The 124,082-nt window shown below is 45.7% G+C and overlaps 1 protein-coding gene and 2 pseudogenes across 1 annotated transcript; 1 reads left to right on the forward strand and 2 right to left on the reverse strand.

Moving 5' to 3' along the window:
• Positions 1–55,091: 55,091 nt before the first annotated feature.
• On the reverse strand, positions 55,092–55,210 carry LOC134937673 (5S ribosomal RNA; annotated as a pseudogene).
• A 2,847-nt stretch (positions 55,211–58,057) lies between these two features.
• On the forward strand, positions 58,058–58,176 carry LOC134941339 (5S ribosomal RNA; annotated as a pseudogene).
• A 1,800-nt stretch (positions 58,177–59,976) lies between these two features.
• Positions 59,977–100,314, reverse strand: LOC134891002 (leukotriene B4 receptor 1-like). The gene is made up of 2 exons (XM_063913502.1): positions 100,221–100,314; positions 59,977–64,909 (listed from the first exon to the last, which is right to left on the reverse strand). The coding sequence occupies exons 1-2, from the start codon at positions 100,230–100,232 to the stop codon at positions 63,827–63,829; spliced, it is 1,095 nt and encodes a 364-aa protein (XP_063769572.1). The 5' UTR covers positions 100,233–100,314; the 3' UTR covers positions 59,977–63,826.
• Positions 100,315–124,082: the final 23,768 nt, after the last annotated feature.

The following is a 124,082-nucleotide window of genomic DNA, read 5'->3' on the forward strand; positions in this document are numbered from 1 at the left end:
ATGGGGTTGTCGACCAAAAAGAATTTCAAAAGTGGACAGATTAAGAGGGGACCTGGGAGTGGTTCTGATGCTGTACAATACAAGTGGCAAAGCTTCTGGCCACAACAATCCAGTTTCAGCCATTACTTTGTTCAACTTGTTCTTAATAGTGCTGTTTACTCTTTCCACTTTCGCACTCACCTGTGGGCGGTACGGAGTATGCAGCTTACTATTAATTCCCATTAATTTGCACATTACCTGAAAGACTTCACCTGTAAAATGGGTACCCCTATCACTTTCAATTATCCTAGGGATACCATACCTGCACACAAATTCCTGCACAATTTCCTTTGCCGTAAACGTAGCGGTATTTGTGGCAGCGGGGAACGCTTCAACCCAATTTGAAAACACATCAATACAAACCAATACATACTTCAAATTTCTACAAGGTGGCAATTGTATGAAATTAATCTGTATTACCTGAAAAGGGCCGTCCGTTGGCGGAATATGGGATGGTTCTGTTGGTATTGCCTTTCCAATGTTCTTCCTCAAGCAGGTGAGGCATGTCATTGCCCTCTTGCTCGCATGAGTAGAAAATCCAGGTGCGCACCAGTAGGCTCTTACCAACTTGCACATACCTTCTTTACCTAGATAAGTCAGCCCATGTGCCGCCTCCGCTAAACTCGGAAGGTATGCTCTGGGTGCCACTGGCTTACCCTGTCCATCTGTCCAGAGTCCTGAGGACTCCTGGCCATATCCTTTTGACCTCCAGACTGCCTTTTCCTGTGGCAAACACAAATTTTGCATTTCACTCAATTTCTGTGTGTTTACGGTATTGAATACCATCAGTTGTGTGATGTCTGTCTGTCTGGGGGTATTGGCTGCTGATTTAGCAGCTTCGTCTGCTCGGCTGTTACCAAGTGACACTGGGTCTTGACTGTACGTGTGGGCTTTACACTTGATAACAGCCACTCTGTCAGGTTCCTGTATTGCTGCTAAAAGTCTTTTGATGTGGGTTGCATGTGCCACAGGTGTGCCAGCTGCCGTCATGAAATTTCTGAGGCGCCATAGAGCCCCGAAATCATGCACTACTCCAAAGGCATACCTAGAATCCGTGTAGATATTGGCTGACTTACCTTTAGCCAATTCACACGCTCTGGTTAGGGCAACCAGCTCAGCAACTTGTGCTGAGTGAGGTGGGCCCAGGGGTTCCGCTTCTATGGTGCCTTTGTCATCTACGACTGCATACCCAGTACACAAGTCTCCCGAGTCCGTCTGTCTGTGGCAACTACCGTCAGTGTAGAAAGTAAAATCTACACCGTCCAGTGGGTTGTCACTGATGTCAGGCCTTGCAGTGAAATTTTGGGTCAAATATTCCATACAATCATGTGTGTCAGTGTCTGTACTAAATCCTCCTTCACCATTACTCTCATCCCCCACCCTTTGTGCCTGTCCAGGCACACCTGGGAGATACGTTGCAGGATTTAGTGCGCTGCATCTCCTTATGGTGATGTTTACAGGGGCCATTAGTGCTAATTCTCACCTTGTAAACCGTGCAGATGAGACGTGTCTGGTTTGGGCAGAATTCAGTAAGGCTGACACTGCATGAGGTGTGTGTATGGTCAGGTTGTGTCCTAGCACTACATCTTCGCTTTTACTCACTAGCAATGCTATCGCTGCAACACTTCGCAAGCATGTGGGGAGGGATCGCGCTACCGTGTCTAGCTGAGCGCTGTAGTAGGCTACCGGCCTGCTGGCATCACCATGCTTCTGGGTTAAGACACCTGCCGCACATCCAGCACTTTCCGTACCGTACAGTTCAAAGGGTTTCCCATAATCTGGCATACCTAATGCTGGTGCCTTCGTTAGGCACTGTTTTAGTCTCTCAAATGCCAGTTCGGACTCATCTGTGTGCGAAATCCAATCTGGTTTGTTTGATGAGACCATCTCTTGCAAAGGTAAGGCCAGTATGGAAAACCCTGGGATCGAGTTACAACAGTACCCACACATTCCTAGGAACATGCGAATCTGTTGCTGAGTCTGTGGCAGAGTCATGTTGCGAATTGCCTGTACTCTATCAGTGGTGAGGTGTCTCAGTCCTTGTGTCAAACAATGCCCCAAATATTTTACCTTGGTCTGGCATAATTGCAACTTATCCTTTGAAACCTTGTGTCCCGTATCAGAAAGATGAAACAGAAGCTGTTTCGTGTCTCTCAAGGACGATTCGAGTGAATCAGAACACAGTAGTAAGTCGTCTACATACTGTATTAATATTGATCCGCTCTCAGGTTGAAAGGATTGTAAACAATCATGCAAAGCCTGCGAGAAAATACTTGGGCTGTCAATGAAACCTTGTGGTAAGCGAGTCCAGGTGTACTGTACTCCTCTGTATGTGAATGCAAACAAATATTGACTGTCAGGGTGCAGAGGTACCGAGAAGAAGGCGGAGCAGAGGTCAATTACAGTGAAAAATTTCGCAGTGGGAGGGATTTGCATAAGGATGACAGCTAGATTTGGCACTACGGGGAATTGGCTCTCAACTATTTTGTTGATCCCCCTTAGATCCTGCACTAGCCTGTAACCCCTCCCCCCGCTCTTTTTCACCGGGAAGATAGGACTATTGGCAGTGCTGGACGTCCTAACCAGAATGCCCTGTTGTAGCAAGCGCTCTATAACTGGGTAAACTCCTAACTCCACCTCTGGCTTTAGAGGATACTGTGGGATTTTTGGAGCTATCCTACCATCTTTTACTTGGACCACTACAGGAGCTACATTTGCCATTAATCCAGTGTCTTGTCCATCCTTGGTCCAAAGTGACTCCGGTATCTGGGAAATCATTTTCTCTACCTTGGACGGACACCTATCTGTAACAGCAGTATGCGTCATTAACCTTTGTGGGGAATCTAGCATATCCTGTACTTCCTGAGCGTGATTCTCGGGTATATCTAAGAACACACCTCCAGGAGTACAATATATGACACACCCCATCTTGCACAGTAAGTCTCTCCCAAGTAGATTAGTCGGAGCCGATGCAGCTAGCAAAAAGGAATGCTTGGTCTGCAAAGGCCCTATCGTAATCTCTGCTGGTTTGCTTAAAGGGTAGTGTTGTACTACTCCCGTTACTCCCATGGCTGGAATTGTTCTACCAGTGGTCTTCATACCCACTGTTGAATTTATCACTGACTTGGCCGCCCCAGGATCTACAAGGAAAGGTAGAGATCTACCAGCTACATCAATTGTGACCTCGGGTTCACTTCCAAGGCTCGCAATTAATTTCACTGGCTGCAGACTACAGGTGTGGCCCCACCCCTATTGTGTGTGGTGACCTCCCCGCAGCGCGCTGGCAGCTACTACATGTGAGGGGAGTAACTGGGAATTATCAGAGACTTGCCAGTCTCAGCTTGGTGGGTACCTTTTTGTTTCCCCTGCATGTGGCTCATAACTCCGTCTCTGCGGTCCCTGATCCCAATTTCGTGCGTCTTGTCGTTGTCTAGGGGGTTGGTATACCTTATATGGGTCGTTAAACATACAATTCCATGCAATATGTCCTTCTCTGCTACAGTTATAACATTTTATTACATTTGACTTACCCACAGGGGTCTGGGGCTTTGGCTGAGGTGGCTTTGTTGTAAGGGCTTGTATATTTACTGCCATCAGCTTATCGCCCTGTGACTCCCTGTGTCTCATGATGTTCCGATCATGTTCAATAGCGGTCTCTCTCAAAGCAGCCACCGACAGACCTCGCCAACTTGGTTGAGTGGTCTGTACCCTTGTCCTTAACACTTCCTTTAAACCATCCATTAACACAGAAACTGCTACTTCCCTATGATGCACATTTGTCTTAATGTCTTCTATTCCAGTATACTTAGCCATTTCCTCCAGTGCCCGATGGAAATAATCAGAAGCTATTTCACCCTCTTTTTGTCTTATGGAGAAGATTTTGTTCCACTTGACAACAGCTGGGAAATATACTCCTAATTGCATGTTGATCTGCTTAACATTTTCTTGATTGTATGCATCTGTGAGAGGCATCTCTTCATCTAACCTACAATCAGTGATAAATCTCGCAGAGTCGATATTGGGGGGCAAACATGCCCTCAGCACTGTCCGCCAATCTTTGTTATTGGGTTCTGCGGAGTTACCTAGTTCTCTAACGAACCTTTGGCTTGCAACTAGATCTTTCCTAGGATCAGGGAATTCAGACATAATTGCTCTTAATTCTGTCCGGGAAAAGGGACAATGCATTGCAATGTTCCTGACGGGAGTGACTCCTGAAGTGTCAGTTTTCCCATTTGGGACCGCAATTACCCTGACAGGATTAAGTTCAATGACATCACTCTGGGTTGATTCTACAATATGTGGTGTAATTGTTTCTGCGTAGTGTACAGTGCCGTACTTACCTGCCGACACGACCTCACCTGTCCCTCCACTAGGGGCCTTTGCTACTCCTCTTACTGGTTGGGCCGTGCCCACTGTAGTCTCTGCTATGGTGGCTGCTAGAGAGAGTGCCGATATTGTGGTAGGCTCATCTTCCTGCTCGCAATCCTGGGGGAAGTTTAAGACGGGATACAACTTGCACGGGTTAGTATTAACATCAATACACTTATCTACTTTACTCTTATCACTAATACATTTATTAAGTGCATTTTTATCATATACCAGTGTGCCATTCTCTGCAGCCATTTTCTCTCCTGTTATGTATGGTGGTGGTGGTGCGGTAGCTATCAGTTTCCTGATAGGATTGGAACCAGCTGCTTGAGCCAATCCTCTTTGTATCTCACCTTCCTGTTGCCATAACTGTAAATAATCATAATGTCTAATCCGTTGCTTGCAGGACTTTATTAGACATATCCTTCTCCTTAAATTTTGCTTAACCTCAGGATTAAAACTGCCTACCCTGGGAAACTTCTCCCCATCGTTCACAGTCATACGTTCCCACTCATTGCATAAAACCTCGGCGTGTGAACCATATTTCTCACACATTATATACCTGGCCGACCCAACTGGTCGCGGTACTGAATCAACCTGAATTCTGGTTGATCGCCCCTTACTTGAGCAACTGGCCCCCATTATTTGCAGATATTGCTTTCTCAGCGAATTCCTACAAAAAAACATGTTCCCAGAGGTAAGGCGACGGTGAAAGTTCAACGAGTGCCTTCACTCACTCTCGCCCACGTCGACCAATACGCCCACACACTGCCTTAGCGCTGGCGTACTCAACCCAGGGCCCCTGCAACCTGAACCTCTATTTACTGGGGCGTGTGGGAGTATGCTACCCTCCCCAGTAAATATCAGTTGCTGGAGAATTCCTGAGTGATCAGCGAACCTCCCTTAAAATAAAAAAAACCTACACAAATCACGTTAGAATGTAGAAATAGCATTTATGATCCCACAAAGAATGGGTATCAAGGTAACAAACTAATGCACACAATTACATGCGGTACAGTCGCAATGCGTATAAGTAACTATTACTTATCCGCAGAACGACCAGCGGAATCGGATGTTCAGGCTGCGAAACCTTCAGCCGGAGCGTATTCTCAAAACGGGCCTATATGGGTACTGCGCCAACTCCCCTGGGTTGCGCTCACTACCTCTGACCTTTCTTAAGTCAGGGTTTTCAGAACTTCATATATGTACTTTTAACGGATTTCTGACTTTCGCGGACCTCCTGGTCTGCTGTAACACTAATTGCTCCTCTTACCTTATGGACTTTTAACGTGAGATGGCCTTCTCCCACGCCACCACGTGTTCACTTCACGGGTATCCTTCTACGAGATCTCGATTTTTCTCAAGGTTCACACCAAAAAAAACTTTACTTGCATACGCACGCTCTTTCACTTCATGTATACTTTGATTTTTCTGTACAGAAAATGTCTTTCATTCAGGTAACACAGGCTAATCCCAGAGGTAATGCAACGAGAGAAGGACCTTTTTCCTTTAAACTAAATTTTGGAAACTGAACAAATTTGTGCTATTATCTCGTGGCTTCCGTATCTATTACCAAAACAATGCTATCGTGTGATTTGTATTTAGTGGGCGTATCCGTATGCACGTTGCGTAATTACGCCACGTGTGTAGGCCTTTGCGTTGCGTACGCTGTCTCGCACTTGGTCAGAGACACGTGTACACAGGCCAGATACGTCCGCAGTAACACAAATAACACGCTTCTATAAATGTAAACGATATTTAACTATAATCGTTTACTAAACACCACACAGTTTCATCTCTATCAACCCTTACAACTAAGCCAGGCTGTGTGCGTGCTTTACAATTTTTCCCTTAAGTAATACTCTTTACTTTTAACTAAAATAGCAACAAATTTTCTCAGCACGTTATCAATGCAAATGGCAAACAGGAAAGTTAGATATGTGAAAGTACACAAATGAAAATAAAGGTGCGTTGCGTGTGTTGCGTGCGCAATGTGCGCCAAACAGAAAAAAACAGTTTTAAAAGACAATAGCTTAACGTTCTTACCTTTCGGTTCCGGATCCCACCAGCATCCCTACAAACCAAGCGGAGCAGATGCTTATCTGATCAGCACTACCGTATTCCCAACCAAAAACACGGATACAGGGGATACTACCTTCCCGCCCTTTGCTGATGGATAAAAGTCTGCCTGGTTCCGCTTGGCTGCGGGTATGAGGAGGCCCGGACGATGCCCCCAATTGATAAAGTCAAATATTACCTTTGAACATAAGCTATATACTTATTATGGACTAAGTACGCAATTGGCGCACAGAGTACCGTAAGGGTAAGCACTTAGCGTAGCAGACGCTTATCGTGGGTGCGACGCACGAGCGGCACGTATGCTCACTGACTGACACACAGTAAACCTTGTTAACAACACTCTGTATGGGTATGCTTATACTGTAAACCTTAATACTGTAATATTACCACAATGTAACACTTATTGACCTTGATAATATAAAAGCTGTTTGAGCGATTGGGACGCTCAGAAACCCTATTCAATAACTGGTGAAACACACAAGACCTGTTAAGGTTCCAACACCTTCATAGAAGATACTTTAGTATAAAAAGGGGAAAAACAGTTACAGCTTATACACTACAGACCTAACATCAATATCTAAACAGAATAACAAGAAATAAATGTGAACAATAGCGAACGATCGCAAACAGAATAAACACAAAGAGAATAAAATGGCAAATACTTAAAGGATAACAAAATGAGAACGAATGGCGTACATAAAGAATAACAAAATGGCTACAGAGAAACTTACACACGTGGGAATGATTCGCAAGCGCGTCCTGGACCAGCCCTCAGCCTTCAGTGTGAAAACCTTTGTAGAGAGAGTGAGTGCTGGTCCAGCAATGGTGGCCTTTATATACACAACATACAGTAACAATACAATGGTCCCTATAATCTTATAGTTCATTGGACATAGGAATGTGTCTCTGCATTATAACAAAAGGTCATAGGTAGGTTCGAACAGGTGGGCTGTGTCTATTTCCAACTGCTCAGGTGGGAGGTATCCTCAGGATTCCCGCCGCATGGATAATGAACAGCAAATACAGTAAATGTCTCGAAACTACTTTTAAACATAACTATACGCAGGAGCGAACAATCTCTTCCTAACCAACACCGAAATGTTACATTTAAAATACTCTACAGCTGGATACTAAACACCACCGTTCTACCTTTGTCTGACCCTTCGTATCATGCAAAGAGGAATTTCTCTGTCCAAGAACCGTTTACACTAAACATACTTTCTAACATTGTTAAGGGGAATATTCACTATAAAACACGCTATGTGGGTAAAATATGTTATGATCGAGTCGCCCGCTAGACGCACACAAACTCTACGTAAATGTGCATATACCGCGCGTGATCGCCAGAGCGATCTTACGCAATTTGCGGATATGTGTACGCACAGCAGAGCTCATGCACGGGCAGCGGGCATGTGCATGAGGGGTTAGTACAAGGCATATGAATCAGGATATTTTTCGACTTTGACAATGGTGAAGGGGGGGGGATGTTGAGAATTATTAACTGATGTGAATGTTTCCCATATTAAAAAAATAAAAAAGACAGTGGAGTCTCCCCCCAAAAAAAACAATAACCATCCCTGGACCCTCCAGACAGATTTTGTAATGGAAATTAGCAGGGGAAAAACACTGTGGGGTTTACCTTTTTCTCCAATAGCTGGTACCAGGCTGAACCAACCAGGGGCATAATGTCATAGCAATTGGACCTGGGCCGTAACTACGTGTGTGCCAGGTGTGCCTGGCACACAGCGCAGTCGCCCTAATGGCGCAACTTGCCACATTGTAATGAGTCAAACTAACTCATTACAAGCTGCCTTTGTGTGTGAGGTAAGGAGCAGCAGCTCCGGGAGCAGGGGAGAAGGAGGAGGAGGAGAGAGGGGAACTTGGGTGCTGTCCCCCTCCCTCCTCCTCTGTAACTGGTGACAGCGCTGCTGCAGCTATCCCTGTCCTTCCACATAGGCTGGCCGCTGCCGCTGTGAATGCTGGGATGCGCTTCCCTCATCCCAGCATTCACAGCGGCGTGGGCCAACCAATGTGGAATGAGAGGGACAACTGCAGCGGTGCCGCCACCAATTAGAGTGCGCTGCTGCAGCTCCAGAGTCCCCCTTCCTCCTCCTCCTCCCCTGCCCGGGATCTGCCAGCAGTTGAGCAGCTGGACCGAGGAGCCTGACTGCCTGAGCCAGCGGGGAGAGAGTAAGTATCATCTATTCTTTCTTTCTTTCTTTCTTTCTTTCTTTCTCTCTCTCTATCTATCTATTCTATCTGTCGTAATGTGTAAAAAGAAAAAGGGGACGCTGTCCGCCGTAATGTGTAAAAAGGGGACGCTGTCTGCCGTAATGTGTAAAAAGGAGACGCTGTCTGCCGTAATGTGTAAAAAGGGGAATCTGTCCACCATAATGTGTAAAAGGTGGACTCTGTCTGCCATAATGTGTAAAAAGGGGAATCTGTCCACCGTAATGTGTAAAAAGGGGGCGCTACCTGGTGTAGTGGCGCTACTGTGTGTCGTAATTTGAATTAGTATTATTTTGTGGCCACACCCCTTTCCCATTAAGCCACGCCCCTATATATTTTACGCACGCCTATGGCACGCACTGCCCCTATTTTACATAATGCGGGGTGGGAGCGTTGATGCTGTTTCTTGCACACAGGTCTAAAATGTCTAATTACGACACTGAATTGGACACTCATTGTGGGCTCCCCCTGCAATCAGTTTAGCCATCCTCAAAACTGGTCAGTCCATGGCTGGAATTCTTTAGAAAGTGGGGACCCCAAAATATAAAATGAGGCCCCCCATTGAGCAACAACCAGTCCTGGGCTAAAAGCCAGGGGCTATGTCCCACACCCCTAGATGTGGTGGGTTAGGGGTTCATGCTACATTATTATTGCTTTTTACAAGCAGGCTGCAGGTCTCAGCAGCTCAGCCCTGGCATGCTGGCATGCCCAGACATCAAGGGCCCGCTGGCACCTGTGGTCCACCTGTAAATAAAATATTAAAGGCACAACACCTAATGTTATAATAGTTTTATTAGTCAGAACCTTCACCAAGGGAAGACAGAGGAACAGGATGCTGCTGCCGCAAGTCCTGGGGAGGCGGTGGCCACAGAAAGAGCTTAAAGGCTGCCACCTTCCCAGGACTTGCAGGCTGCGTCCTCTTCTTCAGCTGGGAAGCAGTGGCCTGTAAGCTCTTTTGCATGGCTGCCACCTTTCCACGACTTCTGGCTTTCTCAGTCTACAGGAGCTCTTGCTTGCTACTCCTGCTGCCTTGTGCTAGCTAATATTAGCTGGCACTAGGGGGTGTGGCAATGACTCAATGAGCCACAATTGGCTCGCTGTAGCCATCTGAATTTTAAAAATGGTGCTGCACCATGGCACACTTTTCCGATGTCGGACAAACATGTTGGTCGGTAGTCGAATCGCTCAAATATTAGATAAATGTGTACCCAGTTTACTGTAATTAAACACAGGGTTTGTTCTATAAGACATAATATGGAACTGCTTAGAGAAGACTATAGAAGTGTATGTACCATTTGTAATATGTGTAAATTGGCTTATTAACAGAGAATGGGGATGTGTGACATTGACCAAGATTGTATAACAATTCAAGTGCACTAATAATCAGAATTCTCTTAAACACTTAAATAGCTTCAACAATATTGCAATTACTTGCCAATAAGTTAAGTTCCAATGAGTTTTTAGTCTAAAGCTGGCCACACATCTAAAGATTATCAACAAGCTGGTTGGAATTAAATCTGGTAATGGTGGGGAACAAATAACAATTGTCCATTTGCTGAAAATGGGAGTAAACAGTTCGTTCAAACAAGTTGTCTGAACGGTATACGTTCAAGATCCCAGCTTTCAGGATCCTAGCAGTCGAAATACCAATGCCGGAATCCTGACACCCGTCAGAACACTGATGCCGGAATCCCGACCAGGTGAGCATCCTGACGTTGGATTGCCAACAGTCGGGATCCCCAAGGTAAGTATAACCGGGAGGGTTAGGATTTGGCTGAGGGGGTAGGTGTAAGGTTTAGGCGCAACCCGGGGGAATTAGGGTTAGGCTACGAGGGAAGGGGGGGTTAGGGTTAGGCTGCTAGGAGGGGGGTTAGGTTTAGGCACCACCGGAGTGGGAGTGGGGGGGGGAGGTAAGGCACTAAGGGGGAGAGTTAGGGTTAGGCAGCGGAAAGGGGGTTTAGGTTTAGGCACTGAGGGTGAGGTTAGGGTTAGGCTACAGTAAGAGAGGGTTAGGGTTAGGGGGTGGGTAGAATACTTACCTCACCCCTGTTGATATTGTGACCATCGGAATGCCAGTGGCAGTGACTGCTGGGCTCACATACTGATCCCGTCTGAACTTGGCCGCTTACTACCAAACACCAGAAAATAGGTGAAAATGGTTATTCAGACAACTTGCTAAATCCATTTAGTTAACCAATTTGTCTGAACAACCATTTTTGTCCGTTTTTCAGTATTTAGGAGCAAATGGCTAATTATAATTATTATTTATCACACTAGTTGCTTTGGTGTGATAAATAAATATCGGAAATGTTTTTAAACAAAAAATATTCATGACTGCCCTCTACTTGTATGTATATAAGGGGCCCTAGCCAATTTGATGCCCTAGGCAAGATTTTGCCTGGTGCCCTCTAGCACCGCCACTAGATCTGCACCTCACCCTGCATCCCTCAGGCAGCGTGGCCAACTCAGGGTTTACCCTGTGCCCCTGTGGACCAGTCCAACCCTGCATAATGCCACACAGTAATACACCTTACATACTGTATATGCCCCACAATCATGATGCCTATAATACACATAATTGCCACACAGTAATGCAATGTACACATATGCCCCACATTAGTAATGCTAGTAGCTTTATTTTTTATTAAACTTACTTGCTGGCTATCTGGCAGTCAGTGTGTCCACCCCTGCAGCTCTCCGAATATCTGACTGCGCTTTGTGTAGTGGGGGTGGATGGCTGGGTAGAGCCGTGGCTGTCAGGAGACAGTGTCTCAGCAAAGACCCATGTGAGGAGGAGCTGCTCCTGCTGGTTATGTGCAGCAGCCCTCCTCCCGCAAACATTTTCGGTGTCCCAACTCCCCCTCCCCCCACCCCCCCGCTGCCCTCACTGCTTGTTCCTGGCCCATCAGCTCCCACTGCTGAGAGCTCCAATTGTGGTAGCCAGCTCAAAGCAGGACCTTTGCCCAGGGGCAGATCTAGAAGAATGACAGTGGGGTACCATGATAGGGGGAAGGTGGCGTGGTCAGCTTGTGCATCACGGCATGCAATTTGTGTAAAATCACGAGGTGAGTGTGTGCTTGTGCTCGCACCTTCTAAAGTGACATGCCTTCGCTACAAGGGTTGTGGCCTCAAAGGGTATGCCATCCTTCAGTGGCGTAAGTTCGTCCCAGTTGCCCGGAGACAAGTTCATCCCAGTTGCCCCCCCCCCCTATATTTAGGTAGATATATGTATGTATGTATGTATGTATGTATGTATGTGCGCATATATACAGTGTGTGTGTGTGTGTATGGAGTGTTCTGAAAAAAACCCACATGTATATACTGTAAATATACATTTAATTGTCTTTTATTTTAAATCACACATTTCTTAGCAGTCATACCCAGGATTAGAACCCCATGACCTGTTATACTGACAGCAGACACTTTACTGATGGAGCTATTTGCTCCTGCACAGGAAACATGAGAATTGTAACTATATAAAGTTATGTGTAATTGTCAGAGAAGTAACTTCATATAGTGAAAAGATAGCGGGAGCTATCAATTAACTCAATTGAATGGTGTCACAGAATGGGAGGAGGGATGCCCCCCTTCAGAGCAGGAGCCCGGCGGCAGATGACTCCGTTGCCTCCCAGAGATCTGCATCTGCCATCCTTTGCAATCCTCACCTCTTATTTTCATTTATTGGACACAAATTCATTTGTCCAGGTACTGTGCACTTGCTGGTTGGACACAGCCTGCCCAACTAGCTGGTTGGACACAGATGGCAGCAATGTCCAGATACTGCCATACTTGCTGGTTATACAAAAAGACCAGTAACAAACATGTAGGACTGTCCACTCTCTTAACTGTTCAGTGTGTTTGCTGGTGTCTATTACCCCGGAAACTGCATGCACTTTATTTTATACTAGGGGAGGGATATGCTCTGCTCTCCAGTCTGACATGTCTGAAAGTTGCGCTGCACTGACATTTCATATAGAAACAGCGCAACGTAACTTACTGATTAATGTTACAGTGCTGGGTGGCAGGGGAATTATATGGCGCAAACTGATTGAGAAATATAGTGTGGGGAGAACACTGCCCATGTTACATGCCTGCAGACACCTGGGGTTTGCACAGGTATAAGGGACACATAAAGGATGACAGGGTCCCCCATGTGCACACTTTAAGCGCAAGCAGTATACAGATGGAGCCATCTTTATCTTGGCCTTTAATAGGATTAACAGACAGGGCAGTCGGACTTAATCCCCTGCTGTAATGACTTAATCCCTTGATGTATTGTTCTCTCTGTATTGTATTGCAGCTGAGAACAATAGATGAAGGGCTTATGCTAATAAACTATGTTGTGCCTAGGCGCAGCATAGAAGCAAAGGTAAACGTTGCTCCATCTGTAGGTGAAGTCAGTATTATTTGGAGCAGTCTACCTAAATACACATGCAGTATCATAAGGAGACACCTAGTAATAACCTTACATAGTCAGTGAATATGTGTGTCACAGTGAAGTCGAAGAATTGCAGACTCCAGGCATGTGCATTCTCTGTCTCTCACAAGTCATGCTGAGAGTAAGGGACAGTCTGCAGTCTACTTGCCAAGTCTAATCAACAGTGTATACAAGTGCAAGCAACAATGTTGGTAATGTAGAGATAGTATGCAGACTGTCCCTTGCTCCCTCCTAGAATAATAAACTGCAGACATGATTGAATGCCCCTAGGTATTCCAAATGCCCTAGCCAAATGCTTAGCTTGTCTATAGCTAAGGCTGGCTCTGTGGGGCGGAATAAGCATTGGTGCAGCAAGTGCATTGCACCAGGGCCCCTGAGGACTAAGGGGCTCACTGCTGCCCAGGCCAGAAATGTGTTATCCCCTGGCCCCTCAGCAGACCATTTTGAGCAATGTTGGACGAATGACCCAGTGCAGAGAGCAGGGTGGGCTCTACTATCTAAGAGACCTGCCCCTTACCTTAGGAAGACAGGGTTGACCTTGTGTGTGCCAGACTGGTAGAGGAGTCCTGCCACCTATCAGCACATGTTGGATATTGGATCCCGGCAGCCGGGATCCCGTCAGTCGGGATACCGGCATTGGGAGCCCGGCCCACCAGAATGCCGGTAGAGGGGAGAGTGCTAGAAAGACACTTGTGGGCTCGGTGGCTCGCTGTGCTCGCCATAGGTTCTGTTCATACTCTATGGGTGTTGTAGATACCCACGCGTGGGAATAGCCCTGGCACAGCTGTCGGCATTCTTAGCAGCCGGGATCCCGGTGTCGGTATTCTGACCGCCGGGATCCCGTCCGCCAGGATATTAACTACATCCCATCAGCGCTGATAATCACAGCCACATACTGCCTCTAATTAGCAGCTTTACATTTTTATTCCGATTCACTGCTGTCTGTGAATTAAAGACAGCCACAACCAGTGTAACTGGCACTGTCCGAGTCTGCCTGATGAGTACCAAACTGAGGAAAGTACAATGAACGCACAAGGGGTATGGCCCCTGTCACAGACAGAGCAGAGGCCACTGTGATCCTTTCCCCTTGATACTTGCCCTCTGTTCTCCGCACCAGTCAGTCTATTGTGCTTGTACCCCTGTCACCAACTGCTTTGTCTTCTGTTGTCACCCTCTGCTTGCCTTGCCTTCCGTTGTCACCCTCTGCCTCCCCTGCCCTACGCTGTCACCCCCTGTCTCTCGCTGTCTCCCACCTACTGACGTGTGGCATATTGTGAACATGGGTTGGGGTGGAGGAGGGGAGCCAAAATTATATTATTGAACTTGGGCCCACCACTCACATGTTCTGCCACTGATATATATATATATATATATATATATATATATATATGTATATATCGAGGACAAGCATCCGGCACTAGTATTATACAAGTAACTTGCTCTGGTGCCGTCCAGGGGTAAGTAATCCTAATGCATGTAGGTAGGATGGAGGCACTCAGAGACTCCACAGCAGTTGCGAAAAACTTGCTTTTTAATACATCAACGTTTTTGGGCTATATACTGTATATAGGGGGTCATTCCGACCCGATCGCACGCTGCAGTAGCACAGCTACGATCAACTCGGAATGACTCCCATAGGCCCTTATACACATTGCACCAGGTAGAGCCTTTTATACACATTGCGCCAGGTAGCCCCTTATACACACTGGGCAAGGGAGCCCCTTATACACCCTGGGCCAGGGAGCCCCTTATACAACATAGCGCCACGTAGAGCCCGTTATACACATTGCACCAGAAAGAGCCTCTCCATATAGTGAGTGTGTGCGTGCGTGTGTGTGTGTGTGTGTGTGTGTGTGTGTGTGTGTGTGTGTGTGTGTGTATGTACAGTATGTATGTATGTATGTATATATGTAAGTGTGTGTTTGTGTGCCATACACCATGCTGCCTGTGTCCTCTTCCACTCACTAACCCTGGCCACGGCAGTAGGTTCCCTCTGCTTGTGCTCTATACATGCTGGGAAGCAGTGAGTCACCGGGAGGGGGGTTGGGATGGCAGGCAGCGGGAAGTGGAGTGTGACCAGCGGGCAGCAGGAGGCTGAGAGGCAGAGTATGGGCAGCAGGTTAGTGCAGCGAGGGCCAACGTGCGGGCAGTTGGGTACAGGCAGTGGGAGGCAGAGTGCAGGCAGTGGACGGGTGCACTTAATTAGGATAGCGCTGACGGGTTAACTGTAGTGACGTCCCCTGCCTTCAGCACCCCGGGCGTCTGCCTTATTATCCCGCACCTAAAACCACCACTGCCCGTGCGGCTGAGCCACAGGATGGATGAGAGTGGCTTCATCTGTATCTATTTACCGGTGAGCGGAGGAGGGGGGAATGTGGGGGAAGAAGGATGAAGAGGGAGCTGAGGGGAAGAGGGGAGGAACATATGAAGTAGGAAGTAGAAAGGATGCAGGGCTGGTCCCAGTAGAGGGGACAGCCCACAGTAAATAGCCAGGGGTTGGATCTTGGTGCAGGGCAGAGAAGGACCCTGGAGGCGGGTTGTGAGGAGTGAGGAGGTGGAGCAGCTGGAAAGGGGATTTTCTCCAATCTGACACTGCCCATGGTAAGCCTAGAATAGATGGTGTCTGCACTGTGCCCAGAGCTGGATTAAGGCTTTGGGGGGCCCGGGGCATTTAAGACTGGGGGGCCCTCATTCAGATGTGGATGGAGTAGCTATCGCTGCTGCTTACATAAAAGCAGCAGCGATAACACTAATGTGGTAATGCAGCAGTAGGCATCATGCCTCCAGCTGCATTACTGATATGAACTATGTCCAAGGATGGGGATTTAGTTGGTCACAATACCGACGGCTACATCCCAAACCCCCTAAATCCCGACAAGCATTGGCTGGCTGCGTGACCCAAGGGGTTGCGCAAGCCGCCTGCCACAATACCTACCAAGAGGCCAGGAAATATCCGTCCTCTGACAGAGATCCTGGCCTACTGTGTCCCCGGAGACATGCCTCTGTTTGGAGAAATGGAGGCCGTCGCTGCCCCCAAACGGCATCAGACTGACAGTCACTGACAGTCTGATGCCGTCTTATGTCTGGCGCCACAGACCCGTACTGCGCACATGTAGTACGGGTCTGGTCCATGCACAAAGTAGTGATGAGCACCGGAAATTTTTCGGGTTTTGTGTTTTGGTTTTGGGTTCGGTTCCGCGGCCGTGTTTTGGGTTCGAACGCGTTTTGGCAAAACCTCACCTAATTTTTTTTGTCGGATTCGGGTGTGTTTTGGATTCGGGTGTTTTTTTCAAAAAACCCTAAAAAACAGCTTAAATCATAGAATTTGGGGGTCATTTTGATCCCAAAGTATTATTAACCTCAATAACCATAATTTCCACTCATTTTCAGTCTATTTTGAACACCTCACACCTCACAATATTATTTTTAGTCCTAAAATTTGCACCGAGGTCGCTGGATGGCTAAGCTAAGCGACCCAAGTGGCCGACACAAACACCTGGCCCATCTAGGAGTGGCACTGCAGTGTCACGCAGGATGGCCCTTCCAAAAAACACTCCCCAAACAGCACATGACGCAAAGAAAAAAAGAGGCGCAATGAGGTAGCTGTGTGAGTAAGCTAAGCGACCCTAGTGGCCGACACAAACACCTGGCCCATCTAGGAGTGGCACTGCAGTGTCACGCAGGATGGCCCTTCCAAAAAACACTCCCCAAACAGCACATGACGCAAAGAAAAAAAGAGGCGCAATGAGGTAGCTGTGTGAGTAAGCTAAGCGACCCTAGTGGCCGACACAAACACCTGGCCCATCTAGGAGTGGCACTGCAGTGTCACGCAGGATGGCCCTTCCAAAAAACACCCCCCAAACAGCACATGACGCAAAGAAAAATGAAAGAAAAAAGAGATGCAAGATGGAATTGTCCTTGGGCCCTCCCACCCACCCTTATGTTGTATAAACAGGACATGCACACTTTAACCAACCCATCATTTCAGTGACAGGGTCTGCCACACGACTGTGACTGAAATGACGGGTTGGTTTGGACCCCCACCAAAAAAGAAGCAATTAATCTCTCCTTGCACAAACTGGCTCTACAGAGGCAAGATGTCCACCTCATCATCATCCTCCGATATATCACCGTGTACATCCCCCTCCTCACAGATTATCAATTCGTCCCCACTGGAATCCACCATCTCAGCTCCCTGTGTACTTTGTGGAGGCAATTGCTGCTGGTCAATGTCTCCACGGAGGAATTGATTATAATTCATTTTAATGAACATCATCTTCTCCACATTTTCTGGATGTAACCTCGTACGCCGATTGCTGACAAGGTGAGCGGCGGCACTAAACACTCTTTCGGAGTACACACTTGTGGGAGGGCAACTTAGGTAGAATAAAGCCAGTTTGTGCAAGGGCCTCCAAATTGCCTCTTTTTCCTGCCAGTATAAGTACGGACTGTCTGACGTGCCAACTTGGATGCGGTCACTCATATAATCCTCCACCATTCTTTCAATGGGGAGAGAATCATATGCAGTGACAGTAGACGACATGTCCGTAATCGTTGTCAGGTCCTTCAGTCCGGACCAGATGTCAGCATCAGCAGTCGCTCCAGACTGCCCTGCATCACCGCCAGCGGGTGGGCTCGGAATTCTGAGCCTTTTCCTCGCACCCCCAGTTGCGGGAGAATGTGAAGGAGGAGATGTTGACAGGTCGCGTTCCGCTTGACTTGACAATTTTGTCACCAGCAGTTCTTTGAACCCCAGCAGACTTGTGTCTGCCGGAAAGAGAGATCCAAGGTAGGTTTTAAATCTAGGATCGAGCACGGTGGCCAAAATGTAGTGCTCTGATTTCAACAGATTGACCACCCGTGAATCCTTGTTAAGCGAATTAAGGGCTCCATCCACAAGTCCCACATGCCTAGCGGAATCGCTCTGTGTTAGCTCCTCCTTCAATGTCTCCAGCTTCTTCTGCAAAAGCCTGATGAGGGGAATGACCTGACTCAGGCTGGCAGTGTCTGAACTGACTTCACGTGTGTCAAGTTCAAAAGGTTGCAGAACCTTGCACAACGTTGAAATCATTCTCCACTGCGCTTGAGACAGGTGCATTCCACCTCCTATATCGTGCTCAGTTGTATAGGCTTGAATGGCCTTTTGCTGCTCCTCCAACCTCTGAAGCATATAGAGGGTTGAATTCCACCTCGTTACCACTTCTTGCTTCAGATGATGGCAGGGCAGGTTCAGGCGTTTTTGGTGGTGCTCCAGTCTTCTGTACGTGGTGCCTGTACGCCGAAAGTGTCCCGCAATTCTTCTGGCCACCGACAGCATCTCTTGCACGCCCCTCTCGTTTTTTAAATAATTCTGCACCACCAAATTCAAGGTATGTTCAAAACATGGGACGTGCTGGAATTTGCCCATATTTAATGCACACACAATATTGCTGGCGTTGTCCGATGCCACAAATCCACAGGAGAGTCCAATTGGGGTAAGCCATTCTGCGATGATCTTCCTCAGTTGCCGTAAGAGGTTTTTAGCTGTGTGCGTATTCTGGAAAGCGGTGATACAAAGCGTAGCCTGCCTAGGAAAGATTTGGCGTTTGCGAGATGCTGCTACTGGTGCCACCGCTGCTGTTCTTGCGGCGGGAGTCCATACATCTACCCAGTGGGCTGTCACAGTCATATAGTCCTGAGCCTTCCCTGCTCCACTTGTCCACATGTCCGTGGTTAAGTGGACATTGGGTACAACTGCATTTTTTAGGACACTGGTGAGTCTTTTTCTGATGTCTGTGTACATTTTCGGTATCGCCTGCCTAGAGAAATGGAACCTAGATGGTATTTCGTACCGGGGACACAGTACCTCCAACAAGTCTATAGTTGCCTCTGCAGTAATGATGGATACCGGAACCACGTTTCTCACCGCCCAGGATGCCAAGGCCTCAGTTATCCGCTTTGCAGCAGGATGACTGCTGTGATATTTCATCTTCCTCGCAAAGGACTGTTGGACAGTCAATTGCTTGGTGGAAGTAGTAAAAGTGGTCTTACGAGTACGACTTCCCCTCTGGGATGACCATCGACTCCCAGCAGCAACAACAGCAGCGCCAGCAGCAGTAGGCGTTACACGCAAGGATGCATCGGAGGAATCCCAGGCAGGAGAGGACTCGTCAGAATTGCCAGTGACATGGCCTGCAGGACTATTGGCATTCCTGGGGAAGGAGGAAATTGACACTGAGGGAGTTGGTGGGGTAGTTTGCGTGAGCTTGGTTACAAGAGGAAGGGATTTACTGGTCAGTGGACTGCTTCCGCTGTCGCCCAAAGTTTTTGAACTTGTCACTGACTTATGATGAATGCGCTGCAGGTGACGTATAAGGGAGGATGTTCCGAGGTGGTTAACGTCCTTACCCCTACTTATTACAGCTTGACAAAGGCAACACACGGCCTGACAAATGTTGTCCGCATTTCTGTTGAAATACTTCCACACCGAAGAGCTGATTTTTTTGGTATTTTCACCAGGCATGTCAATGGCCCTATTCCTCCCACGGACAACAGGTGTCTCCCCGGGTGCCTGACTTAAACAAACCACCTCACCATCAGAATCCTCCTGGTCAATTTCCTCCCCAGCGCCAGCAACACCCATATCCTCCTCATCCTGGTGTACTTCAACACTGACATCTTCAATCTGACTATCAGGAACTGGACTGCGGGTGCTCCTTCCAGCACTTGCAGGGGGCGTGCAAATGGTGGAAGGCGCATGCTCTTCACGTCCAGTGTTGGGAAGGTCAGGCATCGCAAATGACACAATTGGACTCTCCTTGTGGATTTGTGATTTCGAAGAACGCACAGTTCTTTGCTGTGCTTTTGCCGGCTTGAGTCTTTTCATTTTTCTAGCGAGAGGCTGAGTGCTTCCATCCTCATGTGAAGCTGAACCACTAGCCATGAACATAGGCCAGGGCCTCAGCCGTTCCTTGCCACTCCGTGTGGTAAATGGCATATTGGCAAGTTTACGCTTCTCCTCTGACAATTTTATTTTAGATTTTTGAGTCCTTTTTTTACTGATATTTGGTGTTTTGGATTTGACATGCTCTGTACTATGACATTGGGCATCGGCCTTGGCAGACGACGTTGCTGGCATTTCATCGTCTCGGCCATGACTAGTGGCAGCAGCTTCAGCACGAGGTGGAAGTCGATCTTGATCTTTCCCTATTTTTGGAACCTCAACATTTTTGTTCTCCATATTTTAATAGGCACAACTAAAAGGCACCTCAGGTAAACAATGGAGATGGATGGATACTAGTATACTTATGGATTGAAGAGCGACTGCCGACACAGAGGTAGCTACAGCCGTGGACTACCGTACTGCGTCTGCTGCTAAAATAGACTGGATGATAATGATATAAAAAATATATATATATCACTACTGCAGCCGGACAGGTATATATTATATAATGACGGACCTGCTGGACACTGTCAGCTCAGCACTGCAGACTCCTAAAGTAAGCTACTAGTATCAAGAAGATAGAAAAAAAAAAAACACCACGGGTAGGTGGTATACAATTATGGATGGACGAGCGACTGCCGACACAGAGGTAGCTACAGCCGTGGACTACCGTACTGCGTCTGCTGCTAATATAGACTGGATGATAATGATATAAAAAATATATATATATATCACTACTGCAGCTGGACAGGTATATATTATATAATGACGGACCTGCTGGACACTGTCAGCTCAGCACTGCAGACTCCTAAAGTAAGCTACTAGTAGTATCAAGAAGATAGAAAAAAAAAAAAAAACACCACAGGTAGGTGGTATACAATTATGGATGGACTAGCGACTGCCGACACAGAGGTAGCTACAGCCGTGGACTACCGTACTGCATCTGCTGCTAATATAGACTGGATGATAATGAGATATAAAATATATATATATATATCACTACTGCAGCCGGACAGGTATATATTATATAATGACGGACCTGCTGGACACTGTCAGCTCAGCACTGCAGACTCCTAAAGTAAGCTACTAGTATCAAGAAGATAGAAAAAAAAAAAACACCACGGGTAGGTGGTATACAATTATGGATGGACGAGCGACTGCCGACACAGAGGTAGCTACAGCCGTGGACTACCGTACTGCGTCTGCTGCTAATATAGACTGGATGATAATGATATAAAAAATATATATATATATCACTACTGCAGCTGGACAGGTATATATTATATAATGACGGACCTGCTGGACACTGTCAGCTCAGCACTGCAGACTCCTTAAGTAAGCTACTAGTAGTATCAAGAAGATAGAAAAAAAAAAAACACCACAGGTAGGTGGTATACAATTATGGATGGACTAGCGACTGCCGACACAGAGGTAGCTACAGCCGTGGACTACCGTACTGCGTCTGCTGCTAATATAGACTGGATGATAATGATATAAAAAATATATATATATATATCACTACTGCAGCCGGACAGGTATATATTATATAATGACGGACCTGCTGGACACTGTCAGCTCAGCACTGCAGACTCCTTAAGTAAGCTACTAGTAGTATCAAGAAGATAGAAAAAAAAAAAACACCACAGGTAGGTGGTATACAATTATGGATGGACTAGCGACTGCCGACACAGAGGTAGCTACAGCCGTGGACTACCGTACTGCGTCTGCTGCTAAAATAGACTGGATGATAATGAGATATAAAATATATATATATATATATATATATATCACTACTGCAGCCGGACAGGTATATATTATATAATGACGGACCTGCTGGACACTGTCAGCTCAGCACTGCAGACTCCTAAAGTAAGCTACTAGTAGTATCAAGAAGATAGAAAAAAAACAAAACACCACAGGTAGGTGGTATACAATTATGGATGGACGAGCGACTGCCGACACAGAGGTAGCTACAGCCGTGGACTACCGTACTGCGTCTGCTGCAGTGCTAATATAGACTGGATGATAATGATATAAAAAATATATATATATCACTACTGCAGCCGGACAGGTATATATTATATAATGACGGACCTGCTGGACACTGTCAGCAGAATGCGTTTATAGAATAAAAACACCACACGACGAGTGTTTAACTTTTTCATGCAGACAATTACAATATACTGGTGGTCAGTGGTCACTGGTCAGTCACACTGGCACTGGCAGTGGCACTCTGGCAGCAAAAGTGTGCACTGTTAAAATATGTACTCCTGCTATAACTGCTCCCCAGTCTCCCCCACAATTAAGCTGTGTGAGCAGTGAGCACTCAGCACAGTCAGATATACAGTATTACATAGATGATGCAGCACACTGAGGGCACACTGAGGCTGAGCACAGATATGGTATGTGACTGTGTCACACTGTGTATCGTTTTTTTTCAGGCAGAGAACGGATTAATTAAACTGGTGGTCACTGGTCACACTATAAGCAAGTAGTACTCCGTCCTAATATGCTCCCCAAAATTAGTAAATCAAGTGTCTCTACTCTCTACTACTCTCTAGTCTACTCTAAACGGAGAGGACGCCAGCCACGTCCTCTCCCTATCAATCTCAATGCACGTGTGAAAATGGCGGCGACGCGCGGCTCCTTATATAGAATCCGAGTCTCGCGATAGAATACGAGCCTCGCGAGAATCCGACAGCGGGATGATGACGTTCGGGCGCGCTCGGGTTAGCCGAGCAAGGCGGGAAGATCCGAGTCTGCCTCGGACCCGTGTAAAAAGCGTGAAGTTCGGGGGGGTTCGGTTTCCGAGAAACCGAACCCGTTCATCTCTAGCACAAAGTACTGAACATCGGTACTTTGCTGCATGAACTGCTACTCATCCACATCTCAATAAGAACCATAGTGCGCAAGCCTTCTGTGTGTACATAAACAGGGAGCATGGACACACATCACGCAAAAGATTCACTTCACATGCACCCAGCATCATGCACACAGCAGGTGGGAGCGTTCCCTCCGTACCTTTTCTCCATCCCACAGGTGGGACAGTACCCGAAAACAAGACGGTCCCACCAAAACGTGATGGTTGGCTGGAAATGCATGCATTCATACTCATATACACACACACACACACACACACACACACACACACTATATATATATAAGTTGTAACACTGTAGGGGTGCAAGGCGCCTTTTCCTGGGGAATACGGCCGCACGCAGCAGCTGAGGAACAACACAAGTCCAGTTTCTGGTACAACTGACCCCGGCCAGTTTTATTGAAACAGAAAATAAAACAAACCCCAAAATAAAAATACCTTGCCTGTCCGGCACTAACTAAACATAAGATATTCCTAACTGTCACTAAACAAAACACAGAGTTCGTCAGTACATACTGTATAGCTTACTTGCATCAGAAAGCGTGTCTCTCACACACAGATCCTCCAGCCTTCCCAGGCAGTCTGCCCATACTAATCAGGTTAGAAGCACTATAACACTCTTACACAGCTGAAACCCTGATTAGCCCTCTGTGAGGCCAAAGACCCGAACTGGGCCCAATGTCTAGAACTCGCCTTATCTCTCTCTCAGAGCCTTTACCCAGCTTTTACAGCAAACTGAAAAGGTTCAGACAAAACAAAAAGCATTTTTACTAGAAGTTAACATTTTCTAAAACATGTAAGACAAGAACCTGGGACAAATATACCTGCCCTCAAACACTATCCCAGTGTTCTTGTCACATATCCCCCTCCCCTGTTTCGACCTAGGGGCCGGAACACTTGTAGCCCCCAAACAGAAGATGCGAGACAATGCATCTGCGTTGGTCAATTGTGTTCCCGGTCTATGTTCGACAGTAAACTTAAAGTCCTGCAACGCTAGAAACCATCTAGTTACACGAGCATTCTTGCCTCTATTTACATACATCCATTTTAAAGGGGCATGGTCTGTCACTAGTCTGAATTGTCTACCCAAGAGGTAATATCTCAATGTATCTAGTGCCCACTTAATGGCCAAAGCCTCCTTTTCCACAATGGCATACCTTTTTTCATGCTCATTGAGTTTCCTACTCAAATAAATGATAGGGTGTTCGTCCCCATCTCTGGTTTGGGACAGCACAGCACCTATCCCTACCTCTGAGGCATCTGTCTGTACCACAAATTCTTTTGAAAAATCTGGTGTTATCAACACCGGTTGTGAACACAAAGCCACTTTTAACGCTTGGAACGCCTTTTCTGCATCAGGGTTCCATTTCACCACATTTGACTGCTTCCCTTTGGTAAGGTCTGACAACGGCACCGCTGTGGTCGCAAAATTAGGAATAAACCGTCTATAGTACCCAGTAATTCCCAAAAAAGCCCTTACCTGTTTTTTATTCACTGGACGAGGCCAGTTTTGAATAGCATCAACTTTATTCAATTGGGGCCTAATCAGACCTCTGCCTATGGTGAAGCCCAAGTATTTGACCTCCTCCATTGCGAGGCAGCACTTCTTTGGGTTAGCAGTTAACCCTGCCTCTCTGATTGAGTCCAGTACTGCTTGTACTTTAACCAAATGGGACCCCCAGTCTGTACTGTGAATTACCACATCATCCAAATAGGCAGCTGCATATTTTCTATGGGGCCTCAAAATTTTATCCATCGCCCGTTGAAAGGTTGCTGGAGCCCCATGCAACCCAAAGGGTAACATCTTATACTGGTACAGCCCCTCCGGAACCGAAAAGGCTGTTTTTTCTTTGGCGCTATCAGATAAAGGTATTTGCCAGTAACCTTTGGTCAGGTCCAATGTGGTGAGAAACCTGGCTGTTCCCAGCCTTTCTACAAGCTCATCCACACGGGGCATGGGGTATGCGTCAAACTTGGACACCTCATTTAACTTACGAAAGTCATTACAGAAGCGTATGCTACCGTCGGGCTTCGGGATGAGCACTATGGGACTGGACCACTCACTGTTAGACTCCTCTATGACTCCCAGTTCTAACATGGTTTTAACTTCCTTAGAAATAGCTTCTCGCTGAGCTTCAGGAATCCTATATGGCTTTAAATGAACCCTGACCCCTGGTTCTGTGACAATGTCATGTTTTATTATGGTCGTTCGGCCAGGCAGCTCTGAAAATACCTCCCTATTTTGGATGAGAAATTCTTTAACCTGATTGTTCTGATCAGCTGATAATGTCTCTGACACCTTCACTGCGGGAAGCAACCGGGGTGAAGACACCGAAGGGCAAGGCTCCGCTGACAGAGACAACCTATCTTTCCAGGGTTTGATTAAGTTAACATGGTAGATCTGTTCGGGTTTTCTCTTTCCCGGCTGGTATACTTTGTAATTAACCTCATTCACTTTTTCCCTAATCTCAAATGGACCCTGCCATTTAGCTAGGAATTTGCTTTCCACAGTGGGTACCAAAACAAGAACTCTATCGCCAGGAGCAAATTCCCGTATCTTGGCACTCCGGTTATAGACCCTCTGTTGAGCACTTTGGGCCTGTTCCATGTGCTCTCTGACAACAGGTACCACGGCTGCAATCCTATCCTGCATTTGTGTTACATGCTCAATAACGCTTCTATAAGGAGTGGGCTGTCCTTCCCACGTCTCTTTGGCAATATCCAACAGCCCTCTGGGGTGTCTACCATACAACAAATCAAATGGAGAAAACCCCGTAGAGGACTGAGGAACTTCTCTGATGGCCATTAACAAGTAGGGCAACAAACAATCCCAGTTTTTCCCATCTCTCTCAACAACCTTTTTTAACATACTTTTTAATGTTTTATTAAACCTTTCCACCAACCCGTCAGTTTGGGGATGGTAGATGGACGTCCTGAGGTGAGTGACCTTAAATAACTTGCACAACTCTTTCATGATCCTTGACATAAATGGAGTACCTTGGTCAGTCAAAATTTCTTTTGGTATTCCCACTCTACTAAATACCTGCACCAGCTCCCTAGCTATCGCCTTGGTTGTGATAGTGCGTAAAGGGACAGCCTCAGGATATCGAGTGGCATAGTCCATAATTACCAGGATATACTGATGGCCCCGAGCAGACTTTAACAAGGGCCCCACGAGATCCATGGCTATTCTGTCAAACGGGACCTCTATAATAGGCATGGGAACTAGTGGGCTCCTGAAATGGGGTCTAGGGGCATGATACTGGCATTCAGGACAGGAAGAACAATATTCAGACACTTCTTTATAAACCCCTGGCCAAAAGAACCTTTGTAAAACTCTTTCAGTGGTTTTTTCTGCCCCTAAATGTCCTGCGGTAACGTGACTATGAGCTAAATCTAGTACCGTTCTCCGATAAGGCTGGGGAACTACCAGCTGTTCCACCACATCCTCACCCCTTTTGACAATGTGGTACAAGAGCTCATTACAGATGGCCATGTGGGGATACGTAACCCTGTCACCTGGTACCACAGGTTCCCCATTAACAATCTTAACATTCTCTCTAGCCTTTATTAAGGTAGGATCCTTTAACTGTTCAGACGCAAACAGATCCTTCTTTACCTCCAGGTCTGGCACGCTTTCAGTTCTAACTACTATGTCTCTGTTCCCGGCAAGAGGGTCCTCACTGGACTCCCCATCTGTCACTTCCCCAGCCAAACTAGCAAAAGGCAAAGGGCCAGAAAGTTCCGAAGACCCACGTACATCCATAAAATCACCGGTATTATCAACTGGCTTTTTACTTCTCACATCTGTTGATAACCGTGATTCCCACAGTTTCCAAAAATGAGGAAAATCCCTCCCTATTATGGCCTCATGCACCAAGGTAGGGACCAGTCCTACTTTAACCATTGCTGACCCACAACAAGTTTCTATATTCACCTCAGCAGTGGCATAATGTTGGGTATCCCCATGTATGCAAGTTACCCCAATAGGTATTTGCTGGACCTTTAAGGGGTTCACTAACCCAGCTTTCACGAGGGTAACTAAACTTCCTGAATCTAGCAAGGCCTCTACCCGGTTACCCTCTAAGAACACATCACACATTTGTTTTTCCAGCTCAGGTGAAGGTACCACAGTACAGGCTAACCTAGCAAAGAAAGACATTCTGCGACATTCAAAGGCAGCATCACATTGCATGGGTTCTTGCGTGACTGGGCAATTGGCAATAACATGACCTGGCATACCACACCTAAAACATTTAACCACACGATTATCAACCCGTTTGGGCAGCATAGACCGTTCTAGCCCCATTGGCCTGTCTCCAGGGCCAGTGTTTACAGTCTCTCCAGCCTTGCGTTCTCTTAACCGCCCAGCAACGTTTTCCCACGGAACAGTCTTACCAGTCTTTACTGAAGGGCGCTGTCGAGGATCTATGGGTTGCTGGGTGGTCATCAGTAGTTCCTCTGCTGCCAAATACCTCTCTACCATGTCCACTAATTGGTCAGCAGTACCCGGGTTTCCATGGCTCACCCACTTGCGCAGGACCATGGGCAAAGATCTCAAGTAGCGGTCCATGACGACTCTTTCCACCATCTGGGGACCAGTTAATGTCTCTGGCTGTAGCCATTTTTTTGTTAGCTGAATAAGGTCGTGCATCTGGGAGCGCGGAGGCTTCTCCATGGCGTACAGCCAACGGTGCACCCGTTGTGCTCGTACTGACAGCGTGACTCCCAGGCGGGTCAGGATCTCAGTCTTTAGTTTATCATAGTCCCGAGCCTCAGCAGGGCTTAAATCAAAGTAAGCTTTTTGGGGCTCACCTGACAGGAAAGGTGCCAGCAGACTGGCCCACTGTGCTTTCGGCCAGTTCTCACGCTCGGCAGTCCTTTCAAACGTGGTCAGATAGGCCTCCACATCATCAGCCTCTGTCATTTTTTGCAGGAAGTGACTGGCCCGTATAGAACTAGAGCTGGTTGGAGCACTGACGGCCACATCTCCAACCCGAGCTGCAAGTCTCTGCACCACTTCTGCTAAGGCCTCTCTATCCTGACGCTGTTGCCTGTAAAGTTCATCAACAACTGCCTGCTGTTGTCTCTTATTTTCCTCCATTGCCACCTGCTGCTGTCTTATATTTTCCTCCATTGCCACCTGCTGCTGTCTGTTGGCCTCCTGCTGTAGTCTCCAATTTTCCTCCATTGCCACCTGCTGTTGTCTCCTATTTTCCTCCATTGCCTCCTGCTGTTGTCTCCTATTTTCCTCCATTGCCACCTGCTGCTGTCGGTTGGCCTCCTGCTGAGCCGCTGTAGCTTGCAGCAAGGCTTTAAGCAGATCCTCCATGTCGACAGATTTTTCAGGCGGCTTTGCAGCTGCTTTCACCCAAGACATATATCAAACCCTCAGGGGTGAGTCTCAGTAACTTCACACTGGGCTGTATCTGCATAAACCACCGTTTTCTGCAGGCCTCACAAAGCTGCTGCTTTCACTTATGCGCAGAACGGTGTGCTCGCATTCTCCACCAAGTTGTAACACTGTAGGGGTGCAAGGCGCCTTTTCCTGGGGAATACGGCCGCACGCAGCAGCTGAGGAACAACACAAGTCCAGTTTCTGGTACAACTGACCCCGGCCAGTTTTATTGAAACAGAAAATAAAACAAACCCCAAAATAAAAATACCTTGCCTGTCCGGCACTAACTAAACATAAGATATTCCTAACTGTCACTAAACAAAACACAGAGTTCGTCAGTACATACTGTATAGCTTACTTGCATCAGAAAGCGTGTCTCTCACACACAGATCCTCCAGCCTTCCCAGGCAGTCTGCCCCTACTAATCAGGCTAGCAGCCCTATAACACACTTACACAGCTGAAACCCTGATTAGCCCTCTGTGAGGCCAAAGACCCGAACTGGGCCCAATGTCTAGAACTCGCCTTATCTCTCTCTCAGAGCCTTTACCCAGCTTTTACAGCAAACTGAAAAGGTTCAGACAAAACAAAAAGCATTTTTACTAGAAGTTAACATTTTCTAAAACATGTAAGACAAGAACCTGGGACAAATATACCTGCCCTCAAACACTATCCCAGTGTTCTTGTCACAATATATATATATATATATATATCACACACACGTATATATATATATATATATATATATACACCATACTTGCCTACTTTTGAAAACTAGTTTCAGGGAGATTCCAAGCGGCAGCAGAATGCGCCGTTGAGGTACGTCTCTAGCTCCGCCCCAAGGGCATTTCTAGCTCCACCTATGGGCGTATTTATTGCAATCTGGGGTGTGTCCTGCAATGGCAGGTGAAAACTATACTACTAAAAGCAGCAAAAAAGAAAAAAGAAAGAGTAATAATATACAGTAGGTGCACGATATATTAATGTATCATGTACATTTGAGAGACATTTGTGAGAAGAGATGGACAAAAATGAAATCTACATACACTGGTGTGGGTTTGTGTATATATGTATGTGTGTGTACAGTGTATATATATATATATATATACACATACATACACACACACACTACTACACCCATATTTACATACTGTATATATACGTATTACATCTAGTACACACAGCACCATAATACATTACATTATACACACACCCCCTCTCCCATATTATACCCAGTACTTTACAATATTGGAGGGACATCTGTGCGCGCCGTAGGCGCGCACCCAAAATTAGGAGTATGGCCTCGTTGATAGAGGTGTGGCCTCACAGGAAGTGCCACGACTACAAGCCATGCCCCTGTTTTTGTTACTATGGGGGCATGAACAGCACTCTGTGAGTTGCTGGTCATGTCCTGCGTCCTCTCTGCCGGTGAATAGACGCTGTGCACATGCGGACAGTGTCTATTCACTGCTGCTCTGCTAAGCAGAGCAGCGTGAGAGAGGGTCTGCCAACTGCGGGACACTGATATATGGGAAACAAAGCGCTGTGAATAGCAATGCCTTAAGAAGATTTAAGAAGAGGAAAGAGAAGAATAAACGTTAAAGAAGGAATAGAGATTAAAAGAAGAAAAAACAAAATATTAAAATTAAATAAATAAAAATGAAATAAATACATTTAAAAAATGAATAAAATCAATGTTTACAAGCTCTCTGTTGTAATTAAGCAGCTTTTCCGGTCCGTTTATATGAATAATTGCTGGAGTCCATTTTTTGCCATTCAACAACCCTCACACGCTAACTGTCCCTGTAATCTACCTGTATATTGTGGATCCGTGACAGGCGTCTGTGATGCCGGGTGCTGTGCTGTGTTGAGCGGTCTGTGCGTGGCTGGTCTCCTTGCAGCTGGACGCGTATTCTCCGTGCTGGCGTCTTGTGCTCCTTCCGGTGTGTCTGCTGGCTTCTGTGGGTGGGACAGCGGTACAGTCCGCGAAAAACTAGACTGTCCAGCCAAAATCAGGACATTTGGGAGTTATGACATAAACATACACAGCCCCCCCCCCCCCATAATACACCCAGTATCAGATTACATTGCATTATACACAGCTCCCCCCCCCCCCCCATATTACACCCAGTACCACATTACACATAGCGCACACAGCTCCTCCATATGGGATGTAATCATGTTACCTGCGGTCGGCATCCTAACCGCTAGAAATCCAGACAGTCTGCATTCCGACTAACAGGGACTGTTCCTACTCGTGGGTGTCCACAAAACCCATAGACTTGGAATAGAACCTGTGGCGAGCGCAGCGAGCAAGCAAGGAGCTTTGTTGAGCTCACCCCACTGCCGGCACTCTGGCAGCCAGGACCCTGGCGTCGGTATGCTGAACGATGGGATCCCAACCGCCGGTCACCCAATCCCAACCTCCCCATATTACACCCAGCACATGACATTATACACAGCCCCCCATATTACACCCAGCACATGACATTATACACAGCCCCCCCCCATATTACACCCAGCACATTATACACAGCCCCCCCATATTACACCCAGCACATGACATTATACACAGCCCCCCATATTACACCCAGCACATGACATTATACACAGCCAACCCCCATAATACACCCAGCACATTATACACAGCCCCCCCATTACACCCAGCACATGACATTATACACAGCCCCCCATATTACACCCAGCACATGACATTATACACAGCCAACCCCCATAATACACCCAGCACATTATACACAGCCCCCCCATATTACACCCAGCACATGACATTATACACAGCCCCCCATATTACACCAAGCACATGACATTATACACAGCCAACCCCCATAATACACCCAGCACATTATACACAGCCCCCCCCATATTACACCCAGCACATGACATTATACACGGCCCCCCATATTACACCCAGCACATTACATTATATACGGGTCCCCTCCCCCATATTACACCCAGCACATTATACACAGCCCCCCCCATATTACACCCAGCACATTACATTATATACAGGTCCCCTCCCCCATATTACACCCAGCACATTATACACAGCCCCCCCATATTACACCCAGCACATGACATTATACACAGCCCCCCCCATATTACACCCAGCACATTACATTATATACAGGTCCCCTCCCCCATATTACACCCAGCACATTATACACAGCCCCCCCATATTACACCCAGCACATGACATTATACACAGCCCCCCCATATTACACCCAGCACATTACATTATATACAGGCCCCCTCTCCCATATTACACCCAGTACATTACATTATACACAGCCCCTCCCATATTACACCCAGCACATTACAAACAGCATACATACCCCCCTCCCCCATATTACACCATGTACCAGATTACATACTATTATACACAGCCCCACCCCCATATTACAGCCAGTGCAATATTACACCCAGTGCCACATTACACCCCCCACCCCCATGACACTCTGCAGCCCTGCACCCACCTGGCAATCTTGCTCCTTCCTGTATGGACTGGGAGCTGTGTGGGAGGGCAGCACAGTGCAGGAACACCCAGTGAGAGCCGAAGAGCAGTGAGAGGAAAGCCAGTGCTGCTGCTTGTGGTGCTGGTACACGCTGCTGAGTGAGGTGGGAGGGGCTAGGCACAGGGAAGCAAAACACTGCTTCAGACGGCCTCTCAGTGTGCACAGCAGGACGGCTGACGCTGACGCTGCACACAACCCTGCGGTGGCTGCCTGAAGTCTCCCGTGCAGGTCCCGCCCCCCGCCTCCCTGGACTTGCGCATGCGCAGTCCAGATTTTTAATGACGGACCTTAAAATCCGGGAGGGCGGACAAGGTAGGCGGCGCAGCGGGAGGCTCTTTTAAAAATCGGGAGCCTCCCGCTGAATGCGGGAGGGTAGGCAAGCCTGATATACACACACACAGTGTGTATATATATATATATATATATATATATATATAAACACACAAAAGCATACATACAGTCTCACACGTATACACATGCATGTATACTGTTACACACTGACAGTTACACACTTCTACACATACATTCACACAGTCACACAGACACATATATTCACAAACATAGTCACACACTTATACATATATATATACATTTGTCACACACAGTCAGAAACATAAACACCTTACCACAAACAATCACACATTTATACACATATTATTATTATTATACAAATACTGTAGTGTGCTCCTCTCCTCCCTAGTCTTACCTCACTATCACACACTGACTGGGTGGGCTGTGGGCACATGTCTGTAGCTGCTCCTCCTGCCTTCTCTCCTCCCTCCTCTCACATGCTGCCTGCAGTGAAACTGAAAGCAGTGCCGTGTAGCCCCGCCCCCCGGCTTGGATTCCACCCCTCTGCCCTCTCCCTCTACTCTCTTTGGAATTTATGCAGCTTGCGCAGACCCTCCAACATGACCCGCCCCACTAGGTACAAAATGCTCTGTTTCTGGACTTCCCTCTTAATTTATGATTTTCATCACCTGTGTTGAACTAGTTAAATGATGTTTCTTCACAGGTGATGGCAATAATAAATTAAGAGGGAAGTCCAGAAACAGAGCATTTTGTACCTAGTGGGGCGGGTCATGTTGGAGGGTATGCTTGCGGTGCACTTTGCACTGCAGCTGCACACTGAACTGTGGGGCCCCTAGCAGCAGGGGGGCCCAGGGTAATGTACCCCCTGTGACCCCCCCTTAATCTGGCTCTGACTGTGCCCCATGACCCCCTTGCTCCCCCTGTTCAGACACCTATGTATATGTTATTAGATTGCACCACTGCACAGATATAGAAATAAAACTAAATCTACAGTAAATAAAATTGTCACGGTCCGCAGATTAACCTCGCCTTAGCTGAAAGTGAAACCAGTGGCGTAACTAGGGGTCCGCATCCACAGCGAGCACTTGGAGGTGCGCAGGGCTGCGGGGCGCCCTAGCCGCCGCCACTGATTCTGTTTTGTGAAGGAGAGACACGGAGGGCACAGCGCGCGCCTCTCCTGTGTGTCCCTCCTGGGTCTCCGGCGGCAGCGGCGTGTCTGTTTAATGAAGTGCCCGTTCGTGAGCCAATCAGAGATCACGAACGGGCGCTTCATTAAACAGAAACGCCGCTGCCGCCGGAGACCCAGGAGGGACACACAGGAGAGGCGCGCTCTGTGCCCTCCGTGTCCCTCCTTCACAAAACAAACAGCACAGCAGCGGGGGAGCCCGGAGGAGAGGGATGGGGGTGTACCTGGCACTTGGGGGGAAGGGGGGGGGAGCATATTTGGGCACTGGGGGAGAGCATATTTGGCATTAGAGATGAGCGCCGGAAATTTTTCGGGTTTTGTGTTTTGGTTTTGGGTTCGGTTCCGCGGCCGTGTTTTGGGTTCGACAGCATTTTGGCAAAACCTCACCGAATTTTTTTTGTCGGATTCGGGTGTGTTTTGGATTCGGGTGTTTTTTTCAAAAAACACTAAAAAACAGCTTAAATCATAGAATTTGGGGGTCATTTTGATCCCAAAGTATTATTAAAATCAAAAACCATAATTTACACTCATTTTCAGTCTATTCTGAATACCTCACACCTCACAATATTATTTTTAGTCCTAAAATTTGCAACTAGGTCGCTGGATGACTAAGCTAAGCGACCCTAGTGGCCGACACAAACACCGGGCCCATCTAGGAGTGTCACTGCAGTGTCACGCAGGATGTCCCTTCCAAAAAACCCTCCCCAAACAGCACATGACGCAAAGAAAAAAAGAGGCGCAATGAGGTAGCTGTGTGAGTAAGATAAGCGACCCTAGTGGCCGACACAAACACCGGGCCCATCTAGGAGTGTCACTGCAGTGTCACGCAGGATGTCCCTTCCAAAAAACCCTCCCCAAACAGCACATGACGCAAAGAAAAAAAGAGGCGCAATGAGGTAGCTGTGTGAGTAAGATAAGCGACCCTAGTGGCCGACACAAACACCGGGCCCATCTAGGAGTGTCACTGCAGTGTCACGCAGGATGTCCCTTCCAAAAAACCCTCCCCAAACAGCACATGACGCAAAGAAAAAAAGAGGCGCAATGAGGTAGCTGTGTGAGTAAGATAAGCGACCCTAGTGGCCGACACAAACACCGGGCCCATCTAGGAGTGTCACTGCAGTGTCACGCAGGATGTCCCTTCCAAAAAACCCTCCCCAAGCAGCACATGACGCAAAGAAAAAAAGAGGCGCAATGAGGTAGCTGTGTGAGTAAGATAAGCGACCCTAGTGGCTGACACAAACACCGGGCCCATCTAGGAGTGGCACTGCAGTGTCACGCAGGATGTCCCTTCCAAAAAACCCTCCCCAAACAGCACATGACGCAAAGAAAAATTAAAGAAAAAAGAGGTGCAAGATGGAATTGTCCTTGGGCCCTCCCACCCACCCTTATGTTGTATAAACAGGACATGCACACTTTAACCAACCCATCATTTCAGTGACAGGGTCTGCCACACGACTGTGACTGAAATGACGGGTTGGTTTGGACCCCCACCAAAAAAGAAGCAATTAATCTCTCCTTGCACAAACTGGCTCTACAGAGGCAAGATGTCCACCTCATCATCATCCTCCGATATATCACCGTGTACATCCCCCTCCTCACAGATTATCAATTCGTCCCCACTGGAATCCACCATCTCAGCTCCCTGTGTACTTTGTGGAGGCAATTGCTGCTGGTCAATGTCTCCACGGAGGAATTGATTATAATTCATTTTAATGAACATCATCTTCTCCACATTTTCTGGATGTAACCTCGTACGCCGATTGCTGACAAGGTGAGCGGCGGCACTAAACACTCTTTCGGAGTACACACTTGTGGGAGGGCAACTTAGGTAGAATAAAGCCAGTTTGTGCAAGGGCCTCCAAATTGCCTCTTTTTCCTGCCAGTATAAGTACGGACTGTGTGACGTGCCTACTTGGATGCGGTCACTCATATAATCCTCCACCATTCTTTCAATGGTGAGAGAATCATATGCAGTGACAGTAGACGACATGTCCGTAATCGTTGTCAGGTCCTTCAGTCCGGACCAGATGTCAGCATCAGCAGTCGCTCCAGACTGCCCTGCATCACCGCCAGCGGGTGGGCTCGGAATTCTGAGCCTTTTCCTCGCACCCCCAGTTGCGGGAGAATGTGAAGGAGGAGATGTTGACAGGTCGCGTTCCGCTTGACTTGACAATTTTGTCACCAGCAGGTCTTTCAACCCCAGCAGACTTGTGTCTGCCGGAAAGAGAGATCCAAGGTAGGCTTTAAATCTAGGATCGAGCACGGTGGCCAAAATGTAGTGCTCTGATTTCAACAGATTGACCACCCGTGAATCCTTGTTAAGCGAATTAAGGGCTCCATCCACAAGTCCCACATGCCTAGCGGAATCGCTCCGTGTTAGCTCCTCCTTCAATGTCTCCAGCTTCTTCTGCAAAAGCCTGATGAGGGGAATGACCTGACTCAGGCTGGCAGTGTCTGAACTGACTTCACGTGTGGCAAGTTCAAAGGGCATCAGAACCTTGCACAACGTTGAAATCATTCTCCACTGCGCTTGAGACAGGTGCATTCCACCTCCTATATTGTGCTCAATTGTATAGGCTTGAATGGCCTTTTGCTGCTCCTCCAACCTCTGAAGCATATAGAGGGTTGAATTCCACCTCGTTACCACTTCTTGCTTCAGATGATGGCAGGGCAGGTTCAGTAGTTTTTGGTGGTGCTCCAGTCTTCTGTACGTGGTGCCTGTACGCCGAAAGTGTCCCGCAATTCTTCTGGCCACCGACAGCATCTCTTGCACGCCCCTGTCGTTTTTTAAAAAATTCTGCACCACCAAATTCAAGGTATGTGCAAAACATGGGACGTGCTGGAATTTGCCCATATTTAATGCACACACAATATTGCTGGCGTTGTCCGATGCCACAAATCCACAGGAGAGTCCAATTGGGGTAAGCCATTCCGCGATGATCTTCCTCAGTTGCCGTAAGAGGTTTTCAGCTGTGTGCGTATTCTGGAAAGCGGTGATACAAAGCGTAGCCTGCCTAGGAAAGAGTTGGCGTTTGCGAGATGCTGCTACTGGTGCCGCCGCTGCTGTTCTTGTGGCGGGAGTCCATACATCTACCCAGTGGGCTGTCACAGTCATATAGTCCTGACCCTGCCCTGCTCCACTTGTCCACATGTCCGTGGTTAAGTGGACATTGGGTACAACTGCATTTTTTAGGACACTGGTGAGTCTTTTTCTGATGTCCGTGTACATTCTCGGTATCGCCTGCCTAGAGAAGTGGAACCTAGATGGTATTTGGTAACGGGGGCACACTGCCTCAATAAATTGTCTAGTTCCCTGTGAACTAACGGCGGATACCGGACGCACGTCTAACACCAACATAGTTGTCAAGGCCTCAGTTATCCGCTTTGCAGCAGGATGACTGCTGTGATATTTCATCTTCCTCGCAAAGGACTGTTGGACAGTCAATTGCTTACTGGAAGTAGTACAAGTGGTCTTCCGACTTCCCCTCTGGGATGACGATCGACTCCCAGCAGCAACAACAGCAGCGCCAGCAGCAGTAGGCATTACACTCAAGGATGCATCGGAGGAATCCCAGGCAGGAGAGGACTCGTCAGAATTGCCAGTGACATGGCCTGCAGGACTATTGGCATTCCTGGGTAAGGAGGAAATTGACACTGAGGGAGTTGGTGGGGTGGTTTGCGTGAGCTTGGTTACTAGAGGAAGGGATTTACTGGTCAGTGGACTGCTTCCGCTGTCACCCAAAGTTTTTGAACTTGTCACTGACTTATTATGAATGCGCTGCAGGTGACGTATAAGGGAGGATGTTCCGAGGTGGTTAACGTCCTTACCCCTACTTATTACAGCTTGACAAAGGCAACACACGGCTTGACAAATGTTGTCCGCATTTCTGGTGAAATACTTCCACACCGAAGAGCTGATTTTTTTTGTATTTTGACCAGGCATGTCAATGGCCCTATTCCTCCCACGGACAACAGGTGTCTCCCCGGGTGCCTGACTTAAACAAACCACCTCACCATCAGAATCCTCCTGGTCAATTTCCTCCCCAGCGCCAGCAACACCCATATCCTCCTCATCCTGGTGTACTTCAACACTGACATCTTCAATCTGACTATCAGGAACTGGACTGCGGGTGCTCCTTCCAGCACTTGCAGGGGGCGTGCAAATGGTGGAAGGCGCATGCTCTTCACGTCCAGTGTTGGGAAGGTCAGGCATCGCAACCGACACAATTGGACTCTCCTTGTGGATTTGGGATTTCGAAGAACGCACAGTTCTTTGCGGTGCTTTTGCCAGCTTGAGTCTTTTCAGTTTTCAAGCGAGAGGCTGAGTGCTTCCATCCTCATGTGAAGCTGAACCACTAGCCATGAACATAGGCCAGGGCCTCAGCCGTTCCTTGCCACTCCGTGTGGTAAATGGCATATTGGCAAGTTTACGCTTCTCCTCCAACAATTTTATTTTAGGTTTTGGAGTCCTTTTTTTACTGATATTTGGTGTTTTGGATTTGACATGCTCTGTACTATGACATTGGGCATCGGCCTTGGCAGACGACGTTGCTGGCATTTCATCGTCTCGGCCATGACTAGTGGCAGCAGCTTCAGCACGAGGTGGAAGTGGATCTTGATCTTTCCCTAATTTTGGAACCTCAACATTTTTGTTCTCCATATTTTAATAGGCACAACTAAAAGGCACCTCAGGTAAACAATGGAGATGGATGGATACTAGTATACTTATGGATGGACTGCCGAGTGCCGACACAGAGGTAGCTACAGCCGTGGACTAACGTACTGTGTCTGCTGCTAATATAGACTGGATGATTGATAATGAGATGAAATCAATATATATATGTATGTATATATAATATCACTAGTACTGCAGCCGGACAGGTAGATAATATATTTATTAGGTAATGATGACTGATGACGGACCTGCTGGACACTGTCAGCTCAGCAGCACCGCAGACTGCTACAGTAAGCTACTATACTCTATAGTAGTATGTACAAAGAAGAAAGAAAAAAAAAACCACGGGTAGGTGGTATACAATTATGGATGGACTGCCGAGTGCCGACACAGAGGTAGCTACAGCCGTGGACTAATGTACTGTGTCTGCTGCTAATATAGAGTCTAGACTGGATGATAAATTATTGATAATGAGATGAAATCAATATAATATCACTAGTACTGCAGCCGGACAGGTACTATATATATTTATTATGTAATGACTGATGACGGACCTGCTGGACACTGTCAGGTCAGCACAGCACCGCAGACTGCTACAGTAAGCTACTATAGTAGTATGTATAAAGAAGAATGAAAAAAAAAAAAAACCACGGGTAGGTGGTATACAATATTATATATATATATATATATATTATATACAATTATATATATATATATATATATATATATATATATATTAAACTGGTGGTCACTTCAGGACAGGTCACGTTGCAACTTGCAACTAGTACTCCGAGGCCTAAGCAGACAATCACAAAATATATTATTATACTGGTGGTCAGTGTGGTCACAACAATGGCAGTGTGGCACTGACTCTGGCAGCAAAAGTGTGCACTGTACGTTATATGTACTCCTGAGTCCTGCTCTCAGACTCTAACTGCAGCCGGACAGGTAGATAATATATTTATTAGGTAATGATGACTGATGACGGACCTGCTGGACACTGTCAGCTCAGCAGCACCGCAGACTGCTACAGTAAGCTACTATACTATAGTAGTATGTACAAAGAAGAAAGAAAAAAAAAAACCACGGGTAGGTGGTATACAATTATGGATGGACTGCCGAGTGCCGACACAGAGGTATCTACAGCCGTGGACTAACGTACTGTGTCTGCTGCTAATATAGACTGGATGATTGATAATGAGATGAAATCAATATATATATGTATGTATATATAATATCACTAGTACTGCAGCCGGACAGGTAGATAATATATTTATTAGGTAATGATGACTGATGACGGACCTGCTGGACACTGTCAGCTCAGCAGCACCGCAGACTGCTACAGTAAGCTACTATACTATAGTAGTATGTACAAAGAAGAAAGAAAAAAAAAACCACGGGTAGGTGGTATACAATTATGGATGGACTGCCGAGTGCCGACACAGAGGTAGCTACAGCCGTGGACTAACGTACTGTGTCTGCTGCTAATATAGACTGGATGATTGATAATGAGATGAAATCAATATATATATGTATGTATATATAATATCACTAGTACTGCAGCCGGACAGGTAGATAATATATTTATTAGGTAATGATGACTGATGACGGACCTGCTGGACACTGTCAGCTCAGCAGCACCGCAGACTGCTACAGTAAGCTACTATACTATAGTAGTATGTACAAAGAAGAAAGAAAAAAAAAAACACGGGTAGGTGGTATACAATTATGGATGGACTGCCGAGTGCAGACACAGAGGTAGCTACAGCCGTGGACTAACGTACTGTGTCTGCTGCTAATATAGACTGGATGATTGATAATGAGATGAAATCAATATATATATGTATGTATATATAATATCACTAGTACTGCAGCCGGACAGGTAGATAATATATTTATTAGGTAATAATGACTGATGACGGACCTGCTGGACACTGTCAGCTCAGCAGCACCGCAGACTGCTACAGTAAGCTACTATACTATAGTAGTATGTACAAAGAAGAAAGAAAAAAAAAAACCACGGGTAGGTGGTATACAATTATGGATGGACTGCTGAGTGCCGACACAGAGGTAGCTACAGCCGTGGACTAACGTACTGTGTCTGCTGCTAATATAGACTGGATGATTGATAATGAGATGAAATCAATATATATATGTATGTATATATAATATCACTAGTACTGCAGCCGGACAGGTAGATAATATATTTATTAGGTAATGATGACTGATGACGGACCTGCTGGACACTGTCAGCTCAGCAGCACCGCAGACTGCTACAGTAAGCTACTATACTATAGTAGTATGTACAAAGAAGAAAAAAAAAAAAAAACCACAGGTAGGTGGTATACAATTATGGATGGACTGCTGAGTGCCGACACAGAGGTAGCTACAGCCGTGGACTAACGTACTGTGTCTGCTGCTAATATAGACTGGATGATTGATAATGAGATGAAATCAATATATATATGTATGTATATATATATAATATCACTAGTACTGCAGCCGGACAGGTAGATAATATATTTATTAGGTAATGATGACTGATGACGGACCTGCTGGACACTGTCAGCTCAGCAGCACCGCAGACTGCTACAGTAAGCTACTATACTCTATAGTAGTATGTACAAAGAAGAAAGAAAAAAAAAAAACCACGGGTAGGTGGTATACAATTATGGATGGACTGCCGAGTGCCGACACAGAGGTAGCTACAGCCGTGGACTAATGTACTGTGTCTGCTGCTAATATAGAGTCTAGACTGGATGATAAATTATTGATAATGAGATGAAATCAATATAATATCACTAGTACTGCAGCCGGACAGGTACTATATATATTTATTATGTAATGACTGATGACGGACCTGCTGGACACTGTCAGGTCAGCACAGCACCGCAGACTGCTACAGTAAGCTACTATAGTAGTATGTATAAAGAAGAATGAAAAAAAAAAAAAAAACCACGGGTAGGTGGTATACAATATTATATATATATATATATATTATATACAATTATATATATATATATATATTAAACTGGTGGTGATTGATTATTAAACTGGTGGTCACTTCAGGACAGGTCACGTTGCAACTTGCAACTAGTACTCCGAGGCCTAAGCAGACAATCACAAAATATATTATTATACTGGTGGTCAGTGTGGTCACAACAATGGCAGTGTGGCACTGACTCTGGCAGCAAAAGTGTGCACTGTACGTTATATGTACTCCTGAGTCCTGCTCTCAGACTCTAACTGCTCCCCACTGTCAGTGTCTCCCCCACAAGTCAGATAATACACTTACAGTCACACTATCTAATCTATAAATATCACTTCAGCAAGTAGTATAGTAGTATACAGTAGTACTCCTCCTAATAATGCTCCCCGAAAATACTGTGTCTCTCTCTTCTCTAAACGGAGAGGACGCCAGCCACGTCCTCTCCCTATGACTCTCAATGCACGTGTGAAAATGGCGGCGACGCGCGGCTCCTTATATAGAATCCGAGTCTCGCGATAGAATCCGAGCCTCGCGAGAATCCGACAGCGTGATGATGACGTTCGGGCGCGCTCGGGTTAGCCGAGCAAGGCGGGAAGATCCGAGCCTGCTCGGACCCGTGTAAAAAACCTGAAGTTCGGGCGGGTTCGGATTCAGAGGAACCGAACCCGCTCATCTCTACTGGGGAGAGCATATTTGGGCACTGGAGGAGCATATTTGGCACTGGGGGGAGCATATTTGGCACTGGGGGGGCATGTTTGGCACTTGGAGGGGGGCATATTTGGCACTGGGGAGCATATATGGGTCTGGGGGAGCATATTTGGCACTGGGAGAGCATATTTGGCACTGGATGGTATATGTGTACCTGGCACTGGGGGGGGGGGGCATAGTTGGCACTGGGGGTATATGTGTACCTGGCACTGGGGGGGCATAAATGGCACTGGGGGCATATATGTGTACCTGGCACTAGGAGCACAGCCCTAGCAACAAGCATTACCCCCTGGTTACAAGCACAACACCCAGCTCATGAAATCCCTGGCAACAAGCATTACCCCCTAGCAACGAGCATGACACCCTGTGCATGAAACCCCTGGCATCGAATATTACCACCTGGCAACAAGCTTGAAACCCAGCACATGATACCTCTGGCAACAAGCATAACACCTACCGCATGAAACCCTTGGCAACAAACTTGACACCCTGAGCATGAAAACCCCTGGCACCGTGCATGGAACCAAGAGCATGAAACCCCTGGCAACGAGCAGGTAATTTAAAAGTAATTAGAAGCCTTACTGTAGGACTTAATGTGTAATGGACATTGCGGTGTGTGGCATAATATATCACGGACATTGCGGTGTGTGTCATAATGTGTCACAAACATTACGGTGTGTGGCATACTATATCACGGGCATTGTGGTATGTGATATAATGTCTCAGGGGCATTGCAGTGTGTGGCATAATGTATAACGGGCATTGCAGTGTGTGGCATAGGGTATAACGGCATATTGCGGTATGTCTCATAGGCATTAAGGTGTGTGGTATACTATATCACGGGCATTGTGGTATGTGGTATAATGTCTCAGGGTCATTGCAGTGTGTGGCATAATGTATAACGGGCATTGCGGTATGTGGCATAGGGTATAACAGGCATTGCGGTATGTGTCACAGGCATTACGGTGTGGTATACTATATCACGGGCATTGTGATATGTGGTATAATGTCTCAGGGACATTGCAGTGTGTGGCATAATGTAACGCGGACATTGCGGTGTGTGGCATAATGTATCACGGACATTGCGGTGTGTGTCATAATGTGTCACAGGCATGACATGTGCTATAATGTATCAGGGGCATTGCAGTGTATAGCATAATGTATAACGGGCATTGCGATGCCTGTCATAATGTGTCACAGGCATTACGGTGTGTGGCATAATGTGTTGGGAACATTATGGTGTGTGGCATATTGTGTCATGGGTATTATTGTGTGTGACATAATGTCTAAGGGCCATTGCAGTATGTGGCATAATGTATACTGGGCATTACTATACGGAGGAAAAATGACAAATAATGTAAGGGGCATGAATCAGGATTCTTTTTTTCCCTATGGTGGCCAACGTCTGGGCGTGCAGTTTGCAAAACTGGGGTATAAGGTAGTCTTTTCCTGCACAGCCACGCCCCTTTATGCAAAGCCACGCCCATTTCAGCAAGGGGGGGAGGCAGAGATTTTTTGGCTAGGGGGAGAAAAATTTCTAGTTACGCCACTGAGTGAAACAGTATATAAAGGATGGGTCAGTATTTTAAAACCATCTGTATCATTCTTCTTAATGTAAGGACACATTATAAAACAAACAGAATTATTTGTATTCCTAATGAATGAAATTGTGATGTTAAAACTGTTTTCAACCTTGTGTTAATAAGGGAATGCAGGAAATAATTATCTTGACATATGGAATGTGCCTGTGGATCAGCCAGCACTGTGAAACTAATTGTTTGTGTGAGTCTAGCTCTGAGATTTATCAAACCTTCTGAAGAGAATAAGCAAAACTATTGCCCATAGCAACCAATCAGATTCTTGCAAGCATTTTACTAGATAAATGATAGCTAGAAACTGTTTGGTTGATATGAGCAATCACGTATTCTCTTTGGAAAGCAGAGGTGCCAAAGCAAAGATGGCGCCGGAGCGGCTTAAGGGGGAGGAGCAGCAGGCGGCCCGCGGGGCAGAGAGGGGCGGACAGGTATGCCCGTCCTCTCTTTCACACCTGGCGCACCTGGTCAGCCAGTCAGGTGATGGGGGGGCAGGCCGGATGTTAGGGGGTTAAATAGGAAGGAGCAATGGGGAGGCAGGAGTCTATGCAGGGAGAGCAGCACTGCAAACGTACCCACCCATTAAGCAGGCTGATTAGCATGCCCCTCCCTTTTACTTTCTGTACCCCCTCTCTTTGTTCTTGTTATGTACTCGTCATGTGCTTATATGCAATATATATATTTAAAAAGAAAAAGATATTTCTTTTCAATTTGCTGTGGGGCCACGGGGGTTGTGTGAAGGATGGCGGTAATCAGGGTTTTCATGTGTGGTTTTTCGTGTGTAATCAGGTTTAAGGTCATTTTATGGATTTATTGTAATGCTTTATAATAAGCGAATCACAGTATATGTATGCCACAATCAGCGGGCAGCAGGAAGAAGCGGTGCGCAAGGCATGGCGAATGGGGGGATCCAGCTGAAGTTGGCAGATTCACCCTCGGACAGTTGGGCCAGTGGGCTGTGTGCCAGATGAGCGTGATATGCGCCAGGAGGGCTGGTTCCCCAGGGGCGTTGCCGGGGTGCCTACCGGGTAGGTGGGGCACTCCCCAGAAAATCCCCAGAGGTGCCGAAGCCAAGATGGCGCCAAAGCAGCTTAAGGGGGAGGTGCGGCAGGTGGCCCGCGGGCCAGCAGAGGGAAGTAGAGGGGCGGTCAGGTTGACTTATCCCCCTTTACCACTTGCCTGGCATGGTCGCATCAGATGCGACCATGCCTGCAAGTGCTCTATCTGACCTGGTCACACAGGATGCGACCAGTCAGATAGAGAGTGTTAGCAGCGGCAGGGAAGAGAAACTTCCCTCCGCTGCTGCTGTCAGAGGGACCGGAGGCCCTGCACTCTCCCCCTGTGTCTGCCGTGCTGCCGATCACTGCTGAACGATCAGCACGCCAGGATCCCCCCCCCTCCAGCGGCTGCAGACAATGGCAGCCACTGGGGAGTGTAAATTAACCCTCCTAAGCCACCCCCAGACCACCCCTGTATACCCGCAGGCTGTCCCGGCTTTCAAAATGAAAGCAGCGATGGTCGCAATGTTTCCGATGTTCCGATGGTCGCAATGCTCCCAATTGATGTTTGAAAAAAATATATTTAGCAAAAAACAAAAAATTCTTTTTTTTTTTAACTAAAATCATTTCGGTTAAGGTTAAATTCATGTTCTTCACCTAATTCACTCATAAAAAACCCGACAATTTCGGATCGGTTTTTGGCAAAATAAATAGTCAGTTAAGTGGTTAAGAAGGGTTGATAAACTTCCAGCTCAATCTTTGTTATTCTGTAGTAGCCCTGCAGCAGTGCAGCCACAGATCGGTTGCATGTAGAAGTTAAGCAGCTGTGTGATTAGTTGAAAGTATTCTTTCTTTTATTGTGTAAAAAAATATATTTGGAATGCTACACAGGACCTAATTCAGAGGTGGACGCTAATTACTATGAATTTATGCTGCTGTCTATTGCGATGCCCACCAGCTGAAGCTCTAATCCACCGTGGTGCGCACAAAGGTGCACCATCGACAGGGCCGGTGGAAGGTCTCTCAGCACCCTAGGCAGAACTTCTATGCACTGCCTCCTTCTTCCCCACACACACACCCCTCAGGTAAAAATGTGAAGGTGAAGTCTTAGAAGTTCCAAAGCTGCCATTGTTAAATAGAGAACGACCCCTACAAAAAAAAAAAAAAAAGCAATAAGCAAAACTTTTGGAGGGACCCCAGGTACAGTAGGCTGTAGTGTAGGGAAGGGGGACAACACAGGCAGGAGATATAGATATACAACATATGGAGTGTCCTATAGTTGTGGGGCAGGGAGGGTTCTTTGCTCATTACAATGAGCAGATCAGATTTTGCGACATTACAGTGGCCTCAGTTCATAGTATGCCACATTTTACAGTGCCCCCTCTACCATTATAACATGCCACCCAACTTTTAATGTGTCAGAAGAGGGACACACGCGCGGCGAAGCCGCACGCGCTCCCGAAAGGGGGCGTGGCCAAATGAATAGGGGCATGGCTTCACGGGAGGACCCGCGATCGCGAGCCACCCCCCGTTTCCATCACTGAGGGGGCATGCCCAGCGCTCTGTGAGCCGCTGGCATGCCCCCTCTCCCTCTGAGTCCCCTGAATAGACGCTGTGTGCATGCACACAGTGTCTATTCACCGCTGCTCTGCTACCATACCACATATCATGCCAGTAATTGCCATACCACACAGAGAGCATTCCATCATCTGCCATATTGCACAGACTGCACCCACCATACCATACGGAAGACACCTTTGGGGTTGCAATACAGTACACTGAGTACAAGGTGTGCTGGGACTTGTAGTACCTCTACTGCTGGATATTTGTTGTCACTCTGCTAGCTGAGTGTGATACCCACGTTGGGGTACCCCTGCTACATGCCATTGCAGCCCCAATAATTATTGGCGCTGCCTGAGGGACTTTCTGGCACTAGCCCTGTAAAGGTTAACTCTTTTCCCCTCTGCGTTGCCTAGCAACGCCTGGCTGAGGGATCGCGTGGGAAGCCCCACGGATTGGGAGAAGAGAGAGCGGGAGAACAGAGAGGAGGAGCCGACCTGCAAGAGGAAGAGAAGTGTGCAGCGCCTGGAGGGAGCGTGACAGGAGAGAGAGACGCGGTGTGTAACGAGGAGAGGCGCGGCTGGCCAGACCAGAAGAGCCCCACCGCCACTACACCTGTGCAGAGAGGGGAACGGGGTCCCGGCGAGAAGAGGAGCGTGGCGTGGAGCAGCTGGAGACAGGCCGCATCACGTGGGTGAACGGGGAGAGAGGTGGCTGGCGGCAGCGCAAAACCGCCGGCTACAGCCACAGCGGGGAACAGAGGCGCAGGAGCTTCCCACCGCCTAGAGACACCGCGGCATCAGTGCGATCGAACCCAGAAGGGGGAAGACCATACAGGAGAGGCTGCAGTGAGAAGAGAATATGGCTGCAGACAGCAGGAGCCAGTTACACTGCAGGTACTCTCACGTATCCCCACTACTCCAGCTGGCTGTTAATGCTAGAAACCTTCCCAAGCTGACTGATATTTGTTGTGCACCACACTCCTACCCGTACATTCACCAATCTTCCCTAGTTGGTTGATAAGTTGGGGGAACGGCGTCTCTGTGTAAAGAGTGTGGCACCTTGCCTTAGAACACTTACCCTTAACTGACACGCGTGTAGCTTGCATGATCAGGAGCTGCATATAATCACTGAGGAGAACTGTGATACCATCCCTATTAATATAACTTGATCACTGGAGTAGAACATTATTTATATACAACAAGTGCCTTACTTATGTTCTGCACACATTGTACCTACCTGTTGATTTAAATCCAGACGAGGAATAGAAATCCTGTTGTGGTAAAGAGAGACTGTATGCTAGAATTGACATCTCATCCGGAGTAACCTTATTTCCTTAAGACTTACCTTTCCGTGGATACAAATATGACGCTGCTAAATTGACTTACCTTTCTTTGGATACAAATACCTTTTAACACCATTGTTCTTTGTTGCTGTGTTACAGTTAAAGTTACCCACCCTGCTCGCCCTCCTATAACTGCCTACCTGATTTTCATTGACACTATCTCAGGGGTTCACCATTGCCGTGCAGGCTTTACAAATCTGAGACACTGATACTAAACGGAAACCACAGTGCACGAGTTGAATGTTATTACTGGCGCACAGCGTCACCCTGTGGACAGTCTAAATATTGTGCAAGTTTAGTACAGGAACATTTCTTGCCTTACCTTCCTCAAAGTCGATAATTGTACCGTAGTAGTTGATGTTGTATGTGAATAACTTGCTGGACCATCTCTGTGCCTTTTAAATTTGCAAATGGTGATTGATGTTTGCCGTTATCAGATGCCTTAGGGGTAAGATTGGTTATGTTGATACATGGTGTATGTGTTACATTCTAACCACAATTGACCGTATAGCGGAGACTAATCGCCTCATTCCAAATAAAAGTGTTGTCACCAGCAATTTGTACTATTCTTTATCTGCGGGTCCTCTTTGGGGTGTCCATTCTTCTGCCACAGGCTCCTGAGGAAGAAGTCGTGAGAGGTCTGAAAGTAGCAAGCATCGTCTGGAGAAAGCAGGTACGCCTCCACTCTCACACAGGGGTACTACAACATGAGCATAGTCATCAGTCACTTACATGGATTAATACAGGAACTCCCAGAATCCGTAGCTGCAGTTGCCAAATGTGGTGACCATTTCTATCATGGGTAATACAGTATGTGTGCGGTGCACATGGGCCTCTGGGTCCAGGGGGGCCCACATCGCACACACTGCACCCATGTTGTTTTATACTTAACTTTCCAGAGTCCCGTGACGGGCGCTGCAGCCACTGCAAAAATCACTTCCAAAATGGCCACCGCACATGCGCAGTAGGAAAATTGTCTCCGAACCCAGGTGGGTGCCATGTTTCCAGAGACCTGCGCATGCGCAGTACACTCCATCAAAATGCTGGAGCCTACAGCGCCATGGAGAGGAGGGAGCACACGGGACTCCTCCTCTATTAAAACGACCCTGGTGGTGACATGCACCACAAACAAAAGAGATGTGATAATCCAGGGCCGGTGCTAGAGTGTTTGGCGCCCCCCTGCAAATGATAAATTTGCGCCCTCCTACCTGTAAAAATGGGACAGCACGTGACGCAAAAAGGGATGTGGTCACACAAGAAAGGGGCGTGGCCCACAATTCAAATTACACCACACAGTAATACAATTTTATGAATTTTATCCCAAACATAGTGCCCCTGATTCATATTACACCACCTTGTAGTGCCCCTTATTCATGTTACGTCACACAGTAGTGCCCCTTTTACACGTTACACAACACAGTACTACCCCTTATACACAATGCCAACAGTAGTGCCCCTTATCAGAGGTGTAGCTAGGTGCCATGTTTCAGCACCCCTTCCCTGTGTTGAATTGGAGGTATGTTACATTTGAAAAGAAAAAGATATTTTAAAAACGGTGACAGGGCCAGTTCTAGACCTTGAGGAGCTCAGGGCAAAAGTCTACTTTCGCGTTAAGTCGTCGCGCACCAAAAATATAGGGTTCTAGTCACAGAATAGTACCAATTCACATTACACCACTCAGTAGTGTACGTTAGTTACATTACACCACACCGTAGTGTCCGTTATTCACATTAAACTGCACAGTAGTGTCCGTTATTCACATTACACCGCACAGTACTGTCTGTTATTCACATTACACCACAGAATAGTGTCCGTTATTCACGTTACACCGCACAGTAGTGTCCATTAGTCACATTACACCGCACAGTAGTGTCCGTTATTCACATTACACTGCACAGTAGTATTCGTTATTCACATTACACCACACAGTAGTGTCCGTTATTCACATTACACCGCACAGTAGTGTCCGTTATTCACATTACACCACACAATAGTGTCCATTAGTCACATTACACCCCACAGTAGTGTCCGTTATTCACATTAGATCACACAGTAGTATCTGTTATTCACATTACAGCGCACAGTAGTGTCCGTTATTTACATTACACCGCACAGTAGTGTCCGTTATTTACATTACACCGCACAGTAGTGTCCGTTATTTACATTACACCGCACAGTATCGTCCATTATTCACATTACACCGCACAGTAGTATCTGTTATTCACATTACACTGCACAGTAGTGTCCGTTATTCACATTACACCGCACAGTAGTGTCCATTATTTACATCACACCGCACAGTAGTGTCCGTTATTTACATTACACCACACAGTAGTGTCCATTATTTACATTACACCGCAAAGTAGTGTCCGTTATTTACATTACACCGCCAAGTAGTGTCCGTTATTCACATTACACCGCAGAGTAGTGTCCGCTATTTACATTACACCACACAGTAGTGTCCGTTATTTACATTACACTGCACAGTAGTGTCTGTTATTTACATTACACCGCCAAGTAGTGTCCGTTATTCACATTACACCGCAGAGTAGTGTCCGCTATTTACATTACACCACACAGTAGTGTCCGTTATTTACATTACACTGCACAGTAGTGTCCGTTATTTACATTGCACCGCACAGTAGTGTCCGTTATTTACATTACACCGCACAGTAGTGTCCATTATTTACATTACACTGCACAGTAGTACTCTTATACATGTTACACCACACAGTAAAAGCCGCTTATACACGTTATGCCACAGTAGAGCACTTTATACAAGTTATGCCAGGTAGAGACCATTATACACATTATGCCAGGTATAGCCCAACCACGTCATACCTACCTCCCTACTACTGTAAATGTAGTACGTTCTGCTTCATTACTTACATAGAAACATAGAATTTGATGGCAGATAAGAACCACTTGGCCCATCTAGTCTGCCCCTTTTTTTTTATCCTTTAGGCAATCTCAACCCTTTTTGAACCTTAATTCTTTGTAAGGATATTCATATGCCTATCCCAAGCATGTTTAAATTGCTCTACAGTCTTAGCCTCTACCACCTCTGATGGGAGGCTACTCCACTTATCCACTACCCTTTCTGTGAAGTAATTTTTCCTTAAATTTCCTCTGAACCTCCCCCCCTCTATTCTCAGTGTATGTCCTCGAGTTCTAATCCTTCTCTTCCTTTGAAGAATGTTTCCCTCCTGAACTTTAAGACCCTTGATATATTTGAAAGTTTCTATCATGTTCCCCCTTTCCCTTCTCTCCTCCAAACTATACATGTTAAGATCTTTTAGCCTTTCCGGGTAAGTTTTGTGATGTAGGCCATGCACCATTTTAGTTGCCCTTCTTTATACACTCTCTAATGTATTTATATCCTTCTGGAGATATGGTCTCCAGAACTGGACACAGTATTCCAGATGGGGCCGCACCAATGACCTATACTTTGTGGGCATAACTCTGATTGATGCTCTGCCTTGGACTCCACGCCTGGGCGCCGCTCCTCCTCTAACCTCTTGGAGTTTCCGTTACTCCGGCAGCAGCGGCTCTGGAGGATGTCGGCAGTGATGGCAAGAGGGGAGGGGGCAGGTAAAAATTACCCAGGCCGGGACTGATGAAGAGGCCCGGCAGGGGCCCTGGTCCACTGCACTTCTCCCTCCCTTCTTACTCGGCAGCAGCAATAGCATAAGCTCTCATCTTGTCAGAGTGTGCTGTGCTGCAGTGCCAGAGGCAGAGAAGCTACTGCTGCAGAGCCTCTGCCTGTTCCTGTATGGATAGACGGAGAGCAATCACACTGATCACGCTCCCCACTCAAATTGCTCCTGGACGAGTGGCTCAAGGCCCCCCTACCCCAGTTCTTTTCCATTTTTCCAAAAGGCTAGTACTGAAGTCAGGCGCTATCAACAGTAATTATATAAAAGGTATAAAGTTCTCATACAACTCATATAATCTAAATAGCCGCAAATAGGGTAGAGTGGCAAGTGGAAGTGGCCAACACAATCACACCTGATTGAAACCAGGTGTAGCACAAACAATTCTAATTAACCCCTTGCGCTATTAAATAAAAGGCAACATGACGTGAAGACACATGATTAATTGGTTAAGATAGTTTTAATATCCATAAAATAAATTATAAACATATAAAAAATGAATTGATTAGTATGCGCATACAAATAAAAAAGCTAAATACTAAACCTACTATTTGAGCATAAGAGGTGGATCATATAGCTAATTGTGACCATAACGGATTATTCAATAATCATAAGTTGACGATGTCCATATTTTATATTCTCAAAATAGGATAGTCCCATTAAATGTGCTCGTAGAATTTGATTTAGGTATGTACCAAACAGGTAAATTGAACCAATATATCAGTTGTGAGTGGTTCTTTTACATGTGGAGATATTCTCCAGACAGCACGGAGGAAATTTTAATTGTCACCTGGGGCTTGGTGCACGGCAAGCACCTAAGGAAAGCTCCCGTTTGCCACAGTCCGTGAGTGGTGCACTCCGTCTTCTATTGTGTCAGGTTCTCACACACACACCTTAATTCACGTTGAGAGATAGAGGTCTGTCCGGCTCCCGGAGCTTTGCGCACTGCAGGCGCTGATTAGATGGTTTTGCTCCCGTCTTCAAGCCGCCGCATATAGCGTCCTCCTTGTCTCCCGCTTGTCAGCCTCAGGCAGTATTGCACATCAATAAGGATCTAGTATCAAATGTCCATTGGGTCACAAAGGGCACCTTCTCTGACGCGTTTCGCTTCTAATTGAAGCTTCCTCATAGAGTGAAAACTTTTAGACAATAGAGCCCTTTTTAAATGACAGCCTCATATTCGATTGGTGTAATTATCCACCTAAAGCAGTAACATCTGTCTAAGATCCACCTCCTGATCCACCTCTTAGCTCACCTGTTCTTTAATTAAAAATTCACATCAACCTTTTGTCTGCCCGCCTGTCTGTAGACACTTCTTATAAAATAACAGGGTGATAATAAATATACAAATACATGAGTTTTATATCTAAGAATAATGGAGTATCCTATTTTAGTTCAGTGATTCATCATGAACCCTAATCATGGTAGTTACAGAAAAATAAATTAAGACAAAATATAAGAAAAATTATACATAAATAAATATATTTTAGGTCATAGACCATCCGGGAATCGAACTGGTTACTCTAACCGTGGTAAACCAATACTCTACCTCCAGACTATGTAACTGCTTAATAGAATGCTGCATTTTTTATATATATATAAAGATGATAGTAAAAGCAGTAAGTATGATAAGTAGATGGGAGAACCCAAAATTTTTATTCTGTTCGTAAACGATTCCTTATTCATTCAGATATAATCTTAATTGCATATATTCTCAAAATGTGTATATATATGTTTGCCTATATACCAATTAAAGATGCATCGGCAGCAGCGGCTCTGGAGGATGTCGGCAGTGATGGCAAGAGGGGAGGGGGCAGGTAAAAATTACCCAGGCCGGGACTGATGAAGAGGCCCGGCAGGGGCCCTGGTCCACTGCACTTCTCCCTCCCTTCTTACTCGGCAGCAGCAATAGCATAAGCTCTCATCTTGTCAGAGTGTGCTGTGCTGCAGTGCCAGAGGCAGAGAAGCTACTGCTGCAGAGCCTCTGCCTGTTCCTGTATGGATAGACGGAGAGCAATCACACTGATCACGCTCCCCACTCAAATTGCTCCTGGACGAGTGGCTCAAGGCCCCCCTACCCCAGTTCTTTTCCATTTTTCCAAAAGGGGTCGTGGCCACGCCTCCCACAATTAGGCCACGACCCTAATATTCTACCCGCCCAGCAAAACTCTTGGCACTGTTAGCACTGCATTCCGCAGCAGCACACTCTCTGTGGGGAGAAGGAGGGGAGAGGAAGCTAGAGGGACCATGCACGCCTGTCATCCACTTTGACGGCAGCAGGGTAGCAGAGTAGGGTAAGCGCCTCTTCAGTTGGGCGCCTCCCTGCACTGCATACCCTTGCTGAGTGGGTAGCACTGGCTCTGGGGTAATCCATTGCAGACTAGGAGGGAATGAAGAGACTACAGCCAGGGAGGAGCTACCCGAGAGCAGGTGCAGAACAGGCAGGCAACATCAAAGCACACAGCAGTCATGTGACTGTCAGTGCCGATGTTGTAACCATGCTGAGACCTAGCTGGTAGTTTAGTCACATGTGCAGGGGCAAACGCAGGATTTGTGTGGGGGTGTTTCCGAAGATGGGCTGGAGCCAAGCATTGGGGGCCGCAGAGACTGAGGTAACCCTTTATATGCCGGGTCTGTTAGTGTATGTGTGTATGTATATAATTGTACACATGATACCCTATAAATATGTGGGACTCACTGGCAGCAGTCAGACAAAATATGTATCTAATGTGTACATACACCCCTTCCTCCATGCTTAACTTGCCACCTAGGTCAGCAGCAGGAGCAGCACAGCGGGTAGCCTAGTAGGACACTGACTGGAACAGAAGCTGGCCGGGTGTATAGCTCGATTAGGCCCCATCCCTTGAAGTGTGTGCCCTGGGCTTCAGAAAGGGGCGGAGACAAATGCTGGGAGGGACGTGGCTGGTGACTTTGTTGCAGGAAAAGAAAAGCCAGGCTGTGGGGGAAGTGGTGGTGGGAGTTGTTTGTCAGGGAGGGTGGATAAGTCCCACGACCTGTGGCTGCTGCCGCAATCATACTAAAGGATGGGTGTCTCAATGTCTCTCGGACAAGAGACATCCTTCTGTTTTTTGTTAGGTGGATCAGTGGTGCTCTTCAAGGGCTGGCTCTCTAGGTAGCTGCCTAATGGTAGCGCCGGCCCTGACCATTGAGCTGACATCGACTGCAATATTGGACTTCTGAGCAACTACTTAGCTGGCTGTATGGATCAGCTCCTTCTGCACTTCCTCTTACCTTTTGTAGGTATGAGGCTCCATAGGAAGGCATTCCATTTTCTGTTTTTTCCTTGGGGGAGGGGGGAGGGGGAGGAGTACCAGTGTGACCTGACCCAGCCAGCCTAGTTCTCACTGCTGATTAACATGCCAGTCTGGCCCCTCTTCCACTCTCACTTGATTGCCGGTCAGCCCGTCTTCTGCTAAAACACACCAGCTTCGGCTGCAGCCTCTGCTAAATCTGGGACAATTGAGCATCTTGAAAACTATTTTTGGGACCCGAGGAAGCACTACCAAAGAATGGTACATTCCCTGAAAATCTGGAACGTAACGTATAGCATCCCTATCTGAAATTAACCTAGTGCCCTATACATATAGTATATGTGTTACAGTATGTTCCTATAGATTACCATGAAGAGGGTTGGGTTGGGAATGCCACACAGGATTAAATAGATTATAAGGAATAATAATAAATAAAATGTTGTCTCCGAGAAAAGCTGACAGGTTAGACAGTAGTCTAAAATTAATCACCTTCTGCCAGTAAGAATAAATATCTATGGGTAGAAAAAATGGTGATTGTCAGCGGTGCTCCCAAAGGTCCAAACGTATTTGAAGATAGAAAGAGAAAGCTAGAAAAAAGTGACCTTGGTTGGGAGCACTCACTCCCGGAGAGTAGCTTGAAATTGTTGATGTATGTATGAGTGGTGATGTAACAATCAGATAATTAAAACGTAACTTTTAATAGTGTATATATATAAAAAACTAGGTACACCAAATGAAATTACAAGAAAAAAGAAAAAATACACAAATAATGAATGAATGGCTCTAAACTTTATAAGCCACACATAAAGCTAAGTCTGCGAACATATTGATGGATTACTACTGTGGTAATTTGGTGTCTGGCAAGCATATGCCCATCCTCCCGTGGAGTCAGCACAAACCCCAATTGAGTTCCATCAGTAACCTACAACACCTGGTATTCCTAAGTGGTCTCCCACTGAAGTACTGACCAGGCCCAACACTGTATTGCCTCCAAGATCAGATGGGGTTGGGCATAACCAGTGTGGTATGGTAGTAGGTTAAGTATGGAAAAGAGCAGCGAGTGCAGCTGTTATGTGACAGAATGAGGGATGTTTATTATTGTGCCAGTTTTATTAAATGCATTTATCTAACCCGTTAAGAATATTTAGTTGACCGTCATTGCACCGATTAGCAGCCCAAACACATGGGTATGCGGAGGTTAAATCATATGGTCAACAGGGGTTAGTGACAACAAGCCTCTGTTTTTCCTGTGCATAGCATGAGGCAGAACAAGGAAAATAGCCTATTACATTTTAAGGCATGTGTAACAAACAAACACAAAATCTGAAGAAAAGATGTCTGTTATTGCAGACTGGATCTACCTGTCAAAAAAGCATTGGTTGGATAATACTTTCTGATACATCAACATTAATAAAGATATTGTCCATGCTAGATGTCAGGTGTGGTGTTAGTTTGTGTCAGAGGAAGAAACAAAGAAGACTAGCTACAATAACTGAAAAATGAATGATTGAGTGTGTTTTTATAACATCCAATGTCCCAGATACAATTGTAACCACCTTTTTAGTATATATCAAAAGAAAAGGGGGAGGAACAAAGAATACTTGCTGCAATAGTAAACAGTCAAATACTGGCAGCCAGTACATCAGATACAATTGTTGCCATAAATTTTGCATAGACTGATACTAAGAAGCCAGGTGCAAATTTAAGAAAAAAACACACAGCGCTGCAACTTCAAGTGCCCTGCAGTATACTATAGGTATGTTCTCAATTTGTACATTTAAAACATGCCAGAGAGCCTGAATCATTTAATAACCAGAATTGCGGCTGAATACCATGGTAATAATGCAGTTAATCATACAAAGCACCTACGGTGAATGGTTTTCATATACTTGCTACTCACAACCAGCATCATAAATAGCCCAATTAAACGTTGGCTGTATCGTTAGAGGGTAGGGACAATCTGGACAGGGAAGGGGGGAGGGATACTTATTCTACTGTGCGCCTCCCCATCCCGTCAAGTGCCGCTGAACCGCTTGAGTCCGTGCGGTATGCAGACTGGGCGTCTCGCCCGATCTCCTCTCCTCTGCCGCTGGTCTGAGGCCGGTCACGTGAGAGCGCTCTCCGTGACCCTAATCACGTACCCAACGTACGTTTCGCAGCAGGCTTGTTCACGGGTAGCGTGAGCATGTGGCGCCGTGGGTTAGAATATATTAGGAGATGCCACCAATCATGGCTCTTGCAGCTAAATTGACACAGCAGAGTCATATAATTGATAATGCTGTGCCTGACGCCAGGGAAACATGAGCTCCATATGAGACAAATATACTATAATTGATTGAATGAAACTGACAGCAAGTGATCTACATGATAAAATTGTGTCACTATTTCATTTAAAAGGAGCAGAGATATGAGCATAATAAAGAGATAGATCAAATTCATAGAAGGAATTTGTTATGTAAATTTACATAACAAATTCCTTATATGAATTTGATCTATCTCTCTTTATTATGCTCATATCTCTGCTCCTATTAAATGAAATAGTGACACAATTTTATCATGTAGATCACTTTAAGCTGTCAGTTTCATTCAATCAATTATAGTATATTTGTCTCATATGGAGCTCATGTTTCCCTGGCGTCAGGCACAGCATTATCAATTATATGACTCTGCTGTGTCAATTTAGCTGCAAGAGTCATGATTGGTGGCATCTCCTAATATATTCTAACCCACGGTGCCACATGCTCACGCTACCCGTGAACAAACCTGCTGTGAAACGTTCGTTGGGTACGTGATTAGGGTCACGGAGAGCGCTCTCACGTGACCGGCCTCAGACCAGCGGCAGAGGAGAGGAGATCGGGCGAGACGCCCAGTCTGCATACCGCACGGACTCAAGCGGTTCTGCGGCACTTGACGGGATGGGGAGGCACACAGTAGATTAAGTATCCCTCCCCCCTTCCCTGTCCAGATTGTCCCTACCCTCTAACGATACAGCCAACGTTTAATTGGGCTATTTATGATGCTGGTTGTGAGTAGCAAGTATATGAAAACCATTCACCGTAGGTGCTTTGTATGATTAACTGCATTATTACCCGTGGTATTCAGCCGCAACTCTGGTTATTAAATGATTCAGGCTCTCTGGCATGTTTTAAATGTACAAATTGAGAACATACCTATAGTATACTGCAGGGCACTTGAAGTTGCAGCGCTGTGTGTTTTTTTCTTAAATTTGCACCTGGCTTCTTAGTATCAGTCTATGCAAAATTTATGGCAACAATTGTATCTGATGTACTGGCTGCCAGTATTTGACTGTTTACTATTGCAGCAAGTATTCTTTGTTCCTCCCCCTTTTCTTTTGATATATACTAAAAAGGTGGTTACAATTGTATCTGGGACATTGGATGTTATAAAAACACACTCAATCATTCATTTTTCTGTTATTGTAGCTAGTCTTTGTTTCTTCCTCTGACACAAACTAACACCACACCTGACATCTAGCATGGACAATATCTTTATTAATGTTGATGTATCAGAAAGTATTATCCAACCAATGCTTTTTTGACAGGTAGATCCAGTCTGCAATAACAGACATCTTTTCTTCAGATTTTGTGTTTGTTTGTTACACATGCCTTAAATTGTAATAGGCTATTTTCCTTGTTCTGCCTCATGCTATGCACAGGAAAAACAGAGGCTTGTTGTCACTAACCCCTGTTGACCATATGATTTAACCTCCGCATACCCATGTGTTTGGGCTGCTAATCGGTGCAATGACGGTCAACTAAATATTCTTAACGGGTTAGATAAATGCATTTAATAAAACTGGCACAATAATAAACATCCCTCATTCTGTCACATAACAGCTGCACTCGCTGCTCTTTTCCATACTTAACCTACTACCATACCACACTGGATATGCTCAACCCCGTCTGATCTTGGAGGCAATACAGTGTTGGGCCTGGTCAGTACTTCAGTGGGAGACCACTTAGGAATACCAGGTGTTGTAGGTTACTGATGGAACTCAATTGGGGTTTGTGCTGACTCCACGGGAGGATGGGCATATGCTTGCCAGACACCAAATTACCACAGTAGTAATCCATCAATATGTTCGCAGACTTAGCTTTATGTGTAGCTTATAAAGTTTAGAGCCATTCATTCATTATTTGTGTATTTTTTTCTTTTTTCTTGTAATTTCAATTGGTGTACCTAGTTTTTTATATATATACACTATTAAAAGTTACGTTTTAATTATCTCATTGTTACATCACCACTCATACATACATCAACAATTTCAAGCTACTCTCCGGGAGTGAGTGCTCCCAACCAAGGTCACTTTTTTCTAGCTTTCTCTTTCTATGTTCCTATAGATTGTAAGCTTGTGAGCAGGGCCTTCCTACCTCTATGTCTGTCTGCTATTACCTAGTTTGTCTTATTACGTTTGTTTCCAATTGTAAAGTGCAATGGAATATGCTGCGCTATATAAGAAAATGTAAATAAATAAATATACCTACAGGATCTGGGAGATATCACATATACTAGGCAGGATGCAATGCCGCCAGAGTTTGCCGGCCGTGGAGGATGTAGGCCGAATGCGGATGTATTTTTAAAGGGACAATAACTTACAAGGCTAAACCATGAAATAATAATATAACACTGCTGTTTACTTTCACCTACAATGTCACACAATACATGTATGAGTCATAAATAATAATCTAACACTGCGGTTCACATCCACCTACAGCATCACTCAATACGTGTATGATACAATTATATATTTAGTTTTTTTGTAACTTGGGCCAGAGCACCCCTAGATTGACAGAGCACCCCTGGAGGACACAGCAGCCCCTTGACAGATGAACACAGCACCCCTTTATGTACAACAAAGCATGGACCACTTACAGTGTCACAATACGTGTATGTTTATACACTGCGGTTTGAACGGCAGTCTCAGAAAATTAATAGTATAGTACACTTGTGTATATCACGCCCAAAAAATTTTTTTTCATTATTATTTTACCAATTATTTTGTTTAACTTGGGGCCCCTAAATTGACAGATCACCCCTTGAGGACACAGCAGCCACTTCATGGATCGAGAGACTACCCCTAGAGGACAGAGAAGCCCTAGCCCCTTGACATAAAACACAATAGCACCCCTGGATGGACAAGACAGCACCCCTGGAGTACACAGCAACCCCTTTATGGATGGAAATAGCACCCCTGGAGGACACAGAAGCCCCAGTCCCTTGATAGACAACACAGCAGCACTCCTGGATGGACAACACAGCACCCCTGGACAGAAACCGCACGGACACATCCATTCAATACAAGCTCCACAGCCAGAGTGAAGATGGCGTGATCACCAGGTACCTTTATGGAATGCAAACCCCACGAGAATCCGACAGTGGAAGGAATGATGTTTCGCCTAGTTTTGGGATCCAAGTCAGGGGGTGGGAAACCTGAGCCAGACTCAGATCCCAGTTCAGATCGCGAAGTTCAGGTGGGTCCGGTTCCCGGAGAACTGGACATGCTCATCTCTATTGCAAATCATCATCGTTGTCATCATCATATTTTGCACCGCGGACAAACAATAAATAAACATCTGATAGGCGAATAGAAATCATGAGCAGCATTTGCATGAATGCACCATTACTCTCCTTGGTCCATGCTTACACTTCCCCTCTTTGACCACCTTTGTAATCTCTGAGCATCAGAAGTCATAACACAAATGTAAACAGATCTTCATTAAGATAGAATCTTTAGAGTTATTTGTGTTCATACGCAGTAAGATAATACATATTTGACACACAAAAAAACACATATCCAAATGTACATTGGACCCTAAATGTATCTAAAAATAATGCTGTAATTAACTTAGAACATTAAAAACACTAAACTTTTTAAAGAAGAACCTACAGTACGGTACATTCAAGCTAAATGATTAACTAGTGAACACTAACAAAGCGATGCAGTTGAACTACAGGCTGTCCGAATTGCAGCATTCAGGAGACCGCCGCCAAAATCCCGTCAGCCTTGAAATACTGCCTGACGTAATCCTGACCATCGCCAGGTATTCCCACTCGGTTAGTGGGTCCATGCGAGAACCAAGTGGGAATATAACCTGTGGCGAGCCACCGGGCCAAAGCTTGGGGAGCGCAGCGAGCCAACGAGGGAACTCGCTGCAGGGTTTGCGAAAGACTGGATGCAGCTGTCTGTTGGTAAAACATACCGATTCCTTAACAAACATGGCTATACTAAGCTAATCTAATGCATGTCATACTCTTCCCAAAGGACACGTCTATGCCTATGTGCTAGTTGCGAAATATTTCTATATTACATAAGTAACAATATATTTTGGGAAGTTTTGCAAGTATTGATACTAACATTGCTTGGGTTTTTTGTTTGCAAGTATCTGCTGTAATATTTATTTTCTTCTCACTCAGCACAATATACAAAATGAATGTGATGTTTATGCAATAAATTCCAAATGCAAATTGACCTTGTGTGAATTCATCCCTAAGCATATAAGTATGTTTTTCTGTGTATTATATGTTATTTTATTGTGAACACTAGACTGTCTGCATCTTGTAGGCATTACCTATATTTATTGGATGTGCTGTTTTCCATACTATATTATAGCATAAACCAAATCATTACAAACACCAGGTACTCTAATTAGACAATTGTGTTTAACTAAAGAAAGATTACTAACAAAAATTCCTACCCTAGTCTCAGCTCACTAGCAGCAGAAGCAAGCTATGGATGAGGGCACACCAGCATAGAATAAACACTGTGATAATGTGGTGCTGTGTAACTCAAACTGATTACAGCAAATCACTGTGCTTGCAAATAAATCCCTTAGTGTCTCCCCTGGCAGAATCTGAAGATCATGGAGATTTGAGGTACAATGCCGGGCAGCCGATTTATGACTGAAACGGGAGCTTCCTGCAGAATGCAGAGGGTAGACAACTATGCAATATGCTCAGGGCCATCTTAATAGCAGTGTAGGCCCCTGTGCAAAGCAATGCACTGGGGCCCCTACCCATCCTCCAGTGGTAGGGGTGGAGGATGCTATCAGCAGCAGCTTTAATGTCCCACGGGCAGTAGGGGGTGTTCTATATTCAGCACAGCATGTAGGAACTGGAGCAGCAATTTCTGCAAATTTTCTCCTTTACTGCACAGATGGTGGGAGATGGGGCTCAAGGGAGATACTAAACTATAGAAGGGGGCATTGGGCTGAATGAAGGGGCCCCAGTATATAACTTCCAGTGTGGTAGGGGGTGTTTAATATGTAGGGGAGGGGTGGATAGTGGATTGGGCTCAATATTCATAATTTTCTGGTGGGAGGGCAACTTGCTTGACTGCTGATATCTCCAGTTCCTGGAAATATATTTCTTAGCTTTTAATTGGATAAAAAACTAGATATAGTAGTCCAACCTTTCAGGAGGTACTGGGGGCTTGTGGATCAGAGTTCAGGAGCTAGAGCAATCCACCGACGAAGATATAAAACTGCATACCAGGCGTGTGGCACTGGAGCAGGGACCAGCTGCTGGAAGGCTGATATCTCAGTGTCCACCGAAAAGGGAGAGTCCCAGCTTTTGGAGATATTATCAGAAAAACTCTAAGTCAGATAGTATCCGAAACATCTGATTGGGAAGAGCAATTAACAGGCTTGGATGGCTACCACTTCTTTGACTTCGGATATCTCCGGTTCCCTAGGGCTGATTTTCAAAATCTGGTTCCCCTGAAACCCTCAGCTATCAGTCTAGCTAACTGCCTATTAATCCCATACAAAAGATGGCTTTGCATATGCTAATATTAGAATCAGCCTTCCCCTGGTGTACAAGTGTGCATCTGCATATGCAAGGACTGGGATGCCTTCTTTGAGCACCTGCGGATGATGTAAGACCGCTTAGTGCGACTCTAGATGCCACAATCAAAACCATTAGATTTTTTTCTGAGAATTGCCTCCAATGTGAGCGATTAACTTCTGTGTATGCAGGATTAGGGTCAGGAGAGGATTAGAGGTAGCATGCTCACTGCTACTGGATAAGATGACTACCAAACCCAGAAGACACTGCTGCAGTCCTGCCAGATAAGTGAAGCCATTGCATTGCCGAGACACACAATAATGGCAACATTTCATCAGCATCCATATCACGAAAGGCAACATGATGAATGTCGATAAAACATACAATATATACATTTTTATAAGTAATGTCATACAAGTGTTTTTGCTCAAAGCAACCACTTAGGTTCCAATTAATGTTCCTAGTTAAAAAATGAAAGCAAGTGTCTCAGTGGTTACCATGTACACCTTTCTACACGTTTACCTACTGTATGAAAGTTATTTTTCTTTGCTCATTTATATGTACTGCTAAAGACAATGGGCCCGATTCAGACCTAATCGCTGTTGTGCGAATTCGCACAGCGGCCGACTATCGAATGACTGCGCATGCATATGCTCCGCAATGCGCAGGTGCGTTGCCAAACAGTGACAGGATGGTGTGAAAATTTAGATAGTAAGGCGTTCGCAAGGTGATTGACAGGCAAGAGGACGTTTGTGGGTGATAAGTGGCTGTCTTTAGGGATTGTCAGGAAAAATGCTGGCGTTCCCAGGCGTTTTCAAGGAGGATGTGTGACGTCAGCTCCAGCCCCGAACAGCCTGTTTGTATTGCACTGTAGGAGTTAGTCTTGGGCTACGCACAGATTGCACAGACTGGAAAATCATTAGATGGTGAGTGAGTTGCGAACGGATTTGCAACTGACCGCTGTCTGGCGGAATTTTTGCACGGTGTACACATGCATTTGCACGCTTGCATGGGGCGGGTTTTCACTCTCCCTGGGCGAAAACTGTCTGATCGCAAACCTCTGCAAATTTGCAGCGCAGTAATCAGGTCTGAATTAGGCCCTATGTTGTTTGTTAGACACAAACAGAGAAGAGTATACAGTAGTACACATGAGAATGTGTTATGTGTATATAAAAGCATAACCTGCAGCCATGTGCTATTACGCTTGTCGTACATGGCCACTGATTTCTGTTTTGGCATCTTGTCTCCTTAAATTCCTCTACACAGGGTACACAGTCCTAAAAATTAACTTCCTGCTTAAATGTTATACTGTAGGCTTTGATTTGCTTGTCCTGGCACAATTCAGGCTATAGTCACCAGATTTAAAAGGGTAGATAGTTTTAAGCCAAATACAAACTGGATTTGCTAGAAAAGTAATTGCCACTTTAAAGCTATATCACCAAAACTGCGCCTGGGACGTGACATCACTAAGGGGGTGCGGGCCACACCTTTGTGTCACCTTGGGAGGGGGTGACACTAAAATGCCAGCCCCTCCACAGTGACAGAAGCTGGGTGCTGCAATGTGACATTTTACTGCAGTGCCTGGCTCCTGTCACAGAGAAGGTACTAATCTCCGAGGGCAGCCCCTCATCTCCGGGGGGTCCATTCATTCCCTTTGAGTGATGTAATCAGGATTCTCTGTGAGACCACACCCCCTTTAAGTTGGATCACACACCTTTTCAGGAGCACAGGAAGGATACATAGTACTCATCGTGTGTCACCAACCCAGTGACACCTCTGCGCCAGGGCCAGGAAGTTGGTGCTTATTTAATTTGGGCCAGAATGACTTTTTGTAAAGTTGGTTATACTGATCTACATTGTCAAATGGTTTTGTTCATCCTCGATGGGTTCTCCTAATTTTCCTTGCTCTACAGACTGATTTCGGCTTTTCTGCTGGAAAACTTGGGAGACTTTCCGTAAACTGTTTGCCTCAGAGCCAGTTGCTTCAAAGAGTTTGGCCATAAATCCCACCCCAGCAGTTCTTATGAAATTGCCACCAGCAAATACATACAGAATAGGATTGGCACTGCTACTGAGAAACGCAAAGGCTATGGTATTAGGCCTGGCCATAAGGGCTGCTTCTCTTAGAACTTTTGATGAGTACAGTTCTCCTGAGACTTGTATTATATTCACTAAGTGGTATGGAGCCCAGAAGAGAGCAAATATTACTATAATCATGATGACCAGTCTGTTAGTCTTATGTTTGGTCTGAAATTTTGCAGTACGTAACCTTAGTCCAATGTAGATGTAGCTGGATAGTATGACTGTAAAGGGAATAACAAATCCCATAATTGTCTCAAACATATATTGAAAGACTATATGCTGAAAACCCGTTCTTTCTTGGCTTTTGTTGTTGTTACATTGGTCCTGGCCTTTAGAGTTAACTTCTACTGAGCGGTAAAACAGTACAGGAATGGACAATAGAGATCCTAACACCCATATTGCCACAACTATGCTCCTGACAATTGGCTTTCTTCTGATCTTATGAGAAGTGAAAGGTATGGCTACAGCTAGAAAGCGGTCAATGCTCATAAAAGTAATGAGGTAGATGCTGGTGTACATACTGAAGCCGCTAGTGTAATAACACATCTTACAGATGGTATTCCCAAATGCCCAGCTGCCCGTGGCCAAGAGATGGAGAAAAAATGGCGTTGTGAGGATCACCATGATGTCTGCCATGGCCAAATTTAAAATGAGGAGGCAGGTGACTGTGCGTTTCTTAATTTGGGTCAACACTGTCCAGATGATAAATGCATTGCCTGGAAATCCGATAATGAAGGCGACTGAGAGTATGGCGATGCCGAGACGGGGGGATGATCCAGAAGTTGTCCCTGCGTTCTCTGAGAGATTTCCCAAATATATATTGGGCGTAGTCATCGGTCCAAGCACTGTGTTCTGTCAATAGTAAAGAAAACATAATTTATATATGCTTTATATCTATTTTATATATTACTGTTCATTTGCACAGTGCTGCCATATTAAAAGCTTCACTTTCCGGAGAATGTTTAATCATTCACATCAGTCCCTGTCTCTTTGGAGTTAACAGTCAGTCAGCATTACAGAGACTATATTAGTGTTCTAGTATATTCTGTATTTCAGTTTCCTGTATGCACTATACCTACCTCTTGATCTTAGTGGCAGCAAAGTCACCATGTTATTATTTCAAGATGACAACTGAATTATGTGAATAAATTGTTACAAACTAAATGTTGGTTCTGCATAGTGGTCAGATTAAGGTTTGTTGCAGCCACACGGCAACTAGCTTGTATGGGCCCCTACCAATAATGTTATTAAAACTGTAACTTGTAAATTCAAATGTGCTAAATACACTCTAGTGCCACCAGTTCACAAGTGCCCCCCACTCTGATGATGTAGCTAGGTGTGTGGGCCCCTGGACAACCACTCCAACCGCCCTGTTGTTAATCTGGTAGGGGTGGCGTTATGCAGTGTTGGAAGTAAATCAGCATGGTCATATGCAGAATTATAAGCATCTGTACTAGTTACAAAAGCTTACGTCCAGCTCTGCATAGCCAACATGTGTGATCACGCTCTCCATAAGTGTGCTCATGGGGGATGCCTCATGTGCACAACCACATGCTAATTTCAGCCACCCCCCATATGCCCGAGACTTTGAAGAGCCCCAGCCACTTAGGAGTCCACATGGTCCAGCCCAGTACCTTCCGGTTGTCAATTGCCTGCTGTCACTGCCAGTCTCTGTTGCTGCAGTGAGTTAATGCTGCCGCACACAGGCATGACAAGTCAGTGAGAGCCACCCACCCAGGCCTCAGTGGTCAGAGCAGAACTATAAAGTTGTTTTTTTTTATGGTGCAGTGTGATGAACAGTGTGAAGAGGAGCAGCAGTAGACAGATCAGGTAAGTGTGGGGCCTGAACTGGAACAAAATGGTGGGGGAGAGATGCAATAGATTCTGGAGAGGGATCCCTTCCAGCACCCCCTGCTGCGTGCATGTCACTAGACGCATGCACTAATGGGCTCCTGGGTCATGAACCTGGGAATCCACACACCATAAAGGATAGCTCTTACTGCAAGAGCTGTCCTTTGCTTAAATGTTCATGCATACGGTGTTGGTAAACGCTGATATGCATGTGGTGAGCGGAGAGATGATGATTGATGCATCCCGTCCAGAGAGTCGGATTAGGCTTGAGACAGAGAGGGTGGTAAGGCCGGAAATACAGAGAGGGGGGATAAGGCTGGAGTCGGGGATGGAGGTGTGTGTGGGGGGTAATTTTTGTACTTTCCCACTTGCACTTATTGTAAAATAGTACTAGTCATGCCCAATAGGCGGTTATAGACACACCCAATAGGCAGTGCTAGACCATTATTTTCACCACCAAGTTCAACCTTAGACTACATGTTGAGAACATACAAAATGCTCTACAAAACTCCAGGTTGAGGCTCAAAGCGACTACCGATAAAATATCCCATCATTTAAGACTGTGATCCTCGGAGCAGACTGTGCACATCCAGACAGGTTTTGGGTTTGACAGAATCAGAACTGTGCAGTGTCTCCAACAGGTCCAAAAACTATATGGCGCAATCTGACAGTGTTATTTATTAGTTCAAGTGCGACTTCTTTGGTATGTGTGAGCCAACACCTCCAACTCAACTGATTCCGACTGACAGTTACAGAAAGAACAGTGTTAATCATGCACAATGAGTTTCCTGAAAAAAAGCACCTATTGGGGTGCAGGACAGTCCTAAGCACTTGGCAAATAATGATCCTATTCAGACATTGGACACCACCCTTTTTTGCTACCAGGTCTGGGAGAATTTACAGGCCTAATCAAAAACTCCAGGACTATGTTACCAATCTTCCATTTTTTAGTTTATGTTTGTTCTTTGTTGTACTCTGTCCCCACATCCAACACCTTTCACACTGTCTTACGCACACATACACACACCTGGTTATTGTTCTTTATGTTGAAAAGGGGTTATGTAGATGTATGCTGTATGTGTTTGTTGCATCATTGCCACCCACTGAATGCTCTAAGATGTTATAATACAGAGATGTAAGCAAGACAGTGTATGTGTGTAAACTCCACACACTGCTTAGCAAAAACCTGAATACAAGGCTGGCTGGATCTGGTCAGGTTATCAATCGAGCAAGGTCTCCAGGTCATGGGTACAACACAGATAGACAGGATCTCTCTCAAGCTGACAGGTTCAAACTGAATCAGGAATTCAGGTGACGGGTAATGAATTCAGGATTCTGTCAGGACAGAGTACACAGAATTCCAACTAGACATCACAAGTAGTACAATAGAACCAAATGCACAGGTTCAAGATTCCACAATAGGACAGGGCCTGGACACAGGTAGAAACTGGAACATGTATCTATCACTGGCGTCATTGTGAAGGGCAGGCTGGGTAATAAAGGAAGCATGCCCCAATCAGGATGGCTGGAAGCCAGACACAAGGTAATGGCCTAATTAACTGACAGGTGAGACAGCACAGGCCACACATGCAGGAGACAGGCTGCAGTTACATAGACTCACCAAAGGCGGCTCACAACAGTACTCTAAACAAGTACATGAGAAAACCTGCCATGCAAACAGAAATACAACATAAAAACATAAACAGAATGCAAACAGGAATGAACGACAGTGGTGGCTCATGACAGCTTGGAGGATAGAAGAAAGTCTTATTGTGCGAGGGAGGGCATTCCACAGAGTGAGTGCAGCACAAATAAAGTCCTGTAACCAAGCAGGTAATGAGTGTGGACGTGAGACTCAGATCGAGTACAGAGTGGTGGGAGATATTTTTACATAAGCGAAGAGATGTACAGTATGTGGGTGTAGTTTAGTTGGTAGCCTTATAAGTAAGCAGAAATATTTAAGTTTTTAGCAATGAGACTGGTTGAGGACTTTTTTTGGGGGGAGAGGGGGGCTATGTTTCCTGTTTCTACATTTGTCTTACGTCCTAGAGGATGCTGGGGACTCCGTTAGGACCATGGGGTTGTCAAAGTCAGAAAAATATCCCTATACACGCTGCCATATTTGCACCTCACACTGGTCCGCGCTGCGCATGCGTGCGCTTTCCCGTGATAGCGCATACCCGTTGTTGCGTGCACCCGCTCGCACTCGGTATGCGTATTTACGGTAAAGAGTATGTAGTCGTAGCGTGCGACCCAATCGTTACATATTTTCACAATTAATGTAGTTTATAGATCATGGTCCCTTTGATAGATTCTGAAAGTTTGGTTAATATAGAATGTCCCTGAACGGAGGAATCCCTCTTTGCATTGTACGAAGGGTCTAACAGGAGTCATACGGCAGTGTTTGGTACCCATCGGAAGAGTATTTAAATAGCAATATTCCGGTGTTGGTTTGGAGCGGATCAATCGCTCGTGCGAATAGTTATGAACATAAGAAGTTTATGTTCATTTACTATTATTTGTTCTTACTTAATCATGCGGCGGGAAACCTAGTTTCCCACCCACCTGAACAGTTGGAAACAGTCACAGCCCACCTGTATGAAACAACCTATGACCTTTTGTTATAATGCGAAGCCGAATTCCTGTGTCCAATGGACGATAAGATTGTAGGGACCATTAGATTGCATTGTGTGTGGAGCATAAAAGACGGGCCTGTGGCATCCAGCTTACACTTCTCTTCAAACGGTTCTCATTGCTGATAATCGGGAAGCTGGATGTCCAGAGGCGCTTGCGATCGTTTCCCCTTGTGCGTAAGTTTTCTCCGTAATCATATTGTCTTACTGTGAGCCATCTTCTCTCTCTCTCTTCTCTCTCTCTCTTCTCTCTCTCTCTCTCGTATATCCCTTTAAGTATATTGTATTATATTATATTTCCTGTGCAGTTATCTGGTTAGTTGGTTTATGTTATACTGTAGTGTATGCTTTGTACTGTGATTCTTTTTGCAAGTAATAGTCATAATACATATAATAGGTTTCGGACCCTAAGCCAGGTATCTGTGTATTCTTTATAGTGTTAAGTATTCTCTGAGCGTCGGTGACGCTCAAGCAGCTTTGTAGGTAATCAGGTTACACAAGGTTGCACTTACACATTGTCTCCACACTAAGGTTTACTGTGTATTTCATTGCTGAAGGTATAGATATAAAGGTTTAACGTTGTGAGCGTCTGCATCGCTGGTGATCTCCTCGTGGTCCCGAGCGTCCGCTACGCTATAGCTAATCATTACGTTAGTCGGCAGCCAATAGCGTGCCTGCCTGTGATCACTAAGCCGTAAGCGAACGTGACGCTTGAGCGTCTCGACTACGGCTGAGCGATCGCTACGCAACTTGCGTACCCTTACGGTACTTCTTACGTAGATAGCGTACAGTGTTCTTAGACCTCTTAAAGGATATTAGATAAGATAAAAATTCAGCTTTATCAATTGGCGGCTCGTCCTATCCTTCACATATCTGCACTAGGTAGATCAGCAGACATTATCCCTCAGCAAAGGGCGGGAGGTTGTCTCGTAGTGCTGACGGGATAAGCGTCTGCTTCGCTTAGATAACGAGTGCTGAAGGAATCCGGGAACCGGAGGTAAGAACAAAACGCTAGTGTCTTTTTAAACTGTCTATTTTTCTTCTGTCTTGCGTATACACGCACGCATACATATATATCTGCATTTCTTTTTCATTTTTCGTATATCACTATCCTGTCTGCCAGTTTTATAGTTGATAAAAGTGCTAAAAGAGATTTGCTGTTATTTCATAGTTTAAGAATAGAGGTAACATAGTTAAAGTGTAGACAAACACACAGTTTTGCCTGGGAGATAGGGCGAAGTCAGTGTGGTGTGTGGTAGATGATCAGGGATCATCTACGTTGATAAAAGTATAAATTGTGTTACGGTGGATCTTTTGCTTTGCGTACACGTGTCCCTAACAAAAGACTTGTGTACGCAATCCAAAGGCAGACGCACGCAGCGTACATTACGCAACGGAGCGTCCGGTTACGCCCACGTAGCTCAAGTCACGATAAAGTTGATTTTTAACGCAACGCGATAAGTAACGCAAAGCGGTAAATAGCGCAACAGGCGATAAATAACGCAAGTCTATTTTTGGTGTCCGAAATTTAATTAACAGATCCTGCTCCTAATTGGTAACACAGCTGGGCTAAAGAAAAATTTCTGCGCAGAAATAGAAATAGAAACAAAAGTGTACATGTGGTGAGTGAGTGTTTTCATACATTTATACAATTTGGAGGTTGAACCAAAAGAAATCACCGAGTACTCGTGAGGAACATACGTGTAAGTGACATGCACGGTGGCTAGGGAGGCATCCTTGGTTAAAACACAATATTTGAGCATTAGAGTATAGCGGACTAGTATAGAAGGTCAGACCAGGAGGTCGTATAGAAACAAGACCAGGAGGTCGTATAGAAACAAGACCAGGAGGTCGTATAGAAACAAGACCAGGAGGTCATAGTAGACCAACAGGTCCAGGTACAGTAAACAAGGAAGTCCGCTATACAGTCCACAGGCACAACACCAAAAAGGGTTGGTGCAACACCCATATAGGCCATACAAGCTCGCTGAAGGAATTCGCAGCCGCAATTTTCGATTCCATTGGTCTTTCCGTACATAAGTTTAGTTGCTTGTGTGCTGAACGACTGTACCGCACGTAATTGTGTACAGTAGTTAGTAATCTGACCTAGTACCATTAGAGTAAAGGGGTCACAAACGCTATTTGTACATTCTGACGTGATTTGTGTAATTTTTTATTTTTCAAGAAGGGAAGTTCGCTGGTCACTCAGGAACTATCTGACAACCCCACCTTTACTGGAAAGAGTAAGTGTTCTTCGGATAACCCTCACATGTTCCAGTAAACAAAGGTTTTTATAGGTGCCCTGGGTCGAGTGCGCCAGCACCATATCGGTGTGATCAGGTCGCATTGGTCGGCGTGGGCGAGCGAGTGAGGTGCTCGGTAAACTTCACCGCCTACCTATCGTGAATAATTTGGTTTTCTGTAAGGGTTCGCTGAAGACCCTGATATAGAGATCAGAGGTAGAGCAAGCGGACGCCTGCAGGTTATGGGGGCCAGTTGTTCAGGAAGGGGGCGATCAACCTCAGTTCGGGTTGACCCTGTAAACCGTCCAGTAGGATCGGCCAGGTATGTAATGTGTGAGAAATATGGAAGTCACACAGAGGTTTTATGTGATGAATGGGAGAGAATGACGGTACAAGACAGGGAGAAGTTCCCAAGAATAGGTAGCTTCAGCCCAGAAGTGTTACAAAATTTAAGGAGGAGGATATGTCTCATAAAATCAACAAAGAGACGAATCCAGCATTATGATTATTTACAGTTGTGGCAACAGGAAGGTGAGATACAGAGAGGTTTGGCTCAGGCGGCAGGATCTGGCTCTAACAGAAAACTGATTGCCACAGCCCCGCCGCCACCATATATATCAGGAGAGAAGTTGATTGCGGAGAAAGACGCACTAAGGTGTAACGCACAATCACTTAGTAACCATGTAAATGTTAATGATAATGTTAACCCATTAACCCATGCAAGTATTAACCCGTGCAAGTTGTACCCTGTTTTGAACTTTCCTCAGGAGTGTGATCAAGAGGACGAAGCGACAACAATTTCAGCGCTCTCTCTAGCGGCCACCATAGCAGAGACCACAGTAGGCACAGCAACACCCACGAGATTAGTGAAGGCCCCTAGCGGAGGGATAGGTGAGGTCGTATCGACTGGTAAGTACGGCACCATGCATTATACTGAAACAATTTCACCACAAGCTATAGAATCTACACAGAATGAGGTTGTTAGAGTTAACCCTGTTAGAGTAATAGCAGTTCCCAATGGGAAAACAGATGTATCAGGAGCCACTCCCATAAGGAACATTGCCATGTACAGCCCATTTTCCCGAATGGAATTAAGGACCATAGTGTCTGAATTCCCTGACCCTAGAAAAGATTTAGTTGCCAGTCAAAAATATATCACAGACCTAGGAAACACTTTAGAGCCCAATAATAAAGATTGGCAGATATTGCTAAGAGCTTGTTTACCCTCCAATGTCGACTCAGCTCAATTCTTAGCCGATTGTAGACTAGATCAGGATGTACCTCTTACAGATGTGTACAACAAAGATAACGTAAAAAGGATAAATTTACAGTTAAAGGAGTATTTCCCAGCAGTTGTTAAGTGGGGCAAAATATTCTCCATTAAACAAAAAGAGTCAGAAACAGCTGCAGAATATTTTCACCGGGCACTATTAGAAATGGCAAAGTACACTGGTATAGAGGACATTAGGACAAACCCAAACCATCAAGAAGTAGCAGTATCTGTACTAATGGATGGTTTAAAAGAAACATTAAAGGCAAGGGTACAGACCACGCAACCATGTTGGCGAGGTCTGTCAGTGTCCACTTTGAGAGAGGCTGCTATTGATCACGACCGAAACATCACCAGACACAGGGAGTCGCAAAGTGATAAGCTAATGTCAGTAAGTATACAGGCTCTGACCACAAAGCAGCCTGCGTATGTACCACCAAACCCTGTGGGTAAGTCAACTGTGGTAACATGTTATTATTGTCACAAACAGGGACACTATGCACGAGACTGTAGAGCGAGAAATATGCAAAAATCTTACCAACCCCCTAGACAACGACACGACACACGACATTGGGATCAGGGTCCACAGAAACGGAGTTATGAGCCACATACAGAGGAAACAAAAAGATATCCCCCGAACAGAGACTGGCATGCCTCTGGTAGTTCCCAGCTATCTCCCGCACAAGTAGTTGTTGCCAACGGGATTCAGGCAGGTCACCATACCCGATAGGGGTGTGGCCATACCTGTAATCTGCAGCCAGTAAAATTGATTGCCAATCTTGAAAGTGAACCCGAGATCGCAATTAATGTAGCTGGTAAAACTTTAAACTTTCTTGTAGACACAGGGGCGGCCAAGTCAGTGATAAATTCGACAGTGGGCATAAGAACCACTGGTAAGACAGTTCCAGCCATGGGAGTAACAGGAGTAGTCCAGCACTACCCTGTTAGCAAACCAGCCGAGATTACAATAGGACCTTTGCATACCAAGCATTCCTTTTTGCTGGCTGCATCGGCACCAACCAATCTCCTGGGAAGAGACTTACTGTGTAAAATGGGGTGCGTCATTTATTGTACTCCTGAAGGTGTATTCTTGGACATACCTGAGAATCACGCTCAGGAAGTGCGAGACATGTTAGACTCCCCATCAAAATTAATGTCACATACCATTATGACAAATAGGAATCCATCTCAGATAGAAGAGATGACATCTCAGATACCAGAGTCACTTTGGACAAAAGACGGACAGGACACTGGATTAATGGCAAACGTAGCTCCAGTAGTTGTACGAGTAAAAGATGGTAGGATAGCTCCAAAAATCCCACAGTACCCTCTGAAGCCAGAGGTGGAGTTAGGAGTTTTCCCAGTGATAGAGCGCTTGCTACAACAGGGCATTCTGGTAAGAACGTCCAGCACAGCCAATAGTCCCATCTTCCCTGTTAAAAAGAGTGGGGGGAGGGGTTACAGGCTAGTGCAGGATCTAAGGGGGATTAACAAAATAGTTGAGAGTCAGTTCCCCGTAGTGCCAAATCCAGCTGTCATCCTAATGCAAATTCCTCCCACTGCCAAATTTTTCACTGTTATTGACCTCTGCTCCGCTTTCTTTTCGGTACCTCTGCATCCTGACAGCCAATATTTGTTTGCATTCACATACAGAGGAGTCCAATACACGTGGACTCGATTACCCCAAGGTTTCATAGATAGTCCAAGTATATTTTCTCAGGCTTTGCATGATTGTTTACAGTCTTTCCAACCAGAGAGTGGATCAGTATTGATACAGTATGTGGACGATTTACTGCTGTGTTCAGATTCACTGGAAGCATCCCTGAAGGATACGAAACAGCTCCTGTTTCATCTTTCAGACACAGGACACAAGGTTTCCAAAGACAAGTTACAATTATGCCAAACTAAGGTAAAATATTTGGGACACTGTCTAACACAAGGACTGAGACACCTGACCGCTGATAGAATCCAAGCAATTAGAGACATGACTCTGCCACAAACCCAGCAACAGATCAGAACGTTTTTAGGAATGTGTGGGTATTGTCGTAATTGGATCCCAGGGTTTTCCATATTGGCGTTACCTTTGCAGGAAATGGTCTCCTCAAACAAACCTGATCGGATTTCGCATACAGACGAATCTGAGATGGCATTTGAGAGACTTAAACAGTGCCTAACGCAGGCACCAGCACTAGGTATGCCAGACTATGGGAAACCCTTTGAACTATACGGAACAGAGAGTGCTGGTTGCGCAGCAGGTGTACTAACCCAAAAACACGGTGATGCCAGCAGGCCAGTCGCATACTACAGCGCTCAGCTAGATACGGTAGCGCGATCCCTCCCCACATGTTTGTGAAGCGTTGCTGCGATAGCATTGCTAGTGACAAAAAGCGAAGATGTCGTGCTAGGCCACAACCTCACAATCCATACACCACATGCAGTAACAGCCTTATTGAATTCTGCCCAAACCAGACACGTCTCATCAGCGAGATTTACAAGATGGGAATTGGCACTAATGGCCCCCGTAAACATCACCATAAGGAGATGCAGTGCATTAAATCCTGCAACATATCTCCCAGGTGTGCCTGGTCAGGCACAAAGGGTGGAAGGTGAGAGCGATGGGGAAGGAGGATTTAATACAAAGGAAGACACACATGATTGTATGGAATATTTGACCCAAAATTTTACCGCAAGGCCTGACATCAGTGACAACCCACTGGAAGATGCAGAACTCACGTTCTACACGGACGGTAGTTGTCACAGACAGTCAGACTCGGGAGACTTGTGTACTGGATACGCAGTCGTAGATCACCAAGACACCATAGAAGCGGAACCGCTAGGCCCACCTCACTCAGCCCAGGTTGCTGAACTGGTCGCCCTAACCAGAGCATGTGAATTGGCTAAGGGTAAGTCAGCCAATATCTACACCGATTCTAGATACGCATTCGGGGTAGTCCATGATTTTCGGAGCCCTATGGCGCCTCAGAAATTTCATGACGGCAGCTGGTACACCGGTAGCGCATGCAGCTCACATAAAAAGGCTTCTAACAGCGATACAGGAACCCGACAGAGTGGCTGTTATCAAATGTAAAGCACATACATATAGTCAAGACCCAGTATCACTTGGTAACAGCCGAGCAGACGAAGCTGCTAAGTTAGCAGCTGCGACCCCCATACAGACAGACACCACACAACTGATGGTATTCAATACCATCAACACACAGAAGTTGTGTGAAATGCAAAATTTGTGTTCCACACAGGAAAGAGCGGTCTGGAAGGCAAAGGGATATGGCCAGGAGTACTCAGGGCTCTGGACGGATGGACATGGTAAACCAGTGGCCCCCAGAGCATACCTTCCATGTCTGGCTGAAGCAGCTCACGGGCTGACTCATCTAGGCAAGGAGGGGATGTGCAAATTGGTAAGAGCATACTGGTGCGCCCCAGGATTCTCCTCTCATGCGAGTAAAAGAGCAATGTCATGCCTTACCTGTCTGAGAAAGAATATTGGAAAGGCAATACCTACAGAACCATCCCATATCCCACCTGCCGGCGGCCCTTTCCAGGTAATACAGATTGACTTCATACAATTACCCCCTTGTCGGAATTTGAAATATGTACTTGTTTGTATAGATGTTTTCTCGAATTGGGTCGAAGCATTTCCGGCGGCTACAAATACCGCCATGTTTACAGCTAAGAAAATTGTGCAGGAATTTGTATGTAGATATGGTATCCCTAGAATAATCGAAAGTGATAGGGGTACCCATTTTACAGGTGATGTCTTTCAAGGAATGTGTAAGTTGATGGGAATTGATAGCAAGCTGCACACTCCGTACCGTCCACAGGCGAGTGCGAAGGTCGAAAGAGTGAACAGCACTATTAAAAATAAATTGAGTAAAGTGATGGCAGAGACAGGATTGACATGGCCAGAAGCTTTACCTATTGTTTTGTATAGCATCAGAACCACTCCCAGGTCCCCTCTTAATCTGTCCCCCTTTGAAATCTTGTTTGGTCGGCAACCGCATGTCATGATTAACCCTCAGGATGATTTGAAATGTAACAATGAAGTAACTGTAAAGTACTTGATTAACATGAGTAAACAGTTAAGGAATCAAAATGATAATCTAAAGTTGGTGATTCCTGATCTACCTGATAGTAATTGTCATGACATTGAACCTGGGGATTATGTAATGATACGAAATTTTCTACGCTCAGGTTGCCTTATTGACAGATGGGAAGGACCATACCAGGTCTTATTGACTAGCACTACAGCATTGAAGGTTGCTGAGAGAGAGACTTGGGTCCATTCATCCCACTGCAAGAAGGTTGCTGATCCAGAGAAGTCCCGTGATAGGGAACAGACGGTAGAGGTTGTATCACTGGAGTGTCTGTTCCAGGAGGACTGAGGCGGCACCTGAGCCTTGAAGACCGAAAGCAGTTGTCGACTCCCCACTCCCTTTTATTGTTTTTCTCCACTTCCCATCCCCTCTCCCCTCAAAATTACTTTTTTCCCCTTTTCATTCTTCTTCGTCTCCTCCTATAAGATGGACTTGCCACAAGAGACTGTGATCCGGATTTTCCTGTTGACCATGATGTTGACCAGAGCAGTCTGTTCCGGCGAGAGTACCATGGAGGTCGAGAGAGGTTCTGGAATGGGTTCTGATGATAAAGATGGAGGCGTAGCTTTCCAAGATCAACCTAACCAACAAGCAAAGGCGAGTATCAGAAAACGATCCGATAGCATTGATCATAGAAGAAATTGTGACGGATTGTTAGCTGAAGAAAACTGTATCTGTAGGCTTTGTAACAATGTCATTGAGGATGGGTGCATAAAGAAATGCCAATCCAGTTTTAATATCCATATGGACCGGCATCCATTGAGTGACTATCACTCCTTAGTGGGTAATGTGTTAAACAAAACAGATTGTTGGGTATGCTCTCAAGTACCTCAGGGTCATAGTAAATCAGGGCTAGTACCATTTCCTTTAACGATAGGGGAGGTACTTGAGTTAAATGGTGGGAGACCGGTGGACCGGAGGTTTAATATCTCCAGCCCTCCTAGTTTGAAGCTCCACCAATACCACGTGGATAGGTCCCTATTATGTTTTAACATCTCCAATCCCAGAAAGCCGGGAAATTGGGAAGTGTCATGGAGTGACCACACCATGACCTTTTCACACAGAGCAGATAGAATGCCTACAGATACAGAGCTTGTACGCCACATAGCCAGTAGAGGAAAATCATTCAGGTATAGATATACCTTAGGAAATAGGATTACTAGAGTTGGAGAAGTATCACCAGGATACTGTGCACATATCGTACAACCTGATACGTGTATTAAGCAGATGGAAGAATTAGGGTTAGGAGATTTCACCTGGAAGGTGTGTAATATGGTAATGTCCTTCTCCGTCCCATATGTTCTCCCCGATGATGCATATTTCATATGCGGGAGAAAGGCGTACAAGTGGCTTGCCCCAAACTCTGAAGGATTGTGTTATATTGGAAAAGTATTGCCTGAAGTGATGACTGTAACACATGACAAAATGAAAGACATACACCGTGGTGCCCAAGCTCCTTATACTCACACTCATTACGAGCACCTCGTTAAAAGACAACTGTCAGAAAGGTTAGAGCATCCGGCCTCTGATCTGATCCATGAATCCACCGGGATTCAGGTTCTGGTGGCGTTAGATTTCACTCGCACCGCTCGAGGAGTGATGAATTATAGATACATTTCCGCACTCGCCAATTTGTTAGATAATATCACTGAAATGTATGATGACACGTTTAGATACACTGGAAGAGAACTTCAAGCCTATAAAACAGAACTGGTACAGCATAGAATGGTTCTTAATTACCTCACAGCAGTGACAGGCGGATATTGTGTTACATTGGCAACACAGTACGGCGTGAAGTGTTGCACGTATATCACGAATAGCACCGAGGATCCGGTAGAGGTCATAGACCAAAAGATGGACGATATTCTCCATTTAAAGTGGGAATTTCGCCGAAAACACAATCTCACTCTTGCTGCTGTGGGTAATGAGCTGACTGGTTGGGTGTCATGGTTGAACCCGCGAAATTGGTTCTCTGGTTTAGGAGACTGGGCTCAAGGAGTCATAATGGATGTTGGGAAGTTTCTCCTATGTATCTTAGGTGTCGTTATATCGATTGGATTGATATTTAGATGCGGGCAGGCTTTAATGAGGTGCAAACAAAGTACCAGAGTGATGAGTTTGAGGAGTGAGGAAACTGTAATTAACCTGGATTTGATTTACGACCCAACGATAGAAACAATGATGTGATGAAAATGCGATTATACGGTCCGTTTCTTTCACCTGTTTTTCTGCTTTTCTCCAAGATAAAAAGACCCCCTTGGACGAGGAAGTTGACGAGACGCTATACAGACAACGGATTGACCAAAGAAGAAGTTTTGACCACTTGAGAAACGGACATTTGATGAACTTTGCCATGGATCCCCAGTTTCCCTAGAATTCTTAAACTTACGCTAGCCCAACATTTTTTGTAAATCTGATGGCATTGACAAAGCTTATTGCTCACGCCTAATGAGCAAAACAGCGCAAAGAAGACGACTTTCAACTGATACCGAACAAAACTTCGACCGACAGATGTACATTAACCTGACATAGAATACCACTGCATTTTCCATAAGTGTTCTTTATCTTCATCTCTACAACCCTCAGGTAATGACACACATAGTCGATAGGGAATACAGGCACAGATATCAGCAACCACATACCTCCCCTATTCATGTATCATCAACTAAAATGTGCTTCCCCATTTTGTTACAACTGAAAGCCGAAATGAGCTCGGTAGAGTTTGACAGCCCATCCACAGATCCTTAATACGGGATGAGAAGGAATTCAAATGTATACTTCGCAATACCTCGAAGCTTGATTTACAACACGTACGGCACGATGATACATGACCCCCCAAACATGGACTCATACACACATGCTTCTGCTATCTCACTAGGTCATACCCTCCTCACACCTACTCCTCTCTCCTCCCCTACCCAACCATGGAAATGAATTAACCCCTGACATATATTTTTCTCCTTTTGAAATGTTTTAGAAGGTGGCAGTTATTATTGACTGCCAAAGGGTGGACTGTCAAAGTCAGAAAAATATCCCTATACACGCTGCCATATTTGCACCTCACACTGGTCCGCGCTGCGCATGCGTGCGCTTTCCCGTGATAGCGCATACCCGTTGTTGCGTGCACCCGCTCGCACTCGGTATGCGTATTTACGGTAAAGAGTATGTAGTCGTAGCGTGCGACCCAATCGTTACATATTTTCACAATTAATGTAGTTTATAGATCATGGTCCCTTTGATAGATTCTGAAAGTTTGGTTAATATAGAATGTCCCTGAACGGAGGAATCCCTCTTTGCATTGTACGAAGGGTCTAACAGGAGTCATACGGCAGTGTTTGGTACCCATCGGAAGAGTATTTAAATAGCAATATTCCGGTGTTGGTTTGGAGCGGATCAATCGCTCGTGCGAATAGTTATGAACATAAGAAGTTTATGTTCATTTACTATTATTTGTTCTTACTTAATCATGCGGCGGGAAACCTAGTTTCCCACCCACCTGAACAGTTGGAAACAGTCACAGCCCACCTGTATGAAACAACCTATGACCTTTTGTTATAATGCGAAGCCGAATTCCTGTGTCCAATGGACGATAAGATTGTAGGGACCATTAGATTGCATTGTGTGTGGAGCATAAAAGACGGGCCTGTGGCATCCAGCTTACACTTCTCTTCAAACGGTTCTCATTGCTGATAATCGGGAAGCTGGATGTCCAGAGGCGCTTGCGATCGTTTCCCCTTGTGCGTAAGTTTTCTCCGTAATCATATTGTCTTACTGTGAGCCATCTTCTCTCTCTCTCTTCTCTCTCTCTCTTCTCTCTCTCTCTCTCGTATATCCCTTTAAGTATATTGTATTATATTATATTTCCTGTGCAGTTATCTGGTTAGTTGGTTTATGTTATACTGTAGTGTATGCTTTGTACTGTGATTCTTTTTGCAAGTAATAGTCATAATACATATAATAGGTTTCGGACCCTAAGCCAGGTATCTGTGTATTCTTTATAGTGTTAAGTATTCTCTGAGCGTCGGTGACGCTCAAGCAGCTTTGTAGGTAATCAGGTTACACAAGGTTGCACTTACACATTGTCTCCACACTAAGGTTTACTGTGTATTTCATTGCTGAAGGTATAGATATAAAGGTTTAACGTTGTGAGCGTCTGCATCGCTGGTGATCTCCTCGTGGTCCCGAGCGTCCGCTACGCTATAGCTAATCATTACGTTAGTCGGCAGCCAATAGCGTGCCTGCCTGTGATCACTAAGCCGTAAGCGAACGTGACGCTTGAGCGTCTCGACTACGGCTGAGCGATCGCTACGCAACTTGCGTACCCTTACGGTACTTCTTACGTAGATAGCGTACAGTGTTCTTAGACCTCTTAAAGGATATTAGATAAGATAAAAATTCAGCTTTATCAGGGTATAGACGGGCTCCGCAGGAGACATGGGCACCTAAAAGAACTTTCTAGTATGGTGTGCACTAGCTCCTCCCTCTATGCCCCTCCTCCAGACCTCAGTTAGATCTTGTGCCCAGAGGAGATAGGGTGCATTACAGGGAGCTCTCCTGAGTTTTCTGTAAAAAGAATTTTGTTTGGTTTTTTATTTTCAGGGAGCTCTGCTGGCAACAGACTCCCTGCATCGTGGGACTGAGGGGAGAGAAGCAGACCCACTTCTTAAGAGTTTAAGGGCTCTGCTTCTTAGGCTACTGGACACCATTAGCTCCAGAGGGAGTCGGAACACAGGTCTCACCCTGGGGTTCGTCCCGGAGCCGCGCCGCCATCCTCCTCAAAGATGCCGGAAAAAAGAAGCCGGGGGAGTATGAAAGACATATGAAGACGTCAGGCGGCAGAAGACATCAGATCTTCATGAGGTAAGCGCGCAGCAGGAAGCTGCGCGCCATTGCTCCCACACTTACACACACACTGGGTACTGATGGGTGCAGGGAGCAGGGGGGGCGCCCTGGGCAGCAATAAACCTCGTTTTGGGCATTAAAGCATGCAGTTAGGCTGCGGAGGCAGTAAACTACAGATCCCCGCCATTTTTTTCAAATTTACGAGCGGGACCGAAGCCCGCCGCGCGAGGGGGCGGAGATTGATCCCTCAGCACTAACCAGCACCATTTTCTCCACAGAGGCTGCAGAGAACGCTGGCTCCCCGGACTCTCCCCTGCTGAGCATCAGAGGGCTGAAAAAAAAGAGAGGGGGGCACATATTTGGCGCAGTGAGTGGGGGAAATCTATATATATATATAAATATATATATATATATATAAAAGCGCTGTCTGTTTTTTTTTTCCTGGGTCAGTTTGGCGCTGGTGTGTGCTGGCATACTCTCTCTCTGTCTCTCCAAAGGGCCAGCTTTAGGGAATTGTCCCCTCATAGCTATATCCCTGTGTGTGTGGGGTGTCGGTACGTGTGTCGGCATGTCTGAAACGAAAGGCTTATCCAAAGAGGAGGTGGAACAGATGAGTGGTGTGTCTCAATCGGCGGTGCCGACTCAGGAGTCCAGCGCGTCGGCAGGTAATCAATCTACGGATTGTACCGACTCACAGGACCCGTCGGGGTCTCAGAAACGTCCCTTCTCACAAATAAGGGACACAGATACCGACACGGACTCTGATACCAGTGTCGACTATGATGAAGCAAACTTGCACCCCAGGGTGACAAAAAGTATTCAGTGCATGATTATTGCAATAAAAGATGTCTTACATATCACTGATGAGCCCTCGGTGCCCGACACGAAGATACACATGTTTAAGGGAAAGAAACAGGTTATTAACTTTCCTCCTTCACATGAAATTAATGAGTTATGTGAAAAAGCATGGGAAACTCCAGATAAGAAGTTGCAGATTCCCAAAAGGGTTCTTATGGCGTACCCTTTCCCTACACAGGACAGGGTACGTTGGGAATCCTCTCCCACAGTGGACAAAGCCTTGACATGCCTTTCCAAGAAGGTGGCGCTACCGTCCCCTGACACAGCGGCCCTCAAGGATCCTGCGGACCGCAGGCAAGAGACTACATTAAAGTCTATCTACACTCATAGTGGTACTTTGCTTAGACCGGCAATTGCGTCGGCATGGGTATGTAGTGCAGTAGCAGCTTGGACAGATACACTGTCAGCTGACCTTGATACCCTAGATATGGATACAATTTTGTTAACATTAGCTCATATTAAGGACGCAGTCTTATATATGAGGGACGCTCAAAGAGACATTGGATTACTGGGTTCAAGAGCCAATGCTATGGCTATTTCGGCAAGAAGAGCCTTATGGATCCGCCAATGGACGGGGGATGCAGACTCAAAAAGGCATATGGAGGTTTTACCTTACAAAGGTGATGTATTGTTTGGGGACGGCCTCGCGGACCTGGTTTCTACAGCTACCCCGGGTAAGTCGACCTTTTTACCTTTTGTTCCCCAACAGCAAAAGAAACCCCCACAATATCAGATGCAGTCCTTTCGGTCGCATAGATCCAGAAGAGGTCGGGACTCCTCTTTCCTCGCCAGAGGTAAGGGTAGAGGCAAGAGGACACCTGCTGCGGTTGGTTCCCAAGAGCAGAAGTTCTCCCCGGCTTCCGCTAAGTCTACCGCATGACGCTGGGGCTCCCCTGCGGGAGTCCGCACAGGTGGGGGCACGCCTTCGACTATTCAGCCAAGTCTGGGTTCAGTCAGACGTGGACCCTTGGGTGATAGAAATAGTCTCCCAGGGCTACAAGCTGGAATTCGAAGAGGTGCCCCTTCGCCGATTTTTCAAGTCGGCCTTACCAGCTTCTACCCCAGAGCGGGAAGTAGTGCTAGCTGCAATTCAAACGCTGTGTCAACAGCGAGTGATTATCAGGGTTCCCCTATGCCAACAAGGAAAATGGTATTATTCAACCCTATTTGTGGTTCCGAAGCCGGATGGTTCGGTCAGGCCCATTTTAAACCTAAAATCCCTGAACCTGTACCTGAAAAGATTTAAATTCAAGATGGAATCTCTCCGAGCGGTGATAGCCTGCCTGGAAGTGGGGGATTTTATGGTGTCACTGGACATAAAGGATGCTTACCTTCATGTCCCCATATATCCCTCTCCTCAGGAGTTCCTGAGATTCGCGGTACAGGATTGTCATTATCAGTTTCAGACGTTGCCATTTGGGCTGTCCACGGCCCCGAGGATTTTCACCAAGTTAATGGCGGAAATGATGGTGATCCTGCGCAAGCAAGGAGTCACAATTATCCCATACTTGGACGATCTCCTGATAAAAGCGAGATCAAGAGAGCAATTACTGGAGAACGTGTCACTCTCTCAGAGAGTGCTTCAGCAACATGGGTGGATTCTCAATCTACCAAAGTCACAGTTGGTTCCGACAACTCGACTAGCGTTCCTAGGCATGATACTGGACACGGAACAAAAGAAAGTTTTCCTTCCGTTGGAAAAAGTCCAGGACCTCCAGAACATGGTCCAAGAACTACTAAAGCCAAAAAGAGTGTCAGCTCATCAATGCACTCGGGTTCTGGGGAAAATGGTGGCAACTTACGAGGCCATTCACTTCGGCAGGTTCCATGCAAGGACGTTTCAATGGGATCTTCTGGACAAATGATCCGGGTCCCATCTACAATTACATAAAAAAATAACACTGTCCCCCAGGGCCAGGGTGTCTCTTCTATGGTGGCTGCAGAGTGCTCACCTTCTAGAGGGTCGTAGGTTCGGCATTCAGGACTGGATCCTGGTAACCACGGATGCGAGCCTCCGAGGATGGGGAGCAGTCACCCAAGGAAGAAATTTTCAGGGACTGTGGTCAGACCAAGAGTCCTGTCTACACATCAACGTGTTGGAGCTAAGTGCCATATACAATGGCCTTCGACAAGCGGAGAATCTTCTTCGCAACCTACCGGTTCTGATTCAATCAGACAATGTCACAGCAGTAGCTCATGTGAACCGCCAAGGCGGGACAAGAAGCAGAGTAGCGATGGCGGAAGCCACCAGGATTCTTCGCTGGGCAGAAAATAACGTAAGCGCTCTGTCAGCTGTCTTCATTCCGGGAGTGGACAACTGGGAAGCAGACTTCCTCAGCAGACACGATCTCCATCCAGGAGAGTGGGGACTTCATCAAGAAGTCTTTGCAGAGATAACAGGTCTCTGGGGAGTTCCTCAAATAGACATGATGGCGTCACGCCTCAACAAGAAGCTTCGGAGGTATAGTGCCAGGTCCCGGGACCCTCAGGCAATAGCAGTAGACGCTCTGGTAACGCCATGGGTGTTCCAGTCGGTCTATGTGTTTCCTCCTCTTCCTCTCATTACAAAAGTGTTAAGGATCATAAGACGAAAAAGAGTACAGACAATACTCATTGTTCCAGACTGGCCTCGAAGGGCCTGGTACTCGTATCTACAAGAGATGCTCACAGGAGATCCCTGGCCTCTTCCTCTAAGGGAAGACCTGTTACAGCAGGGGCCCTGCATGTTCCAAGACTTACCGCGGTTACGTTTGACGGCATGGCGGTTGAACGCCGGATCCTAGTGGAGAAGGGTATTCCGGAGGAGGTCATACCTACTCTAGTAAAGGCTAGGAAGGAGGTGACGGCAAAACATTATCACTGTATCTTGCAGAAATATGTCTCTTGGTGTGAAACCAAGAATGCTCCTACAGAAGATTTCCATCTGGGTCGTTTTCTCCACTTCCTACAGACAGGAGTGGATATGGGCCTAAAGTTAGGCTCTGTTAAAGTACAGATTTCGGCCTTGTCAATATTCTTTCAGAAGGAATTGGCTTCTCTCCCAGAAGTCCAGACGTTTGTAAAAGGAGTGCTGCACATCCAGCATCCTTTTGTGCCCCCAGTGGCACCATGGGACCTGAACGTGGTGTTGCAGTTCCTTAAATCACACTGGTTTGAACCCCTTAAAACGGTGGAGTTGAAATTTCTCACCTGGAAGGTGGTCATGTTGTTAGCCTTGGCATCTGCGAGGCCTGTGTCAGAATTGGCGGCCTTGTCTTACAAGAGCCCTTACTTGATTTTTCATGTGGATAGAGTGGAATTGAGGACTCGTACTCAATTTTTACCTAAGGTGGTGTCTTCGTTTTTTATATGAACCTACCTATAGTGGTGCCTGTGGCTACGAGTGACTTGGAGGATTCCATGTCCCTGGATGTAGTCAGGGCCTTAAAAATGTATGTAGCCAGGACGGCTAGAATTAGGAAAACAGATGCATTGTTTGTCCTGTATGCTGCCAACAAGATTAGCGCGCCTGCTTTGAAGCAGACTATTGCTCGCTGGATCTGTAACACGATTCAGCAGGCTTATGTTACGGCTGGATTGCCGTTACCGCATTCAGTAAAGGCCCATTCCACTAGGAAGGTGGGCTCTTCTTGGGCGGCTGCCCGGGGCGTCTCGGCATTACAGCTTTGCCGAGCAGCAACTTGGTCGGGGTCAAACACTTTTGCTAAATTCTACAAGTTTGATACCTTGGCTGATGAGGACCTAGCGTTTGCTCAGTCGGTGCTGCAGAGTCATCCGCACTCTCCCGCTCGATTGGGAGCTTTGGTATAAACCCCATGGTCCTTACGGAGTCCCCAGCATCCTCTAGGACGTAAGAGAAAATAAGATTTTAAACCTACCGGTAAATCTTTTTCTCCTAGTCCGTAGAGGATGCTGGGCGCCCGTCCCAGTGCGGAAAATCTGCAAGACTTGTATATAGTTATTGCTTACATAAGGGTTATGTTACAGTTAGAATCGGTCTTGGACCGATACTGTTGTTTTGTTCATACTGTTAAAACTGGTTATGTGTATTCCAGGTTATATGGTATGATTGGTGTGGGCTGGTATGAATCTTGCCCTTAGATTAACAAAATCCTTTCCTCGTATTGTCCATCTCCTCTGGGCACAGTTCTCTAACTGAGGTCTGGAGGAGGGGCATAGAGGGAGGAGCCAGTGCACACCATACTAGAAAGTTTTTTTAGGTGCCCATGTCTCCTGCGGAGCCCGTCTATACCCCATGGTCCTTACGGAGTCCCCAGCATCCTCTACGGACTAGGAGAAAAAGATTTACCGGTAGGTTTAAAATCTTATTTTTTACCCCTTTAATTGCAGAGCTATGCTAATTCATTTAATTGGCCCATTCATTTCAGTGGGTGTTTCTTCAGGATGCTTACATGCTTGACACTGCTTAACATTAATGAGGTAAAACTAATGGGAAATTCCCTGAATTGCTTGCCTTCTGAAGACATTTTCAAATGCCTGTCAATGCATCCAGCACATATCAGTAGCATGTGGAATGTGTATCATATGAACACATGCATAAATGTGTAGAATTTCTATGTATTTTCTTATTCTGTTTGCATTTATGTTTTAACACTTGTGGTAAGAGCTGCTACAAAAGTTATAGAAGCCACATATAATGCAACAATAACAAGGGCCCTCATTCCGAGTTGTTCGCTCGCAAGGCGAATGTAGCAGAGTTACACACGCTAAGCCGCCGCCTACTGGGAGTGAATCTTAGCTTCTTAAATGTGCGACCGATGTATTCGCAATATTGCTATCACAAACGAGTTAGCAGTTTTTGAGTAGCTTCAGACTTACTCTGCCTGTGCGATCAGTTCAGTGCTTTTCGTTCCTGGCTGACGTCATAAACACACCCAGCGTTCGCCCAGGCACACCCACCGTTTCCCCGGCCACCCCTGCGTTTTTCCCGGAAACGGTAGCGTTTTCAGCCACACGCCCCTAAAACGCCGTGCATCCGCCCAGTAACACCCATTTCCTGTCAATCACAATGCGAACGTCGGAGCGATGAAAAAGCCGTGAGTAAACTTACTTTCTTCATAGTAAAGTTACTTGGCGCAGTCGCAGTGCGAACATTGCGCATGCGCACTAAGAGAATTCTCACTGCGATGCGATGAAAATCTCCGAGCGAACAACTCGGAATGAGGGCCAATATTATCCATGTATCAGAATATTTATATGACACTAATGCAAAGTGTTGTGCATTTACTAGAGATGAGCGTGTTCGGTTCCTCGGAATCCGAACCCGCCCGAACTTCAGGGTTTTTTACACGGGGCCGAGCAGGCTCGGATCCTCCCGCCTTGCTCGGTTAACCCGAGCGCGCCCGAACGTCATCATCACGCTGTCGGATTCTCGCGAGGCTCGGATTCTATATAAGGAGCCGCGCGTCGCCGCCATTTTTCACACGTGCATTGAGATTCATAGGGAGAGGACGTGGCTGGCGTCCTCTCCGTTTATAGAGATTCGAGAAGAGAGTGAGACAGTCTCACTAGAGAGAGACACAGTAGTAATTTTGGGGAGCATTAGGAGGAGTACTACTACTACTAGTACTTGCTGAAGTGAAGTGATAGATAGTGTGACTGTATTGTATTATCTGACTTGTGGGGGAGACACTGACAGTGGGGAGCAGTTAGAGTCTGAGAGCAGGACTCAGGACTCAGGAGTACATACTACATATAACGTACAGTGCACACTTTTGCTGCCAGAGTGCCACACCAGTATAATATATATTGTGATTGTATGCTTAGGAGTACTACTTGCAAGTTGCTGATAGTGTGACCAGTGACCTGACCACCAGTTTAATAATCACCACCAGTTTAATTAATATATATATATATATATATATATATATATATATATATAATTGTATATAATTAATATAAATATAATATTATAATTGTATACCACCTACCCGTGTTTTTTCTTTTTTTCTTTCTTCTTTATACATACTACTATAGTAGCTTACTGTAGCAGTCTGCGGTGCTGCTGAGCTGACAGTGTCCAGCAGGTCCGTCATCAGTCATTACATAATAAATATATATACCTGTCCGGCTGCAGTACTAGTGATATTATATATACATATATATATTGATTTCATATCATTATCATCCAGTCTATATTAGCAGCAGACACAGTACGGTAGTCCACGGCTGTAGCTACCTCTGTGTCGGCACTCGGCAGTCCATCCATAATTGTATACCACCTACCCGTGGTTTTTTTTTTTCTTTCTTCTTGATACATACTACTATAGTAGCTTACTGTAGCAGTCTGCGGTGCTGCTGAGCTGACAGTGTCCAGCAGGTCCGTCATCAGTCATCATTACCTAATAAATATATATCTACCTGTCCGGCTGCAGTACTAGTGATATTATATATACATATATATATTGATTTCATATCATTATCATCCAGTCTATATTAGCAGCAGACACAGTACGGTAGTCCACGGCTGTAGCTACCTCTGTGTCGGCACTCGGCAGTCCATCCATAATTGTATACCACCTACCCGTGGTTTTTTTTTTTCTTTCTTCTTGATACATACTACTATAGTAGCTTACTGTAGCAGTCTGCGGTGCTGCTGAGCTGACAGTGTCCAGCAGGTCCGTCATCAGTCATCATTACCTAATAAATATATATCTACCTGTCCGGCTGCAGTACTAGTGATATTATATATACATATATATATTGATTTCATATCATTATCATCCAGTCTATATTAGCAGCAGACACAGTACGGTAGTCCACGGCTGTAGCTACCTCTGTGTCGGCACTCGGCAGTCCATCCATAATTGTATACCACCTACCCGTGGTTTTTTTTTTCTTTCTTCTTGATACATACTACTATAGTAGCTTACTGTAGCAGTCTGCGGTGCTGCTGAGCTGACAGTGTCCAGCAGGTCCGTCATCAGTCATCATTACTTAATAAATATATATCTACCTGTCCGGCTGCAGTACTAGTGATATTATATATACATATATATATTGATTTCATATCATTATCATCCAGTCTATATTAGCAGCAGACACAGTACGGTAGTCCACGGCTGTAGCTACCTCTGTGTCGGCACTCGGCAGTCCATCCATAATTGTATACCACCTACCCGTGGTTTTTTTTTTCTTTCTTCTTGATACATACTACTATAGTAGCTTACTGTAGCAGTCTGTGGTGCTGCTGAGCTGACAGTGTCCAGCAGGTCCGTCATCAGTCATCATTACCTAATAAATATATATCTACCTGTCCGGCTGCAGTACTAGTGATATTATATATACATATATATATTGATTTCATATCATTATCATCCAGTCTATATTAGCAGCAGACACAGTACGGTAGTCCACGGCTGTAGCTACCTCTGTGTCGGCACTCGGTAGTCCATCCATAATTGTATACCACCTACCCGTGGTTTTTTTTTTCTTTCTTCTTGATACATACTACTATAGTAGCTTACTGTAGCAGTCTGCGGTGCTGCTGAGCTGACAGTGTCCAGCAGGTCCGTCATCAGTCATCATTACCTAATAAATATATATCTACCTGTCCGGCTGCAGTACTAGTGATATTATATATACATATATATATTGATTTCATATCATTATCATCCAGTCTATATTAGCAGCAGACACAGTACGGTAGTCCACGGCTGTAGCTACCTCTGTGTCGGCACTCGGCAGTCCATCCATAAGTATACTAGTATCCATCCATCTCCATTGTTTACCTGAGGTGCCTTTTAGTTGTGCCTATTAAAATATGGAGAACAAAAATGTTGAGGTTCCAAAATTAGGGAAAGATCAAGATCCACTTCCACCTCGTGCTGAAGCTGCTGCCACTAGTCATGGCCGAGACGATGAAATGCCAGCAACGTCGTCTGCCAAGGCCGATGCCCAATGTCATAGTACAGAGCATGTCAAATCCAAAACACCAAATATCAGTAAAAAAAGGACTCCAAAACCTAAAATAAAATTGTCGGAGGAGAAGCGTAAACTTGCCAATATGCCATTTACCACACGGAGTGGCAAGGAACGGCTGAGGCCCTGGCCTATGTTCATGGCTAGTGGTTCAGCTTCACATGAGGATGGAAGCACTCAGCCTCTCGCTAGAAAAATGAAAAGACTCAAGCTGGCAAAAGCAGTAGCACCGCAAAGAACTGTGCGTTCTTCGAAATCCCAAATCCACAAGGAGAGTCCGACTCCAATTGTGTCGGTTGCGATGCCTGACCTTCCCAACACTGGACGTGAAGAGCATGCGCCTTCCACCATTTGCACGCCCCCTGCAAGTGCTGGAAGGAGCACCCGCAGTCCAGTTCCTGATAGTCAGATTGAAGATGTCAGTGTTGAAGTACACCAGGATGAGGAGGATATGGGTGTTGCTGGCGCTGGGGAGAAAATTGACCAGGAGGATTCTGATGGTGAGGTGGTTTGTTTAAGTCAGGCACCCGGGGAGACACCTGTTGTCCGTGGGAGGAATATGGCCACTGACATGCCTGGTGAAAATACCAAAAAAATCAGCTCTTCGGTGTGGAAGTATTTCAACAGAAATGCGGACAACAGGTGTCAAGCCGTGTGTTGCCTTTGTCAAGCTGTAATAAGTAGGGGTAAGGACGTTAACCACCTCGGAACATCCTCCCTTATACGTCACCTGCAGCGCATTCATAATAAGTCAGTGACAAGTTCAAAAACTTTGGGTGACAGCGGAAGCAGTCCACTGACCAGTAAATACCTTCCTCTTGTAACCAAGCTCACGCAAACCACCCCACCAACTCCCTCAGTGTCAATTTCCTCCTTCCCCAGGAATGCCAATAGTCCTGCAGGCCATGTCACTGGCAATTCTGACGATTCCTCTCCTGCCTGGGATTCCTCCGATGCATCCTTGCGTGTAACGCCTACTGCTGCTGGCGCTGCTGTTGTTGCTGCTGGGAGTCGATGGTCATCCCAGAGGGGAAGTCGTAAGCCCACTTTTACTACTTCCACCAAGCAATTGACTGTCCAACAGTCCTTTGCGAGGAAGATGAAATATCACAGCAGTCATCCTACTGCAAAGCGGATAACTGAGGCCTTGGCATCCTGGGTGGTGAGAAACGTGGTTCCGGTATCCATCATTACTGCAGAGCCAACTAGAGACTTGTTGGAGGTACTGTGTCCCCGGTACCAAATACCATCTAGGTTCCATTTCTCTAGGCAGGCGATACCGAAAATGTACACAGACCTCAGAAAAAGAGTCACCAGTGTCCTAAAAAATGCAGTTGTACCCAATGTCCACTTAACCACGGACATGTGGACAAGTGGAGCAGGGCAGGGTCAGGACTATATGACTGTGACAGCCCACTGGGTAGATGTATGGACTCCCGCCGCAAGAACAGCAGCGGCGGCACCAGTAGCAGCATCTCGCAAACGCCAACTCTTTCCTAGGCAGGCTACGCTTTGTATCACCGGTTTCCAGAATACGCACACAGCTGAAAACCTCTTACGGCAACTGAGGAAGATCATCGCGGAATGGCTTACCCCAATTGGACTCTCCTGTGGATTTGTGGCATCGGACAACGCCAGCAATATTGTGTGTGCATTAAATATGGGCAAATTCCAGCACGTCCCATGTTTTGCACATACCTTGAATTTGGTGGTGCAGAATTTTTTAAAAAACGACAGGGGCGTGCAAGAGATGCTGTCGGTGGCCAGAAGAATTGCGGGACACTTTCGGCGTACAGGCACCACGTACAGAAGACTGGAGCACCACCAAAAACAACTGAACCTGCCCTGCCATCATCTGAAGCAAGAAGTGGTAACGAGGTGGAATTCAACCCTCTATATGCTTCAGAGGTTGGAGGAGCAGCAAAAGGCCATTCAAGCCTATACTATTGAGCACGATATAGGAGGTGGAATGCACCTGTCTCAAGCGCAGTGGAGAATGATTTCAACGTTGTGCAAGGTTCTGCTGCCCTTTTGAACTTGCCACACGTGAAGTCAGTTCAGACACTGCCAGCCTGAGTCAGGTCATTCCCCTCATCAGGCTTTTGCAGAAGAAGCTGGAGACATTGAAGGAGGAGCTAACACGGAGCGATTCCGCTAGGCATGTGGGACTTGTGGATGGAGCCCTTAATTCGCTTAACAAGGATTCACAGGTGGTCAATCTGTTGAAATCAGAGCACTACATTTTGGCCACCGTGCTCGATCCTAGATTTAAAGCCTACCTTGGATCTCTCTTTCCGGCAGACACAAGTCTGCTGGGGTTGAAAGACCTGCTGGTGAGAAAATTGTCAAGTCAAGCGGAACGCGACCTGTCAACATCTCCTCCTTCACATTCTCCCGCAACTGGGGGTGCGAGGAAAAGGCTCAGAATTCCGAGCCCACCCGCTGGCGGTGATGCAGGGCAGTCTGGAGCGACTGCTGATGCTGACATCTGGTCCGGACTGAAGGACCTGACAACGATTACGGACATGTCGTCTACTGTCACTGCATATGATTCTCTCCCCATTGAAAGAATGGTGGAGGATTATATGAGTGACCGCAGCCAAGTAGGCACGTCACACAGTCCGTACTTATACTGACAGGAAAAAGAGGCAATTTGGAGGCCCTTGCACAAACTGGCTTTATTCTACCTAAGTTGCCCTCTTACAAGTGTGTACTCCGAAAGAGTGTTTAGTGCCGCCGCTCACCTTGTCAGCAATCGGCGTACGAGGTTACATCCAGAAAATGTGGAGAAGATGATGTTCATTAAAATGAATTATAATCAATTCCTCCGTGGAGACATTGACCAGCAGCAATTGCCTCCACAAAGTACACAGGGAGCTGAGATGGTGGATTCCAGTGGGGACGAATTGATAATCTGTGAGGAGGGGGATGTACACAGTGATATATCGGAGGATGATGATGAGGTGGACATCTTGCCTCTGTAGAGCCAGTTTGTGCAAGGAGAGATTAATTGCTTCTTTTTTGGTGGGGGTCCAAACCATCCCGTCATTTCAGTCACAGTCGTGTGGCAGACTCTGTCACTGAAATAATGGGTTGGTTAAAGTGTGCATGTCCTGTTTATACAACATAAGGGTGGGTGGGAGGGCCCAAGGACAATTCCATCTTGCACCTCTTTTTTCTTTAATTTTTCTTTGCGTCATGTGCTGTTTGTGGAGTGTTTTTTGGAAGGGCCATCCTGCGTGACACTGCAGTGCCACTCCTAGATGGGCCCGGTGTTTGTGTCGGCCACTAGGGTCGCTTATCTTACTCACACAGCTACCTCATTGCGCCTCTTTTTTTCTTTGCGTCATGTGCTGTTTGGGGAGTGTTTTTTGGAAGGGCCATCCTGCGTGACACTGCAGTGCCACTCCTAGATGGGCCCGGTGTTTGTGTCGGCCACTAGTGTCGCTTATCTTACTCACACAGCTACCTCATTGCGCCTCTTTTTTTCTTTGCGTCATGTGCTGTTTTGGGGAGTGTTTTTTGGAAGGGCCATCCTGCGTGACACTGCAGTGCCACTCCTAGATGGGCCAGGTGTTTGTGTCGGCCACTAGGGTCGCTTAGCTTAGTCATCCAGCGACCTCGGTGCAAATTTTAGGACTAAAAATAATATTGTGAGGTGTGAGGTATTCAGAATAGACTGAAAATGAGTGGAAATTATGGTTTTTGAGGTTAATAATACTTTGGGATCAAAATGCCCCTTAAATTCTATGTTTTTTAGGTTTTTTGGAAAAAAACACCCGAATCCAAAACACACCCGAATCCGACAAAAAAAAATTCGGTGAGGTTTTGCCAAAACGCGGTCGAACCCAAAACACGGCCGCGGAACCGAACCCAAAACCAAAACACAAAACCCGAAAAATTTCCGGCGCTCATCTCTAGCATTTACATGTGTTTTACCAAAGCAATTTACCAGATTAATTTATCTTCAAGGAGAAATGTACACAATAATACAGCTAATACAGCTAAAAAACATCAAGGGAATTCAACACGTAAAATAATACCGGGTGAAAAGTAATTATGGAAACAAAGTGACAAAGAGATAATGGAGGGGTTTATTCATAGTACAGAAGTATGCATGACAGACACCCAAATGTGGAACAGGAATCCTAATAAACTATGAGGTACTACTGCCTAATTCATGTTTGGAAGAAATTGCACAGCAGGAATGAAGTGGCTGCGCAATCAGTGATATTACATTTCAAGTACAGCAGGAGGCTGTAGTTTCAGGAGACCACCGGTCACCACACCGACGCTGGGAACTCGGCATTGAGATGGCCGGGTGGAGGGATGAGCGCAACAAGCCCCTGCGGGCTCGGTGGTGAGCTGCGCTCATCATGGGTTCTGTTCCCACTCTATGGAAGAGGAAGGAAAGAGAGGCGGGCACAGAGGATGGACAGAGTATCTGGCACAGAGAGGAAAATGGCAGAATGCTGACATAGGCAAGAAAAGGGCTTAGAGTCTGACATAGGCAAGAACAAGTAGAGGAGAATGATAAAAAATAAAAAAAAAGACAGAGACAGGAAAGAACTTACCTTTTGAAGGAGGAGAAGATGACATAGCAAACTATGTGGTACTAGCTGACAACTGCTTGTTGCTCGCTTCTCAGATTATAAGCACCAGAACCATGACTTTGCCAGCAGAGCAGCGATTCCTGCAGGGCTTGCACTGGGAGCCGCGGCTGCATTGACCAATTGTCGCAATGTTACATATGCCATGCTGTGTATTGTATAGAGACGCTGCCTGTCCAATCACATTGCACGCTACTACCTATTGTGTGAAGCATCGTCTAACGCTTTATAATTTGGTTTAGAAAATAAATAACTTAAAGGGGGTTGAGTACAATACCCTGCAGTGACCATCCTGACGTTCAAATTAACAGCAGCGGAATGTAAAAACCTAATGGATTTTAGTAGGTATTCCAACCCTATCACTGACCATCCCGTCCTCAGTGACGTGCGGTGGGGTGAGGCAGGTGAGGCAGAGCCTTTCCTGTTATACTAACATTTGTGCCAGAGGATTGACTGTATAAAGTATACCCTTTGCATTATTCTAATCATTTTTATAGCCAAAATTCTGGAGAAAAACGTCTATGGCAGGTGAGGCACTGCCTATCTTTTCCACACATCTCTGATCAAAACTCACCAAAAGTCTAGGAGTTTATACTGCTGTACCTGTGTATAATGCCCAGATGTACCTTCAGGCTCATATATTGCATGTAAATCTGGCTCTGGTGCTAGGCAGTGCCTCCTGAGCCATTTAGATCACTGCACGTCCCTGCGTCCTATAGCCTAACCCTAAATGTCCCCTCCGGCAGCCTAACCCTAACCATCTCCTCCCACAGCCTAACACCCTTGCAACCAGGTCTAAATTTGTGGCGGAACGGTCCGCAACGGCGTTCCTGAAGTTTTTTTGCAAATGCTGTAATCAGGAACGGCGTTCCGGAACCTCCCACCAGCCTCGCTGATACCGCCACTGTGAGCACTAGTAACTACCGGGCAGCATTAGATTACAGCCGGTGCCCCGAAGAGAGTGCCAGTTACTGATGTATCCCTGGCGGCTGGCCATGAGCAGCGGGGACCATGAGACGGAGAACTACTAACAAGAGCACAAGGAAGTGGCCTCTGAGCGGCCAGAAGAAGCACAGAGACAAGGAATATAAGAAGGAAAGGGTGACGCTACCAAGGGGGACGCCAGCACCGCTATCACAGGTGAGAGTGTGCCGCTGTGGCAGTACCAGGTGCGTGCTGGGGGGAGCCAGGAGAGAGCACTGCTACGGGCACAGGGTTACCCGCCTGCCCAGTATTACTCTTTAGTGACATCCACTGCAGCAGTTGTGCCCAGGATCAGTAGCATGTCACATAGGCACTCTATAGTACACTCTCACTAGGTGATGTTCACAGCTGGCATGGGGCTTCTTCCATGTCAGTAGTAAAGATCTTTGCAAAGTTTTGATGATTATCTGATATGGGGAATGCTGCTCTGCTTTGTTAGTCTTCCTGATTGTCTTCATAGAAATCTCATACAGGATTATATACAGGGTTATATTTGTGGTGGAACAGAATGAAGCTCTTTCGAAAAATGCCTTCATCAAGATCGGCGTTACAGAACCTTCTGCTGGTGGTGGCAGCATTTTTTTTTGTCTTGGAGTCAGGTCACAGTGTGGGAGAAGCAGGGGCGCTGCCCCCCTGTGTAAAAGTCTCTCCCAAAATTGGCAGCGCAACACAGGAGTCAGATGCTAGAGGTCATACTTGCGTCTGTCCAGAGCTAGAACTAGACTTTTTGGTGCCCTGTGCCAGAGAGAGAATTGGCGCCCCCCTTCATTTTACCAATAGAGACATACAGTACTGTAAGGTGCACGCCTTGTGGGGAAGGTGCACGACAAGATTGAGCCCATAAACAGCCAATGCTATGATACCCTTTCCCACATGAGATATATATATATATATATATATATATATTACAATACACACATTTATACTGCAAGAAATTGGATTTGGACACAAATCCTCTATATACCACATTCCTGCACTTAACTTGAAAGCTCATTGTTATTCAGTTACTATACCCAGGATTCAAACCCGTAACCTGTTGAATTCTAATCAAACAGCCTCCTCATTAAGCTACTCGATGCTGCATCAAAACTGTGAACAGTATATGGTACTTTGTAAAATAGAATCAGCATTGCAGTTGAGCAGATCTATGTAGTGTGCAGCCATACATCCAATCTCTTGCAGCCACACACTACATAGATCTGCTAAGCCACAATATTTTTTTCACAAAGTACAAAGTAAGCTTCAAATAGTTAGAATTCTCTAGCTTAGAATTATCTACCTTTCTATGCAAGGGCAGATAGCTCAATGAATAGATTGTCTGACTGCAATGCCATAGGCATTGGGTTTGAATCCCGGGTATGTCAGCATCTTGAAATGTAAGAAAGGACAGTGTGACTGAATATCAAATAAATCTCAAGTTGAGTTCATGAATGTTGTATAGGTATAGCGACAGAAAGGGTCAAAGTAGGAGACAGGGATGGTCAGGAGATGTAGGGCAAAAAAGCTGCAAGTGAAAGTAATTAAAGCAGATAATTGACAAGTGCTACCAACAGAGCCCCCTACCCTGCAGCGCTATGTGCGGTTACGCATCCGCACACTCCTTGTTACGGCCCTGCGTCTGTCAGTGACATGGAAGTTCCGGGAGAAGATGCATTTCTCCCATGAACCCCCTGACAATGAGAATGAAACCCTTTGCAAGAAGCTGGAGACCCCTGGCAACGAGCAGGAAACCCCTGGCAATGAGCATGAAACCCTTGGCAACGAGTAGGAGACCCCTGGCAACGAGCATGAAACCCCTGGCAATGAGCATGACATGAGACCCCTGGCAACAAGCATTGAACCCAGAGCATGAAACCCCTGGCAACAAGCATAAAACCCTTGGCAATGAGCATGAAGCTCATGACAACAAGCATGGGACCTCTGACAACGTGCAGGTAATTAAAAACTAATTAGAAGCCTTATAGTGGGGCATAATTTGTAAGGGGCATTATTGTGTGTGGGACATAAAATGGTGTCAGGGGCATAACTGTGTGGCATATTATGTAATGGGCATTGCGGTGTGTGGCATTTTGTGTAATGGGAATTTTGGTGTGTGACATAATGTGAAATGGGCATTATGGTGTGTGCAATGGACATTATGGTGGGTGGCATAATGTTTAATGGGCGTTACGGAAAAATGTCAGATAATGTAAGGGCCATGAATTAGAATTTTTTTTCCGCTGAGGTGGCCAATGTCTGGGCATGCAGGTTGCAAAGCTGGGGTATAAGGTAGTCTTTTCCTGCAGGGCCATGCCCCTTACAGTGAGGCCACACCCCTTCTAGCGCAAATTCTTTACTTGTTTCAAGGAAAGTTCTTTATTCTTACAAAGATGCACCACCCACTGTAGCTCCACCCACATTACCCACAGCTCCGCTCGCAACTGCCCACTGAACCAATTTTTCTACAAAGATAGCAGTGTCTGCAACCTAACCTCCCCAACCGCTTCAAACTAACCCTAATCCACTCTTCCAGCAGCCTAACCCTAACCTCCCCCTCTCACAGCCTAACCCTAACCTCCCCCTCTCATAGCCTAACCTTAACCTCCCCCTCCCACAGTCTAACCCTATCCTCCCCCTCCCACAGCCTATCCCTAACCTCCCCCTCTCACAGCCTAACCCTAACCTCCCCCACTCAAAGCCTAACCATAACCTCCCCCTCCCACAGTCTAACCCTATTCTCCCCCACCCACAGCCTAACCCTAACCTCCCTCTCCTGCAGCCTAACCCTATCCCTCACCTCCTGCAACTTTACCCTAATCTCCCCTCCTACAGCCTAATCCTAAATATCCCCTCCCATAGCCTAACCCTAATACTCACCGGTAGGATTCCAAGGCCAGTATTCTGACCGTTGACATGGTGACCTCTGGGACCCTGACCACCTCCCCCCTAAAAGGTCTATTCCTGGATTATAATAATAATAATAATAATAATACAGATTTCTGTGTATTCTTTAAGCTAAATGGACATACTGTATCTCAATAAGTAAACCCACAGAGCAACATTAGAATGTTGTATATTTATTTGAAGCCTTTTTTTATTTATAAAATAACCCCAGCATTCAAATAAGCTACTGTAAATGTTGGAAAATAAGCTCCAGCCATATTCTACCAAATAATGTCTTCAATAAGCTTTATCTGTATAACAACAACCACATGCTGGTGTTCGAGAATAAGGAAAATTGGGACAATGAAGTTTAAGGAACAATGACTTCACAGAAAGGGTAGTGGATAAGTGGAATAGCCTCCCATCAGAGCAATTTAAACAAGCTTGGTATAATAGGCATATGAATATCCTTACAAAGAATTTAGGTTCAAAAAGGGTTGAGATTACCTAAAGGATAAAAAAAAGGGGCAGACTAGATGGGCCAAGTGGTTCTTATCTGCCATCAAATTCTATGTTTCTATGATACTGTATAGCTTATGTCAAAAGAAGATGGTTAGTGATTTTTAATGTACAATAAAAATGATATCTATTCTAATAAAATACACAGAAATGCGTTAATAGGGGTCTCACAATATATATTTCCATCTTTCTATTAATAAGTTCTATTTTTTATCTCTTAAGGGGGGTACTCACGGAGCGATATTCTAAGCAATCTGACTAGATTGCTTAGAATATAAGCCTGATCGCTCCGTGTGTAGCCCCCTCAGCGATAGCGATGCACCATGCACGGCCCCGCACATCGCTATCGCTGCTGCTAGATTGGCTAGATTAGCGGGTCGCTCACTTCACCCGCTGGGTGAAATGAGCGCCCCCCCCCCCCCGTCTCCCCCCGCACGCTCAGCACAGATCGCGCTGTGCTGAGCGGCAGGAGAGATGTGTGCTGAGCGGTTCTCTCAGCACACATCTCTCCTGCATCGGCCCGTGGGTACTGGGCTTTACGATTTACTGTCCGTCTGTCTTTCTTATTAACTAACACAGTAATTAGCATAAACGATAAAGGATAAATAAGCATAAATATATATATGCATTAAGTATAAAAGCATAATAAAGGTGTCCTTTGGTAATCCATATAGTCCAACTGACAGCATCTTACCCATAATATATAACTTATCTCATTCTCTACAGGTAATTCATTAGTTGTAGGTTGTCATTGAAACATTGTCTTCCTTGTTTAGTATACAACTGAATAAGTTTACGGAAAGTTAAAGGAGTTAAGCTGAAGCTTACTCAGGCTTAGGATCTGGACATCTGGGTCCAGAAAGTCTGCATCTGGCGACGCATTCCCTGTACCCACCACACCTTGAAAACAGGGGTGACACGCCCTTGTTTTGAATAACAGTGTCAGGTGCCGCCCCCAAATGGTGCAGTATGTCAATCATGCTGCTGCTGACAGGGGACTGAGAGTGATATCGCAAGACCCATTCTGTACACCCATACATCGTATTTGCATGTAAATCATCAAGTGTGCGTACAAATATGAATTAGGGCCAGTGTGTATAGATAAACATACATACATACATACATACATACATACATACATACAGTATTTTGCATTGTATGTAAACTTGGTATCTGTCTCAGTCCAAACTGTTATCTTCTCTTATTTATTACTCAAATAAACTGCATGTAACGTTGTGTGAAGCAGCGCTATTTCGATGAGCTCAACTGCAGATTTAAAGCAGCAAGAATGTAAAAGGCATACTCAGATTGTTTTTTCCTTTTAAATTATTTTTACTTTAAATCTGCAGCTGAGCTGACAAAATTGTGCTGCTTCGAACAACTTGTACCCTATTACATATACCCCATGGCATTCAACAGCATAAACACTTATACTTACATTCATAGACATAATGCAGTCCTCTGCCAGACGAGGATGTCCCAAAAAGTACAAATATATTCATCAACTCACTTCAAAAAACTGTAAATCAAACTGGACACAAAGATTTAGAAGAGAATGTGTGCAGGATATTGCAGTAAGCCTCCAGTTTATTTCACCGGTGTTTCCTGTCATTACAGCATGTGACAGCTTTCTCTGTCACAATAAATGACCCCTGCTTTGTTGCACAAGTAGATTTTATAATCATGCCGTGGTTATTAAATTCTCCGCTGTCATCTTTGTCAGTCAAAATTCAACAAATTGGTGACTGTTAAGGTGCATACACACTGGGCGCTTTTCCCCCCTGCCCAGCGATGTCAGCAGGGGTGAGCGGTTTTCCATAGCAGGACGCTATGGAAAGCCGCTCACCCCGCCGTTCTTCTACTGGTAATACCAGTAGATGAACGGCGGGCGCTGGTGATGAAGCGGGAGCGCGCATAAGCGCTCAAAGCTCATCGCCTGTGCATACACACTGGGCGGCATTGAGCTGAAAGCAGCTGAACACACCAAAAGTGACCTGCTTTCAGCTCAAAATCGCCCAGTGTATATGGGCCTTAACTTACAATGTCCACATTCTGTTACTCCATCAGCCACTCCAGCAGATAAATAAGTAGAGAAACAAGTTCTGAAAAGTAAAAAAATCTGATGAATCAATTATTAGATAATTTGGACAAAAAATAATGGACATAAAAGTACTCTACAACAAAAACACGCAAAAACATAAACCGCTAATTGGGCACTGGAGATGTGCAGTAAATAGTAATGCCCACTAGTAATAATAGAATACCCCCCTCTGTTTCATGTGTGATACCCCAGTAGTGTAACCTCCTGTAATCCTATGGGGCATCACTGTGTATACACTGTATAAACATTTATTTAAAAAACTTGTTGTGACCCTAAAGTTCGCAGATATACACAGGTATCCCTCACAGAGGGGAGATTGAGGGGTGTAGTAATACAGGGCACTGTGTGTGATCTGTTCTGAGGAGAGGGGCAGAATGATTTAAGTGGAGACGGAGAGTGATTCGTCCTGTCAGGGAATCCTGAGGGAACACTAGACAGAACAGAGCTGCACTGGAGGAAGCTCACCTCAGCATTATTAGGCTCCGATAAAGTGAGAGATCAGCATGTGCAGCGTAGCTTATAGTATCAGCGGTCACCCTCTGCTGGCAGGCACAGAGACTGGGACTCCGTGTGGTGGCTCTTTAGTGTCTGGTCAGCCCCATTCAGCCCTGCCGCTCCTGCTGGGTTCCGGTATGAATGGTCGACCATGTTATGGTCGACAGTCATTAGGTCGACCACTATTGGTCGACATTGACATGGTCGACACTAGAGATGAGCGGGTTCGGTTCCTCTGAATCCGAACCCGCCCGAACTTCAGGTTTTTTACACGGGTCCGAGCAGGCTCGGATCTTCCCGCCTTGCTCGGCTAACCCGAGCGCGCCCGAACGTCATCATCACGCTGTCGGATTCTCGCGAGGCTCGGATTCTATCGCGAGACTCGGATTCTATATAAGGAGCCGCGCGTCGCCGCCATTTTCACACGTGCATTGAGAGTCATAGGGAGAGGACGTGGCTGGCGTCCTCTCCGTTTAGAGAAGAGAGAGACACAGTATTTTGGGGAGCATTATTAGGAGGAGTACTACTATACTGTATACTACTATACTACTTGCTGCTGAAGTGATATTTTATACTAGATTAGATAATAGATAGTGTGACTGTAAGTGTATTATCTGACTTGTGGGGGAGACACTGACAGTGGGGAGCAGTTAGAGTCTGAGAGCAGGACTCAGGAGTACATATAACGTACAGTGCACACTTTTGCTGCCAGAGTCAGTGCCACACTGCCATTGTTGTGACCACACTGACCACCAGTATAATAATATATTTTGTGATTGTCTGCTTAGGCCTCGGAGTACTAGTTGCAAGTTGCAACGTGACCTGAAGTGACCACCAGTTTAATAATCAATCACCACCAGTTTAATATATATATATATATATATATATATATATATATATATATATAATTGTATATAATATATATATATATATATATATATAATATTGTATACCACCTACCCGTGGTTTTTTTTTTTTCATTCTTCTTTATACATACTACTATAGTAGCTTACTGTAGCAGTCTGCGGTGCTGTGCTGACCTGACAGTGTCCAGCAGGTCCGTCATCAGTCATTACATAATAAATATATATAGTACCTGTCCGGCTGCAGTACTAGTGATATTATATTGATTTCATCTCATTATCAATAATTTATCATCCAGTCTAGACTCTATATTAGCAGCAGACACAGTACGTTAGTCCACGGCTGTAGCTACCTCTGTGTCGGCACTCGGCAGTCCATCCATAATTGTATACCACCTACCCGTGGTTTTTTCTTTTTCTTTCTTCTTTGTACATACTACTATAGAGTATAGTAGCTTACTGTAGCAGTCTGCGGTGCTGCTGAGCTGACAGTGTCCAGCAGGTCCGTCATCAGTCATCATTACCTAATAAATATATTATCTACCTGTCCGGCTGCAGTACTAGTGATATTATATATACATACATATATATATATTGATTTCATCTCATTATCAATCATCCAGTCTATATTAGCAGCAGACACAGTACGTTAGTCCACGGCTGTAGCTACCTCTGTGTCGGCACTCGGCAGTCCATCCATAATTGTATACCACCTACCCGTGGTTTTTTTTTTTCTTTCTTCTTTGTACATACTACTATAGTATAGTAGCTTACTGTAGCAGTCTGCGGTGCTGCTGAGCTGACAGTGTCCAGCAGGTCCGTCATCAGTCATCATTACCTAATAAATATATTATCTACCTGTCCGGCTGCAGTACTAGTGATATTATATATACATACATATATATATATATTGATTTCATCTCATTATCAATCATCCAGTCTATATTAGCAGCAGACACAGTACGTTAGTCCACGGCTGTAGCTACCTCTGTGTCGGCACTCGGCAGTCCATCCATAATTGTATACCACCTACCCGTGTTTTTTTTTTTTTCTTTCTTCTTTGTACATACTACTATAGTATAGTAGCTTACTGTAGCAGTCTGCGGTGCTGCTGAGCTGACAGTGTCCAGCAGGTCCGTCATCAGTCATCATTACCTAATAAATATATTATCTACCTGTCCGGCTGCAGTACTAGTGATATTATATATACATACATATATATATATTGATTTCATCTCATTATCAATCATCCAGTCTATATTAGCAGTAGACACAGTACGTTAGTCCACGGCTGTAGCTACCTCTGTGTCGGCACTCGGCAGTCCATCCATAATTGTATACCACCTACCCGTGTTTTTTTTTTTCTTTCTTCTTTGTACATACTACTATAGTATAGTAGCTTACTGTAGCAGTCTGCGGTGCTGCTGAGCTGACAGTGTCCAGCAGGTCCGTCATCTGTCATCATTAATTAATAAATATATTATCTACCTGTCCGGCTGCAGTACTAGTGATATTATATATACATACATATATATATATTGATTTCATCTCATTATCATCCAGTCTATATTAGCAGCAGACACAGTACGGTAGTCCACGGCTGTAGCTACCTCTGTGTCGGCACTCGGCAGTCCATCCATAAGTATACTAGTATCCATCCATCTCCATTGTTTACCTGAGGTGCCTTTTAGTTGTGCCTATTAAAATATGGAGAACAAAAATGTTGAGGTTCCAAAATTAGGGAAAGATCAAGATCCACTTCCACCTCGTGCTGAAGCTGCTGCCACTAGTCATGGCCGAGACGATGAAATGCCAGCAACGTCGTCTGCCAAGGCCGATGCCCAATGTCATAGTACAGAGCATGTCAAATCCAAAACACCAAATATCAGTAAAAAAAGGACTCCAAAACCTAAAATAAAATTGTCGGAGGAGAAACGTAAACTTGCCAATATGCCATTTACCACACGGAGTGGCAAGGAACGGCTGAGGCCCTGGCCTATGTTCATGGCTAGTGGTTCAGCTTCACATGAGGATGGAAGCACTCAGCCTCTCGCTAGAAAACTGAAAAGACTCAAGCTGGCAAAAGCACCGCAAAGAACTGTGCGTTCTTCGAAATCCCAAATCCACAAGGAGAGTCCAATTGTGTCGGTTGCGATGCCTGACCTTCCCAACACTGGACGTGAAGAGCATGCGCCTTCCACCATTTGCACGCCCCCTGCAAGTGCTGGAAGGAGCACCCGCAGTCCAGTTCCTGATAGTCAGATTGAAGATGTCAGTGTTGAAGTACACCAGGATGAGGAGGATATGGGTGTTGCTGGCGCTGGGGAGGAAATTGACCTGGAGGATTCTGATGGTGAGGTGGTTTGTTTAAGTCAGGCACCCGGGGAGACACCTGTTGTCCGTGGGAGGAATATGGCCGTTGACATGCCTGGTGAAAATACCAAAAAAATCAGCTCTTCAGTGTGGAGGTATTTCAACAGAAAAGCGGACAACAGGTGTCAAGCCGTGTGTTGCCTTTGTCAAGCTGTAATAAGTAGGGGTAAGGACGTTAACCACCTCGGAACATCCTCCCTTATACGTCACCTGCAGCGCATTCATAATAAGTCAGTGACAAGTTCCAAAACTTTGGGCGACAGCGGAAGCAGTCCACTGACCAGTAAATCCCTTCCTCTTGTAACCAAGCTCACGCAAACCACCCCACCAACTCCCTCAGTGTCAATTTCCTCCTTCCCCAGGAATGCCAATAGTCCTGCAGGCCATGTCACTGGCAATTCTGACGAGTCCTCTCCTGCCTGGGATTCCTCCGATGCATCCTTGCGTGTAACGCCTACTGCTGCTGGCGCTGCTGTTGTTGCTGCTGGGAGTCGATGGTCATCCCAGAGGGGAAGTCGTAAGCCCACTTGTACTACTTCCAGTAAGCAATTGACTGTCCAACAGTCCTTTGCGAGGAAGATGAAATATCACAGCAGTCATCCTGCTGCAAAGCGGATGACTGAGGCCTTGACAACTATGTTGGTGTTAGACGTGCGTCCGGTATCCGCCGTTAGTTCACAGGGAACTAGACAATTTATTGAGGCAGTGTGCCCCCGTTACCAAATACCATCTAGGTTCCACTTCTCTAGGCAGGCGATACCGAGAATGTACACGGACGTCAGAAAAAGACTCACCAGTGTCCTAAAAAATGCAGTTGTACCCAATGTCCACTTAACCACGGACATGTGGACAAGTGGAGCAGGGCAGGGTCAGGACTATATGACTGTGACAGCCCACTGGGTAGATGTATGGACTCCCGCCGCAAGAACAGCAGCGGCGGCACCAGTAGCAGCATCTCGCAAACGCCAACTCTTTCCTAGGCAGGCTACGCTTTGTATCACCGGTTTCCAGAATACGCACACAGCTGAAAACCTCTTACGGCAACTGAGGAAGATCATCGCGGAATGGCTTACCCCAATTGGACTCTCCTGTGGATTTGTGGCATCGGACAACGCCAGCAATATTGTGTGTGCATTAAATATGGGCAAATTCCAGCACGTCCCATGTTTTGCACATACCTTGAATTTGGTGGTGCAGAATTTTTAAAAAAACGACAGGGGCGTGCAAGAGATGCTGTCGGTGGCCAGAAGAATTGCGGGACACTTTCGGCGTACAGGCACCACGTACAGAAGACTGGAGCACCACCAAAAACTACTGAACCTGCCCTGCCATCATCTGAAGCAAGAAGTGGTAACGAGGTGGAATTCAACCCTCTATATGCTTCAGAGGTTGGAGGAGCAGCAAAAGGCCATTCAAGCCTATACAATTGAGCACGATATAGGAGGTGGAATGCACCTGTCTCAAGCGCAGTGGAGAATGATTTCAACGTTGTGCAAGGTTCTGATGCCCTTTGAACTTGCCACACGTGAAGTCAGTTCAGACACTGCCAGCCTGAGTCAGGTCATTCCCCTCATCAGGCTTTTGCAGAAGAAGCTGGAGACATTGAAGGAGGAGCTAACACGGAGCGATTCCGCTAGGCATGTGGGACTTGTGGATGGAGCCCTTAATTCGCTTAACAAGGATTCACGGGTGGTCAATCTGTTGAAATCAGAGCACTACATTTTGGCCACCGTGCTCGATCCTAGATTTAAAGCCTACCTTGGATCTCTCTTTCCGGCAGACACAAGTCTGCTGGGGTTGAAAGACCTGCTGGTGACAAAATTGTCAAGTCAAGCGGAACGCGACCTGTCAACATCTCCTCCTTCACATTCTCCCGCAACTGGGGGTGCGAGGAAAAGGCTCAGAATTCCGAGCCCACCCGCTGGCGGTGATGCAGGGCAGTCTGGAGCGACTGCTGATGCTGACATCTGGTCCGGACTGAAGGACCTGACAACGATTACGGACATGTCGTCTACTGTCACTGCATATGATTCTCTCACCATTGAAAGAATGGTGGAGGATTATATGAGTGACCGCATCCAAGTAGGCACATCACACAGTCCGTACTTATACTGACAGGAAAAAGAGGCAATTTGGAGGCCCTTGCACAAACTGGCTTTATTCTACCTAAGTTACCCTCCCACAAGTGTGTACTCCGAAAGAGTGTTTAGTGCCGCCGCTCACCTTGTCAGCAATCGGCGTACGAGGTTACATCCAGAAAATGTGGAGAAGATGATGTTCATTAAAATGAATTATAATCAATTCCTCCGTGGAGACATTGACCAGCAGCAATTGCCTCCACAAAGTACACAGGGAGCTGAGATGGTGGATTCCAGTGGGGACGAATTGATAATCTGTGAGGAGGGGGATGTACACGGTGATATATCGGAGGATGATGATGAGGTGGACATCTTGCCTCTGTAGAGCCAGTTTGTGCAAGGAGAGATTAATTGCTTCTTTTTTGGTGGGGGTCCAAACCAACCCGTCATTTCAGTCACAGTCGTGTGGCAGACCCTGTCACTGAAATGATGGGTTGGTTAAAGTGTGCATGTCCTGTTTATACAACATAAGGGTGGGTGGGAGGGCCCAAGGACAATTCCATCTTGCACCTCTTTTTTCTTTAATTTTTCTTTGCGTCATGTGCTGTTTGTGGAATGTTTTTTGGAAGGGCCATCCTGCGTGACACTGCAGTGCCACTCCTAGATTGGCCCGGTGTTTGTGTCGGCCACTAGGGTCGCTTATCTTACTCACACAGCTACCTCATTGCGCCTCTTTTTTTCTTTGCGTCATGTGCTGTTTGGGGAGGGTTTTTTGGAAGGGCCATCCTGCGTGACACTGCAGTGCCACTCCTAGATGGGCACGGTGTTTGTGTCGGCCACTAGGGTCGCTTATCTTACTCACACAGCTACCTCATTGCGCCTCTTTTTTTCTTTGCGTCATGTGCTGTTTGGGGAGGGTTTTTTGGAAGGGCTATCCTGCGTGACACTGCAGTGCCACTCCTAGATGGGCACGGTGTTTGTGTCGGCCACTAGGGTCGCTTATCTTACTCACACAGCTACCTCATTGCGCCTCTTTTTTTCTTTGCGTCATGTGCTGTTTGGGGAGGGTTTTTTGGAAGGGCCATCCTGCGTGACACTGCAGTGCCACACCTAGATCGGCACGGTGTTTGTGTCGGCCACTAGGGTCGCTTATCTTACTCACACAGCTACCTCATTGCGCCTCTTTTTTTCTTTGCGTCATGTGCTGTTTGGGGAGGGTTTTTTGGAAGGGCCATCCTGCGTGACACTGCAGTGCCACTCCTAGATGGGCACGGTGTTTGTGTCGGCCACTAGGGTCGCTTATCTTACTCACACAGCTACCTCATTGCGCCTCTTTTTTTCTTTGCGTCATGTGCTGTTTGGGGAGGGTTTTTTGGAAGGGCCATCCTGCGTGACACTGCAGTGCCACTCCTAGATGGGCACGGTGTTTGTGTCGGCCACTAGGGTCGCTTATCTTACTCACACAGCTACCTCATTGCGCCTCTTTTTTTCTTTGCGTCATGTGATGTTTGGGGAGTGTTTTTTGGAAGGGCCATCCTGCGTGACACTGCAGTGCCACTCCTAGATGGGCCCGGTGTTTGTGTCGGCCACTAGGGTCGCTTATCTTACTCACATAGCTACCTCATTGCGCCTCTTTTTTTCTTTGCGTCATGTGCTGTTTGGGGAGGGTTTTTTGGAAGGGCCATCCTGCGTGACACTGCAGTGCCACTCCTAGATGGGCCCGGTGTTTGTGTCGGCCACTAGGGTCGCTTATCTTACTCACACAGCTACCTCATTGCGCCTCTTTTTTTCTTTGCGTCATGTGCTGTTTGGGGAGTGTTTTTTGGAAGGACCATCCTGCGTGACACTGCAGTGCCACTCCTAGATGGGCACGGTGTTTGTGTCGGCCACTAGGGTCGCTTAGCTTAGTCATCCAGCGACCTAGGTGCAAATTTTAGGACTAAAAATAATATTGTGAGGTGTGAGGTATTCAGAATAGACTGAAAATGAGTGGAAATTATGGTTTTTGAGGTTAATAATACTTTGGGATCAAAATGACCCCCAAATTCTCTGATTTAAGCTGTTTTTTAGTGTTTTTTAAAAAAAACACCCGAATCCAAAACACACCCGAATCCGACAAAAAAAATTCGGTGAGGTTTTGCCAAAACGCGGTCGAACCCAAAACACGGCCGCAGAACCGAACCCAAAACCAAAACACAAAACCCGAAAAATTTCAAGTGCACATCTCTAGTCGACACATGAAAATGGTCGACACATGAAATGTCGACATATGAAAAGGTCGACATGGGGTTTTCAACTTTTTTTGGTGTCGTTTTTTGCGTAAAGTGACTGGGAACCCCAATTAGTGCACCGCGTCCCCTCGCATGGCTCGCTTCGCTCGCCATGCTTCGGGCATGGTGCCTTCGCTCCGCTACCGCTTCGCTCGGCACACTTTACCGTTCCGATCGTAGTCCATGTGGATCGTAAAGTATGGAAAAGTTCCCCAAAAGAAAAAAAAGTTAAAAAACTCATGCCGACCTTTCCATGTGTCGACCTTTCAAGTGTCGAACATTTTCACGTGTCGACCATGTGTCCATGTCGACCATGTCAATGTCGACCAATAGTGGTCGACCTAATGACTGTCGACCATAACATGGTCGACCATGTGAACAGATACCCTCCTGCTGTGATGGAGAATGAATCCTCTTTGACAGTGATGAGTAATGAGAGGGGTTTACCCATAGAAGGAAGTACACATCCAATCTCCTTCCTCATAAGGCAATAGGAGGTGGCTGCTGCAAGGAGAGCTCTATAAAAGGGGCGGCCAGCTCAGATATGGGGGTCTATTTATTAAAATTATTTTTACTAAAATAATGTGAAAAGGGTGTGAAAACACCCTTTTTCAGATTATTTTAGTATCACCTGAATGTATTAAAGGGCATTTGGAGCAGTTTTCATGAAAAACTGCTCCAAACCCTTTAATTCACTTTTTTGTAGTAACCCATATCGCATTCCCCATACTTATAATGGGAAATGTGATGTAGCCGAATTAAAAAAAAAAAAAATGTGAAAAAATACCACAGTGTGCCCTGTGATAAACTCGCCAGCTCAGGCTGACGAGTTCACAGGGCAGCACTGCGAAAAGGACTGTTTTGCCCAGCTTTCTCTGCCCGCTGAGCGGGGACCCGGCAGAGTGATCAGCTCTGTGTGTCTGATGGACACACAAGATGATCACCGTGTAAAAATAACAAAAAAAAACCATACTCACCTGTCCAGGGAGTCGGTGTCCGCTGCTCCGGTAAGCGCTGCCGGGCGTGGGTCCCCCATGTACTTCAAAGTGACCCCGGTGCAGTAAAGTGACGCTGCAAATCGGCATCGCACTTTACAGCTCCGGGGGTCACCACAGCGCACAAAATCCGGGCAGCCCAGCAGGAACAGCGCGGACCGGCTCCCTGGACTAGTGAGTATATTGATCTTCTGGGGGGGGGATTCTGCAGCGCGCAGGGGTAGCCGCAACAGGGGGTGGCGGTAATGGCGATGACGGCGGGGGTGGCGCCTGCACAGCAGGACTTCTGGGTATTTTTTCAGAAAAATACCCCAATGATGCAGCGGAGTATCATCGCAGGGACATTGGTGCAACGTGGCATTGGTGGATGGAGCGAAACATGATGTCCCAGATGTGCTCAATTGGATTCAGGTCTGGGGAACGGGCGGGCCAGTCCATAGCATCAATGCCTTCATCTTGCAGGAACTGCTGACACACTCCAGCCACATGAGGTCTAGCATTGTCTTGCATTAGGAGGAACCCAGGGCCAACCGCACCAGCATATGGTCTCACAAGGGGTCTGAGGATCTCATCTCGGTACCTAATGACAGTCAGGCTACCTCTGGCGAGCACATGGAGGGCTGTGCGGCCCCCCAAAGAAATGCCACCCCACACCATTACTGAACCACTGCCAAACCGGTCATGCTGGAGGATGTTGCAGGCAGCAGAACGTTCTCCTTGGCGTCTCCAGACTCTGTCACGTCTGTCACATGTGCTCAGTGAGAACCTGCTTTCATCTGTAAAGAGCACAGAGCGCCAGTGGCGAATTTGCCAATCTTGGTGTTCTCTGGCAAATGCCAAACGTCCTGCACGGTGTTGGGCTGTAAGCACAACCCCCACCTGTGGGCGTCGGGCCCTTATACCACCCTCATGGAGTCTGTTTCTAATCGTTTGAGTAGACACGTGCACATTTGTAGCTTGCTGGAGGTCATTTTGCAGGGCTCTGCCAGTGCTCCTCCTGTTCCTCCTTTTACAAAGGCGGAGGTAGCGGTCCTGCTGCTGGGTTGTTGCCCTCCTATGGCCTCCATGTCTCCTGATGTACTGGCCTGTTTCCTGGTAGCGCCTGAATGCTCTGGACACTATGCTGACAGACACAGCAAACCTTCTTGCCACAGCTCGCATTGATGTGCCATCCTGGATGAGCTGCACTACCTGAGCCACTTGTGTGGGTTGTAGGGAGCACATACAGGCACGTGGAGGCCACACACACTACTGAGCCTCATTTTGACTTGTTTTAAGGACAATACATCAAAGTTGGATCAGCCTGTAGTGTGTTTTTCCACTTTAATTTTGAGTGTGACTCCAAATCCAGACCTCCATTGGTTAATAAATTTGATTTCCATTGATCATTTTTGTGTGATGTTGTTGTCAGCACATTCAACTATGTAAAGAACAAAGTATTTAATAAGAATATTTCATTCATTCAGATCTAGGATGTGTTATTTTAGTGTTTCCTTTATTTTTTTGAGCAGTGTATAATATATATATATATATATATATATATATATATATATATATATATAAATATATATATATATATATATATATATATATATATATATATATATATATATATATATATATACTAGAGATGAGCGCCTGAAATTTTTCGGGTTTTGTGTTTTGGTTTTGGGTTCGGTTCCGCTGCCGTGTTTTGGGTTCGAACGCGTTTTGGCAAAACCTCACCGAATTTTTTTTGTCGGATTCGGGTGTGTTTTGGATTCGGGTGTTTTTTTCAAAAAACACTAAAAAACAGCTTAAATCATAGAATTTGGGGGTCATTTTGATCCCAAAGTATTATTAACCTCAAAAACCATAATTTACACTCATTTTCAGTCTATTCTGAATACCTCACACCTCACAATATTATTTTTAGTCCTAAAATTTGCACCGAGGTCGCTGTGTGAGTAAGATAAGCGACCCTAGTGGCCGACACAAACACCGGGCCCATCTAGGAGTGGCACTGCAGTGTCACGCAGGATGTCCCTTCCAAAAAACCCTCCCCAAACAGCACATGACGCAAAGAAAAAAAGAGGCGCAATGAGGTAGCTGTGTGAGTAAGATTAGCGACCCTAGTGGCCGACACAAACACCGGGCCCATCTAGGAGTGGCACTGCAGTGTCACGCAGGATGGCCCTTCCAAAAAACCCTCCCCAAACAGCACATGACGCAAAGAAAAAAAGAGGCGCAATGAGGTAGCTGTGTGAGTAAGATTAGCGACCCTAGTGGCCGACACAAACACCGGGCCCATCTAGGAGTGGCACTGCAGTGTCACGCAGGATGTCCCTTCCAAAAAACCCTCCCCAAACAGCACATGACGCAAAGAAAAAAAGAGGCGCAATGAGGTAGCTGTGTGAGTAAGATTAGCGACCCTAGTGGCCGACACAAACACCGGGCCCATCTAGGAGTGGCACTGCAGTGTCACGCAGGATGTCCCTTCCAAAAAACCCTCCCCAAACAGCACATGACGCAAAGAAAAAAAGAGGCGCAATGAGGTAGCTGTGTGAGTAAGATTAGCGACCCTAGTGGCCGACACAAACACCGGGCCCATCTAGGAGTGGCACTGCAGTGTCACGCAGAATGTCCCTTCCAAAAAACCCTCCCCAAACAGCACATGACGGAAAGAAAAAAAGAGGCGCAATGAGGTAGCTGTGTGAGTAAGATTAGCGACCCTAGTGGCCGACACAAACACCGGGCCCATCTAGGAGTGGCACTGCAGTGTCACGCAGGATGTCCCTTCCAAAAAACCCTCCCCAAACAGCACATGACGCAAAGAAAAAAAGAGGCGCAATGAGGTAGCTGACTGTGTGAGTAAGATTAGCGACCCTAGTGGCCGACACAAACACCGGGCCCATTTAGGAGTGGCACTGCAGTGTCACGCAGGATGTCCCTTCCAAAAAACCCTCCCCAATCAGCACATGATGCAAAGAAAAAGAAAAGAAAAAAGAGGTGCAAGATGGAATTGTCCTTGGGCCCTCCCACCCACCCTTATGTTGTATAAACAAAACAGGACATGCACACTTTAACCAACCCATCATTTCAGTGACAGGGTCTGCCACACGACTGTGACTGATATGACGGGTTGGTTTGGACCCCCCCCAAAAAAGAAGCAATTAATCTCTCCTTGCACAAACTGGCTCTACAGAGGCAAGATGTCCACCTCATCATCACCCTCCGATATATCACCGTGTACATCCCCCTCCTCACAGATTATCAATTCGTCCCCACTGGAATCCACCATCTCAGCTCCCTGTGTACTTTGTGGAGGCAATTGCTGCTGGTCAATGTCTCCGCGGAGGAATTGATTATAATTCATTTTAATGAACATCATCTTCTCCACATTTTCTGGATGTAACCTCGTACGCCGATTGCTGACAAGGTGAGCGGCGGCACTAAACACTCTTTCGGAGTACACACTTGTGGGAGGGCAACTTAGGTAGAATAAAGCCAGTTTGTGCAAGGGCCTCCAAATTGCCTCTTTTTCCTGCCAGTATAAGTACGGACTGTGTGACGTGCCTACTTGGATGCGGTCACTCATATAATCCTCCACCATTCTATCAATGTTGAGAGAATCATATGCAGTGACAGTAGACGACATGTCCGTAATCGTTGTCAGGTCCTTCAGTCCGGACCAGATGTCAGCATCAGCAGTCGCTCCAGACTGCCCTGCATCACCGCCAGCGGGTGGGCTCGGAATTCTGAGCCTTTTCCTCGCACCCCCAGTTGCGGGAGAATGTGAAGGAGGAGATGTTGACAGGTCGCGTTCCGCTTGACTTGACAATTTTGTCACCAGCAGGTCTTTCAACCCCAGCAGACTTGTGTCTGCCGGAAAGAGAGATCCAAGGTAGGCTTTAAATCTAGGATCGAGCACGGTGGCCAAAATGTAGTGCTCTGATTTCAACAGATTGACCACCCGTGAATCCTTGTTAAGCGAATTAAGGGCTCCATCCACAAGTCCCACATGCCTAGCGGAATCGCTCCGTGTTAGCTCCTCCTTCAATGTCTCCAGCTTCTTCTGCAAAAGCCTGATGAGGGGAATGACCTGACTCAGGCTGGCAGTGTCTGAACTGACTTCACGTGTGGCAAGTTCAAAGGGCATCAGAACCTTGCACAACGTTGAAATCATTCTCCACTGCGCTTGAGACAGGTGCATTCCACCTACTATATCGTGCTCAATTGTATAGGCTTGAATGGCCTTTTGCTGCTCCTCCAACCTCTGAAGCATATAGAGGGTTGAATTCCACCTCGTTACCACTTCTTGCTTCAGATGATGGCAGGGCAGGTTCAGTAGTTTTTGGTGGTGCTCCAGTCTTCTGTACGTGGTGCCTGTACGCCGAAAGTGTCCCGCAATTCTTCTGGCCACCGACAGCATCTCTTGCACGCCCCTGTCGTTTTTTAAAAAATTCTGCACCACCAAATTCAAGGTATGTGCAAAACATGGGACGTGCTGGAATTTGCCCATATTTAATGCACACACAATATTGCTGGCGTTGTCCGATGCCACAAATCCACAGGAGAGTCCAATTGGGGTAAGCCATTCCGCGATGATCTTCCTCAGTTGCCGTAAGAGGTTTTCAGCTGTGTGCGTATTCTGGAAAGCGGTGATACAAAGCGTAGCCTGCCTAGGAAAGAGTTGGCGTTTGCGAGATGCTGCTACTGGTGCCGCCGCTGCTGTTCTTGCGGCGGGAGTCCATACATCTACCCAGTGGGCTGTCACAGTCATATAGTCCTGACCCTGCCCTGCTCCACTTGTCCACATGTCCGTGGTTAAGTGGACATTGGGTACAACTGCATTTTTTAGGACACTGGTGAGTCTTTTTCTGACGTCCGTGTACATTCTCGGTATCGCCTGCCTAGAGAAGTGGAACCTAGATGGTATTTGGTAACGGGGGCACACTGCCTCAATAAATTGTCTAGTTCCCTGTGAACTAACGGCGGATACCGGACGCACGTCTAACACCAACATAGTTGTCAAGGCCTCAGTTATCCGCTTTGCAGCAGGATGACTGCTGTGATATTTCATCTTCCTCGCAAAGGACTGTTGAACAGTCAATTGCTTACTGGAAGTAGTACAAGTGGGCTTACGACTTCCCCTCTGGGATGACCATCGACTCCCAGCAGCAACAACAGCAGCGCCAGCAGCAGTAGGCGTTACACGCAAGGATGCATCGGAGGAATCCCAGGCAGGAGAGGACTCGTCAGAATTGCCAGTGACATGGCCTGCAGGACTATTGGCATTCCTGGGGAAGGAGGAAATTGACACTGAGGGAGTTGGTGGGGTGGTTTGCGTGAGCTTGGTTACAAGAGGAAGGGATTTACTGGTCAGTGGACTGCTTCCGCTGTCACCCAAAGTTTTTGAACTTGTCACTGACTTATTATGAATGCGCTGCAGGTGACGTATAAGGGAGGATGTTCCGAGGTGGTTAACGTCCTTACCCCTACTTATTACAGCTTGACAAAGGGAACACACGGCTTGACACCTGTTGTCCGCATTTCTGTTGAAATACCTCCACACCGAAGAGCTGATTTTTTTGGTATTTTCACCTGGCATGTCAACGGCCATATTCCTCCCACGGACAACAGGTGTCTCCCCGGGTGCCTGACTTAAACAAACCACCTCACCATCAGAATCCTCCTGGTCAATTTCCTCCCCAGCGCCAGCAACACCCATATCCTCCTCATCCTGGTGTACTTCAACACTGACATCTTCAATCTGACTATCAGGAACTGGACTGCGGGTGCTCCTTCCAGCACTTGCAGGGGGCGTGCAAATGGTGGAAGGCGCATGCTCTTCACGTCCAGTGTTGGGAAGGTCAGGCATCGCAACCGACACAATTGGACTCTCCTTGTGGATTTGGGATTTCGAAGAATGCACAGTTCTTTGCTGTGCTGCTTTTGCCAGCTTGAGTCTTTTCATTTTTCTAGCGAGAGGCTGAGTGCTTCCATCCTCATGTGAAGCTGAACCACTAGCCATGAACATAGGCCAGGGCCTCAGCCATTCCTTGCCACTCCGTGTCGTAAATGGCATATTGGCAAGTTTACGCTTCTCCTCCGACAATTTTATTTTAGGTTTTGGAGTCCTTTTTTTTCTGATATTTGGTGTTTTGGATTTGACATGCTCTGTACTATGACATTGGGCATCGGCCTTGGCAGACGACGTTGCTGGCATTTCATCGTCTCGGCCATGACTAGTGGCAGCAGCTTCAGCACGAGGTGGAAGTGGATCTTGATCTTTCCCTAATTTTGGAACCTCAACATTTTTGTTCTCCATATTTTAATAGGCACAACTAAAAGGCACCTCAGGTAAACAATGGAGATGGATACTAGTATACAATTATGGACTGCCTGCCGAGTGCAGACACAGAGGTAGCCACAGCCGTGAACTACCGTACTGTACTGTGTCTGCTGCTAATATAGACTGGTTGATAAAGAGATGTCTATGTAACTATGTATGTATAAAGAAGAAAGAAAAAAAAACCACGGTTAGGTGGTATACAATTATGGACGGACTGCCTGCCGAGTGCAGACACAGAGGTAGCCACAGCCGTGAACTACCGTACTGTACTGTGTCTGCTGCTAATATAGACTGGTTGATAAAGAGATGTCTATGTAACTATGTATGTATAAAGAAGAAAGAAAAAAAAACCACGGTTAGGTGGTATACAATTATGGACGGACTGCCTGCCGAGTGCAGACACAGAGGTAGCCACAGCCGTAAACTACCGTACTGTACTGTGTCTGCTGCTAATATAGACTGGTTGATAAAGAGATGTCTATGTAACTATGTATGTATAAAGAAGAAAGAAAAAAAAACCACAGTTAGGTGGTATACAATTATGGACGGACTGCCTGCCGAGTGCAGACACAGAGGTAGCCACAGCCGTGAACTACCATACTGTACTGTGTCTGCTGCTAATATAGACTGGTTGATAAAGAGATGTCTATGTAACTATGTATGTATAAAGAAGAAAGAAAAAAAAACCACGGTTAGGTGGTATACAATTATGGACGGACTGCCTGCCGAGTGCAGACACAGAGGTAGCCACAGCCGTGAACTACCGTACTGTACTGTGTCTGCTGCTAATATAGACTGGTTGATAAAGAGATGTCTATGTAACTATGTATGTATAAAGAAGAAAGAAAAAAAAAACCACGGTTAGGTGGTATACAATTATGGACGGACTGCCTGCCGAGTGCAGACACAGAGGTAGCCACAGCCGTGAACTACCGTACTGTACTGTGTCTGCTGCTAATATAGACTGGTTGATAAAGAGATGTCTATGTAACTATGTATGTATAAAGAAGAAAGAAAAAAAAACCACGGTTAGGTGGTATACAATTATGGACGGACTGCCTGCCGAGTGCAGACACAGAGGTAGCCACAGCCGTGAACTACCGTACTGTACTGTGTCTGCTGCTAATATAGACTGGTTGATAAAGAGATGTCTATGTAACTATGTATGTATAAAGAAGAAAGAAAAAAAAACCACGGTTAGGTGGTATACAATTATGGACGGACTGCCTGCCGAGTGCAGACACAGAGGTAGCCACAGCCGTGAACTACCGTACTGTACTGTGTCTGCTGCTAATATAGACTGGTTGATAAAGAGATGTCTATGTAACTATGTATGTATAAAGAAGAAAGAAAAAAAAACCACGGTTAGGTGGTATACAATTATGGACGGACTGCCTGCCGAGTGCAGACACAGAGGTAGCCACAGCCGTGAACTACCGTACTGTACTGTGTCTGCTGCTAATATAGACTGGTTGATAAAGAGATGTCTATGTAACTATGTATGTATAAAGAAGAAAGAAAAAAAAACCACGGTTAGGTGGTATACAATTATGGACGGACTGCCTGCCGAGTGCAGACACAGAGGTAGCCACAGCCGTGAACTACCGTACTGTACTGTGTCTGCTGCTAATATAGACTGGTTGATAAAGAGATGTCTATGTAACTATGTATGTATAAAGAAGAAAGAAAAAAAAACCACGGTTAGGTGGTATACAATTATGGACGGACTGCCTGCCGAGTGCAGACACAGAGGTAGCCACAGCCGTGAACTACCGTACTGTACTGTGTCTGCTGCTAATATAGACTGGTTGATAAAGAGATGTCTATGTAACTATGTATGTATAAAGAAGAAAGAAAAAAAAAACCACGGTTAGGTGGTATACAATTATGGACGGACTGCCTGCCGAGTGCAGACACAGAGGTAGCCACAGCCGTGAACTACCGTACTGTACTGTGTCTGCTGCTAATATAGACTGGTTGATAAAGAGATGTCGTAGTAGTATGTATGTATAAAGAAGAAAAAAAAACCACGGTTAGGTGGTATACAATTATGGACGGACTGCCTGCCGAGTGCAGACACAGAGGTAGCCACAGCCGTGAACTACCGTACTGTGTCTGCTGCGACTGGATGATAAATGATATAAAAAATATATATATATCACTACTGCAGCCGGACAGGTATATATTATATATTATATAATGACGGACCTGCTGGACACTGTCTGTCAGCAGAATGAGTTTTATTTTTATAGAATAAAAAAAACAACAACACACAAGTGAAGTCACACGACGAGTGTTTAACTTTTTCAGGCAATCACAATATAAGTATACTACTAACTATACTGGTGGTCAGTGTGGTCAGGTCACTGGTCAGTCACACTGGCAGTGGCACTCCTGCAGCAAAAGTGTGCACTGTTTAATTTTAATATAATATTATGTACTCCTGGCTCCTGCTATAACCTATAACTGGCACTGCAGTGCTCCCTAGTCTCCCCCACAATTATAAGCTGTGTGAGCTGAGCAGTCAGACAGATATATAATATATATAGATGATGCAGCACACTGGGCTGAGCCTGAGCAGTGCACACAGATATGGTATGTGACTGAGTCACTGTGTGTATCGCTTTTTTCAGGCAGAGAACGGATATATTAAATAAACTGCACTGTCTGGTGGTCACTCACTATATAATATTATGTACTCCTGGCTCCTGCTATAACCTATAACTGGCACTGCAGTGCTCCCCAGTCTCCCCCACAATTATAAGCTGTGTGAGCTGAGCAGTCAGACAGATATATAATATATATAGATGATGCAGCACACTGGGCTGAGCCTGAGCAGTGCACACAGATATGGTATGTGACTGAGTCACTGTGTGTATCGCTTTTTTCAGGCAGAGAACGGATATATTAAATAAACTGCACTGTCAGGTGGTCACTCACTAGTAAACTCTCTGCACTCTCTACACTTCTACAGTACTCCTCCTAGTCCTAAGCTCCAGTAAATCTCTCTCTCTTATAATCTAAATGGAGAGGACGCCAGCCACGTCCTCTCCCTATCAATCTCAATGCACGTGTGAAAATGGCGGCGACGCGCGGCTCCTTATATAGAATCCGAGTCTCGCGAGAATCCGACAGCGTCATGATGACGTTCGGGCGCGCTCGGGTTAACCGAGCAAGGCGGGAGGATCCGAGTCTGCTCGGACCCGTGAAAAAAACCATGAAGTTCGGGCGGGTTCGGATTCAGAGAAACCGAACCCGCTCATCTCTAATATATACACAGTAGTGCCGGTCAAAAGTTTGGACACACCTTCTCATTCAGTGGTTTTTATTTATTTTAATTATTTTCTACATTGTAAATTAATACTGAAGACATCAAAACTATGAAAGAACACATATGGAATTATGTTGTAAACAAAAAAAGTGTTAAACAAATCAAAATATGTTTATATTTTAGATTCCTCAAAGTAGCCCCCTTGTGCTTTGATGACAGCTTTGCACACTCTTGGCATTCTCTCAATTAGCTTCATGAGGTTGTCTCCTGGAATGGTTTTCCAACAGTCTAGATGGAGTTCCCAGAGGTGCTGAGAACTTGTTGGCTGCTTTTCCTTCACTCTGCGGTCCAACAAACCATCTCAGTTGGGTTTAGGTAGGGTGATTGTGGAGGCCAGGTCGTCTGACGAACAATCCATCACTTTCCTTCTTGGTCAAGTAGCCCTTACATAACCTGTATGTGTGTTTAGGGCCATTGTCTTGTTGAAAAACAAATGATGGTCCCAGTAAGCGCAAACCAGATGGGATGGCATGGCGCTGCAGAATGCTGCGGTAGGCATGCTGGTTAAGTGTGCCTTGAATTTTGAATAAATCACCAACAGTGTCACCAGCAAATCACCCCCACACCATCACACCTCCTCCTCCATGCCGCACAGTGGAAACCAAACATGCAGAAACCATCCACTTACCTTCTCTGCGTCTCACAAAGGCACGGCGGTTGGAACCAAAAAATCTCAAATTTGGACTCATCAGACTAAAGAGCAGATTGCCACTGATCTAATGTCCATTCCTTGTATTTCTTGTCCCAAACAATTCTCTTCATCTTGTTGTTTATCCTCAGTAGTGGCTTCTTTGCATCAATTCGACCATGAAGGCCTGATTAACGCAGTCTCCTCTGAACAGTTGACGTTGAGATTTGTCTGCTACTTGAACTCTATGAAGAATTTATGTGGGCTTTAATCTGAGGTGCTGTTAAGTAGCGGTTTCCGAGGCTGGTAACTCTAATGAACTTACCCTCTGCAGCAGAGGTTATTCTTGGTCTTCCTTTCCTGGGGCGGTCCCCATGAGAGCCAGTTTCATCATAGCGTTTGATATTTTTTGCAACTGTACTTTAGGATACATCCAAAGTTCTTGAAATTTTCCATATCGACTGACCTTCATGTCTTAAACTAATGATGGACTGTCATTTATTTTTGCTGAGTTGAGTGGTTCGTGCCATAATATGGATTACAATAGTAGTCAAATAGGGGTGTCCACTGTGTACTAACCCTACCTCTGCACAACACAACTGATGGCCTCAAACACATTAACAAGGCAAGTAATTCCACAGATTGACTCTTGACAAGGCACACCTGTTAATTCAAAACCATTCCAGGAGACTACCCCATGAGCTGATTGAGAGAATGTGTGCAAAGCTGTCATCAAAGCAAAAGGGGGCTACTTTGAGGAATCTAAAATATAAAACATATTTTGATTTGTTTAACACTTTTTTGTCTACAACATAATTCCATATGTGTTCTTTCATAGTTTTGATGTCTTCAGTATTAATCTACAATATAGAAAATAATTAAAATAAATAAAAACAAATGAATGAGAAGGTGTGTCCAAACTTTTGACTGGTTATATATATATATATATATATATATATATATATATATATATCATACTTGCCTACCTGACCCTCTCCATGAGGGAGAAAATGCTCTGTTCCTGGACTTTCCTGGTAATGTATGATTGCCATCACCTGTGGTGAGCTAGTTAATTGATAAGAAAGCTCTTTCACCACAGGTGATGGCAATCATACATTACCAGGAAAGTATATATATATATATATATATATATACTGACCACATTGATTCAGTAGGAATCATATAAGCCCTGCATGCATATAGTGAGTGCAGAGCCACTGTGATTTTTATCTATCTATCTATCTATCTATCTATCTATCTATCTATCTATCTATCTATCTATCTATCTATCTATATTCATTCACAAGATTTTGGGTTATAATAAGTAGCAAAAAGCTAGCTCTCAGATATTGTAGTTTGCAGAAGAATATTAAATATTCAATGTAATAAACAATACTGAACAGACCTACAGTAATTCATTATCAAGCTGCAAAAGAACGCAAGGACTACCAAATATAGTAGCAATGTGTTGGTAGAGGAAACTAATATTATTCAGAGATCTCTCACTATAAATTATAAAACAATAGAAAGTGTATCTAGCCAATGATTGTAGATAGGGGATTTATTTGTGGAAAAAGGAACAGTTTTCACTTTACATTTAACTATATTTAAAAAAAATATCTACAAGGGTGAAAAATACATCTCTAATCGATTAATTTCCAACACAAGGTCCGTAATTGTCTAATTTCATGTCATTTATTAACAAGGCAATGTGTTGTATACTGTATATACAGATAAATATTATGCAGTGAAAACTTACCCTAAAATAGTCTACACCGAAATGAAAATGTCAGTAAGGGTGTGTTAAATAAAGACTGGTGGAATGTTGACACTTTGACCCTGATGCTAAGTTGAATGTGTGTATATGCTCAGGAGCTGATCAAGAGAGGGAGAGCCTATGTGCAGGCTCTGTTTGCCCCCACAACTCACTGGCTTCTCCCTCAGTAGACTCCTACCAAGTGCCAGGAGTCTACTATGCTTGCACCGATCTCAGTGAAAATGGCACAGGTGCCATTTTCCCTGTGATTTCTATAGTGCGCAAGTGCAGATCTCCAGAAACTTGGAGCCTGTGTCATATTTCCAGTGATATACATAGTAACATAGTATCTAAGGTTGAAAAAAGAAAATTGTCCATCGAGTTCAACCTATTTGTGGTCTCCTCTGCACGATTATTTTGTATAAAATTTTGACTGAAGTTGATGACTGCCGTTACGTTTTACCCCTCTTTTTTATAATAACCATAGTGCGTGACTATGCCCCGTAACCCTTGATATCATTATCCATTAGGAATTTATCTAACCCATTCTTAAAGGTGTTGACTGAGTCGGCCATTACAACTCCCTCAGGCAGGGAATTCCAAACACGTATCGTCCTTACCGTAAAAAAGCATTTACGCCGTATTGTGCAGAATCTCCTCTCCTCTAACCTGAGCGAGTGTCCACGAGTTCTCTGTGTTGATCTAACCAAAAACAGGTCCTGCGCAAGATCTGTATATTGTCCCCTTATATATTTGTAAATGTGGATCATGTCCCCTCTTAATCTCCTCTTTTCCAGTGTAAACATGCCTAGTCTTGCAAGCCTTTCCTCGTATTCCAGCGTCTCTAATTAGTTTGGTCGCCCGCCTTTGAACCTTTTCTAGCTCCAGGATATCCTTTTTGTAGTAAGGTGCCCAGAATTGTACACAGTATTCAAGGTGTGGCCTCACAAGTGATTTATATAACGGGAGTATAATACTCTCGTCCCTAGCATCAATTCCCCATTTTATGCATGCTAATATCTTATTAGCCTTCTTTGCTGCAGTCCTACTCTGGGTACTACTGCTTAGTTTGCTATCTATGAGGACACCTAAGTCCTTTTTCAGTACAGAATCCCCTAATTTTACCCCATTTAGTAGGTAGGTGTTATTTTTGTTCTTGTTACCACAGTGCATTACCTTACACTTGTCTGTATTGAAGAGCATTCTCCATTTCGCTGCCCAAGCTTCTAATTTAACTAAGTCGTTCTGAAGCGACTCAGCATCCCCCTCCGCATTTATAACTTTACACAATTTGGTATCATCTGCAAAAATTGACACCATGCTCTCTAGACCTTCTGTTAGGTCGTTAATGAAAATATTGAACAATAGCGGTCCTAATACTGAGCCTTTCGGCACACCACTTAGCACTTCAGTCCAAGTTGAAAAAGATCCATTAACCACAACGCGCTGCTCCCTATTATCTAACCAGTTTTTGACCCAAGTGCATATTGTGCTTCCCAGTCCTGATTCTTGTAGCTTGTAGATAAGTCTCATGTGTGGTACAGTGTTGAATGCTTTGACAAAATCTAAAAAGTTTACATCCACCTCTTTACCCTGATCTAGGTTTGCGCTTACTGTTTCATAAAAGCCAAGTAAATTGGTTTGACAGGATCTGTCCTTCATAAACCCATGTTGATTCCTTTTAATGACCTTATTGACTTCAAGGAACTACTGAATACTATCTCTTAGAATACCTTCCAATACTTTCCCCACTATAGATGTAAGACTAACTGGTCTATAATTACCTGGTTCAGCTTTACTTCCCTTTTTGAATATAGGCACTACTTCCGCTATACGCCAGTCTTTGGGAACCATACCTGATATAACTGAATCCTTAAAGATCAAAAATAGCGGTTTTGCAAGTTCAGAGTGAAGCTCCATTAGAACCCTTGGGTGAATACCATCGGGACCTGGTGACTTATTAATCTTTAAATGTTTTAATCGGTCACAGACTACTTCCTCGCTTAAATAAGTACCTATCAGTGGGATATTCTCATTATTGAGATTATGTGTTAGTCCCTGAATTGGGTCCTCTCT

Source organism: Pseudophryne corroboree, chromosome 1, assembly GCF_028390025.1.
Source record: "Pseudophryne corroboree isolate aPseCor3 chromosome 1, aPseCor3.hap2, whole genome shotgun sequence".
In the NCBI taxonomy this organism is placed as follows: domain Eukaryota; kingdom Metazoa; phylum Chordata; class Amphibia; order Anura; family Myobatrachidae; genus Pseudophryne; species Pseudophryne corroboree.